This window comes from Tamandua tetradactyla, chromosome 4 (assembly GCF_023851605.1).
Source record: "Tamandua tetradactyla isolate mTamTet1 chromosome 4, mTamTet1.pri, whole genome shotgun sequence".
NCBI lineage: Eukaryota > Metazoa > Chordata > Mammalia > Pilosa > Myrmecophagidae > Tamandua > Tamandua tetradactyla.
In genome coordinates this window covers 99,395,856-99,540,034 of record NC_135330.1, presented here as the reverse complement: position 1 = coordinate 99,540,034, position 144,179 = coordinate 99,395,856, and the positions used below count along the sequence as shown (strand labels likewise).

At 45.8% G+C, this 144,179-nt stretch overlaps 1 protein-coding gene across 1 annotated transcript; it reads right to left on the bottom strand.

Moving 5' to 3' along the window:
* Positions 1–29,913: 29,913 nt before the first annotated feature.
* FOXO1 (forkhead box O1) lies at positions 29,914–137,473 on the bottom strand. The gene is made up of 3 exons (XM_077158029.1): positions 136,755–137,473; positions 34,207–35,525; positions 29,914–32,929 (listed from the first exon to the last, which is right to left on the bottom strand). The coding sequence occupies exons 1-2, from the start codon at positions 137,328–137,330 to the stop codon at positions 34,224–34,226; spliced, it is 1,878 nt and encodes a 625-aa protein (XP_077014144.1). The 5' UTR covers positions 137,331–137,473; the 3' UTR covers positions 29,914–32,929; positions 34,207–34,223.
* Between the last annotated feature and the right edge of the window lie 6,706 nt (positions 137,474–144,179).

Sequence of the window (144,179 nt, the reverse complement as noted above, 5' to 3'; positions counted from 1 at the left end):
GACATTTGATCTTTGATAAGGCAGTCAAGCCAACTCACCTGGGACAGAACAGTCTCTTCAATAAATGGTGCCTAGAGAACTGGATATCCATATGCAAAAGAATGAAAGAAGACCCATCTCTCACACCCTATACAAAAGTTAACTCAAAATGGATCAAAGATCTAAACATTAGGTCTAAGACCATAAAACAGTTAGAGGACAATTTTGGGAGATATCTTATGGATCTCACAACTGGAGGTGGTTTTATGGACCTTAAACCTAAAGCAAGAACACTGAAGAAGGAAATAAATAAATGGGAGCTCCTCAAAATTAAACACTTTTGTGCATCAGAGAACTTCATCAAGAAAGTAGAAAGACAGCCTACACAATGGGAGACAATATTTGGAAATGACATATCAGATAAAGGTCTAGTATCCAGAATTTATAAAGAGATTATTCAACTCAACAACAAAAAGACAGCCAACCCAATTACAAAATGGGAAAAAGACTTAAACAGACACCTACCAGAAGAAGAAATACGGATGGCCAAGAGGCACATGAAGAGATGCTCAATGTCCCTGGCCATTAGAGAAATGCAAATCAAAACCACAATGAGATATCATCTCACACCCACCAGAATGGCCATTATCAACAAAACAGAAAATGACAAGTGCTGGAGAGGATGCGGAGAAAGAGGCACACTTATTCACTGTTGGTGGGAATGTCAAAGGTTGCAACCACTGTGGAAGGCAGTTTGGCGGTTCCTCAAAAAGCTGAATATAGAATTGCCATACAACCCAGCAATACCATTGCTAGGTATCTACTCAAAGGACTTAAGGGCAAAGACACAAACGGACATTTGCACACCAATGTTTATAGCAGCGTTATTTACAATTGCAAAGAGATGGAAACAGCCAAAATCTCCATCAACAGAAGAGTGGCTAAACAAACTGTGGTATATACATACGATGGAATATTATGCAGCTTTAAGACAAGATAAACTTATGAACCATGTAATAACATGGATGGACCTAGAGAATATTATGCTGAGTGAATCCAGCCAAAAACTAAAGGACAAATACTGTATGGTCCCACTGTTGTGAACGGACATTCGAGAATAAACTTGAAATATGTCATTGGTAACAGAGTTCAGCAGGAGTTAGAAACAGGGTAAGACAATGGGTAATTGAAGCTGAAGGGATACAGACTGTGCAACAGGACTAGATACAAAAACTCAAAAATGGACAGCACAATAATACCTAATTGTAAAGTAATCATGTTAAAATACTGAATGAAGCTGCATCTGAGCTATAGGGTTTTTTTTGTTTTTGTTTGCTTGTTGGTTGGTTTGTTGTTGTTGTTTTTTACTATTACTACTACTTTTATTTCTTTTCTTTATATTAACATTTTATATCTTTTTCTGTTGTGTTGCTAGTTCCTCTAAACCGATGCAAATGTACTAAGAAACAATGATCATGCATCTATGTGATGATGTTAAGAATTACTGAGTGCATATGTAGAATGGTATGATTTCTAAATGTTGTGTTAATTTCTTTTTTTTTCTTTCCGTTAATAAAAAAAAAAAAAAAAAAATCACAAGTAAAGAAATTGCATCAGTCATTAAGAAGCTCCCAAAAAAGAAAAGTCCAGGACCAGATGGCTTCACAAGTGAATTCTACCAAACATTCAAGAAAGAATTTGTACCAATCCTGCTCAAACTCTTCAAAAAATTTGAAGAGGAGGGAAAGCAACCTAACTTATTCTAAGAAGCCAACATCACCCTCATACCAAAGCCAGGCAAAGACACTACAAGAAAATAAAACTACAGATCAATCTCTCTAATGAATATACATGCAAAAATCCTCAACAAAATTCTTGCAAATAGAATCCAGCAGCACATTAAAAAAATTATACACATGACCAAGTAGGATTCATCCCAGGTATGCAAGGATGGTTCAACATAAGAAAATCAATTAATGTAATACACCATATCAACAAATCAAAGCAGAAAAACCACATGATCATCTGGATTGATGCAGAAAAGGCATTCGACAAAATTCAACATCGTTTCTTGTTGAAAGCACTTCAAAGGATAGGAATAGAAGGAAACTGCCTCAACATAATAAACGGAATGTATGAAAAACCCACAGCTAACATCATCCTCAATGGGGAAAAACTGAAAACTTTCCCCCTAAGATCAGGAACATAAGACAAGGATGTCAACTATCACCATTGTTATTCAACATTGTGTTGGAAGTTCTAGCCAGAGCAATTAGACAAGAAAAAGAAATATAAGGAATCAAAATTGGAAAGAAAGAAGTAAAACTCTCACTGTTTGCAGATGATATGATACTGTATGTCAAAAACCCAGAAAAATCCACAGCAAAACTACTGGAGCTAATAAATGAGTACAGCAAAGTGGCCGTTTACAAGATCTACACTCAAAAATCTGTAGTGTTTCTATACACCAGTAATGAACAATCTGAGAGGGAAATCAAGAAAAAAATTCCATTTACAATTGCAACCAAAAGAATAAAATATTTAGGAATAAATTTAACTAAAGATACAAAAGACCTATACAAAGAAAACTACAAGAAATTGTCAAAAGAAATCATAGAAGACCTAAATAAATGGAAGGGCATGCCATGTTCATGGATTGGAAAACAAAATAATAAGATGTCAATTCTACCTAAATTGATTTACAGATTCAATGCAATACCAATTAAAATCACAAAAACTTTTCAGAAGTAGAAAAACCAATAACCAAATTTACCTGGAGGGGCAGTGTGCCCCAAATAGCTAAAAATATCCTGAGAAAGAAAAATGAAGTCAGAGGTCTCACGCTATCTAACTTTAAGGCATATTATGAAGCTACAGTGGTCAAAACAGCATGGTACTGGCATAAAGATAGATATACTGACCAATGGAATTGAATAGAGTGTTTAGATATAGACCCTCTCATCTACGGACAATTGATCTTTGATAAGGCAGTCAAGCCAACTCACCTGGGACAGAACAGTCTCTTCAATAAATGGTGCCTAAAGAACTGGATATCCACATGCAAAAGAATAAAAGAGCATCCATATCTCACACCCTAATAAAAATTAACTCAAAATGGATCAAAGACCTAAACATTAATCTAAGACCATAAAACTTTCAGAAGAAAATGCAGGGAAATATCTTATCAATCTTATAATAGGAGGCGGTTCCCTAGACCTTACACCCAAAGCACGAGTATTGAAGAAAGAAAGAAAGAAATGGGAACTCCTCAAAATTAAACACTTTTGTGCATCAAAGATCTTCATCAAGAAAGTAAAAAGACAGCCTACACCATGGGAGACAATATTTGGAAATGATGTATCAGATAAAGGTCTAGTATCCAGAATATATAAAGAGATTGTTCAACTCAACAACAAAAAGACAGACAACCCAATTACAAAATGGGCAAAAGACATAAACAGACATTCCTCAGGAGAAGAAATACAAATGGCCAAAAGGCAAATGAAAAGATGCTCAACTTCCCTGGCTATTAGGGGAATGCAAACCAAAATCACAATGAGATACTATCTCAAATCTACCAGAATGGCCATTATCAATAAAACAGAAAACGACAAGTGCTGGAGAGGATGTGGAGAAAGAGGCACACTTATCCACTGTTGGTGGGAATGTCAAATGGTACAACCACTGAGGAAGACAGTGTGGCAGTTCCTCAGGAAGCTAAGTATAGAAATACCACATGATCTGGCAATACCATTGCTAGGTATCTACTCAGAGGACATGAGGGCAAGAACACAAACGGACATTTGCACACCAATGTTTGTAGCAGCATTATTTACAAGTGTCAAGAGATGGAAACAGTCAAAATGTCCATTAACAGAGGAGTGGCTAAGCAAGCTGTGGTATATACATATGATGGAATATTATGCAGCTGTAAGACAGATTTAAGTCACGAAGCATTTAACAACATGGATGGACCTTAAGGACATAATGCTGAGTGAGATTAGCCAGAAACAAAAGGACAAATACTGTATGGTCTCATTGATATGAACTGACATTAGTGAATGAACTTGGAGAATTTCAGTTAGTAACAGAGACCATCAGGAGATAGAAATAGAGTAGATATTGGGTAATTGGAGCTGAGGAGATACAGATTGTGCAACAGGACTGATTGTAAAAATTCAGAAATGGACAGCACAAATGAATCAGAAAAAAAGATAGACAATAAAGACTGAGATGGTATAATGTAGGAATGCCTAGAGTGTATAATGATAGTGACTAAATTGTGCAAATTTAAAAATGTTTCTGCATGAGGAAGAACAAAGGAATGTCAATAATGCAGAGTGTTGAAAATAGATGGTAATTAATATTTTAAAACTTTAACATGTATGAGACAAGCAAAAAATGTTTATTTGGTATAAAATTTATATTTTGCCTAGTGCATTTCCTAATATAACATATGTAGACAGCTTACGCAAACACCACAGTACTTGGAACCTTGCATAGGGCATGAAATTTTGTAGGTTTGTCCAGAGTGATGCCCAGATAAATCCCAGAGTGATTTGAACAGTGAATAGGGAAGTATTTGCAGAGTCCCCTAGGGGGAATGGTGAGAAAGGGGGAAAATCAACGTCCTCAAGTGGAGAATTCTTGATATTCTCACAGGCAGTGGGGATAGCCAAAGCAATAGGCTGAGCCTCCAATCTTGGGGTTTGTTCATATGAAACTTAATCCTGCAAAGGATAGGCTAAGCCTACTTAAAATTAGGCTTAAGAGTCACCCCCAAGAGAACTTCTATTGCTCAGATACGGCCTCTCTCTCTTGGCCGACACAGCAAGCAAACTCACTGCCCTCCCCCTCTCTACATGGGACATAACTCACAGGGGTGTGGACCTTCCTGACAACTTGGGACAGAAATCCTAGAATGAGGTGGGACTCAACATCAAAGGACTGAGAAAACCTCGACCAAAAGGGGGAAGAGCGAAATGAGACTATGTCAATGTTAATGGCTGAGAGATTCCAAACAGAGTCGAGAGGTTATCCTGGAGGTTATTCATACTCATTAAATAGGTATCACCTGTTTAGTTAAGGTGTAATGGAGAGGCTGGAGGGAATTGCCCGAAAATGTGGAGCTGTGCTCCGGTGGCCATGTTTCTTGAAGATAATTGTACGATGATATGGCTGTCACAGTGTGACTGTGTGGTTGTGAGAACCTTGTGTCTGATGCTCCTTTTGTCTACCTTATCGACAGACAAGTAAAACATATGGATTAAAAATAAATAAATAATAGGGGGAACAAATGTTAAAATAAATTTAGTAGATTGAAATGCTGGTGATTGGTGAAGGGGAGGGGTAAGGGGTATGGTATGTATGAATTTTTCTCTGTTTCCTTTTTATTCCTTTTTCTGAATTGATGCAGATATTTTAAGAAATGATCATGATGATGAATATATAAAAAAGTCTATATGAGGTAATCTATAAAACTGTGTTGAAAGAAATCAAAGTTCAAAATAAAGGGAGAGATATTCTATGTTCATGGATTGGAAGACTCAATATTGTTAAGATGTCAATTCTTCTCAATTTTATCTATAGATTCAATGCACTTCCAATCAAAATCCCAGCAAATTATTTTGTACATATAAACAAAGGTTTATGATAGCCAACAGAAAAACAAAGTTGGAGGAGTCACCCTACCTGAATTCAAGACTCACCATAAAGCTTCAGTAATGAAGAGAGCACGGCATTGGGGAAAGGATAGACACAATGATCAGTGGAGCGAAACAGAGAGCCCAGAAACAGGTCACACAAATACAGAAAACTGAACTTAGACAAAGGAGCAAATGACAGTATTTTCAACAACTGGTGCTGGAACAACTGGATGTCCACATGTAGAAAAACGAACTTAACAGAGGCCTTACATGTTTCAAAAAATTAGCTAAAAGTCGATCACAGACCTGAATTAAAATGCTGTTAAACTCCTAGATGAAAACACAGGAGAAAGTCTAAGTGACCTAGAGTTATAGGAAGATTTCTAGATACAATACCAAAATCATAGTCCATGAAAGAAAAAAAATTGCTGAATTATAAAAATTTAAAACTTCTGCTCTGCAAAAGACACTGCAAAGAAAATCAAAAGGCAAGCTACAATTAAATAATGGAAACCATCCCATGTTTATTAATATTGTTGAGATGTCAAAACTTCCTAAATTTATCTACAGATTAACAAAATGTGCACTTTGATCAAAATTCTAGCAGCCAGTTTGCAGAAATAGAAAAGTCTATCTTCAAATTCATGTGGAATTACAAGCATTTCTAAACGTCAAAAGAATTGAAAAAGAACAAAGTTGGGGAATTCACACTCCCAATTTCAGAACTTATCACGAAGCCACAGTAGTCAAAACAGTGTGGTTCTGGAATTAGGCAAGATAGAGAGAGTGATGAAGTAGAATCCATCCAGAAATAAACCCAAACTTCGCTGGTCAATGAACTTTTGACAAGGGTGCCAAGTCTACTGAATGGCAAAAAAAAAAAAAAAATAATCTCGTTAAAAAATGATGTTGGGAAACTGGATATCTATGCTTCATACCCTATACACAAATGAACTGAAAATGGATGCACAACCTCATATAAGGGCTAAAATAAAAAAATTCTTAGAATAAAACATTGGAAAAAATCTTTAGGAACTTTTATTTGACAATAGACTCTTAGCTATAGTATCAAAAGCATGAACAACAAAAGAAAAATAAATAAATATTGGGCTTCATCAAAATTATAAACTTTTGTGCATCAAAGACATTTCAAGAGAGTGAAAAGATAACTTACAGAATGTGAGAAAATATTTAGAAACCATATATCTGATAAAGGTTTAAAATCCAGAATATATAAAGAAATCCTAAAACTCAACAACAAGAAGACAAACAACCTAATTTAAAAGATGGGGACAAGTCTCCCCTTACATGGGACATGACTCCCAGAGTTATAAATCTCCCTGGCAACATGGGACCTGACTCCTGGGGATGAGCTGGGACCCAGCATCATAGGAATGAGAGAGCCTTCTTGACCAAAAGGGGAAGAAAGAAATAAGACAAAATGAAGTCTCAGTGGCTGAGAGATTTCAAACTGAGTCAGGAAGTTATCCTAGAGGTTATTCTCATGCAATATATAGATATTCCTTTTTAGTTTGTGATGCATTAGAGTGGCTGAAGGGAAGTGCCAGAAACGGTTGAACTTTGTTTCAGGAGCCTTGATTCTAGAAGAAGACTGTATAACAATATAGTTTTTACAATATGACTGTGTGACTACAAAAACCTTGTGTCTGATACTCCTTTTATCCAGGGTATGGATAGATGAATAAAAAAAATAAGTAAATAATAGGGGGGATAAAGGGTGAAAATTGGGTAGATTGAAACACTGCGGGTCAATGAGAGGAAGGGGTAAGGGGTATATGAATTCTTCTGTTTTTCTTTGTATTTCTTTTTCTGGAATGATGTAAGTGTTCTAAAACTGATCATGGTGAAGACTACACAACTATGTGATGATATTGTGAGCCACTGATTGTATAATATGGTTTGGGTATTTCTCAAAAAAATATTTAAAAGTAAAATAAAATTTAAAAGTGGGCAAAAGACTTGATTAGACATTTCTCCTAAGATATACACATGGCCAATAAGCACATGAAAGGGTGCTCAACATCATTAGCCATTAGGGAAATGCAGATCCAAACCTTAATAAGAAATCACTTCATTCCCACTAGAATGACTTTTATTGAAAAATTGGAAAACAACAAGCGCTGTCAAAGGTGCAGAGAAATAGGAACTCACCCATTGTTGGTGAGGATGTAAAATAGTGTGGCAGCTGTGGAGAAGAATTAAGTGGTTCTTCATAAAGTTAGACACAGAAGTATCCTATGACCTGACAATCCCACTTCTGGGTATATACCCCAAAAATTGAAAGCAGGGACTCAAGTAGATATCTGTACATCAATGTACATTGCAGAATTATTCACAATAGCCAAAAGGTGGAAGGAACCCAAGTGTCCAACCACAGATGAACAAAATGTAGAATAAATGTATGATGGGATATAATTCAGCCAATAAAAAAATGTTCTGATACATGCTCCAGTATGTACCAACTTGAACCTTGAAGGTATCAAGTTGGCAAATCAGCCAGTCATGAAAGGACACATATTATGTGACTCCACTTACATGAAATAACTAGAATATGCAAATTCATAGAAAGAAAGTAGAGTAAAGGTTATGTGGTAGGGGCAGACAGGAATGGGGAGTCAATGCTGAACAGGGGCAGAGTTTCTGTTTGAGGTGTTTTGTAACAGATGGTGGTGATGGTGGAGCAACACTGTGAGTGTAATTAGTGCCACCTAACTGTATGCTTCGAAGAGGCTAAAATGGGAAATTTCATGTTGCATATCTTTACCACGATTTTCAAACAAAACAAAACTATGCCCTTGAATTTGAATTGGAAGAAACTGTATGAACCAACAACAAATTTTATCTTAAACTTTTCCTAGTTTCTAATATCAAAACTTTGATATTAGAAATCCTAGTGAAAAGTGACCTTCTCGGTACTGGTGAGCCCCAAGCTTACAATTTTTTTGGAAGAAAGGACTAATTCACAATGTGGCCCCAAATGCACCAGATAACCCTGGAAATGCTTCCCATTCCACAAAGAAGAAAAGCTACTAAAGACTACCAGAGTTCTGACCAAAAGAAATGGCAAGCCAACTTGACTAGACTCCCTCTGGATGAAGATGGAACAAGCTGAGTGTCAGAAAGGATAAACCGCAATAGACTGAAACACATTAATAAGTATATTTCATTCAAGACTTATAATAATACCAGAAAACAAAAGAAAATTCATTGGTTGCTTTTAAAGGATGTGAGGAAACAACTCATTATTTTGAAAAATGGTATAAAAAAAGAATTAAACATTTATTTTTCCTTTCATAAATGAATTAAACCTTAGGACACAGAGATGATTTAAGAGGAGACATTTATCTTTGGCGAAGTATTCTAGCTATAGAAGAAGACGGAAAGATAAATCGGAAAGCCACTGTTTTGCAACCCCTAATGGATTTAGAGATCAGTCTCTGAAGACTGCCAACATAACATACCTATAGGGAGAACCCTACACCATCTATGCTATAACCTCACTGGAAAACTGAATGTGAATCTATCAAGTCTCTAAAACCAACATCTAAGGAAATACAGAGAGAGAGGGACACGGTAAATATCAGCACAGTGACACAGTTGACACAATGTAGATTTGCAGCAACTCTAAAGACCCATTTTGTCACTTTAAAAAAAAAAGCAAGCAAGCAAGAGATATAGGGTAACCCTATAAATTAAAAAAGACTTAAAAGACATCAGCTAATTGCTGTATGTGGGCTCCAATAAAACCACAATACAAACAAACCATTAAAAAGTACGTAAGTTTTCTGACACTGGATTGTGGCTATATTTGCATAACTGTATAAATTTACTAAAATTAAAACTATATATCTACAATGGGTGAGATTTATAGCTTGTAAATTAAACCTTGGTAAAACATAAAAAATGTATAAGACTATCAGGGAAATATGAATACTAATGGATAATAAAGAATAATTGTTTTTTAAGAGATATAATCATGTTGCGGGTTAAAAAAAAGAATACTTATCTTTTAAAGTATTTAACATATTTACAGATGTTTTTGCTTTTGTTTTTGTTTTGAACAACAGGAATTTATTGGCTCACAGCTTCTGAGGTTACAACTTGAAAAGTAAGGTGTAAGCAACTTGCTTGCTCCCCCAAATTCATAACCTCTGGTGCTGGCTTGCCAAAATGGTCAGGGTTCCATGGCTTGTATCTCTGCCTTTTGTCACACGCCATCTCTCTCCCCTTGTATCTGCTCTTCCGGTTTTGCTGACTTCTGGCTCTTTGCATCTCTGGCTGTCCGAATTTCCTCATTTTTTTCTCCTCTACTTGAAGCTGCTCCCTATTATCTTTTATTTTTTCTTTATTTTTATGTATTTTTATTGAGATATCTTCACACATCTTGCAGTCCATCCAAAGTACACAATGGCTCACAATGCCATCGCATCGTTGTATATTCATCATCATGATCATTTTTAGAACATTACTCCAGAAAATGAAATTAAAGGAAAAAAGAAGTGCTCCTTATAATCTTCAGGACAAATTCCAAAGTCCTTATTACTGTGCCTGGTATTGTTCTCCATGAACTGACCTCTGAATATTTTTATTTTCCCAAAGGGGGTCCTGGGTCTGGCCCTGTGACCTCTGACCTCCAGCCATAAGGACCAACTCTTTGTCTCCACCCAAGAGCCCTTGCACTTGCTTTTCTCTCCATCCAGGACATTCGTGCCCACATATCCACCTGGGTAGCCCCTTCTCAGTCTTCCCATTTCTGCCACAGAGAATCACAAGAACATGAGCTCCAGGCACCATCTGTTCACTGAGCTTCAGTGACAGTCTTTGCTGCGTCCATGATTCCTTGGCCAAGAACCAATGAAGGGCAGGTGCTCAGTAAACATGTGGAGGGACATAAAAATGACTATATGGACCTGCCAACTCCGTAGGCCATGAGATAAAGTTTGGGTTTTGCTACTTTATTAAAAACAAATTTTTAGTTTTTCATCTATTCTGTTTTTACAAATAACACTCCCTTTTCCTTTCCTTCCCCATAACCTTTCTCCAGTAACCTCTAATCTGCTTTCAACACTGTGAATTTGCTACTTCTCTTCATCTCTTATAAGTGATATATAATTTCTGTCCTTATGTGTCTTATTTCATTAAGCATAATGTTTTCAAAGTTTTCCATGTTGCAGCATGTCTCATGATTTCATTTTTATTTTCTTAAGGCCAAATAATATTCTAGTATGTGTATGTATTACATTTCATTTATCCATTCATTTGTTGATGGACACTTGTGTTGTTTCTAGCTTTTAGCTATTGCAAATAATGTTACTGTAAATATCAGTGTACAGTATCTGTTTATTACCCTGTTTTAACACTTTCTGGGTAAATGCCTAGAAGTGGGATTGCCAGATCAAATGGTAACTCTATATTTAACTTGTTGAGTACTACCATATTGCTTTCTGCAGCGGCTGCATCGTTTTACATTCCCACCAACCAATGCACTCGAGTTCCAGTTACTCCACATCCTTCTTAACACTCACTTCCCATTTACAGGTATTAACAGATAATTTGAAACACTTGCTTCAAAGTACTCTGATGCAGGCTGAATGGTGGGTCTAAGTGTTGAAGCTGGGTAATGAGCATGTTACGGTATTCTACATTTGTACGCTCGAAATTTTCTAAAACAAAACCTAATAAAAAGAGCAAAGAGGCAACGCAAGGGCAAGGATAGCTTAGTGGTAGAATTCTCGCCTATCCTGCTGAAGTCCTGGGTTCAATTCTCAGAGCCTACATATGCCAAAAATAAATAAATGAATAAAAATAAATTATTAAAAAGAAAGCAAGAGAAAAAAATAAAAACTAAAGAAAAAAAGAGTGAAGCAATAAAAAAGATTATTTGAAAAGCAAAAGAAGAGTGAGTAAGAGAAAATCCCTTAATGAATCCGTTCTTTCTCCTTTAATTATTTAATTCTTATCTTTTCACCTTTGATATTAATGCAGACGCTTTGTGGAAAGAGATGGCATATAAATAACTCAGGTTCCACCTCTACAAAACTCTACAGAGGCAGCTGCTGCTTCCCATCCCTGGGGTGCTGCAGTAAGAATGGAGGCAGCCCCACACAGGGTGCTGCAGCCGCGAAGCAAGGGTCTGGGCGTATGACTTCCAGTTTGTGCCCCTGGCTGCAGAGCCTGCCTCCATCAAAGACCACTTACTACAGTCCAGCTGGAGAGGTGCGACCCCAACCCATGAAATGGCATCTTCTTAAAGTAAAATACTTCGAATTGCTTCAAAAGTCAGAGCTTGCACATCCATGAGTAACATCAGAGCGGGAAGACTCTGAGTAGAAACGGGCTTTCCTGGCAAATTCAGTACAGTAGTCCTGCAGAGACTAAGGTCTCGCTACACCTCTGCATGACGGCTGCTTGTCGACTTAGCACAGTTTGTTTCATGTCCATCATCGCCCCCCTTTATTTAACCCCTGGAATATCTGTTCCAGAATCATCAGTTCCAAAAAGCAGTTGGGAGATGCCACTCAAACCATGACAATGTCCGCAAGTCAGCCAATACTTCAAGGAACACCCTAAGCCTTGGACCCTATTGGTTGATGTTCGTCAGGTGGGGACATCTTTTCCCATTCTGAACACCAGTATCCTTCCAGTTCCTTGCCCCAAACACAGAGTTTAAGAGAACAACTAACGTTTTCTCTGCATGTGTCTAAGTTAGGCAACATCGCATGATGGTAGAAATTAGGGCCTTCGGAATTGGACAGATAGCACTCGAAAAGCTTGAGTAAACTCTGAACTGCTCTAACCCTCTGAATCCCCATCAGGGACACAGGAATGAAAATGCCTCCCCCCAGGGCAGGTGCTAGAACTGAATGCCATCTTGCAGTGAAGTGTTTAGCCCAGGCTCAACACATGGGAATTTTAACCCAAACCTGGGGCTCTTATTGCTCACACCGCGGGGCAATAAGGTTCAAGCCTGAGCTTGAACGGGAGATGGACCTTGCAGCTGTTTCAGTGACAAAGAAAAGGAAGAAGAAAAAGCACTTGGCCTACCAGTTGACTTGGCAGGGCACATTTCTGACCAACATAATTTTTCCATGATGGTTCTGAAGTGGTGAAGATGTTTAAGAGAGTTCCAAAGAACTGCAGCAATCTTTCCAAGTCCATCTTGTTAACTCTGGAGCCAGCAGAGCACGATGGAAAGAACCCAGACTTTGGGGGTCTAGAAGGCTTCGTGTCTGAGTCCACTCCACCTCTTACCATCCGTAGCCTTGGCCCAGCTCCTTGACCTCTGTCTCCACCTCTGAACAGAAAGATGGTCATATCTACTCATTGAGAAGATCCAAAGCACCGCAGCAGTAGGGTGGCTGGAGCTAATGCAGATCAAGAGCCACTAGCCTGGCTCTGTGCTGTCAGTGCACAGACATCGCTGTGCCATTCTTGGGGCAGCTCAGTGGAGGCATTTGCCCAAGGTTACATAACTGTGAAGTGGTGGAGCCAGAATTTGAAACCCAACCTGGACCCAGATTCCATCCCTTTCTGCAGCCTTTCACTCAGCAGCTGTCCTGGATGTGAAAGGCACAGAGACTGCCATCCTGGCAGGAAACAACTGTTTAGGTCTTTACTAATTTCTGTGACTTCATTAACCCTCATCACATGCAAAGCGGAAGTGGGTAACTGAGATGTGGGCTAAAGCTGTTTCCCGAGGTTGGCCCAGCCACTTTCCATGACGGACTTAGCTCTACTGTAAAATGTGACAAAGTAAAAACATTCACCTCCTAGAAGATCCAGGGGATACTTACCTACAAGGAGAAATACAGCAATACATCTAAAGTCCATTTCTTTAGAAAATTAATTAACTGGAGAGCTGCTCTCAGCTCAGCCTCTGACTTGAATATGCAGAGAGCTTAAGAGTTTGCTTTTCTAAGCAAGTCTAGTCTCATTACTTAAATCCTTTAAAGCAGAAGTTCTGGTCCCAAGACTCCAGGTTTAACCTAAGTCCAAAAGTCTTCTGGTACCTGACATACTGCACAGCTGCTAAGCTTTATAGTTGTCAGACTGTTCGCATATAAACAGAGCCAAATATCCTTCCAGTGCTGGCCTGCCCCAGGAGTCATGTGCTGTGATTTCCATCATATCCGGCCATAAAGTCCTGTTTCAACTTGTCATCCCAACGAGTCATGTGGCTGGCTGCACCTACCTAGGTTTCATTTGCTTCTTCCCCTGGGACAGGGCTGTTCAGAAAAAAAAGGCTGCAGTCACTTGCTAAGATGAGTCAGACACTCCCTCCCCTCCGCCCCCCAGCTCTTGACACCACTCAGGAGCCGAGGGGAAGGGACAGCAAACAGGCCAGCAGCACGAGTTACTCAGCCGTGACGTAAGGACCCAGTGCCCTGGGTGTTGGTAGGGGAACTTTCATCCCCAGATCCCAACCAGCTTTGCAAACTCTGGGGAAGCTCCAGACCCAGCTTTTCCACCCAGCCTAGCACACGCCAGTCGAGCAGCACATAGCCAGGGGGGTCGCCGCGGACAGTCAGCGCAGGCCCAGGGCTGGGTGGGCTGCCAGGGGACAGCGACCCGGGAGGTCGGCGAGCTGTTCCCAGAACGCCAAGGGGTTGGACAAGGGGATCCCTTACTCTCTGAGCAGGTGTGGTTCCTGTCTAAACAGGACTCCTCCTCGAGCCACCAAGAGGACTGAGCAGACAGCGGCCGAGGCCAGACCTGCCTCCCGCACACGCCGGCTGGCCGCTTAGGGCCCCGTGGGGTGGGGAGCTCCAGCTATCTCTGCACATGTGGTCTCCCGGCCACTTCTGAGTGACCTTGACTGACGACTCACTCTCCCCATGAGCCTTAAAAACATATGATTTGTTTCCACAGTCTTGAGCTAAAGGAGACTTCAGTGGATAAAGCACCCTGCGTCCCCCGTGACTTGGCATTCCAGCTCCACGTGCCAGCGCTGCTCCTCAGCTCCCTCCCCAACCTCCAGCCAAACTCACCCACTCCCTTTACTCCAGGCCTTTAAAAGACTATTCCCCTTAAAAGCCTCCCCCCACTCCCCAAAACCTGCGTAGGAAGTTCTCCCCAGCCTCTGGAACTAGACCAGCCCACACCAAAGGCTCCCCAGTGCAACTCATTCCTCAACCGAGGAATGACTTGTCCCCTCAACTTCACTTTCAAACCTCTTGTGACACTTATTTTGCATTTTCAGCTACTGTGCACTTTTTTTTTTTACTTCTTTTTTTTAAGACTTACAGAAGAGTAGTACAGAGTTTTCATATATCCTTCACCCAGCTTCCCCTAATATTAGCAACATATATTATCATGGTACAATAATCAAAACCAAGAAACTGGCATGGGTAAAATACGGTTGCCTAAACTACGATCTTCATTCAGATTTCACCAGTTTTTCCACTACTGCCCTTTTTCTGTTTCAAGATACAATCCTGGGTCCCTCGCTGCATTTGGTTGACATGTTTCCTTCAGCTTCCACAGTCTGTGACAGTTCCACCTTTCCTTGTCTTTCATGACCTTGACACTTTGAAGAGTTCTTGCCAGCTGTTTGGGGTTTGCCATACGTCCTCTCATGAGTAGATGATGGAATGCATTGGTGTGGAAACCCCACTTTGACAATGTGCCCCCAACACACCATGTCAGGGTGAATGATATTCAAAGGCTTATCACACCTGGCTAACGGGGCCTCCCTCTCCACTATGCACTTACTAATCCCCCCCTTTATAACTGATAAATAGTTTGAGGGAAATACTTTGAATCAATGCAAATATCTTGTCTTTCCTTAGCTTTTGGCTTCAAATTTATCATTCATTAGTATGCCTTGCCTGCAGCAGTTATTAGTTTGACCTATTCCTTCACTCCTTCTATATTTATTCACTAGAATTTTTCTCCCCATTTATTTACTCATTCATATATATATATATCAGTATGGACTAAAGGACATTTATTTTATTCTTTGGATTATCATCCAATACCACCATTATTCTGTTTTTCAAATTGTTCAGCTTTGGCCATTAAGAATGCTTCCACTAGATGATAAGCTTTTTGAAGATAAACATTTTGCCTTACTGGGTTTTTTTTTTCCCACTGCCACTTACACAATTTCATGAATATGAATATATTTATATATGTTTTTACAGTTTCAAAAATATTTTCATATCAACTATCTTGATGTTTATGTTGTTAGAAGAATGCATGAGGGAGTAATGACCAGAATAACTTGTGAATTCTTTCCATGTATATCCCAAGGAGGTCCCTAAAATGAACAGACTTAGGAACTCAACTCTTTATCTGACTTTCCTTATTTGAAGCTAGAGCCACTGTTCGGCAAAGTATTTCATATTTCAGCTGTCTTCAGTCACCACCGCTAACCCAGGCTAATCTGTATAAAGACTTTTATTAGTAGATCCTAGGAGGCTGTTTTGAGTTTGGTTGGTTTGGTTGGTTGTTTTGCTTTTCAACTCAAGCTGAATTCCCTTCACTGCTCCTCTGCACAGGTCTGGCACCGAGATGCCTCTCTGAATTGGACAGAATCCTTGGCCGTCCTGTATGCTTTATAATGTAGGTTGGACCAAAGCTTCTGGAGTGTTACACCTGTGGTATGTGCCTGGCCTCCTTCTGCACGACTGAATCAGGTGCATAGGCTGACACAAGCTGCATCGGTTACTATGTTCCTGCTGAAATGATTTAGAATGGGCTACTTCAAGATTGGTTTGGGGTGGCTTTGGATGAAAACCAATGCTTCAATCTTATCAAAAGGAACAAGCCTCATATAAATAGGAGGCATTCCCAGTCTCATGGACCACATCAGAGGAAGGACAGTCATGAAACTCCAGTGGCTCCTTCCTCCAGGGGGAGCCGGGAGGCCTTCTGGTCACCCAGTTGACTCCACTCTTCGTTCTGCTCTGGAGCTCACCTGCACCATTTCTATGCCAGGCCTTTCCCAGAAGTTGCCAGAAAGTACAGTAATAAGTAACTGTTACATGTAAGTCAGGTGTTTTAGTTAATAAGCTGACAGACTGCAAAATACCAGAACTGGAATGTCTTTTAAAAAGGGGAATTTATTAACTTGCAAGTTTACAGTTCTAAAGCCATGAAAATGTCCAAATTAAGGCAAACCTATAAAAATGTCACATTAAGGCATCCAGGGAAAGATACCTTGGTTCAAGAAGGCCAATGATGTTCAGGGTTTCTCTTGCAGCTGGAAAGGCACATGACGACATATGCTAGCTATCTCCCCAGGCTTCTTCAACGGCTTCCCAGGGGCATTTTCCTTATATATTTCCAAAGGTCTTTGGCTGTGTGGGCTCTATCACTTCTGGGGGCTCTCAAGCTTTTCCCAAAACAGTTTCCTCTTGAAGGGCTCCAGTAAGTAACCCCACCTTGAGTGGGTGGAGGCACATCTCCATGCAAATCATCTAATCAAAAGTTATCACCCATAATTGGGTAGGTCACATCTCCATGGAAAAAATCGGAAAGATACCACCCAGCAATATTGAATGAGGATTAAAGGACATGGCTTTTTGGGGTACATAATAACTTCAAATTCACACATAGGGTGACCACCTAATTTATCATTCAAACCAGGACACTTTTGAAAGTGACAGGGGATACTGTATCCCCATTCTCCAGGGCTCTCTGGGGAAACACAATCGACCAGAGATACATATATATATAAATAAATACATTATGTAAATATTATGACTTTTATTATAGGAATTGGCTCACACAACTGTAAGAACTGGCAAGTTCCAAAGGACAGACTGCAAGCTGGGAGTTCCAATGATAAAGGTTCTGATGAATTCTGCAGGAAAAGCTAGCTGAAGTAGAGACGGAAATTCTTCCTTCTGACTGCTGAAATCCTCAGTTCTCCCTTTCAGGCCTTCAAATGATGGAATGAGACTTCTCTCCTTATTTTATTTAATTTTTTTTGGTTAAAACATTTAAGTAATTCAAAATTGTAAATTGACATGCTACAGGTCTCAGTCATTCAAGTTGTTGTAAATTAAAAACAAAAATCCCCCTTACCAGAGTATGAATGGAAATGAATAGAATTGGTAGAATTTTATGGGAAGGTTCCAGAAATGTGGCATTGATTAAACTGGTTTTGAAAGTAAACATGCATTTGCTACTAAGGTTGGCAAAATTCCCCATCAGCAGACTTATCAATTCCGACGTGCTTCTTATGAGGTTAAAAGTAATCATCTGAAAACAAGCTTCCCAACTATCATATTCTTTCTTTAAATCATCATAATCCACTTTTTTTGTGAAAAATAACTTATATACAAAAAAGCAATTCCACAATTTTAGGTTTTACTTCTAGCTTCTCCAAGATATCAGAGACTAAAAGAAATATCAATATAATAGTTCAGTATTCATACTCATCTGTTAAATCCTACCTTTTCTATAGAACTCCACCATCACCTTTGATGTTTCTCCCACTCTTTAAGGGTATTTGAGCTATGCCCATTCTAACTTTTTCATGTTGGGAGGGGCTGTTGCTAATATGGGATAGGGGATGGAACCAGTTGATGTTCTGGAGAGGGTGGGCCCTCTGCATTTCAGGTTTTATCTGGTCCAGGGACCCATCTGGAGGTTGTAGGTTTCTGGAAAGTTAACCTAGTGCATGGAACCTTTGTAGAATCTTATATATTGCCCTAGGTGTTCTTTAGGATTGGCAAGATGGTTTTGGTTGACCTCTCTCATTATTGAAGGCAATCTCCTTAGTTGATTGTAGATGCAATCAGTCATAGATGCGATCGACTGGCTGATAACTTAAATCCACAAAATAACCTCATCGTAACAATCAGCCCAATGCTTGCTTGACCAGTCACCTGACACCATCACCTGGCCAGAGTGACATATGAACTTCAACATGCCAGACATATGAAAAACTACAAGGGGGCAATAAGTATTAATTGGGGCTTCCTGAGCAAGCTAGGATGTATAGTCACTCTATGCAAAACAGAAACCCAAGCTGAAAATAATGGAGATTGGCAAACATTTACTAAAAATATCTGTATCTTCAGAAAAGCCACCAGCAATCTTCAATAAGGTTTTGAGGGGAAATAGATTGGCTTAAGGATGAGCTAAACTTGCACTGGAATAGGAACTGCTGGACGTGTGGAAGATATTTTGATGGAAGGCAATCAGGAAGAGGAAGCGGTAGGAGGTACAAGCAGCATAATACACAAGAATTCATTCCCCTCCTTCCATCAAGAAAGAGAATGCAAAGCTGTCTACCTGCAAACCAGCTGAATTGTGTGTGTCCCTTTAAAAGGAGCTGCTATGTAGCATAACCTCATTTGTTTTTAAAGTCAAAGCCAATTTTGAGTATTCTTATTAGCAATTTCCTTCAAACATCTAGTCACTTAGATCATTTCCTCTTAAAAGACACTAAGCCATGAAGAAGGTAAAATGGGGGCCCTCACCAGGGAAGGAGTATTCTCTGAGATGTTCTCCTACAGCTATTTGGAACCCTACTATCTTCTCAAACTCTCTCCAGTTGGTCTTATAATGGGAACCACCTCTTTAGCACAAAGTCATGATCCAATATTATTTTTTCCCATTTTACCAAGGAGGAAATGGAGCCTTTGTGGGGGATAAATGATCTGTTTAAATTTCTGACTTGAATCCTAAGCAGCCAGAGTTGGGATTACTCATGCTGTAGCCGCTGCCCTTCTCTTTTAACTTTAACGGGAATAAACAACTCCCACTAGTCAACCTTCTATTATTTGGGTGTTTATTCTAGGTTTATATTATTTCACACGGGAAAAGGCATTTAATGGTATAAACACTGTCAAACCTAAAATGTTCTGGGGGAGGGAAGTCTTCCACATATCCAAAGGAGAGACAATAGCCTGGGGAAATCCATGGAGAAGATGCAAGATCGTGGGAGAAATCCATTAACTTGTGCCGACAGTCATGAGGATCTAGGGGAAATAATTCCCACCATAGAGGATCTGATGAGTGAAATATGTTTACTGCCTAGATTAGAACCTGCCAAAAAACGTGCTCAGCAGATGGTGGTTATCATGATTATTGTTGTTATAAATATTAATAAGCAACAAGTATAGCCTAACATTGTGGTGAAAATGTAAAACTAGCTGTACAAAGCAGACTGGAAACTCAAAAACTTTGGCATGCCTGGAATAATTGGAGATACAGTCCACAGGGTAACACCAAATCGTTGTTTCAGGGAAGCTTTCCTCCCTTGAGGTTTTCTGGTAATATATTTAGAAGAAATGACAGAATTAGAATATCACCATTTTGCAGCACTAATGAAGTAATGAAGATAGCAATGAACATCAATGGTTGATAACATCGTAAAAAAAGAAAGATATTGTGCACTGCCTACTCTACGTTTCTGAAAGAATACTATTAAATAATGTCAAAAATTGAACGTAAGTATGACCAAGCCTCTGGATTTAATACTAGTTTTCAGGAGATACAAGGGCAGAGAAATACAAATAGCACCATGAAGATGGAATTAGTAAAATCCAGACTGGGGATGCTTTACAGGACAAATGACCAAATTTCTTCAAGAAAGTGAGAAAAAAATAAAAGATAAGAGCACCTATGGATAAAGAGAGAACTTCAAGAGACATATCAATAATTGCAATAGATGAACATTATTTGGGTTTTAATTTGACTAAACAAACTAGGGAAAATTTAGAAAATGATTGGGAAAATGTGAACATTGTACCGGCTGGATATTAAATAATATTAAGAAATATTTTTATTCTTCATATGTAGCATTGTGACTATGTTTCATTGTTGTTTTAACTTTTTATTTTGAAATAGCATCAAACTTACAGGACAAAAACAATACAAAACCCATACAGAGAATTCTAACACCCTCTCCCCCACATACCCAGGTCTGCCAATTAAAATTGCTGTACCATTCTATCATCTATTTATCATCTAGCTAGATACCAAGCTAGCTATTTTCTGAACATCTGAGAGCAGGTTGTATTCATCATACTCCTTGAACACGTACTATTTTCTATGAACAAAGATATTCACTTATGTAAATCACCAAAAGTGCAGTTATCAAGCTCAAAAAATGTAATGCTTATATAAAACTTATATTGTTTTCTTATGTCCAATAATGCCCTTTTGAGTTTTTTCTCTTCCATTCTTACATCCCATCCAGTATCATGTATTACATTTAATTGTCATTATCTCTTTAGTTTCTTTTTCTTTTGTTTTTAATTGTGGAAACATATATATATAACATAGATTTTCCTGTACCATCCCCTCCCAAGCATACCAGTCAGTGGGAATTTTTGTATTCAGAACGTGCAGTACCCCTCCACCCGCCACTTCTATAACTTCCCCTTTACCCCAAACAGAAACCCTACACTCCTTTTGCATTAACTCCCTGTTTTGCATTAACCTGCTCCATCCCAGGTACTCTACTTTCTGTCTCTATGAGTTTGCATATTCTCTGATATTTTTTTTTGTGGCTATCAAGGGGCTTAAATTTAAAATCCTAAATTTATAACAATCTCATTTGCTTTGACGCCAACGTAACAACTTCAATAGCACGCATAAATTACGTCCCTATGCCCATCTGTCCCCCACTTTTATGTAGTTCTTATCAAAAATAACATACTTATACATAATGATAAAAATAATGATTTATCATTTTATCGTGTCTGATAAGAAATAGTCCTTTATTGCATATAGCAAAAATTTCCCAATTAGGTCTAAATTTTGTAAACTTGCTTTCTGAACTTTCACAGACCAGATAAATCAGCAACCATTCTGGTCACATGCCTGACTAAGGGAGGACCCCACTTTGAACTTCAGAACACTATCAAGTGAATTTTATTTAGATTTTCTAAAGCAGGACTTTTGACTGATGTTTCTAGGACTGGGGCCAGGAATAGAATCACCATATAGATTATAGGAATGTTAACTGTTGCTACATTTTATGCACTGCACTTTAGGTCCTGCAGGAAGTAAAAAGTGGAGTTACAAATAAAAAATACAATAGTACTTTATACTTACCCATGTCATTATCTGTACTGGAAATCTTTATTTCTTCATGTGGCTATGGTCAATCGTCCAGTGTCCTTCCCTTTCCACCTGCACAACTCCCTTCAGCATTCCTTGGAGGGCCGTTCTCATGTTGACGAAGTCCTTCAGCTTTTCCAGGAATGACTTAACCCCTCCCTCATTTTTGAAAGATAGTTTCACGCAGATATAGACAGATGGAAGGAAAGGAAAAGAAAGACAAAGGATGGACAGATGGCAGGAGGGAGAAGCATCGACAGCTGGGGACAGGCTCACCCCTCGACCACCCTGAGGACACTTCCTACCACTTTTGCTCAATCAGGGGTGCCCAGGTGAGGGCTCTGAGTCATGGAACAGGTCACTCATACTGGATACAGTTTTTTCTGCAATGGAGATTTAGGGGCAACCTTTCGGGGACACTTTACAAATTGGTGAAGCCCAGGCAGCCAAGGGGTGATGGTTTCAAGCCTTCTGGCAGGCTCCCTCCTCGGCCAGGGGCTGGGCTTGAAACCACCACTCAGGAGAAGTGCTCACGTGTCATCTTCACGGGGCATCTGCCCCTGCCCAGGCAGCTCAGACCTCAGTTCCTGCTCCTCAGGGTTCGGCAGGAGACTCGACCCTGGGGCTCCAGCACACTTGGCCGAGGAGCAAGGCCACGTCAGCCCGGCCTGGGCCACAGCAGGGGTGACTGAGACCAGCTCACGTGCCCTCAGAGACCTTGCCTGATGAGCTGTTTCTCTCCTGCAGCGACTGAAACAGGTAAAAAGGCATGATTTCCAATGCAAACAAGACTTCACCGCCCTCACCTTCAGCCCTTTGGTTTGCCTCTTGGCTCAACCTGACCTAAAGCCTCTCCATGATGTCCAGGGGTCAATCTGCTGGGCTGGCATAAATGGAGGCTAGACCAGGTCTGGGGCTGTAAGCACCTGGGGAAAGGAGGCTGGTCTGTTCAACCAGTTACTCTGCGCTCGCAGCAGGCTGGCCAGGTAGAAACCTTTGATGGATGGCAGAAATTTAGGAGCTTTGGGGCCAGTTATCAGCTGAGTATTTATTTGATCCAAGTGGCCTATTTAAAAATATATATATTTTTATTGATACATCTTCACACACACATATTCCATACATGGTGTACAGTCAATGGCTCACAATATCATCACATAGTTGTGCATTCATCACCGTGATTAGTTTTTTGAACATTTGCAGCACTCCAGAAAAAGAAATAAAAAGAAAAAAAACTCATACATACCATACACCACACCCCTCCCTCTCACTGACCACTAGTATTTCCATCTACCCAATTTATTTTACCCCTTATGCTCCCTTTTATTTATTTATTTTTTATCCGTATTCTTTTTACTCATCTGTTCATACCCTGGATAAAAATCAGACACAAGGTTTTCACAATCACACAGTCATAATTGTAAAAACTATATAGTTACACAGTCTTCTTCAAGAATCAAGGCTACTGGAACACAGTTCAACAGTTTCAGGTACTTCCCTCCAGCCATCCCAGTATACCATAAACTAAAAAGGGATATCTATATAATGCATAAGAACAACCTCTCGGCTCTTTGAAATCTCTCAGCCACTGACACTTTATTTTGTCTCATTTCTTCCTTCCCCCTTTTGGTCAAGATGGCTTTCCCAGTCCCATGATGCTGGGTCTCGGCTCATCCTCGGAGTTCTGTCCCACACTGCCAGGAAGATTTATACCCCTGGGAGTCATGTGCCACATAGCAGGGAGGGCACTGAGTTCATCTGCAGAGCTGGCCTAGAGAGAGAGGCCAAATCTGAGCAACAAGAGGTTCTCTGGAGGTGACTCTTGGGCCTAATTTTAAGTAGGCTTAGCCTATCTTTTCCAGAAATAAGTTTCATAGGGGCAAACCCCAAGATCTAGGGCTCAGCTATTGATTTGGTTGTCCCCACTGCTTAAGAGAATATTAGGAATTCTCCAAATGGAGAAGTTGACTATTTCCTCCTTTCTCCCCAGTCCCCCAAGTGACCCTGCAAATCAAGTAGCCTATTTTTAGAGAACACGGCTTGGCATGTTTCTGCTGAAGTCTCCAGCCTTCCGCAGGGCAGAAGTCTCTGGAACGCACGGGCTTCATGAGGGCAGATATGGGTTGTGCCCTGCTCCACGGAGCTCCCTAGTGCTCGGCTCGGCCTGGCACACAGCTGCCCAGGAATGAGTAACCGTGGAGTAGAGGCACGTGTGCAGTAAAGGTTGTAGCATCTACATACTGAAGGCCATAAAAACCATATGCAATTTTTGAAACACAGGTTTCCCAGCCATCATGCCTCCATTCAACATTCTGATCCCATAGTTCAGGAGTGAAGCCCCCAAATTTGCATTTTTACAAATCTTCCCAAATAATTCTGTCACAAAAAGACCAGTGTTATACACTTTGAGAAATATCATGCCCTCCCCACCCCCCCCACCCCACCCCCGTCGCGAAGTTCTTTTATGGCAGGTTTTTTTGGATCTCTAGTAACTAAACTGTGATGCCCAGGGAACACTTTCTACACAAATCTCGGGTCCACACCAATAGGTTTGCTCTTCTCTTTTTATTTCTGAGGGCCTGCTGAATTACCACTGGCAGAAGGTATTACAAATGCAGACAGCTATTAAAATCACAAATTCCGCTGAATGCAAAAGCTTTCCTATTAAGGCACCCACCTTTCTTAATTTTACTTTCTGCTCTGTAAGTTTTAGAACCGCTCTGGCAAAATGAACCAGCCAATCCCAGCCAGGCGCCTGCCCCCACCCCTTCCTCGAGGCTCTGTTCTCGAAAGCGTGAGGGTCACGCAAGTCCCCCACCCCGACCCCCCACCCGCCATCGCACACCTCAGCACCAGAGGCTGTCCACCAGGACATGTGAGGCTGCGGCCACGGGTCATTTCAGACACACTTCAGAGGTCAAAATCTTTGGGGTCTGAAGCCGAGAGAAGCTTCTTTTTGCTGTCAAATACATTAGGAAATTCTAATCCCACCGGGAATATTATTGCCCATTAAGAAGACTGAATTGTCATTCATTCAATTCATATCAGTTTCTCCGACACTCAGATCCAGCAGGGGAAATGGCTGGGTTTTGCGCCAGCTCTGTAAGCAAAGTAAGGTCATTTGGACTGTAAGAGTATCACAAAATACAACGCGCAGCACTGGGGACATTCCGAAGCCCTTTTTAAGCTACCCACAGATGACAAAGAACTCCAGGGAGGATTGCAGATTGGTGTGGCTGAGAGATCCAAAAATGTATTATTCTACATATTCTCTGTCGTTCTCCATACCCTACCTGCTAGTAACCAAGTGACAACAGAATCGTCGCTAGTCATCTATTTTTGGTCATGTGATTTTCTTCTCAAAGACAAGGACAATTTCTCAGATTGTTCGTTCCAAAAAAAGGCACATGATGGTTACATGAGATTCCACAGAGCTTCCAGGCAGTTCCTGCCAGGGTTCTGAAAATTATATCCATGCTTTTAATAGAATACCAAATTATTTATGACAAAAAAAAAAAAAAGGGAGTTGTAAAGGATGGAAAATGAGAGCTAATTCTAATTTAAAACATTGCCCACAGGGTTCCAAGAACTTTTGTGGTCTCATAAGATGTGTTTACAAGAATAAATGGAATTTTCTCTTCAGGGGATCTTTTATCACAACTTCTAATCATTTATATACAGAATTGCCTGACTCCAGGTAACATCTCTCTTTTTTATCAAGTCATTGTTTTGGTGAATTGAAGGAGGAAAAACTTGGGTTGTCATATAAAAAAACAATTATCTTTGTTTCAAAATAGTATTTTTAAAAATCGAGACATGGAATGTGCACATTTCACCCCATCCCGTTTGGCTGGAGCCAAGAGCCACCAGCACCTGTGTGCTTGGGTGCAGTCCTTCGAAAACACATCGGCAACTCGCAAAGGGCACCTGAGAGGATCTGACTGTGCAGGACCTGGTGCAGGTGAACTGACTGTGGCCGAACTGTAGCCTTGGCAATGCCAATTTTCAAGGTACCAGCTAAGTGTAAGGAACTGGCTCTGTCACCGGTGCCCCAAGAAAAGCTCCATGGAAGGGGGGGATTTGGGGACCTGAAGAGGCAGGGCTGGAGCAGCTGACCTTTTCGGCCTTTCTTCAAGGACCACACCCCCTCTGGCCTTTGAAGAGCAGCTCCAGACTCATTGAAATGCCCTGGGGGATTCTGGCCTGCTTTAATTTGTTGCCATGTTGGCCGTTGGCTGGGCAGGCTGGTTCAGGAAGAGAAAGGCCGCGGGCTGTGTGGCCAAGCGCTCTGGTGGTGCTCAGTTGGGGCTGCAGGCAGGCAGGTCTGGCTGGGCACCTCCTGGTAGGGTGTTCCAGCTGTCTTGGGGCCACTGCAGGAGAAGCCAACAGTAAACACAGTCATGGCTGCATCTGGAAAAGGAGCAAAGGGACTCAGCTTGCCTGTGCAAGCAACTTCTCGCTACAAGCAGGTGAGGAGGTCTTGATGGGCAGGGAAAGCTGGGAGAGGCCCTTGGCTGGGAAGGACAGATGTGAAACGCATTCCAGGTAACAGGTCTTGCAGCCTGTGAACAGGCCACCAGTGCGAGGGAGGCTGGGAAGGGCCTTGTGTGCCCAAGAGTTCACGCTTTCCCTGAGTCCCTTTATGACAACCTTTCAGCCCCACACAGCTTCTCCCAGAGCTGCCTGACTTTTCTCGCCTGCCAGGGCTCTTGTGAGATGAGGGTTCTAGGAACCAATCACCATAATTAAGGAGCAGCCATATGCTGACAGGGTGACCACATAATTTGTCACCCAAATCTTAACATGTTCAAGAGTGGCAACAGGAGCTGCTAATAATTGTGCTGGGACAATGGGCATAAGCCACCTGTCCTGGGCAAACAAGAACGTTTGGTCAGTTTTTGAGCACTTTCTATGTGCTGGGTGCTGACAGGGGCTTAATTCAGGTCACTTAATTCCCACAATCACTTCAGTAAGTAGTTGTTTTAGTTTGCTAAAGTTGCCGAAATGCGATGTACCAGAAACAGATCAGCTTTTACAAAAAGGACTTAAGTTACAAGTTTACAGTTCCAAGGCCATAAAAATGTCCAAACTAAGGCATCCAGAAAAGGATACCTTGACTCAAGGAAGGCCGATATCTATCACATGGGGAGGCACGTGGTTAGAGTCTGCTGGTCCTTGTTCCTGGTTCCACTGCTTCCAACTTTGATGTCAGTGGTTTCCTCTCTTGGCATTTGTGGGCCTTCACTCAGCTCTGCTGAGACACAGCTCTGGCTTTTGGCTAGCTCAGCACCTCATGGGAAGGCACATGGCGACGTCTGCTGGGCTCCTCTCCTGGCTTCCGGTCTCAAATGGCTCTCACAGATCCTGTGGGTCCTGGGGTCTTCCTCTGCCGCTCCAAGCGTCTGCATCTGAGCTTTCTCCAAAATGTCTCCCCTTCTACAGTACGCTAGTAAACTAATTAAGACCTACCTTGAATGGGCGGAGTCACAACTCCATCTAATCAAAACACCACACCCTATAATTGGGGTGGCCCCACAAGATTGGGTTGTTATTAAACGGACAGGGCTTTTCTGGGGCACGTAACAGTGCCAAGCAGCACACAGGTGTAATTATTCTCAAACAAGAAGCTAAGTGCGGAACTGGTACCCTTTGCATTCCTCTTCCACCTCCTTTACGGAAAACCCTTCCTGGAGCAAACGGCCCAGCCCCCACGTGGGGCCCACCCACCCAGACGCTCATGTTGACAGCACCCAGACTTAGGCACGGGCACTTAAGCCTTCCTTTCCATCGCCAGGTCCTCCGTCCCTCCCGCTGGCACCCAGCCTGCTGGCTCGACACCACAGGGCCGGCCACCCCAGTTCTGCTCCTCTCTTGCCTTGTCCTCTCATTATTTCCATTATTCTGCTTCTCCAAGTCACCCGAACACCCACCCTTTAAAGCCCTCGGCACCCCCGGCAGTGGGTGCTGGGAAACATTTCACAGGTGGCGCTGGTGGGGGGGGGAGACGCATATGGATTATAAATATTACCTACACAAAGGATGCATAGCACATGATTTAGAATAATGATAAAATATACCTCATGCTTTGCTGTAAATTCCATATAGCCAATTGATTCTGGGAGAATACTTCTGTTGCTCTTTGCCAAACTCTTTAATCTGGAGCCTACATCTGGTTGCAATTCAGCCACGATTTGAAAAATGGATTTGCATCCCATCTCACTCTTTCCTCAGTGAACTTCACTGACACGTGATGTGTTAAACCATTTTTTCACCGCTTTTCAATGGTATTCATGCAGCTGAAACCCCTTTTAGCCCCACACCATCCCGTGGGCCCCCAGCACAGGCAGAACAGACCTCAGCACACAGCTCTTACATTTCACTGCAGTGACATGCAGCAAGAGAATGAGGAGGGAGTGTTTTGAGTATTTATTGCTTTTGCTTTGAATATAAACCTTATAGAATTTAATTTTTAATTGTGGCTATGTTTAAACTTGGCTCGAAGTTTCTGAGAATGTAGCCAGTGGGTCTCGTGAACTGGCACAATGGGCCTTTCCTGCCCACTCCCCCACTCCTTTCTATGTGTGGAGTTGGGAAAAAAACTCCAGCTCTGGGGGCTTCAGAGTCTACTGGGCAAAATGACAGCCGTGAGGTGAAGGTCAAGTCGGCCAAAGGGACGGTGTCCCTGGATGTCCCGAGCAGAAATCCATCCTGGAGCTGCCTGGAGAAGAAGCAGCACACCTACTGACCAAGGGGCTCACGGTAGGTTTACCACGGGCTGGGCAGGTTTACCACGGGCTCATCAACAGCACTCAGAGCTGCTGAGGACAAGCCTCCACGCTCCCCTGGAGAATGGATCTGGGAAACGGTCCAGCTCGGAGGTTAGCAAGGGGCAGTGTAGAAGAGCGCGTGGAGTCGTTGAGCAGCTCGCCCACTTTCCCGGTCCGTTGCCCATTCCACAGCCTGAGCCGGTGCCCACTCACAGGCAGTCTTCCCCTCAACACAAGACCACCTGCATCCTCACTCTCACCCTCACCTACAATGTGGAGGCAGGAAGCAGGTGGCTCGGCCTGCGTTAGCCACAGGGAAGCACTCTGCTCTGCACATGTCCCCGGGTGGCACCTCATCCGGGAAGGACGTCTGGTCAGGACCGCGGTCCCAGCCCTGTCCCCGCAGCCATCGTGCGGGCAGCAACCTGCAGCCTTACACGCTGTAGCAACTCAGAGCGTCGCCAGGGCCCCTTGGAGGCACCCACAGCCCCAGGCTTTGTGGGAACCCTGACAGCCGCTTGTCCAGGGAGGGGAAGACATGCGGCGTAAACAGCGGGTGCCCACCCTTTCTTCTTGGGGGATGTGAACAAGGCATTCATTTTCGGAAGGTGAGCATCCAGAGGTGCAGACAAGCCGGCTCATTCATCCTTTGAGTGCTGGGGGTGGGGCGTGGGCGCGTGGGAGGCGCCTCCCCGCCCCCAGAGGGCCTCCTTCCTCTCCGTCTTCTTCGTGGGCAGCAGGTACCTGGCTCCTCTGCAGGGAGCACTGTGCGCTCACAGCCCTGGGTGCCACAGCCGGGTTCGGCACGGACTCTCCCGCCGGCGCAGGCCGCCTACCCCCCCCCCCCCCCCCCCCGCCTTCTTCCACGTCCAGCCCGCCCTCTCCCAGCTCCCTCCAGAGAGAGCCCACACCCTCAGCTGGCGCCCAGGCCTCCCTCGCCTCACCCTGGTCCCGCGCACTCACCACCGCCGCCAAGGACGCGCTGCTCTCCTCCGTGCTTCGCCCGCACACTCCGCTCCGCCAGAACCTTCCCCACTTCCCAGTCGCTCTCTAGATCTAAACGTGAGAACACCCTATTGCCCATATGCAAGTTATCACAGGACTTAATTTCTTAAAGTCCGAACATATTATAGTCCGGGAACGTCCGCGGCTCCGTGACCGGGGCCCTGGAGCGCGCAGCTGAGGGGCTGGTGGCCACTTCGGAGGCTGCGGCCACTCCGGAGGCGGCCGCCCACTCACGCTCCTCGCGGCCCCCAGGCAGCAGGCTGCAGACGCGCCTCTTCCTTCGGGAGTGCGAGGCAGAGCGAGCAGCACATTGCCTGCAAGCCGCGCGTCCCGCGGCCCCCCACGCAGGGCTCTGGGGCGCCCAGACTGGCCCTCCTGCCCCGCCTCCCCGTGGGCCTCGGCGGGTGCCTCACTTGGCTGCGCAGCTTTGGACACCCCAGAGGGAGAGCGCCCCTGCAGTCCACCCCGCAGACTGCACTCCAGGCCTGGGGGCTGTCCCCCAAGGGCAGCGAAGCACAATGAGAAAAGAAAGACACCAAAGCACTTCAACATAGTTTATGTACATTTATGGCTTTTTACAATAACAGCAAGATTGTTCTCGTGTCTCTAGGTACACCATCATCAGGCACTTCTCAGAGAACCCGGAAGGAACGCCCGCTTATGTTTACATTAACCACCTGCTCTCCTAACTTACTGATCACAACTAAAACCAGGAGCAAAGCCTCTCATTTAAAGTCAGTTATAAATTAAAAACTCTTAAGAGCTGAAGGTAAGAATTTCAAGTAAGTGGGGGAAGTACTGGTAACATACCCAGCAGTTGAACAAATTCAAATTTTATACCTTTGGAGAACTGTTTCCATTTTAAGTGTCTTTTTAAAGATGTTCCACTGAGTCACTGCTTACCAGAATACAGTATTTGCCAATTATTTAGACTCTGTCAGTCTGTCAAAGCAGAACTTTCCAAGTAATGCATCTATTACCTAAATATATTCCATACATCTACATTACAGAAACAATACATCTTTATATTTAAAATATCTGAATAGTTCTATAATACAATATGCTTTTAATAACAGTACAAACCAGAGGAAATAAATCAAACAAGGCTGCATAGGTGATATCATTTGCACATTTCACAAAGCAATCATTTACAATGATATAATAATTACTCCAGAAAGTCAGTATTCTTACAGAAAAAGAATTACCAGAGGTCACATAATATTTGCTTTCATAGTAGACAAAATATCTCCCGCGGACTCCACTGCATCCCACAGATAACCACACAAAGGACTGCAGGGCAGGCGGGGGGTGGGGTGATATACACAGACTTTTCTTTTTAAAAGAAACATCTGTTAAAAAGTCAGTCTATGAAAGTAGTGAGATTTAAGCAGTGATTTTAGTTTCATTCTTCAATGATCGAGGAAGGGAAGGAGCAGTGGCAGCGCGAGAAAGCGCCGCCGGGAAGAGGCAGCGGGAGAGCTCGGGCTAGGACACCAGCCATACATGGAGCTCAGGAGCCAAGGTTCCCAGGCCAGCCCTATCGCGGACGGCCAACAATGAACACTGAGGACGGGCTGTTGACAAATTTTCAAAATGACTTAAGTCACAGTGGGAAGCTTACTACAGAGCTGGCCCACTGAAGAAAATCTGTCACACAACTTGTGCACCTCAGACACGCAGGGAAAACCAAGCCGACAGAGATGGCAGTGCACGTGCAAGACAACCAAATGTGGTCTGGGCCAAGTACAGGGAGATCAGGGCCTTGGGGCAGGGTGCTGGGCACTGCTTCTTCCCTCGTGCCCACCGTGGGCGCTCCAAATGGCCTGGAAATACCGATGGGCTACGCTGGACACGGAGCCAGTTAACTGGGTACAGGTAACTGGAAAATTACAGGTAACTAGAAAGTACTAAAGCACACTGATCTAAACTATAGTTCAGGGAGCTGAAGGCTAAAGAAATCCTTAAATTCTTAAGCTAAGGTTTTAAAATAAATTCACATGTACAAATTACAGCTGGTTTGTTGCTTTTCAAATTAATTGCTCCAATTTTTAAACAAGTTCTAGTCCACTGGAGTATAGTAATGAAAGCCACCTGTACTCAGGAACCCAAAGCATTCTACAAATCAGTCCCATTTTAAAGTTTCCTCCTTCTGCTTAACCTCCTCTACCACACTGTGTAATAATCTGCAGGACGAAGGAAAGAGGGACGAAGTGTGAGTGCTGACAGTTCTTCACGCAGGGCTACAAAGCCAGCCTCCACAGAGACCAAAGCAAGAGCAGGAGTTACTAGGGGCCTCCTCTGTTTTTGATGCAGGACTTGCCTCCCAACCTGCAAACACTGTGTGGCCTCCCGGGATGGGCCTCTGCAAGAATTACTTAACCCTGCACAGAGTGCGTTTACTGGGAACGCACGCAGACAGACACAGAGAAACACATCAAGTTCTCCTAAACAAGAAATGCAGCATCCAGAACTATATACTGCTTTCCTGCCAAAAAAAGGGCCAAACCGCTGAGTATGCGGTACTAATTACATTTTTAAAATTAGTCAAAAACATCACCAAGTAGCATCCCAAAGTGTACAAACTGTTTAAGCACATATAAAATTAGTAGTAATCCAGTTAGAAATACAAAATGAAAATTATGAATGTTGCCCCAAATACCTGTGATTTCACAAATTTACAAGCCGACTATATAACAAAGTAGACTCTAGTTTTAAGAAAACATTACAATGCAGTATCTATTCCAAAAATGACCTCAATACCAAGGTTACTAAATCATTTATCTGGAAATTAGAGCCATTTAAATGTTTGTACAAAATTGCAAATAACAAAATAAACAAACAAAACAATAGAAAAGACCTGTACAAGGCTGGCATTTAATCTATTTTTTTTCAAAAGAGTTTTGACAAGTCTGTTAATTCAGCAGATTGGTAACAGGCTCCTGGGTTTTCGTATGAATTATGTGGCGATGTGAACAGATCCAAAGCTGCTCGGTGGAGAGGCAGAATGGAGATGTCGGTTCTCTGTGATTCGTCACTCAGCAGAACACAGGTAGTACAAACAGAAGTTTAACTTATCGAGGACATGAGGCCATCACAGTATTACAAAAAGAGTATAAACTTTCCTTGGACCAAATGGATAGTTAAAAAAACAACACACACAAATACAATTCTGTCTCTACTGCTTATATACGAAAGTTGAAAGCACACCAGGACCCAAAAGTCTTTTCTGTAATTATATGGTGTAGTGAGTTTGGCACTTCATTGTAATGGCATTTCCAATGGTACAGTTCTTATCTACAGCAGCACATAACCTGCAAACATTGGGCAAACATCCTGTACAGGAAAACTGAATTCGCTGCCAAGTCTGATGAAAGGAAAAAAGGAACGCTTTTTTTTTTCAAATTAAGAAAATTAAGGGGTGAAGGACATCTTTGGATGGCTTCTCTCAGTTCCTGCTGCCAGACAATCTGAAGTACTTTTAAATGTAACCTAGAAAAAAAGACAGGCAACAAAAATACAGTGAAATTAAAATCAACTTAATATAACATCTTACAGTGACAAACTGGGGAGGGCTTGAACTCTCTCCGACAGTTCTGAAGTGACTCAATGGGGGAAAATCCCATTAAAAAAAAAAGATTATGTTTTGGACAGAACTTATGATGGGGAGGTGGGGGTAGCTGACTAGAGGAGACACATAAGGAAAACTAAACATCACAAGAATTTGCCTTTAAATGAGTGCTTTCCTCCGTGCTATTGCTAACCATGGTATAATTTTACATTGCTATTAGCATGGAAATTAAGTAGATTGTTTATCTGAAAGAATGAGGGTCACTCTTCAGCCTGTGGCTGGGGAGCCAGAAGTGCCCCTTTATTCACATTTGATCAGAAACTAATCCCAGATTTTATGATGAATCCTATTGGATAAGTCTCACATTAAGAATATCACATTATAAAGGGCATAATTATAGGACATTATTAAAGCATACCAGAATTAAAACTGAAACGACACTTGGGATATTACTACTGTTGATTACAAACAACTTTATTATCAGCAAAAGGTTCAGCAGTTCCATTTGCAAGGGGCATAATATCTGTAAATACTATATTTTGGGTAAGAACTAAATCAGAAATATAACAGTTTATTTTATTTTGTAAATTTTGAAAAATATCTGTCTGTAATAACATTTCTACCACCAGCAGTATATCACAAAGTACCGCGTGATGTTCCTTAAATCTGAGGTTTTAGTGTTAATCAGCTTGAAACACTGCCATATTTATAGTTTTGCTTCATGTTATAAAATCTTTTGCTGGATTTATAGGCAGCTTTTAAAACTATTACTTCAAGACTCAGAGTTAATACATTGACAGCTTATAAATTTAAAAATACTTAAAAAAAAGGAAAAAAAAAAAAAGAAACCCTCAGCATTTAGGTTGAAACAAACATACAGATGCATCCACCTGTCAGAAGAAAATCTTAAAAACATTTGAAGGAAGCTTTCTCATGTTTCAACTCAAATGAACATTTATAAGCTGCAAAAAGGGTGGAGAAGGAATAAAAGATGCCTCGCTACAGGGACAGTCAGTGGACACAGAGCCCTAAGCCTTGAAGACACACAGCCCTCCCTGTGCACCTCCCCTCTGAGTCCTGTCTCCCGAAGGGCCTCTGGCGTGGGGTGCACTCACCGCCTGGCCATGGCTCTCAGCCCCTGGGCACCTCCCCTCTCAGCCCTGTCTCCCGAAGGGCCTCTGGCGTGGGGCGCACTCACCTGCTGGCCACTGGCTCTCAGCCCGACACCCAGCTATGTGTCGTCGTCTTGACGCTGTGTGGAAAGCTGGCGTTGGGCAGCACGTTGTCAAAGTTAAAATCCAACGTGTCCCCATCCATGAGGTCGTTGCGGATGATGGACTCCACGTCGCAGTCCAAGCGCTCAATGAACATGCCGTCCAGGTCGCTTGGAAGCTTCTCCTGGTGGAGGCCGCCGACCCTGCCGTACCCGTTGCAGCTGCCCGCGGAGTAGCCCCCCAGGGCACTCATCTGCACGGGTGGAGGCAGAGGCACTTGCAAGGGCGTCTTCAGCAGGGGCAGGCGGCTCAGGCTAGAGCTGTGGGGCACGGGGGCATGGGGCAAGGCCCGCCCGGTCCCCGCAGGTGTCTGCGGAGCGTGTCCGGGGTGTGAGTGGGGGCCAGGGGTCATCATCTTGCCATGGGCCGCCTGGCTGCCATAGGCTGGCAGGACTGACCCGGGGCCCAGCAGCACATTTTGGCCCAGGCCCCGGCTGCTGGGCGGGGCAGCCCCTGGGTCAGCGGGCGCCAGCATGTCGCTATGGGGTGGGGAATCGGAGGTGAGCAGCTCCTTCAGCAGCCCCGGGGCGCAGGAGTACGGGCTCTGGAGGCTTTGCAGGGGCATCTGGGGCAGGGGACTTGCGCTGGACTGGCCATAAGCGTATTTTTGGTAGTTGGGGCTCTGTGAGTTCAGACTGGTGTTTGGGGGTGCAAATGAGTAGCGTGGCGCCTGCTGCATCATGCCGCCGGGTGAAGATTGGGTGGAAACGGTCAGCGACGTGGATGGCGAGAGAAGGTTGAGGCTGTCCAGAAGGTTCTCCATGTTCTCAGGGCTGCTGATCTCCGACAGGCTGGGCAGCGTCGACGCCATCTTTGTAGCGGATGGCGGGAACACCATGGGATGCACGTCCCCATCCCGAAGGTCGTCCTGCTCGGGCATGATTGGAGAAAGCCTCCCGCTGAGAGTGCTGGCGTTGGAGCTGGTCCGAGGGCGAAATGTGCTCCAGCTGTCAAAGTCATCGTTGCTGTGCGAGCCAGGGCTGGCGGGCCACTTGGGGAACTGGGACCCGGGGCTGTCCCCAGCAGCCTCCTGGCCGGGCTGCAGGGAGGCCTTTTTCTTGGCAGCTCGGCCTCGGCTCTTGGCAAATTTACTGTTGTTGTCCATGGACGCAGCTCTTCTCCTGGGGGACTTTCCACTCTTACCCCCCTCGGGATTGAGCATCCACCAGGAGCTCTTCCCAGTCCCCTCATTCTGCACACGAATGAACTTGCTGTGCAGGGACAGATTGTGACGAATTGAATTCTGCAGAGCAAAACATCGCATTAGGAAAGCACGACAGGCCCCCACTTGGGAAACTTGCTATTCGACATGGCTACGTGTTCCGCGGAAGACAAGGGGAACTTGGGAAGAGTTTGTGTGTAGATTCCACGTCCCACCCTGAGCTGAGGCAGCTCTGAGACCCAATGCCAAGAGGCTCTAAGTGCAGAGCGGAAACAGCTTTAATGGGGGGCAGGGGGGCAGGCAAAATTTAGTAAGCTTTCTTATAAATGCCTTTTTTTATACAGCTGTAATTCATAGGGCATTTCATGGGGAAATTATACCTAAAGTTTGCTTAGCTACAATGTACACAAACAGTACTCCACATCAAAAACCCTTTCCATGCTACCCTAAAACCACTGGGCCCCTATGACGGGAAAACTGAACTGAAGCAGGACAATCTCCAGCTAAGGATCAATAAAGCCCTAGATTCATTTACACGCTAATGCCCATTAAGCAAATAGAAGGGAATATGAGTCTTTTGTCTAAAAAGTTGAATTGCCACAAAAAGGGAGATTTTAAATTTAAGCAGATCCCTTGCTCCCACAAGCAGGCACACATGACAACCTGCGAGATGACACTGCATCACGGGGTACACCCTACCCACGGCACAGACGGCCTGGAGAGGAGAGGCAAAGGACTCAAAGAGCAGCAGCGGCCGAGCACTCCACCCATTTGCCGGAGAAAGGCAACCTTCACAGAGCAGAGCCAGGTGACAGGTCCTCAGGGAGGACCTGGGGGAGGCCGGGCCAACTCCTGGAGGGAGCTGAAGTGGCTGGGCACGAGCCTGGGGCTTACAGCTCAGCCTTCCAGGGCCTGCTCACTCCCCAGACACGGGGTGGTGCCACGGGCAGAGGCCCGCAGGCCCACTCACGAGGGACCCGAGACGGCTTCCACGGCCTTCAAGCCTCAGGTACAAGCTGCAGAAGGCCCCATCTGGGGGAGGAAAGCAAGTCGCAGGGCTCCAGGGCAGGGGCAGCCCCCAGGCTGCTGGCCCTCAGTCAGGCTGAGAGTGAGGTGCTGGGTGCCCGGGCCGTGGCCATCCAGAGGCAGTTGCCAATGCAGACGCAGATGCCCAAAGGCTGCCCCCCTGCGCCAGGCCAGGCCCCCAAGTAGGGCAAAGCCAGCACGAACCGTCCTAACCAAGGGAGACCAAGGAAAGAGAAAAGGGAAAACCTCACTTCCTGAAAGAGGCACAGAAGCCACAGTGAGAAACCCTTGTCTCCAAATGCCCTCTGACTCTCTGCTCTAGGGCCAAGGAGGACTACCGCTCAGCTGGGCAGCAGGCTCAGTGCGTGAGTGAGGACAGAGCCCTGAGAGCCCACAAGCACAGCCTCCTTCCAAAGCCCCTCCTCCAGCCCCCCAAGGGTCAGCCCCCACCCACAGGCCCGGCTGCCAGTGACCCCTCAGGAAGGCTTCACAGGTGAAGGCACGCTTGCAAGCACACTTGTGCACTCACGCACACATGCATTCACACTCAGGCACACACATGCATTCAGTCACACGCATGCACACACATTTGCACTCACGTGTATGCACTCATGTACACGTGTGCACACACTTGCAAAGTCCTTCCCTGGGGACACGAATGCCAGGGAGCCTGGCCCTCTGGCCTTGCGACACGCTCACGCTGGGAGCCAGGATTTGCACGATGTTCAGTCAGAACAGCGTTGTCCTCTGGACACAACCAAGGACAGAAGTCTGACTCTTGCCCGGTCACAATTAGTTAATGATAAAGGGAAGGACAGCTGCCCCTTGACAAAAACTTCTGGGGGTCTGCATCAACTTGGGGAGGGGGTGGTGGGTGCAGCTCTGCCACACACTCTTCCAGGCTCCTGGCAATTGCAATTGGGGAGTATTTTTAACAACAATGCAGCATTTGTAACGGTGAAATCTTTACCTTCACTAACTCAGGTGGGACACACCCTAATGAAAAGCACACAGCAATCCATTACTTATGAAAACAGCATACTACATATTTTGTAAAAGGACATTTCAGGTCGCTTTTTGAGTAAGAGAGTTGTCTCTTGAACTCTGCCAACAATTAAAAAGAATTTTCCGAACAGGAAAAGGTTTGCTCTGCAGGGCTTGGTACATAAACTCCTGCTTTCCACACGGCCGGCAGGACATCAAAGAAGCCGTGATCTTCAACCTGGGAGTGGGGCCGGGGAGCGCAGAGGGTCGAGTCCTGGAGGAACAGTGTGGCCACCAGTGAAGCCATGTCTGCAAGCCCCTGCCAGGCGCAGGGAGACGTGATCAAAGCGCAGCTTCCCAGGGAACGCCATGTGCAACTGCTGGGATGCCAGAGGTTCACTTCTCCATCACACCAGAAGGGCAGAGGACAAGTACACAGACCCAGTCCTGAGTCTCTGCATGGCGACTGGAAAGGAACGCCAGCCAACGTCCTCTCTAGCAGCTCTATTTCTCGGACCGCAGGGTCCCGCTGAAGCTGAGCTCACCTGCCAGGCTGGTTCACAAGCCCCTGCCCAGCTCCATCTAACGCAGTGCAGCCTTCCTCTCGGGACGGCCAGCCGGAGCCCCTCAGACCAGGGAGCCTCCACGTGGGTGGGGCCCCTCCGGCCTCAGCGCTGTGCTGGGTGTGGGGTGTGACCGGCGGGTTTCTGCCCGCGTGCTTTGTAAAGATGGGAGCCAAGAAGCAGGGTGGGGGCCTGCTTTCGTTTTCTCATGCAAAGCCCCTCCCTAAGGGACTCTACCCTGGAGCTGTGTCACCTGCGGATGGACACTGCGGGAGACACAGGGCCTCGGGCACCTTTCCCGGACCAGTCCTTGCCTAGGACATGCCGGGCCTGCGTGGTGAGAAGCGCGAGTGCTGTCCAGCAGCAGCCACGACAGGCCAGGCGCACCGCAGCCTGCCCGGGACCGAGACACCCCATGGACTTCTGTCCCAGGTCACTGCCCCTTCCTTCCGGAAGCAGTTTTTGCCAGCAGCACCTTCCCTGCTCACTAGTCAGTGACACCACATGCCCGCCTCGGTCGATGCCACCTGGGCGGTGCTGAGAGTAACACAGCGACTCCACATAGTCGTGTGCAGGAGAGCCTCACACCACAACCCGCTGCTTTAGAAAGCACCTGTATCATAAAACCTGGGCTCATTTCTTGGTAATGACATCTCACACTGCTCCCATTCACACAGGATTTTGCAGGTTAACTACCAGAGAAGTGGGCTGCTTTGGAGGGAAGAGCTGGGCATTTCCTTTACAAATGCCCTGGGCAGCCGTTGGCCAAGGAATTCAGAAGTGCTGATGCCACTCTGTCTGTGCCACTGGCCTTCGGGGGCAGTGCCCGCTGCTGCAGGGCCTAGCTGAGGACCCCCAGGGGCAGGGTTGCTGAGGACCCCCAGGGGCCTGGCTGCTGAGGACACCCAGGGGCTGGGTTGCTGCAGGCACCCCGGGGCCGGATTGCTGTGGGCGCCCAGGGGCCGGGTAGCTGTGGAGATGGCTGCGCAAGGGCAGCAGCAGGATGAGGGAGACCCCATGGGCGCTCCGAGCTCCTCTAAGCTGCCGTGGCCAGCAGCAGCCCGGCCCCGAGGGAGTACTGAGGACTCTGCACGGCGGGGCAGGCAGGGGGAGGGGGGGGCACGGTGCCCCAGGCTTTACTGTCCCCAGGATGGCTTAAGCCAGCCGAGTACAGGAGGAAATCATCCCAAACTACGTTCTGATTTTTTATCATTCTTTTAAGACCTATGTGGGTGAAGAAATTATATAACGTATGTGGCATATCGGTACAGGGTGAATGAATAAATTTCATACCAAAAAGAGCACCTATTTAAGACACGATGTCTGGAGAGACCGCTGGTCTATCCAGTGAACATCGAGGCACCTGCATGCTCTGACACACAACCAGCAGAGCACTGCGCCCAGAGTCAAGTCTAGAACCTTCCGGCACAGCCAGGCCAGAGGGCGCACCTCTCTTGACACCGCCTCTGCCCTGGGGGAGCTCCTGGCCTCACCCTGCCACCCCAGCAACAGCCGTCAGCAAGGTCTCCTGTCGCTGCTTCGATGCACTCTTCATGTGTGTGGTTCTCGTGTTTGACCAAAACCACAGACAAGAGAACAAATCCAGCAACTTGAACGGCTTGTGAAACGCCGGCCTGAGTCCCTCACATCTGCATCTCATGCCACAGTTCACGGGCTGCTGTCCATCACAGGGACAGCCTGAGAAGGCAGGTATTGTTGCCTCAACCTAGAAATGGGGAAACCGAGGCTTGAAACGATTTGTCCAACTAGGGCTCAAACCCAGGCCATGCAACTCGGCCATAGAACAGTCGCGGGTGGGAACCTCCTCGCTCCACGGCAGGTGAGACACTCCAGCCTGAGGTTACACGTCTGCGCCCCAAAGGAGGGGACAGTTCTGCTTCCAAGTTTATAAAAATCCATAATCCGCATTGCTAGGTGGTAAATTTGCAGAACACGGCCTGCTCTTATTCCAGCGGGTTATTCTTTGTGGCAAGAAACCACAGCTGTGGCAGTGTGACATCAGCTGCAAACCCTGGCCGGGAAAGCTTCATAACGGGGCTCTGGGGCCTCACAAGGAAAAGGGTGCGTCCCGAGACCCCTGCTGCCAGCCCAGAGTGCAGTCCCCTGCAGCAGCGCCCCAAGGCCGACAAACAAGACTTACAACGATGGGGCATGCGGCTAAATGAACGCATTGTTCCAAAATTCTAGAAATTCTTCCAAAGTGCTGGGCAGACAAGGCTTTCCAGGTGCATTTTAACTGATCTCACGGACTCGCGGTGCAGCGGCTGCTCACCCTGCATGGGCGCCAACCCTTCCTCTGCGCCCGCCTGGGCGTCCTCTCTCCCGCACTTCCACAGATGCGTCCAAGCCAAAGAGGGAGGAGTAATCTCCACTGGACGCAGGGTTCTAATAAAGCAACCACTCTTAAAAAGAAACCCATTTTGCTCCCAAATAGGAGGAAAATGTATGACCTTCACCAACTGTTCTTTTTCACCAGCAATGTCAACAAGGGCTACGTAAATGCAGCTTCGAAAAGTGCTGCGGGAGAGATAGGCCGTGGTGCTGACCCACCAGCTGCGGCTGCTTCCAGCCATCCTTCCAACCCCAAGTGCCAGGGCTGGGCCGCACACCTGCCCTGGGGCCCGCACGCGGGGCCGCACACCCACCGAGTGAGCAAGTGGCCAAGGGTGGCCGAGCAGAACAAGAGTGCCCAGGACTGCGGCACATACCTGCTACACCACCCCTCGGCCACAGATGGCCGCAGACGTCCACACCATCGCCCAGCTCCCCACGCCGCGGCACGCCTCTCCGTGCCACTGCACACGTCTCCACGTGATGGCCAACAGACGTTCAGCACTGACACCCCACCTCTGACTCAAACGATTCCCCAGGATGGAAAACATGACTGTGTTAAAGCAGCCTCTGCTAAAAAGGAACAGTGTGACCTCACGGAAGGCAGAACGAGAAAGACAGGACTCCAGGTGCCCAGAGAATGACAGAGCACTCTGGGGCTCTGGGTGGGCGGCAGCTGGGCCAAGCCGCAGGCAGCAGGGGCCACGGAGGACCGGGCCCAGGTGAGGCAGACAGCCTGGAGGAGGCAGGGAGGACGGCAACTACCGCTGGATTGCTGGCTTCCTGGACAGCCAAGGCCCAGACTGCGCCCATCCCCCCAGGGGCAGCCCACTGCCCACCCCCCACCCCCACCCCAAAAGGCGGTTTTTCCCAAGAAGACTCTGGGCGTAAACGGGAGTGTCAGGCCCTGTCTGCTGTCCTGCCCTGCCCTGGGGGCCACGAAAAGCTCTCAGAGCCCCCCGGGGATGCAAGGGGCTAGGAGCCAGTAAGGTGGGACCATCAGGAAACGGCCTGGGGTGGCGCTGCAGGGCAAAGTTGAAGCTGCTCCTGACCCGCCTGGTCTGTCAGACCCTGAACCAGCCAAAGACTTCAGAGGAGCATTTCGGACAATCACCTCACACGTGTGGGACTTTTCTAAAGACCCCAGGGCTAAAGCAGAAAATTCAGTTAAGGTGATGAAAGCTTTCGTCTGGGAAATCAGGAACTGAACAGCACAGGGCGCACGCGCTTCCACCCTGGGCCAGACCTGACCGGGGCCTCTGCGCCCCTGCTCAGGGAGGCTCCCGGACCCCCAGGCTCTCACATGGCCACGCAGGCCACATCCCAGCCACAGTGACAAGGGCCTGGCTAACCGAGGGCCCGCAAAGTGCAGCCGGGGGCTCCGCTCCCTCCAGGCCTGCCCGCCACCCCTAGAGGCGCCTACCCTCTGGACACCGTGGGCCGCCTGGTTCTGGCTCTCCCCATGGGCCTGCGCCGCTCGCCCAAGAGCTGCCGCTGCTCTGCGAGGAAACCCTGGCCTGGCCTATCGGGCAGGGCCCCACCAACGCCCGCCGCTGGGCTGCAGTTGACTGTCGTACTGCTTCATCACCAGAAGGACACAGCGACATAGACCAGAAACAAAGCACCCTTGAGGCTCTATCCTCCTCGAATGAAAAAATTAATTAAATCAGGCACAAAACAAAGCATGGCATACCAACAGTTTGATCGATTTTAAACGTTTCTAAAGTCACTGGGGAACTAAAGTGAATTTTAACATAGTTTGACGGAGTGAGTAATGAACTCCTGAAACCTGCTCTTGTTCGGTAAATGTCTGCTCAAGGTGTGAACCAGGTTCAGAGGCCTGAGAACACTGAGAATCTGACAGATAAAATCTCTGAATAATACCCCACCCACAGCAGGTATTCTTTAGAATTATTTTTTATCCTAAATACGTCTTCTGGAAAAGCTAGGGAGAGATTATTCAATTAAATACTTAATCTACTTATCAAGAACTGCTACTCCAAGTAAACAGATGTAACTAAAGCACAAACTCTAGGTTCCCATGCTGTTTTCTAACTTGGGACCTATATACGATAATCCAGACTACAGAAAGAGCGGCAAAGCGCGATGAAGCCAACACTGGGCCATGCGGTACCCTACCGTGCTTGGACCCCAAGGCTGGAACCAGCTCGCCCACTGCTCGCTGGGAAGGCTGATGGGACGCCCGTGGCATGCTGCTCTGACTCCACCTCCCCAGAGAGCCTGAGCTCTGTCCCGAGTCAGGACTCACGGGCCAGCCCACCCCAGCGTAGCCTCTGGGCCCAGGGCCACGGTAAAGAGCAACACCCCAGGAGGGATGGGCTGGGAGCTATCCCCGTGGGCACTCAGGCCCGGCTTGCCACGACCCCTGGCACGAGGACACGCTGCTCCTGCCGCGTCACACAGCCACCCACTGGAGGATACCAAAAACACCGCGCAAATGTCCCAGAAATGCTGCTTTTGGCTGTTCCCTGGAAGTCCACAAATCCCACAGCCTTTGCAGCAGGCCCTAAAGCAGTTCCAAGCAGCTCTGTCCCTCACACCAGGCCCACACTAGCCTCTCCCCAGCTACACACTGCTGCACAAATGTGTAAGCCCGGTCTCCTCCCCAAAATGAGTAGCGTTTTTATCTTCATCTGGAAATGGAGCGTCACAGAGAAGCAGCCCCATACCCTACAAACAAACCGGCTGATGCAAAGCTGCTCCCCTGATTCCAGGCTCAATCACTCTCACCACAAGATCATTCCCGGGAAGAGGGGACGCGGGGAGGCCCCATGGTGGGTAAGAAGGTGCCTGGAGGCCCTGTGGGGGTAAGGGCGTGTGTGGAGGCCCTATGGTGGGTGAGGGGAGACCCCGTGGTGAGTAAGGGGGTACCAGGAGACCCAGTGTAGGTAAGGGGATGCTCAGAAGCTCCGTGGTGGGTAAGGGGGTAAGGGGAGGCCCCGTGGTGGGTAAGGGGGTGCCTGGAGGCCCCGTGGTGGGTAAGGAGGTACGGGGAGGGCCCATGGTGGGAGGCCCCGTGGTGGGTAAGGAGGTGTGGGGAGATCCCGTGGGGGTGCCGGAAGGCCCCATGATAGGTATACCCTGGAGCCAGAGCTGAGGTACCCAGTAAGAATTCCTGGGGTTCCACCACTTCACAGCCAGCCCCGGGGCTGTGCTGGTCCATCTCCCAGGGGGGAAAGAAAAGTCCAGGGGAGACCGAGGGCAGCTCCCAGGGGCGCAACTGCAGACCTCACAACGGAAAGCCTGCCTGGTACTAAACCTTTTTCTCCAGCGCTCGGTGCGAACCCAGGGACCCTCTGGAAACCGATGCAGTGAAAGAGACACAAGGATCTCTTCACAGCTCTCCAAAGACAAAACCTAACAGCGTCTTTGGTAGTTATCTCATGTTTAGGGAGGTGCTGCTCTTTTAAATGCACCAGCTACACACACAGTAGTGATGTGCTGTTTCTAGCTGGAGCCCGGAGGGAGATTCTGTGCAGCCAGCTCTAAGGCATAGAGGGGCACTGGCAAAGGGCGGGAGATGGGTGGCCAAAGGGGCTTTCTCTGGCGCCTCAACCACTGGGAAACCAGACTTAGCATCGGAGCAATGGAACCCCTCCTTGGAGCTTCAGGCCTCCTGTCTTCAGAGCTGTCCAGAATTCCTCCCAAAGGGAACTGCTGAGCCCGGTCCTGAGCCCTCACGCTGCCTCTCCCAAGCTGCTGAGTGACAAGCAAGCTGCCTTTCGCAGCACACACCCCAGAACAGAGCCCTCAGTTTGCCTCTTCTCGCTTTCCTTAAAATGGCATGTTGGTGAATAGTGGTCAGCAGAGAGGATGACAGGACTCAGCGCGTGTGCATCCCTGCCCAAGGGGCATGGCGGCTCCCCAAGGGAATCGGAGCAAGTCACGGGATGCCTCGTGCTTCAGGCAGGCTGTTGTGAGACTGAGGATGCGCTCAAGAAAACACAGGTGTGTGAATGGAAACGATCCTTCCACCTGAAATTCCCAACACAGCAGAACTCTACTAGAAATTCCTGAATATGCCAAATGAAAAGGCAAAATCTTCTACTGTGTCCACTGCCACAGACAAGGAAAGCTGTCTGGTCACGTCAGTATTTCAAGTTCGCGTGGTTAGGAGCACGTTTCCCTAAGCTGGGACGGAGCCCCTCTGCTATCTGTTTACAAATCCATTTCATTTACTTCATTTTCACTGAGAAAAGTACATTGTCAAATCCTGGCAGCCTAACGAGACTGCCACGGATGGCTCAGAATTGGTTTAGAAGCTCTGTTTAAGTGGTTGGACAAAGTTTAAAACAATCATTCCAAAAAGATCAGATGGTTTACATCCTGACTACTTTAAAATCCATCTTGCGTTTCTACCAAATGACTCTCAGAGACACACAGCAACGTGCGGGGCCACCACACAGGTCCTCAAGGGAGCCGGCCCCCAAGCCAGCGCAACTAACGATTTTAGAGATAGCCATTTTCTTTAAAAGTTTTTTCTTTTTTTGGGGGGGGGGGGCGGCGGAGCAGTTATGTATTTAATTACATAAAAACTGCTTCCAAGAACCCTGCGATGGCTGGGCCGGGAAGGGGCCCCTCTGTTGGAGAACTGCTTTCCTTGTTGCTTTGTTGGGGTGGGGTTGGGGGAGCAGCCCAAGGAGGAGGGTCTCACGGAGCCCAATTCACGTTTACTAGGAATACACAGGGTAAAGTTTTACCTTCAATTTTTATCATTGAAAAATCTTTTCAAAATTAATCAAGAAACAGTAAGCTAACTGCAGTAAATCTAATGTAAACTATTTAGAACCACTGACAATTTCAGAGATTTTATTTTTCTCACATTTTAATACCATAAATTAGGGTTCTTCAATTCAGCCAAAATCCACAGTGATCACCCTACTTTCCATTCAGCGATACTTGTTGAGCTCTCCTGTTCAGGGGAGCCATGGACCCCCCACGCTGCGCATGCCACTGCCACAGAACACACGCCTTGGCCCAGGGGCTGGCTGTGCCCTGCCGTCGGACGGCCTGAGCAAGAGCAAGGGAGCAGCACAACCCTGGCACTGGCTTGAAGGAAAGGTGGGCTCTGGATTGCTGGGTCAAAGGGAAAGGTAAAGGGACTGCATGGTGTGAGGGTGGAACGTGACCCAAAGCTCAAAGGCAGAGGGGGGCCACGAACACACACTAGGCCCAGACAGTATGGCCCCAAGTGGGCAGATGGAGTGGCCCCAAGTAGGCAGGCCACGTGGCCAGATTATGCATGCTATACCCAGAACCACACTCTTCGGCCCTTGGCTCCCTTGCTCGTAAAATAGAGGCACTCACAGTGTTTATCTTATTGCAATGTTCAGTACACAAAGTGCCCAAGAAATATTAGCTATTATTATCTATCGTGGAAAATTTTTAAAGCAAAGTCTGTCTGGGGAAGAAAGGAGAGGTAAGTGTTTGAGTCAAGACCTAGAAGGTAGGGGATAAGGTGCGCTGCTGGAGGTGAACTTGAAATGGGTTCTTCCGGTGTCCCCCACGCAATATCAGGAGAGCAAATGAAAGAAGAGTCAGCAACAGCGAGAGTGGGGCATGCCTCCCCCGAGAAGTGCTGTGTCTGCAAGCTGACGCGTGTGCATCTGCATGGCAAGGGGTACATCCATATGGCAGGGTGTGCGCCCACATCGCAGGCGTATGTTCACATGGCAGGGCGTGCATATGCATGGCAGAGTGTGCATTTGCACGGCAGGGGGTGCACCTACATTGGAAGGTGTACATCTGCATTCCAGGGGGGGCATCTGCATCATAGGGGTGCATCTGCAACGGCAGGGGGTGCATCTGCACGGCAGGGGGTGCATCTGCATCACAGGGGTGCATCGGCACAGCAGGGGATGCATCTGCATTGCAGGGAGTGCATCTGCATGGCAGGAGCTGCTGTCATTTTAGCTCCTGCCCATCCTCGAGGCTGTGCTTGGTTCCTTTCTTACCCAGCAGGACTAAAGCTGCCAACCCCGAAAATGATGGAGTTATATGTCAAAGTTGCTGTTCGGCTTTCATCTCATGACTTGAATGATACTTGTTTGTTCTTTAACTCACGGCAAAATTTGAGTTTTTCACAGTTAGGGGAGGCCAGGATATTGGAGCAGGGACCATTGTTTTGCAAACAATTTTCAAATTCTCCCTTTGAGAATGAGTTCAGTGTGTTTTTCACACATGTCATGCATCGCTCACAATATGTGGCATACGGTTTATTTTTGTTTCTTGAAGTCATGTCTGGGCTCAGCCACATCATCTCTCAGGTTGTTTGGAACAGCAAAAAGGAAACTGCTCCACAGTGTAGCTGTCAACACATAATGCCGGTAAAGCTGCCAAAAGCCACCAGGACACAGTGGGTGCTTGCCATGGCTCTCCTGAAACCCCACAAGGAGCCTCATCATGGTGGAAAGGGCTCCCCATGTGCCCACACGAAGGAGAGCACCCGCAGTGGAAACAGGAGGGGCTGGTTCTCCATCAGAATGTGACCACATGAGCAGGCGACCTCGTCCACTCCCGGTCATGTGCTTACTCCACTGACATGCAACTTACAGCCAGGGCTAAGAGTCACAGAGGCATAGACAAAGAAGCATCCGCACACAGTTTAAGTATCTGGTAAGACCTAGCTGCAGGGTCCAACACGCAGCCCGGGCACTTCAGGGAGAATATTTTAGGCCCACTTGCTGAGACACCAAATTCTATATTTCTAACTTCTCCAGTCAACTTCTTAGCACCCTCTCCCAGCCACCCCTCCAGTTGTTCCTCCCGCTGGGATAAGGTGATTCACCCCACCAAAACAAACAAAACACCCCATTTATTCACAGCCCTGCATGTGAATTTCTGGTCTACACTCAATCCCCAGAACATTTTGCTTGGGCAAGAATGAAAGCCAGATGATTGAATAATGATACAGCTGTCATAATGTGACTGTGTGATTGTGAAAACCTTGTGTCTGATGCTCCTTTTATCTACCTTGTCAACAAAGGAGTAGAACATATGGAATAAAAATAAATAATAGGGGGAACAAATGCTAAAATAAATTTAGTTTAAATGCTAGTGATCAATGAAAGCAAGAGGTAAGGGGTATGGTAGGTATAATCTTTTTTTTTTTCCTTTCCTGTGTTCGTTTTATTTCTTTTTCTATTGTCTTTTTATTTCTTTTTCTGAATTAATGCAAATGTTCTAAGAAATGATGAGTATGCAACTAAGTGATGATATTGTGAATTGCTGATTATGTATGTTGTTTTATTTTGTTTATTTTTAATTAATAAATAAATTAAAAAAAAAAAAAAAGAATGAAAGCCGGGAGGTTCTTTGCTCCTTAAAAAGATAAAGCAGAAAATGCATCAAGACCCAACATCAGTTCCACGAAGTTAGACTTACTTCTTTGGTGTGAGTTTTTAATGCAAAATAATTTGTCACTTCTGTGTAGATGGACGCTGTCCTTCAGGACCAGGGTTTTGTGGAGTATTTGTTTCTGCTGAAAGGAGGCAGGGAGCTGGCCAACGAGATGCCTGCAGGATGTGCCCTTCCTCCGTCCACCACCGGCCAGTCTACTCAGAGCAACTCATGTACTGAATATGGAAGGGTGCTTTAGAGAACGGGGAGGGATGCCGGGGGCTCAGCAAAGAATCTGGACGAGGTCAAGGGGCAGGAGGAGACCACTCTCGGTCCACACTTCAGCAGGTGAGAAGCTCCTGCAAGAGACTGAGGGCCCATGACAACACGGCGGAATCCCATCTCCCAGGGGCATCTTCGTTCAAAAGCATCTCCAACCACCTCCCATGGAACAGTACCCCCAAACTTTCCCTCCCAATTTCCCAAACATCAGAGTTTTCTCTAACCACGGAGGTCTCCCGTGGCCCTTCCAGACAAAGTGGGGACAGACATCTGCCCAAAGCAGCATTTTCCAATGTGTCTGGTTGAGTAAGGCTCCCTCCTAGGGTAAAGGGAATTTCCTGATGAAATACAGTTTGGGACACTCTGGCCACACAGGTTTAAAAACAGGATTCCTAACTGCAGAGTCTTTCAGAGCTTTAAATGCACTAAATTCACTTTAATACAAAAAGAAAGCAAGCTGGAATAGCCTGCATGTCCCTACATCTCTCTGTCCACAATTTTTTGAGAATATACTCTGAAAGCAATGTCTGGTGGTACACACGTCACAAAAGACTGGTCGCGTGGCAAGACAGACTCAAGTGAAGAAGACAGGCGTAGGTCTGCTCTGCTCTCACGGGGAGGATTACAGACAAATTGTAAATCCTCTGTCTCAGTCTTCTTGTCTATGGAATAAGGAAAATAATACCTGTCCTCAATACTTTGTGGTCAGGGGCAAATTAACTGACAACAGTGCTTCGAAAAGCATAAAGCACCTTGCATTTGTGAGATCTTATCACTAGGGTAAAGTAATGCCATGACTGAAAACTACGAGTTGTCCCATGCACTGCCCACCAAAGGGCACACCCCTCCTGGGTATTCACTGCCCACCAAAGGGCACACCTGTCCTGGGCACTCACTGCCCACCAAAGGGCACACCTGTCCTGGGCACTCACTGCCCACCAAAGGGCACACCTGTCCTGGGCACTCATTGCCTACCAAAGGGCACACCTGTCCTGGTACCCTGAAGCCCAGGTACTAGGTGGGACTTGCTCCTGGCAATTAGGGAAGTGTGCCCCTACACCATGAAGAAAAAGAAGCAAAGCCCCCGGCCAAATCGGATGACTCAGGGCGAAGTAAGCTGCATGACAGGCCCCTCTCTCAAAACCCCAAACCTCACACAGTGAGAATCAACACCATGCAGATACACAAAGCTGGACCTACTTGAATTATAAAACCTTTCCATCTCCCTAAATGCTTGTGGGAGAAAGGAAAGAAAGCAGAGTAAGGGAAAAAAGAGAAGAAAAGGGGAAGAAAAGAACATTTTAGGTAGAATCACTTAAAAGACCAAAGAATTAAAAAAAAAAAAAGAATCCTGGGAATGTCTCCCCAGTCTGGAAGGAAGCTTTAGGTGGGCTCTGACTCCACTTGGGCCGAGGCCAGACCTTCCCTAAGGGCAAGTGGTACGTCAGACAAAGACTGTGTCTAGGGCAGAAAATCCTGCACGGCCTTCGGCCCTGAGCCTCACATACTGTGCCCCAGAAAGGACAAGCGCCCGGGACACACGCAGACAGGGCTCTCTGGTACCAGTTACCTGACACCCAAAGGTCAATTCTTTCTTTTCCAAGAAAGTCTTGATGGGCATAAAGATGTTGTCTCTGAATGTGGGCATAACGGGGGTTTTACGGTACGGTTTACCTCCGCATATTATTGTTTTTCCTGTTGCTACAGAAAGAGCATGTGTAACTTTTTGGGGGGGCAGGGGGCAGTACATGGTCCAGGAATCCAACCCGGGTCTCCCAGGAAGAAGGCGAGCATCCTACCACTGAACCACCCAGGCTCCCACGTATAACTTTTATAGTAAGAATAAAGATGCTTTGGATTGGGAAGCAAAAAAACCTATGCACATGCGTTCATTCAAAAAATCAGAACCAGGCTCCCACCAAGCGTTAAGCCCTGTACTACACATGATGCACACGTGCATGAATGTTCACACACACACACACACACAAATGCTTTAATTTCACATCATGTAAAAATGCTGTATGCGCAAAGATATGACTATTTGTATAACCAATAATAATAGTAAACTGAAGTTCATAAAATAATTCCCAAGATTTTTATGTCTCCAGGAAACAAAAGACCTTTCCCCAGGCAGGAGGGGAGAGAAGAACACTGCTGTCAAGCTCTCGCATCCAACGGCAGGGGCTGCCTGCCAGGGCTCCGTGGGGAGGAGACCTGGCCTCCAGACCTGCCAGACACTCAGCAAACTCGCATCTCTTGCTGAGTTACTTAATCTCTCCATTCTCCTATTTCCTACAAAAGGGGCATAGTGGCTGTCACCCTGAGGGCTGCTGTAAGCACGAAAGAGAGATAATCACACAAAACACCTGCAGATGTCTGGTCCCTGGCTCCAAGAAGGCCTCACCTCTCCTCCTCCAGTCACTTGCCAACACAAATGCCAAGAGAACCCATGCTGGGCTGTCTTAGGCAAAACACCTCCAGGGCAAGTGATCTGAGTGTTTGCCAAGGAAGTGGAAGTCATCCGGACACAGCAGGCAAAGCAAGCTCTGAAGTCCCTGCATCTCTGGTGCGCCAAGCAAGGCGAGGCTGGAGGAGATGTCCCCCGGCAGGGCATGACACATTCAAATCTGCCAGCTGAGGGGCTGGCGGAAGGAAGGACAGATTCAAAACAGAGCCAACAGCTCTGGTACTTTCTTGGAGAATCCAGGAAGGGTTGAAGTGTCTTCAGGGCATGAAGTCCAGAGAAGATGAAACACCAGGGAAAGTCCTGGTCTCACTGTCACTTTTCTTGGGTAAAGCCTGAAAGTCACTACTTAAGGAAAAAAGGCAACCAGAGGTGCAGACTAAGGGCCTCACACCTTCCCCTCTGAAAGGTACCCGGAGCCTATGGGCGGGTTACGGCTGGAACCCAGGTGTGCCTTGATCAGCAGCAGAGCTCCTGCCCCCAGCTGCTTCCTGTTTTACGCCACAAATCTTAACTTTCACTGTCTGACCCAAACTGCAGTAACTACATCCACAGTAAATAAAAATAACCAATTTTTCATACAAGATACGACTCATTCAAATTATGTGGATGTGGTAGTTAGAGTCAGTTGTCAACTTGGCCAGGTAAAGGCACCTAGTTCTGTTGCTGTAGCCATGAGCCAATGGTACGTGAACCTCATCTGTTTCTGATTACATCTGCAGTTGGCTAGGAGGCGTGTCTGCTGCAATGAATGTTTTGACTTAATTGGCTGGTGCTTAAACGAGAGAGCTCAGTGTAGCACAGCCCAAGCAGCTCAGCATGCCTCATCTCAGCACTCGCAGCTCAGCCCAGGCCTTTGGAGATGCAGAAAGGAATCAACCCGGGAAAAGTTGTTGGAACCCAGAGGCCTGGAGAGAAGACCAGCAGAGATCATCCTGTGCCTTCCCACGTAAGAAAGAACCTCAGATGAAAGTAAGCTGCCTTTCCTCTGAAGAGCTATACATTAACTAAATAAATTCCCTTTTATTGAAAACCAATCTGTCTCTGGTGTGTTGCATTCCAGTGGCTAGCAAACTAGAACAGATTGGATGTTACATTATTTTAAAAAGGGCATAATTCAAATCTATTTTTCTATAAATTACAATATTCTACACTAAAAATTCAACAGAAACTTTCTCCCACCCACATCTTCTTGCATTTTTCCATTAAAAAAGCTTTTAAGGTGTCTGGTTCAATTTTCCAATATCACTGCTAAGTATGGAGCCATGTCAGGCCAACAACACGGCTAAATCTCAAAAACATAATGCTGATTTTAAAGAGTCAAGTGGCACAATGACAACTATATGGAAATTAAAAATAAATCCTGGACAGGGTTGATGGACATGCACATAGTAGCCCAAGCACGGAGCCTGCTTTTCGCACCCCAGCACCTAGAATCAACCTCGAGAGGGCAGATGGTCCTATGGACTGGCTGTGCTGGCCCCTGTGCTCTCCGGACACCCGCAGTGGCTCCCCACACTCCAGGAGAAAGATGCAACGGGAGGGAATGCTGGCGGCCTCCGGTTGGTACTCTGCAATTAGCTCGAGCAGGTGCACTGGGTGGGACTTGCAAAAGGATCCCCAAATGGTTCTAGTGCTGAGAAAGGCTGAGTAACAATCCCCTACAGGGCATGGACCAGCCTCCGCATCTCATCTCCAAGGACCCCCCACCCCCCCCCGCCGGAGTCCAGCCGCCAGGCTACCAGTCTCCCTGTCCTGGAGGTGTCCGGCCAGCTGGTGGGATTCTGGGAAGCCCCTAAGAAAGGCTCAGCAAGCAAGCTCAGGGCCACCAGCCTTGGGGGCCACTGAAACTTCACCCAAGGTGCCTTTCAGTCTAAGATTCTAAGAAAATAACTCAACCATGTTACTCTACAGAAATTCTGACTCAAAGGGTGAAGTCCTAGACTGCTTCTCGGTAAGCGTGCACAGGCCTGCCAGCCAATGTGCGGGAAATTCTGTTTTATTGGTACTTTGGTCATTACTACCGAATAACAAAAGTTAATTTATTAGCATGATGTTATTCAATAATGTTTAAAGAAGGAGGTTTAAAACTATGATTACAGAGCTATGGATAAAAGCCAGATGGTTCTGAAATCAGGCTTTAAATCATCATTGTTCTTCAGTAAACGTCAACCTCACCTTTCAGTTTCCTGGAACCTTCCTCCCCCGCTTTCCCCTCTAGCATGTAACATTTCCTCTGGCACACGCACAGCCAGCTCGACAATGGAACCTCTTAAACAGTCAATGCTCCAGATCACCCTGGACGAGCCGGAGACCAGGCGGGAGGCCGGGAGGCGTTCCTGAGGCCAGTACCTCCTCCCCAGGGAAACGGCAGCACTCCTCCTCGGTCCGGACACCGCTCTGAGTCTGGGGTGGCGTGGACTTCACACTTGCTTTGCAGAAATGCAGAGTGGAATGTGCTCCCACGGGCGCACAGCTCAGCAGACAGCTGAGTCCGGAGAGCACGGCTCAGGGCTTCCAGGAGGAAGAGACCACCGGCTCTTGTCCAGCAGAGTGAGCCCGGGCAGGGGCCAGTTTCTAAGGTTTGGATGGAAAACCTAACAGGTGTCAAGACTAAACTCTACCCTGGCTATTGTGTCACACCAGGATTTAAGAAAAAACATTTTGTCTTTTAGGTTTATTTAACCTCAAAGCTGTTGCCATGACATGAAGGTCTTGGAAGAAAGTCGAAAGCACTCAGGCTAAAACTCTGGGACTTCTATCGCCACACTCAATTCAAGCAGTGTTAAAAAAAATAAAACAACTGAAGATGATAATCCATAAAGTAGTTAATTTAAAGGGCTGAGACCAGAATGTTTTAAAACTAACAAAAGGAGAACCGTCTGAGCTGTGCGCACGTGCACCGGGTCACATGCGGACAGACTTTCAGGCCAGGCTGGAAAACAAGGTGAAAGCCAGAGGGACAGAAAGAAGTGCACTGCTCCCAGACGGCCGCTCAGGACACAGTCCCACCCGATCGGGAGCTCTGCCCCGTCCCTAGGCTCCTGGAGATACCCAAAATCTCAGCCCTCACGGGCAGCGGGCACCTTGGGGAGTCTCTGAGTAGAGCATCAGATGTGCCCACCTTTCAGCCACGCAGCTGTGAGCGTCGGACTCGTTTTCTTACCGACTCTGAACTGCCTGGGGCCATGACAGGGAGCATTTTAAATAGGGGTAAGCTCTGAAGCCTTCCATCTGCAGAAGGTTCCCTTCCACCTTCCCTTCTGGAGGGTGCAGAATCACACGGAGGAAAAACAAAATTATATTTACAGCCAAGTAAGGGAGGGAAGGAGACACGCTCAACAGCCCTCTCATGGAAACATCACTAAACTGTTTTAAGGTGAAGATTATACCACTAAGACTTATTTTTTTCCTGCTATTTTGCCCAACATATAACAAAACTGCATCTCGGACAGAAATAGCAGATTGCCTCAAGAACAAATGACAATATTTGCACCAGAAATGCTGTCGAGCAGTGGCACAGATGGGCTTCTACTCAGCCATCTTCAAACTGGGGCTCCTCGAGGAACACCCACCGTGCCAATGCGCACGGTCAGCCCAGGCCAGAGGGCTGGCCCCTCTCCCACCAGCTCCTCCCAGTCACGGGAACCCGCTTGGTCTCCTGAGCCAGGAACAGCCCAGAAACCATGGAGGAGAGTGAGAGCTGACCCCCGGAAAGAGGGGGCCGGCCCAGGGAGCCAGCAGTTACCCACGTGATGGGAACAGTCTGACTTGCCCTCTTCAAACACAAGTAGAGCAAATACAGAGCTACCCATATTTCCTCTACTCCGTGGCTGAAGAATCAAATAAACTGGTTTTTTCTAAAAGACAGACTCCATTCTTATGCGAGAGAGAAAGGTAGAGCGAGATGGCGGCTTAGTGACGTGTGGAAGAATTCAGTTCATCCTCCAGAGCAGCTAGTAAAACAGCCAGAAGCAGGACAGAGCAACTGCTGGGGGCCACACCAGCGACCGGACACAGTGTACCCCAGCCTGGACCTGGCGGAACAGCTGAGAGCCCACACGGAACTGTGAGTCCCCCAAGCCACGGAGGCCGGCACTCCATCCCCACGGGCACCTCAGGCTGGTTCCTCGAGGAGAAAGGAAACAGACTTTACCAGCAGCAAGGGCTTAGCTCAACCGAGCTTCAACTGCAGAACTAATCAGCAAATTCTGGCTACGGAAAATAGGTGCCCAGGACAGATAAACCTGGAGAAAGTACTAAAGGACCAGGAGATTTCACCCCTGCAAAGAAGGTGCAGGGTGGATAGGGAAAAAAAAGAGGCTTTTTGAGTTGGACAGTACAAAATACTGTAGAAAGGGATGGACTCCAAGAAAAGTGGGCACCTACAGCCTGGAGATACACAGAGGCACATAACAACTGAAGCTCTTGATTGGCGAACTCAGAAGTGCAGGACCAGCGCTGAAAAGGCTTTTTTGCTTTTTTTTTTTTTTTTAACTTCTTCACAGCCCATTAGACAGAACTGGAAGCACTCTCAGGCTCCAGCACTGCCCCAGGCAAGGGCGGAACTAAGGCTTGTCTGAGAGACAAAGTAACTAGTCAGGTGAAAGGACTTAATTTCCTAAAGGTGCATTTTCCCCAAGAAAAGGGGGTGGGGCCCAGCTCAGGTGGAATCCCTCCTTCAAGGAACTCAGGCCCCAGGGGCTAGAAAGCAGAAGCAATCAAAGACATCCTACAACCTCTCCTGGGTCTCCACCACACCCCAGCAGGGAGAGTCTACTGAAGTCCAAGGTATCACTTTACGCTGGTGGGACCCGCAGGCAGGCAAGTGCACATGCTGGGCAGGACGGGAAAAGCACAGAGCCCAGAGGCTTCACAGGACAGTCTGTCAACATGCTGGGTCTCACCCTCAGGGGAAAGGGACGCTGGCTACTCTCTCCTCGTCAGACGGGGGCCCATCTGACCTGGGAGAATCTGGCTGGGGTCTATAACATCTGAGGAGACCTACCTGAAAAACTGAAAGGCTCCATATAGGGAGGGCAAGAAACAGAAAAACAGCTCTTGTGACGCTTACGTAGGTACCAGAGAAGCTTAGACTACCTGTAGGCATGCCTGAGAGTTACTTCTGGAGGACCTCTGTTGTTGCTCAGATGTGGCCTCTCTCTCTCTAAGCCCAACTCTGCAAGTGAAATCATTGCCCTCCCCCCTAAGTGGGACATGACATCCAGGGGTGAAAGTCTCCTTGGCAGTGTGGGAGATGACTCCCATGGATGAGCCTGACCCTGGCACCAAGGTATCAACAATGCCATCCTGACCAAAAGGGAGAAGAGGTGTAACAAACAAGGTATCATCTGCTGAGCGACTTCAGAGTCAAGAGGCTACTCTGGAGGTCGCTCCTACACAAGCATCAGTTAGACACTGCTACATATCATAACCTGCCAACCCCCAACCAAAACCATTCGAGCCGATCCTAAAGAACACCTCGGGCATTATATAAGATTCTACAAAACTTCTGTGCACTAGGGTAATTTTCCAGAAGCCTACAAGCTCTACATGGGTCCCTGGACCAGAGAAGTCTTGAGACCTAGAGGGGCCAGCCTCTGTAGAACACAATTAGTTCCATCCTCCATCCCATATTACTGACAGCCCCTTCCAAGATGAAAAAGTTAGAATGGTCATACCCCAAATACCCAGAAAAAGTGATGGTGGGAGATTTCCGGAGTAGATGGCAGCTTAGTAAGATGCGCGGGTCTTAGTTCCTCCTCCAGAACAGCTACTAGAGAAGTAGAAACGATTCAGAACAGCTCCCGGAGCCACGACAGAGACCAAGAAGACAGCGTACCCCATTCTGGAACGGCTGAGTGGCTGGGAGAACCTGCTCCGGTGAGATCGCCGAGGGGCGTGGGCTTCCGTGGGCCGGGGCGGCAGGCAGCCGGAGTCCCTCCCTCCCTCCTTCCCGGGCCGGCTGGGAGAATTGGACAGGCGGTCCCCTCAAGCTGCGGCGGCGGGCGACCCCCACCCCACAGACCAGCTGGGAGAATTGGATCGGAGATCCCCAAGCCGCGGAGAATGGCGACCGGGGTCCCTTCCAAACACATGGCTTCCCAGTCCGGCTGGGAACGGCGGATAGACACTTTCCCAAGCTGCGGTGGCTGGCGCTCCCCCGCCACACTTGGCGCCCCGGGACGGCTGGGAAATTTGGACAGGCGTTCCCCCAAGCCGCAGAGGCCGGCGACCCTTCCCGCACGCAGATCCCTGGGCCGGCTGCGAGATTCGGATTGGCACTCCCCTAAGCTGCTTCTGCTGGCGACCCCCCATACAGCGAGAGTTTTCCAAAGTTAAAGGGGCACAGCATCTTTTACGGGTGGGACCCGCAGACAGACGAGCGCCACGAGCGCCACCTACTGGGCAGGATAAGAAAAACAGAGCCCAGAGATTTCACAGAAAAATCTTTCAACCTGCGGGGTCTTACACCCAGGGAAATCTGATTAATTGCCCAGACGCCAGCAGAAGAAAACGGATCACGTTCAGAAAAATGAAAATATGGCCCAGTCAAAGGAACAAACCAATAGTTCAAATGAGATACAGGAGCTGAGACAACTAATGCTGAATATACGAACAAAAATGGAAAACCTCTTCAAAAACCAAATCGATAAACTGAGGGAGGACATGAAGAAGACATGGGCTGAACAAAAAGAAGAAATAGAAAAACTGAAAAAACAAATCACAGAACTTATGGGAGTGAAGGACAAAGTAGAAAAGCTGGAAAAAACAATGGATACCTACAATGGTAGATTTAAAGAGACAGAAGCTAGAATTAGTGAATTGGAGGATGGAACATCTGAATTTCAAAAAGAAACAGACTATAGGGAAAAGAATGGAAAAATTTGAACAGGGGATCAGGGAACTGAATGACAATATGAAGCACACAAATATATGTGTTGTGGGTGTCCCAGAAGGACAAGAGAAGGGAAAACGAGGAGAGAAACTAATGGAAGAAATTTTCACTGATAATTTCCCAACTCTTATGAAAGACCTAAAATTACAGATCCAAGAAGTGCAGCACACCCCAAAGAGAATAGACCCAAACAGGCGTTCTCCAAGACACTTACTAGTTAGAATGTCAGAGGTCAAAGAGAAAGAGAGGATCTTGAAAGCAGCAAGAGAAAAACAATCCATCACATACAAGGGAAACCCAATAAGACCATGTGTAGATTTCTCAGCAGAAACCATGGAAGCTAGAAGATAGTGGGATGATATATTTAAATTACTAAAAGAGAAAAACTGCCAACCAAGACTCCTATATCCAGCAAAATTGTCCTTCAAAAATGAGGGAGAAATTAAAACATTCTCAGACAAAAAGTCACTGAGAGAATTTGTGACCAAGACACCAGCTCTGCAAGAAATACTAAAGGGAGCACTAGAGTCAGATACGAAAAGAAAGAAGAGAGAGGTATGGAGAAGAGTGTAGAAAGAAGGAAAATCAGATATGATATATATAATACAAAAGGCAAAATGGTAGAGGAAAATATTATCCAAACAGTAATAACACTAAATGTTAATGGACTGAATTCCCCAATCAAAAGACATAGACTGGCAGAATGGATTAAAAAACAGGATCCTTCTATATGCTGTCTACAGGAAACACATCTTAGACCCAAAGATAAACATAGGTTGAAAGTGAAAGGTTGGGAAGAGATATTTCATGCAAATAACAACCAGAAAAGAGCAGGAGTAGCTATACTAATATCCAACAAATTAGACTTCAAATATAAAACAGTTAAAAGAGACAAAGAAGGACACTATCTACTAATAAAAGGAACAATTAAACAAGAAGACATAACAATCATAAATATTTATGCACCAAATGAGAATGCCCCAAATACGTGAGGAATACACTGCAAACACTGAAAAGGGAAATAGACACATATACCATAATAGTTGGAGACTTCAATTCACCACTCTCATCAATGGACAGAATATCTAAACAGAGGATCAATAAAGAAATAGAGAATCTGAATATTACAGTAAATGAGCTAGACTTAACAGACATTTATAGGACATTAAATCCCACAACAGCAGGATACACCTTTTTCTCAAGTGCTCATGGATCATTCTCAAAGATAGACCATACGCTGGGTCACATAGCAAGTCTTAACAAATTTAAACAGATTGAAATCAAACACAACACTTTCTCGGATCATAAAGGAATGAAGTTGGAAATCAATAATAGACGGAGTGCCAGAAAATTCACGAATACGTGGAGGCTCAACAACACACTCTTAAACGAGTGGATCAAAGAAGAAATTGCAAGAGAAATTAGTAAATACCTCGAGGCGAATGAAAACAAAAACACAACATATCAAAACCTATGGGACGCAGCAAAGGCAGTGCTAAGAGGGAAATTTATTGCCCTAAATGCCTAAATCAGAAAAGAAGAAAAGGCAAAAATTCAGGAATTAACTGTCCACTTGAAAGAACTGGAGAAAGAACAGCAAACTAACCCCAAAGCAAGCAAAAGGAAAGAAATAACAAAGATTAGAGCAGAAATAAATGAAATTGAAAACATGAAAACAATAGAGAAAATCAGTAAGACCAGAAGTTGGTTCTATGAGAAAATCAATAAGATTGATGGGCCCTTAGCAAGATTGACAAAAAGAAGAAGAGAGAGGATGCAAATAAATAAGAACAGAAACGGAATAGGACACATAACCACTGACCTCACAGAAATAAAGGAGGTAATAACAGGATACTATGAACAACATTACGCTAATAAATACAACAATTTAGATGAAATGGGCGGGTTCCTAGAAAGACATGAACAACCAACTTTGACTCAAGAAGAAATAGATGACCTCAACAAACCAACCACAAGTAAAGGAATTGAATCAGTCATTCAAAAGCTTCCTAAAAAGAAAAGTCCAGGACCAGATGGCTTCACATGTGAATTTTATCAAACATTCCAGAAAGAATTAGTACCAACTCTCCTCAAATTCTTCAAAAAAATCGAAGTGGAGGGAAAGCTACCTAATTCATTCCATGAAGCCAACATCACCCTCATACCAAAACCAGGCAAAGATATTTCAAAAACAGAAAACTACAGGCCAATCTCTCTAATGAATACAGATGCAAAAATCCTCAACAAAATCCTAGCAAATTGAATCCAACAACACATTAAAAGAATTATACATCATGACCAAGTAGGATTCATCCCAGGTATGCAAGGATGGTTCAACATAAGAAAATCAATTAATGTAACACACCATATCAACAAATCAAAGCAGAAAAATCACATGATCATCTCAATTGATGCAGAGAAGGCATTCGACAAGATTCAACATCCTTTCCTGTTGAAAACACTTCAAAAGATAGGAATACAAGGGAACTTCCTTAAAATGATAGAGGGAATATATGAAAAACCCACAGCTAATATCATCCTCAGTGGGGAAAAATTGAAAACTTTCCCCCTAAGATCAGGAACAAGACAAGGATGTCCATTATCACCACTATTATTCAACATTGTGTTGGAGGTTCTAGCCAGAGCAATTAGACAAGAAAAAGAAATACAAGGCATCAAAATTGGAAAGGAAGAAGTAAAACTATCACTGTTTGCAGACGATATGATACTATACGTCGAAAACCCGGAAAAATCCACAACAAAACTACTAGAGCTAATAAATGAGTATAGCAAAGTAGCAGGTTACAAGATCAACATTCAAAAATCTGTAGCATTTCTATACACTAGTAATGAACAAGCTGAGGGGGAAATCAAGAAACGAATCCCATTTACAATTGCAACTAAAAGAATAAAATACCTAGGAATAAATTTAACTAAAGAGACAAAAAACCTATACAAAGAAAACTACAAAAAGCTGCTAAAAGAAATCACAGAAGACCTAAATAGATGGAAGGGCATACTGTGTTCATGGATTGGAAGACTAAATATAGTTAAGATGTCAATCCTACCTAAATTGATTTACAGATTCAACGCAATACCAATCAAAAGCCCAACAACTTACTTTTCAGAAATAGAAAAACCAATAAGCAAATTTATCTGGAAGGGCAGGGTGCCCCGAATTGCTAAAAGTATCTTGAGGAAAAGAAACGAAGCTGGAGGTCTCACGCTGCCGGACTTTAAGGCATATTATGAAGCCACAGTGGTCAAAACAGCACGGTATTGGCATAAAGATAGATATATCGACCAATGGAATCAAATAGAGTGCTCAGATATAGACCCTCTCATCTATGGACAATTGATCTTTGATAAGGCAGTCAAGCCAACTCACCTGGGACAGAACAGTCTCTTCAATAAATGGTGCCTAGAAAACTGGATATCCATATGCAAAAGAATGAAAGAAGACCCGTATCTCACACCCTTTACAAAAGTTAACTCAAAATGGATCAAAGATCTAAACATTAGGTCTAAGACCATAAAACAGTTAGAGGAAAATGTAGGGAGATATGTTATGGATCTTACAACTGGAGGCGGTTTTATGGACCTTAAACCTAAAGCAAGAGCACTGAAGAAAGAAAGAAAGAAATGGGAGCTCCTCAAAATTAAACACTTTTGTGCATCAAAGAACTTCATCAAGAAAGTAGAAAGACAGCCTACACAATGGGAGACAATATTTGGAAACGACACATCAGATAAAGGTCTAGTATTCAGAATTTATAAAGAGATTGTTCAACTCAACAACAAAAAGACAACTAACCCAATTACAAAATGGGAAAAAGACTTGAACAGACACCTCTCAGAAGAGGAAATACAAATGGCCAAAAGGCACATGAAGAGATGCTCAATGTCCCTGGCCATTAGAGAAATGCTAATCAAAACCACAATGAGATATCATCTCACACCCACCAGAATGGCCATTATCAACAAAACAGAAAATGACAAGTGCTGGAGAGGATGCGGAGAAAGAGGCACACTTATCCACTGTTGGTGGGAATGTCAAATGGTGCAACCACTGTGGAAGGCAGTTTGGCGGTTCCTCAAAAAACTGAATATAGAATTGCCATACGACCCAGCAATACCATTGCTAGGTATCTACTCAAAGGACTTAAGGGCAAAGACACAAACGGACATTTGCACACCAATGTTTATAGCAGCGTTATTTACAATTGCAAAGAGATGGAAACAGCCAAAATGTCCATCAACAGACGAGTGGCTAAACAAACTGTGGTATATACATACGATGGAATATTATGCAGCTTTAAGACAGGATAAACTTATGAAGCATGTAATAACATGGATGGACCTAGAGAACATTATGCTGAGTGAGTCTAGCCAAAAACTAAAGGACAAATACTGTATGGTCCCACTGATGGGAACCGACATTCGAGAATAAACTTCGAATATGTCATTGGTAACAGAGACCAGTAGGAATTAGAAACAGGGTAAGATAATGGGTAATTGGAGCTGAAGGGATACAGACTGTGCAACAGGACTAGATACAAAAACTTAAAAACGGACAGCACAATAATACCTAATAGTAAAGTAATCATGTTAAAACACTGAATGAAGCTGCATCTGAGCTATAGGGTTTTCTGTTTGTTTGTTTGTGTCTTTTTTTTTTTACTATTATTATTATTTTTATTTTTTTCTCTATATTAACATTCTATATCTTTTCCTGTTGTTTTGCTAGTTCTTTTCCTAAATCGATGCAAATGTACTAAGAAATGATGATCATGCATCTATGTGATGATGTTAAGAATTACTGATTGCATATGTAGAATGGAATGATTTCTAAATGTTGTGTTAATTTATTTTTTTCCTTTAATTAATAAAAAAAAAAGTGATGGTGGAGTTATACAGAGAAGGCAGGGTTTAACAAATGAGTTACAAGTGCTGAATCATATGGATATTTCTTTTCATCTCCAGTATCTTAGAGCAATCAGAAGTAAAAGCCTAAAATTATGGAACTGCAACCCATACCAAACTCTAAAATTTATTGATGGCTAATTGTTACAATGTGCTTCAAAATTTATTGCTTTTTCATATATATGTAACTTTTCACACACAAAAAAAGTGTACCGATGGTACACTTTGGATTATGTGAATATAATTACATAGGTGTATCAAAAAAACAAGTAATTTAAAAATGGGGGTAGTTGCAAATATTTCCAGAGAGTCACTAAGAGAGTGACAGCAAAAGACAGGAGGGAGATAACTGAAGAAGAGTTCAGCAATGAAAAGTATCAGTAAAGGTAAAAAGAGGAAAAAAATAAAAAGATACGACAAATAAAATCCAAAAGACAAAATGGCAGAATAAAGTAGTCTTTATGGTAATAACACTAAATGTTAGTTAATTAAACTCCTGAATCAAAAGACAGAGACTGGCAGATTGTATTAAGAAACAGGACCCAACTACATGCTATCTACAAGACATTCACTTTAGACCTAAAGACAAAAACACATTGGAAGTGAAAGGCTGAAAAAAGATATTTCACACCATCAACAACCAGAAAAGAGCAGAGGGAGTAGCTTTACTAATATCTGACAAATTAGATTCAAATGTAAAACAATTAAAAGAGACAAAGAAGGATACCAAGTATTAATAAAAGAAAAAATTCATCAAAAAGACGTAACAATCATAAATACTTACGCACCAAGTGAGAGTGTCCCCAAAATACACGAGACAAACAATTAACAACACTGAAGGGAAAAAGCAGACGCCTCTACCATAATAGGTGACTTCAATTCCCTGCTCTCATCAATGCATAGAACATCTAGACAAGAGGATCAATAAGGAAACAGATTTTAAATAACACGATAAATGAACTAGACCTAACATTTACAGAACAATGCACCCCACAACAGCAGGATGCACATTATTCCCAAGGGCTCATGGATCCTTCTCAAGGACAGATCATATGCTGGGTCACACAGCAAGTCTCAGTACATTTAAAAAGAAGGAAATTATACAAAACGCTTCCTTGGATCATAATGGAATGAAGCTGGAAATCAACAACAGACAGAAGGCCAGAAAATTTACAAATACGGAAGCTAAACAACACACTCTTAACAACCAGTGGGCCAAGGAAGAAATTATAAGAGAAATCAGTAAATATCTCAAGGCAAATGGAAATAAAAATACAACATATCAAAACTCTGTATCTCACACCTCACAAAAAAAGTAGCTCAAAATGGATAAAAGACGTAAACATTAGATTAAAACCATAACACCTTTAGATGAAAACGTAGGGAAATATGTTATAAATCTGGTGATAGGAGGCGGTTTCCTAGACCTTACACCTACAGCATGATCAACAACAAAAACAGATAAACAGGATCTCCTGAAAATTAAACACTTTTGTGCATCAAAGAACTTTGTCAGGAATGTAAAAAGGCAACCTAAAGAATGGGGGACAATATTTGGAAACCACATATCAGATAAAGGTTTAATATCCAGAATATAGAGATTCTACAACTCAACAACAAGACAAACAACCAAGTTAATAGAATAGGCAAAAAAGAACAGACATATTTCAGAGGAGGAATTATAAGTGGCTAAAAGGCACACATGAAAAGATGCTCAATTTGGCTGACTATTAGGGAAATGCACATCTAAACCACAATGAGATATCATCTGACACCCACTAGAATGGCCATTATCTAAAAAAACAGAAAATGAAAAGTGCTGGAGAGGATGTAGAGAAAGAGGCACCCTTATCCACGGATGATGGAAACCTATAACGGTGCCATCGCCGTGGAAGACAGTTTGGCAGTTGCTCAGGAAGCTAAGTATGGAACTGCCATATGATCCAGCAATCCTGTCACTAGACATTCAGAGGAAATGAAGTCAAAGAGATAAATGGACATTTGCACACCAATGTTTATAGCAGCATTATTTATGATTGCCAAGAGAGAAACAGCCCAAATGTCCATCAATAGACAAGTGGCTAAACAAGCTGTGGTGTATATATATATGTATGTGTGCATACATGTATATGGTGGAATACTACACAGCAGTAAGATACAATGAAGCATGTAGTAATGAGGATGAACCATGAAAACATTATGATGAGTGAAATTAGTCAGAAACAAAAGGACAAATACTATATGTTTTCACTAATATGAACTAGCATTAATGAGTGAACTCTGAGGGCTGAAGTTGAGAACAGAGGTTTTCACGAGCTAGAGAGAGGGCAGCAACTGGGCACTGATGCTGAAGGAATACAGGATGTGAAACAGGACTGGTGTGAAGACCCAGAAATGGACAGTGCAATACTACAAGTGCTGAATGAACCCAACAGTGGAGACGACCAAATCAACAGGCTAAGCCCTCAGTCTTGGGGTTCACCCTTAAGAGGCTTATTCCCAAAAGGAGAAGCCCATTTAAAAGTATGCTTAAGAGTCACTCCCAGAGAACCTCTTTTGCCGCTCAGATGTGGCCTCTCTAAGCCAATTTGGCAGGTGAACTCACTGCCCGCCACCCCTTACATGGGACATGACCCCCAGGGGTGTAAATCTGCCTGGCAACATGGGATATGACTCCAGGAATGGGCCAGGACCCAGCATCAAGGGATTGAGGAAGCTTTCTTGACCAGAAGAGGAAAGAGAGAAATGAGACAAAATAGAGTTTCAGTGGCTGAGAGATTTCAGAGTCAAGAGATTCCTGGCAGTTATTTGTATGCATTATATAGATACCCCTTTTTAGTTTATGGTATATTAGAGTGGCTGAAGGGAAGTACCTGAAACTGTTACGTTGTGTTCCAGTAGCCTTGATTCTCTGATTCTCCAAGGTGGTTATATAACGATATAGCTTTTACAATGTGACTGTGGGCTGTGAAAACCTTGTGTCTTATCCTTTTACCCAGGGTATGCACAAATCAGTGGGAAAAAAGGAAAAATAAATAAATGACAGTGGGGGGATAAAGTTAAAAAAATTGGATAGATGACAATACTTCATATGAGAGGGAGGGGTAAGGAGTATGGGATGTATGGGTTTTTTCTTTTTATTTCTTTTTCTGGAATGGTGCAAATGTCCTAGAAACGATTGTGATGATCAATACACAATGTGATGATAATGTGAGCCATTGATTGTATACTTTGGATGAAGTGTATGATGCATGAAGATATCTCAATAAAATATATCTTAAAAAAAGAGGGCAGGCCAACAGTGGCTCAGTGGGAGAATTCTTGCCTGCCAAGCCAGAGACCTGGGTTCGATTCCTGGAGCCTGCCCATGCAAAAAAAAAAAAGAAACATTAGAGAAAAATATTTTTTAAAAAAAAGGAAAGAATGGAGGGAAAATGTGATAATAGTAATAACCACTGGGGACGGCCCACAGGACTCCTGGACCTTCCCAACGACGTGCGAAGTCTTGAAGACAACGTCCACCTCTAGACAAAAGCGCACTGCATCTTGTGGCACTCTCGCATACGCTCCCACTTAGAAACACCGTTCTTCCAAGGCTTTGCAGTTTCTATCAAAGTGGTCTGGAGAGGCAGACTACACAGAACTTTCACTCCAGAAGACGGGAATGTGAAGCCCATCCAATCAGAGCGCATCCTCCAGCAGCTTTCTGATGCCCAGAGGTCTGCGGACGGAGACGGTCCCAGCCTCTGGGCCAGCCTGGACCTGCTTCCACAGACACTGGGCCTTCCAAACAGAAGACAGCCAACGTCCAGACTTCTCCAAGTTAGGATAGGGCTTTTCCGAGTACACATGTTCAGAGCATTCGCATTTTGCTTCCGATCTCAGCATCTCCTGAGGTAGAGGAGGAGGCCCTGCAGGCAGGTTTAGCCCAAGGGAAACTGAGTCATAGGTCTTGAGGAGCATTTGCTAATCTACCACCTTTCCTCCCCAGTTGATCAGTGCTCCTCAGATGGCCCTGCACTGAGTAGGTGCACCTGGAGGACAGGCCTCCTAGTTCATTCTGCACACCTCCAACTGGGAACCTGCACTGGGTGGGTGCACCTGGAGGACAAGCTTCCTAGTTCACTCTGCACACCTCCAACTGGGTACCTGCACTGGGTGGGTGCAACTGGAGGACAGGCCTCCTAGTTCGTTCTGCACACCTCCAGCTGGGCACCTGCACTGGGTGGGTGCACCTGGTGGACAAGCTTCCTAGTTCACTCTGCACACCTCCAACTGGGTACCTGTACTAGGTGGGTGCACCTGGAGGACAGGCCTCCCAGGTCCCCCCACCTCACTGCATCTGAATCCCTTCCCTGCCTTTTCTGTTTATTAGCTAAAAATCCAGTGAAAACGAGGGTTTAAATTCTCCACAACTGTCGCTAATAGAAGCAAGCAAATGTTCACATTGCCTCCAAGTCCAGAAAAAAACGTATTGTAAGCTTTGGAATACATCTTCTCCTTGAAATCTGAATATCAATGTACAAGAGTTGGAGTCAAGGGTTGGAGATTTAATCCAAGCGAAACAGTCATGAAGAAGAAATGGGCTGGAGAACATTGCGGCTATTTTCCCCACTACCCATCAATCCCCTCTGCCCACTCCCTTTGGAAACAGCGACACTTCTCCATGCTGGGAGGAGGTATCAGTCTATAGAGCAATCCTCACCCAGCCCTCTCTAGAGAGGCACATGAGTGTGAGACACTCCCCTGGTGTAACAAAGGCCCCTCCTCAAGTCCACACGACAAGTGAGGTCACAGGGCCGTAAGACAGCTGTGAACACGAGGACCTCCTGGAATAGGCGAATTCACAGCCAGGAGGGGCCGGGGGCTGGCGTGTAGCAGTCTCCCTTTGGGGTGGTGGAAGCTCAGCACCATGGAGGTGATTACAACCGGTTACCTGCACAGTCAAAAATGGTGAGAATGGCAAATTGTGTTACATAATAAATTTTTTTTTTTAATTAGTCAACAAAAAAAATTAGATAACCAAAAAAAAGGGAAAAATGCAGTTTCAAACCTTTCTATCTATTCTTAAACAGTTCAATGTAACTTGATCCAATTTTCATCAATTCACTTAGGATCTGAAAGGATCCAAAAGTTTCTAACTTCTCTACATTTGAGAAGAATTTAGTGAACCCCTCCAAAATATGGAGGTAGAAAGGAGAGATAATGTTTCATAAAGGGGCATACTTTGTTTCAAGAGCCTCCAAGAGAGCTGAATATTAAGCAAAGGGTGATATAAATTCACAATTTTGTACGCCTCAGAGTCACCAAAAACTAGGGTCTCGCTCCTCTCCGGGCAATTGCAAGACCTGCATGCTCCCGCTCCCCATGCTCTGTGCGGGTTCAGAGGGTCCTGCAGGCGGGTAGGGAGTCAAATGCGGGGCAGGCACACAGAACTGGGGCAGAAGTGGCCACAGGGAACTGAAGTGCCGGCTGGAGGGGTGGAAATGGGCTGCACAGCCCAAGACCTGAGGGGGCGAGGTCTGGAAGCCCAGGGGCAAGGGCAGGCTGCACCCGCCCAGGAGCACCCACCTCGGTGTCCATGCTGGGATCCCCCCTCAGACAGGCACAGCCAGGTAACGCAAATGGGACAGTGGGCTTCCATCAGCAGCAGCATCTGTAGGAGAGCTTACACACTTGTGATTCGGTTGTGCCCAGATTAACCTCTCCCAAAGAAAACGCCCTACCTAGCTTCCCATTACATAAACGGAGAAAACTGAGACGTGGTTAAGAGATTCAATGAGTCAGATCCTGCTGGAAATAGGTAAAATGGTCCTGGATCCTCAGCAGCTGTGTACGTAGGCCTCACTTAGGATTTTATCCTTGCAGGAGGCTCTGCACAGAAGGAAAGAGCCTCCGTGCAGGAAGCTGAATGGCTGAGCCAGGCTGAGGGTGGGGGGCCGGCACAGCAAGCCCTGGGACCTGGAGAGCCCGACTCGGCCTGCCTGCAGTGCCTGGGCCTCTGTCAAGTCGCCTGGAAACCAGACAAGCCATGGCTAAGGTGAGCTAACCACAGCTCGGTTTGCTGGCCCGACAGTGCCGTGTGACTCCATCCTTCCCGTGAGCAACAGGCGGGGTAGAAATGGAAACTCACGCTCTTCAAGCCCTGTAAGTATGAAAAGCACACTGCACGGTGTTGGGATTATTTAACACAGCAGGATTTGCTCCGAGTTTGGGGGAGCAGAGGACGAAGGGTCAGGAGGGGTGAAGAAGAGCCCCAGAACATGACCTGCCCCCCCCCCCCAATGCGGGGACTGTCAGCTTTCCCAAGACACTATTTTCAAACTAGTGCCTGCGGGCTGTCCCAAATCCGAAGACTAGAACTGTAAACCAGCTTCAGGGAGGTGCGTGCAGGCTGTCCCAAATTCGAAGACTTTAAACCCAGCTTCAGTAAGGAGCCCGCGGGCTGTTCCAAATCCGAAGACTAGAATTGTAAACCCAGCTTCAGGGAGGCGCCTGCGGGCTATCCCAAATCCGAAGACTAGAACTGTAAACCCAGCTTCAGGAAGGTGTGTGCCTTTGGAGTGCCCTGCTGGTGCCCACGGCATTGTCCCTGGGAGCCACGAGGCCCTCCTTTCCCAACGCAGCCACCAGCCCCACTCACATGTGTGGAGCCGGGCGGTCCCTGACCTCAGCGCAGTGGCAACTCCAGGCAGCCCCATGTGAGCCACATCTACTTTCTAAGTGTCATGGGCAGCCCTGGATTTCTAAGAGTGGAGCGCTCAGGAAAGAAAAGCGGAAAGTCACACATGCCTTCCCCAAAGCCATCCCTTCGTCTCAACCACCTCCCCGCCACCTCTGAATGTCGCGGGGGGACATGGCACTCAGAGACGAGAGAGGGTCTATCTGGATGTGAGGAGGAATGCAGCCTTCCTCTGCCAGCTTAGCCCCCACCGCCCGGGAAGGCCGTCCCCTGAGAGCTTGTTTATAGTAGCAGCGTGTGATTAACTTTCTAAAAATCCACAGACCTTCCCTATAGACACCCCAGGCAGCGCCACAACCGCCTGGGAAGGAGCCAGGCCCGCTGTTGTGCCCCCGGCCCGAGTTCCCGTGAACTGCACCTCCAGGGACCATGGCCGGTGACCACAGCCCAGCTCCGCAGGCTCGCCCAGCCAACAGGCCCTCACCGGGAAGGCGAGTGGGGCTAAGGCCTGTCCACAGGGGCGCTCCCCTCCAGCCTGCCCCCTTCTGCTATTCGGGGCAGAAATAAACACAGTCGGGGGCTCTCACAGGTCAGGGAGCCCGCGGGCCCTGCTGCCCGCACCCCCTCCCCGGCTGGAAGGCCTCAGCAGGGTGATGGCCAAGCTCGTCACCAGGGTTTCGTTGTGGGCGGCCGGCGCTTCGGCCGGGGCTGTGTCCTTCCTGCTAGCCGCTTAGTCCCAACCACAGAGGTAAGGCACGGATCTCGGAGGCCTAGCCAACAGCATGACCCACAGAAGGGACCGAATGAAAGGGGCCTTGGTCCAGAGGCAGGGATGGAAACCCCCCGCGGTGAGGAGAACACACTGCAGTGAAACTGGTTCTTGAAGAGGCAAATGCCACACGGCTGACCTACCAAGCATCAGCCACGGGCTTTGGTGACACATGGCGAGGTTCTAGTTTTCACCTTTGTAGTTTTTTTTAAAGGAAGAACATTCACAAATAAGTTTGGGCTATTCCTAAATTTCTTCCCCTAAATATTCTGATTGAATTCATGACCATTTATACAGCATTATTTTAAGAGGAAACAAAAACAAAACAAAACCAGTCTTACCCTCTAGTATAAAAAGTGAAAAAATTACATGATACCAAAACTTAAAAAGAAAAGTCAACACTTTCTCGAATGGATTCTTTTAGGAATGGTCCCCCGGTCACTCCCTGCCCAAATCTGTGGTGTGGCCTTTTAGGCTCCAGCCTGGCCCCTGGCATGTCACTGTGCCTCCAAGCCTGGCACGCCGGGTCCTTGCTTCTCAGTGTGGCACCCCCAGGCCGAGCCACAGGCTTCACCCCAACAACCAAAGTCTGTATTTCCCCCAGAGCCCCAGGTGATCCCTACACACATTAACGCTGGATAAGCACTATCTTGCAAGATACTTAATTATTTAAGCCCATTTTAACAGCTCCTTAAGAAAACATCTTCCTTACACAGAGTTGAGAAACCATCCTCTAAGTTCTGCTTGGGGATGCCTCACTTGGTGCCTGTTACAGGGTCAGGGAAGTGGAGCGGCAGGGGAGGACAGGGTAAGACAGGATCACAGCACACATTTACCACAATTCCTGCCTAATAAGCAATTCAGTCTGCAGACAGTTTTTTCCAAAACCAACCACTGAAATGCTGACTCAGAGTCTCCCAGAAATCATCAGGTACTTCAGAAGCTGTTAACTCTTTACAGCATCTTCAAGGTCCTACACTGCACATAACGGCCTGAGTGTGCTGGACACCGAATGCCCGCTGGGAGACTCACACTCGGACAGGTTCATGGCAGGTGGTGGTGCCCTGGGCCCCCTGAGAATCAACACTGGCCCATCCGCAGGTTGCCAGGACCCACTGCAGCCACCACCCACACCTTCAAACTACTGCACCAGACGAGGTTTCTATGCAGAACGGATGAGGTCTCTAGGCTGACGTTCTAACCAAGCCTGGAGATGATGACCAGCCAGCAAGGTGCTTCCTCGAAGGTGCTGCGAAAAACAAAAACTGGAGAGACAGAAAACCCAAGAGCCGAGATCAGCGTTTGCACAGGTGTGTCTGCAAAGCTGGCCTGGCGTGGGTCCAGCCTGCCATGTGTCCAGCCTGCCGTGTATTTACACCCCGGCCCCAAGAACCCCATATCAGAGCCCAGTTCCCGAGTCCCTGCCCCTCCCTCACCCGACCGGGAAAGTCTCCTCCTCATGACACACGCACACTTCTTCGTTAGAACCCAAGCTCGCGGGAATGCCAAGCCAGAATCCCTAAGCTAAGGCAGTGCCTTTTCTATAAGTGATGGGAACAACTCATGGAAAAGGGGGAATTTAACTTCTGACTTGAAGCTAATTTTCATCTGGTCAAGTAATTTTTTACATTATTACCCTGCCTGAACTCAGTGTGTTAACCCAGAACAATCCTGCAGCCTTTACACACAACATTGAGCTGTGGTTTTTTTAAAGATAAGGTGTAGAAGAGAAAGTGGAAACTGATAAACACGAACAGTAGTTGTATTCAATTGAATGTACCTGATTTTTCACAGTTTTTCACATTTTCTTAAATGATATTTCTTAAATTATAAAATACACATTTAAAGTCAAATTCATTCTTATCAAGTTTCCAGGCTAACCTGAAAGAAATCAATCTGCTGAACTGCCTAGCACACATGAATACTGGGTCTTCAACATAAAAAAATTCTAAATTCCTATTAAAACTCTGTGGTTAAATGGCATTTGGGGGAGGACATGACTCTGTAAAAGATTTCTTCTTGCTTTGCTTCTCTTTTGAACAATTTACTAGGCATATCTTTTTATAAGCACAATTTTATCATAAACAGCTTGATCTGATAAATACTCTGAAATGGAAATATCACCAAAAGCCCTCCATCGGAGCTATTAAGCAAAAATAAAGAAAAAGCTAAATTCCAAAATAAATGCCAAAATGAAAATGATTTAGTTATAAAATAATATATATTCTGATACGGCTACCGCAGAGGGCAGCTGCCCAGAGGCAGCTCTCAGGGCCAAGCCGGGCTGGAAGGTCACGAAGGCAAGTCCATGTCACTAAGGCAAAGACACACCATCCTAGTTTGTTTAAAATTAATTTTCAGTTCCACTGTGGCTAGAACAAATTAATGTTTAAGGACATTTTTTACCTTACCACAAATTAGCCAACTACACCTCGGCCTTGGGAAGCTAAACTTCGCCTCCTTCCCTTTCCAAAGGCAAGTTCAACAGAAGGAACTGGGGACACGAACAAGTAGGTAGAAAAGCAGCCTGCTACAAGCGGAGGAATTTCTAAAGGAGCAGACAGTTGGATGAACGGAAGCTTTCAAAGGAGACCCCAAGACCCTGCCTTCTTTCTCTCCAGTCTCACCTGCGTACACAAAAAAAACATCAGTTTGGAAGCTAAACCCTAACCCTAGCCCTATCCCTACCCAAATTCCTGAGGCTTAAATTTCGGCAGGGCTGTGAGTGCAGCTGTGAGTGCAGGGCTCTGAGCGCAGCTGTGAGCACAGCTGTGAGTGCAGGGATGTGAGTGCACCTGTGAGCACAGGGCTGTTATTGCAGCTGCAAGTATAGTGCTGTGAACACAGGGCTACAAGCACAGCTATGAGCACAGGGCTGCAAGTGCAGCTGTGACCATAGGGCTATGAGCGAAGGCTGCAAGGGCAGCTGTGAGTGCAGGGCTGTGAGTGCAGCTATGAGCAAAGGGGTGCAAGTACAGCTGTGAGTACAGGGCTGCGAGCACAGGGCTGTGAGTGCATCTGTGAGTGCAGGGCTGTGAGCACAGGGCTGTGAGTGCAACTGTGACCACAGAGTTGCGAGTGCATCTCCGAGCATAGCTGCAAGTGTGTCTGAGCACAGGGCTACGAGTGTAGCTGTAAGTGCATCTGTGAGTGCAGATGCACAATGTGCTTTCCTCAGGGTAAAACAGACCATCCCAAACACCCAGGGGAGGCATCTGCCTTTAGCATCAACACAGCTCTGTCTGCAGCAGGTGGCTCTGTCCACTTCAGGTGGCCCGGCCCCAAACACCACCTCTGGCCGCCCACTGCCCCCACAGACATGCACTGGTGCCAATGTCATGAGTGTGGGTTTGCAGCACCCTCTTTAGTCCACACATGTGAAGATGACCCCAAACGCAAATCAAAACAAAAACCCTCCTACCATGCTCATCTGACCTCAAAACAAGTGTCTTCTGCAGGCTGGAGCCCGAGGTCCCCACCCCATGCCCGAGCGTGAACATACACCCAACTCACACTTATGGCCTCACTCACACAGCAGACTTCACCCAAATGTAAATGCAGGTGAGCATGAACACACACCCAGCTCACACTCACAGCCTCACTCATGCAACATGCTCACCCAAGTGTGGGTAAGCACAGGGTACAAGTGAACACACACCCAGCCTGTGCTCATGGCCTCACGCAGCATGCGTGCTTGCCCCCGAGTGTGCGTTAAGTGCAGGGAACTTGTGAACACAAACCCTGCTCAGGAGAGCATGTGAATGCACACCAGCTCATGCTCACACCCTCACTCATACAGCAGGCCTCACCCAAGTATAAGTGTGGGTGACTGAACACATCCAACTCACACTCACAGCCTCACTCGGGCAGCCAGCCTCAGTGCTCATCAGGGCCTCGGCAGTACACCTTCAAGTCTCCTGACCGTTGATCCTCCTGTGCCTGCGCCTATTTGCCTTCCAGGCTCCTCTCGGCACATGTTTCAATAAACCAACCGTTTCACTACAAGGTAACGAGGGAAACATCAACCCACATAAAACAGGTCAGCCCTCTGGTTGCTCGTGAACCAGCATGGAACTGCCCTCCAAATGAGACGCCTCCTCACACACAGACACTAAAGGCACAAGTGTGCAGGCGCGGGGCTCAGGCCTCCCCTCGGACCCCCAGCTGGGACACTGTAGCCGTTCCTGATAAACCACAAGCGTGGAGTCACGGAGGACTTCCAATTTTGGTTTCTTTAAAGGGTGGCAACCCAACAACAGAACTCTCAACACTTCCCCTTAATTCCTTATAGGCTCTGAGCGCACCTAATTTATCCCAATTTAAGTCTCTCCAAAGAGTCAAAGTTAATTTTTCTAAAAATAATTATTTTCACATTTAGATGGAAACAGTTCACTTAATATTTCATTTTTACTAATTACCAAAGCAAGTACAACTATTCACACATATCTGAAAAGGCCCAACTGACTTGCAAAGCTATAAGTTGACCACAGAGCAATGGAGCACCCACCCAGGGCAGAGGCGGCCAGGTGAAGAGGAGCGCAAGTGCGGCACTGCCCCAAGATGCCAGCGTGCCCTTGGCTGAGGTGGGGAAGATAGGCAGACGGCTTTTAAAATTCTTGATTTATGTTCAATGTGACAGCATTCAGCCTGAATTACTTCAACTCCTATTAAAAAGAAAAAGGACCTACAACCCAAGAAGTATTGATATTAAAACTTTAAATATCTAAGGGTTGAATTTTACTTGTACCTAAAAATTCTTTAGGAGAATGTCATTAGTGGTGCCACGTACATGTGCATGTAAGCACAAGCTGGCCAGGTGCACACGCACTGCGTGTGGCTCCAGTGACTGCAGAACCAGCTGTATGCCAGATCCTTTCTTTAACTCTCCTTGGCTCTGAAATACACGGAATGCTTTGCATGTTCCTCCTAGCATGTTTATCTTCCTATGTGCCATTTTATATACATATACGATAGTTACTGATAAGTAAGGATTCAAAAGCCCTCAGCCCGTTCTGGTAAGCAGGAAGGTCCCCACACAGCGAGTCAGGGAAAAGGCAGACAGATGCCGAGAGCTTCCTGCAGACAGACAGCCTGTCTCTGCCAGAAGCCTCCCTCCCTGAAAATGCCACGACAAAAACTGGCTGTGTGTGTGCTCACACATTCATAAATACAGCTGACACTACCACAAATGGCTTGAAGAGCAAACCACGCTGCCCAGGCCAGGACGGGTTCGGTGTTTTCAGGCAGAAAGTCTACCGGTATTTATTTAATATTTTAGAGAAATAAAACAGCTGTACTCCCTTTCTGAATTCCAACTGGTTCCTATTTAACACAAACTCTCCCAGCTCCTCATATGCCTCAGAGATGCAGATTTTGTTATAAATTATCTCAATTGTTAAATGCAACAGAAACGTGAACTTTAGAATTTTAAAACTTCTACAGATTTCGTGATGTATTAGAATTCAAACAAACCTGGGTAGCAAGATTTTTCATCCATTTAAAAACAAAGTGACTTAACTAAGAATTTTTGAGATTTATAGTCAGAAAGTGTAGTAGTACAGAAAGAGGAGTCCTCAGCTACGTTAAACTTCATCCCCATGCTTTCAGTTGGACAGGACTGGCACTGCAAATGCCAACGTGATGAGCGGACAGACATCAGCTGCTGCTGTCCCGTCCTCAGTCTGGGGCGAGTCCCGTGCGCAGCCAGCAGCGGCGCTCAGCAGTTCACGGGCGCGGACAGACACGGACAGAATGGACAGACAGACCGCTGAGCCCACACAAGACGGAGCGCGCGGGCCTGGCCAACCGCTCCCGGGACCGTGTTCGGTGCAGCGCCTCGGCGGCTCCTCCCGAGGCCTGACCTGCGGTAGCGCCAGGTCCTGCGTGGACGCTCCGGCTCCGCAGAGTAGGGGAGCGAAGCCCTGCTTTCCAGAGACTGCCCTCCGCCCTATGGCCGCGCCCACTGGGTCGTGGGGCGCAGAGCCCGGTAAGCCCTGCACGGCATATATTCAGTCTGTCACCATGCGCACAAACCGAGGGGATGGGTGGACACGCAGGGCTGGTGGGGGAAGGCCCAGGGGGGCCCATGAGGTTTCTGGACACACTGGCCAGCGGCAGGGAGCGGCGCGCACACACAGCTGACAGGCGCCATGCGGCCAGGTCACTCGGGAGCCTCCACCTCGCTCAGCTGACCACACCCTCCTTCACGGGGGTCCCGAGAAAGCTCACCATCCTCTCTTCCTGGGCAGCGTGCCAGCTGGCCGTGCAGGCCCACACCCCGCCCCACCATGCGGCCCAGCTCAGCCTCCTCCCCGTCTCTAAGTCGGCAGCTCTGACACCCTCCCCTCCACCCACGCGGTGTCCTCGGCACCATTCCTGTTCACCTTTGCTTAGGCCTTTCACGATTCCTTTTGTCAGGGACAGGTGCCGCCTGCACACTCACTCCCACACACACACACGCATGCACACCCAGTCTGACCCCCGCCCACAGTCACACACACGCAGCCTGAGCCCACCCACACACACATATACCCAGCCTCAGCTCCACCTACACTTGCAGCCTGACCCTCACCCACTCACACACACCCCCAGCCTGACCCCTGCCCGCACTCACACACACACACCCAGCCTGCCCCCACCCCCCACTTCCCCACTCACACCTGCACTCAGGCCTCACCATGCCCAGGAAAGTGCCTCTCTTCCTGGGACAGACTGCTCTGTGAGCCACACGCTTGTCCTCCCAGCAGGATGGAGAAACTGGCCGGCAGTGTGCAGTGTGCACACCAGCAGGATGTTGGGCGTGGCAGGGGTCAGAACGTGCTATGTCTACAGCTCTACGCAGTCCCTGCCTCTGTAGGCAATCGCACTGGTCTCCCAGCTAAAACTCCTGGCCATCGGTCATCTCTGAGGCCCTTCTCGGGGCCCCTCCCAGGTTTGTACCCTCCCAGCACCTGGTCCAGTAAAGGGACTGGGTGCCCTAAATGAAACCTGCTAGAGATGGGAAGCCAGTCTCCACTCCCGTGGGAGACAGACCCACCATCTCCTGTTCACAGGGCAGAGGAAGAGGCCCGGGGCAGGGCATCAGGTGGGCAGCAGAGCCAGATCCTAAGCCGGAATGGCACTCTGCCCACTCAGCGCACGCCCCACCTCCTGGGATGCGCTAAGCCTCGTCCCACCCCGTGAAGAGGCTGAGCTGGTGCTGCTAAGGGCAGGCGCCAGGACAGACGCCAAAGGCAGAGAGCTGGTACCAGCTGCTCCCAGCACCAGACGCTCACCGCAGCGGCTGACAGTTTTCACATTCGTGGCAGACAGAATTAGAATCACTGGTCACAGTTCTTTATGCCCCTGCAGTCTGTTTCCCTGGCCACGTGGCAGATGAAGTGCTCTTTTCCACGCCTTGATTTTGAGCTTGGTCTTCCACTTGCTTTGACTGATGGAATGCAAGCAGACCTGTGCTGGCAGAGGCTGGGAGTACGTGGGCGCACGGCCCACCATCTTGCACAACTGTCATCACCATGACAAGAGCATACTCCAAAGTTACTTCTCTCCCAGCCCAGGCCTCAAAGTAAGACCAACGAAATGAGCTGCCAAAGGCAACCTCATGCAAGTCAGCAAGAAATAAACACATAGTGCTGTATGCCACTGAGATCCTGACGTTATTTGTTATGCAGCAAGAGCTGACCAATACAACCTACCCTTCCGGAAAAAAAATGCATACTTTAGGGTGTCTGTCACTGTTATAGCCCCGAGAGTATTAGGTTACTATGAAACAAAGTAGCAATCACCTCAGTCTTCTTTATTTCCATTTCATTAATTTCTTCCAAGCCAGATTTATTTAAACTTTCTTCAAAAAAGAACATTTCTCTGACTCCCAGGGGTGTAAATCTCCCTGGCAACATGGGACAGAAATTCTGGGATGAGCTGGGACCCAGCATCAAGGGATTGAGGAAACCTTCCTGACCAAAAGGGGGAAGAGAAAAATGAGACAAAATAAAGTGACAATGGCTGAGAGATTCCAAACAGCTAAGAGGTTATCCTGGAGGTTATTCTTATGCATCATACAGATATCGTCTTTTTAGTTAAGGTGTAATGGAAAGGCTGGAGGGAACTGCCTGAAACTGCACAGCTGTGTTCCAGTAGCCTTGTTTCTTGAAGATGATATAGTTTTTACAATGTGACTGTATGAAAACTTTGTGTCTGATGCTCCTTTTATCTATGCTATGGACAGATGAGTAAAAATAAAATATTGATAATAAATAAATAATGGAGAGACAAAGGCTAAAATAAATTGGGTAGATGGAATTACTAGTGGTCAATAAGAGAGAAGGGTAAGATGTATGGTATGTATGAGTTTTTTCTTTTTTTCCTTTTTACTTCTTTTTCTGGAATGATGCAAATGACCACAGTGATGAATACACAACTATGTGATGATACTGTAAGCCACTGATTGTACACCATGTATGGAATGTTTGTATGTTAACAATGTTTATATGTTAAAACTTATCAATAAAAATATTTTTTAAAAACAAAGAAAAAGAACATGTCTCTAAATTAAAGTATCATCTCTAAATGTTTTACATAAAACATTTATGTAATATCTTCTTGAGGCAGATATTACATAAAAGGGTGGGAGAAAAATTTCTATCAATATTCCATCCTGAAATTCCTCCCTCTCCCTTCAAAGAAGTAAGATGTCACGATCCCTTAAATTGTTAAAGATAATTTTCAGCTCACATGATGGACCCACAAAGATAGGTGAGAAAGGAGAAGATGTATCTTTCACTACAAGTACTAAAGATTTTTAAAAGACTGCATAAAAACTCTCAGCTGGAGTAACTATTTAAATACAGCGAATTCTGATGGAGTAGGTGCTCCAGGACCCTGTCTGGAGAGGCGGGAACCTTCTGAAACAACAGATGTGGAGTTCCACAGGCCTGGGGAGCCCTGCCCAGCAGGCAGGGGTGGGGGAGGCTGCTGGGGGACGCTCGAGAGCAGCGGCTGTCCAGGGGTGACTCAGGGGCAATCACTAGTAGACACAGCTTATCCTCTGCAGGAAAAGCTTCACAGGTGTGAACCCCAAGATCAGGGGCTCAGCCTACTGAACTGGGTGTTCCCACTGTCTGGAAGAATACCAGGGATTCCCAGATGGGGAAGCGGAATATTTCTGCCCTTCACCCAGTCCCCTCAGGGAACTCTTTAGTTGCTCAGATGTGGCTTCTCTCTCTAAGCCAACTCGGCAGGTGAACTCACTGCCCTTCCTCCTACATGGGACATGACTCCCAGGGGTGTGAATCTCCCTGGCAACGTGGAACAGGAATCCCAGGATGAATTGGGACCCAGTATCAAGGGATTGAGAAAAACTTCTTGACTGAAAAGAGAGAAATGAGATAAAATGAAGTCTCAGTGGCTGAGAGATTCCAAACAGAGTCGGGAGGTTACCCTGGAGGTTATTCTCACACATTATATAGATATCCCCTTTTTAGTCTATGGTGTATTAGAGTATCTGGAGGGAAGTACCTGAAACTGTTGAACTGTATTCCAGTAGCCCTCATTCTTGAAGATGATTGTATAACTATATAGCTTTTACAATTATGACTGTGTGATTGTGAAAACCTTGTGCCTGATACTCCTTTTATCCAGGGTATGGACAGATGACTAAAATAAAAATAACAGGAGGAGATAAAGCATAAAAATTGGGTATACTGAAATACTGTGGGTCAATGAGAGGGATGGGTAAGGGGTATGGGGATGCATGAGTTCTTTGTTTTTACTTTTTACTTTTTTCTGGAGTGATGCAAATGTTTTTTAAATGATCACGACATTTAATACACAAATGTGATGATACTGTGAGCCACTGACCATACAATATGGCTGGACTGTCCATGTGTGGACATTTCTCAATAAAAAGGAAAGAGCCGTGGCTGCTCTCCCAGCTCTACTCTGGTGGCAGCCACCTCAGGTCCACTTCCTGGCTGGCTGCTGCCGTTAGAAAGGGACATAAAAATCCTCTTCCCCAAGAACAGGGTAGCTGGACAAAGCACTGACCATGGCTTTGGCCAGCGAACGGGGTCACCAGGCTCTGGCTATGAGCTCCTGTTTCAACCCTGGAGGGCTGTGCCTGCTGGGCAGGCCAGGAAAGCACAACTTTGGAGAGCAGTCCAAAAGGCTGGGGCCCACCCATCCTGACCCCTGCCCCAGGGCTCTCTGAGGCCAGTCTGCACCTCCTTTGTGGGCCACTGACCCAGTTTTGGCTGCGAGATACTGATAACTGCCCTTCAAGGTAAATTCATCAAGATAATCAGGTGCACAAATGTCAGCAAAAAAATTACAAGCCACACTAAGAAACAGCAAGATATGGCCCAAAGGAACAAATTAAAACTTCAGAGGAGACACAGAATTTGGAACTAATCAAAGATACTCAAATAAATCTCCTAAATCAATTCAAGGAGATGAAAGACAGTATGGCTAAAGAGATAAAGGATATTAAGAAGAGACTGTGGGAGCAAAAGAAGAATCTGAAAGTATAAAAAGAAATATAAAGAAATTACGGTGATGAAAGGCACAATAATGGAGATTAAAATACACCAGAGGCAAACAATCACAGATTTAAACAGGCAGAGGAAAGAATCAACACTCCAGAAGACAAGACGATTGAAATGTTATAGTCAGAAGAACAGATTAAGAATGGAAAACAAATGAGCAGTACCTCAGGGAATTTAGTGACAGCATGAAGCACATAAACATACATGCAATGGGTGTTCCAGAAGAAGAGAAAGGAAAAGGGCCAGAAAGAATGTTCAAGGAAATAATGGTCAAACACTTCCCAACACTTATGAAAGACATAAATAGACATGTCCAAGAACAAGGTACTACGAACAATAAATACTAACGGACCTATTCGAGACATATACTAATCAGAATGTCAAATACCAAAAATTCTAAAAAGTCTGAAAGCAGCAAGAGAAAACAATTCACCACATACAAGGGTCCTCAATAAGAGTAAGTGTCAATTTCTCATTAGACACTATAGAGGCAAAATGGCAGTGGTATGATATATTTAAGATATTGAAAGAGAAAAATTGTAAGACAAGAATTCTTCATCTGGCAAAACTGTCCTTCAAAAATGAGGAGGCACGATAAATCCCAGAGTGATGTGAACAGTGAATAAAGAAGTATTTGCAAAGTCTGCTTGGGAGAATGGGGAGAAAGGGAGAAAATTCAACTTCTTCATTTAGAGAATTCCTGATATTCTCGCAAGCAGTAGGAATAATCAAATCAATAACCCAGCCCTCAATCTTGGGGTTTGCCCCTATGAAACTTATCCCTGCAAACAATAGGCTAAGCCTACTTAAAATCAGGTCTAAAAGTCACCCCCAGAGAACCTCTTTTGTTGCTCAGATGTGGCCTCTCTCTCTAAGCCAACAGGGCACATGAACTCACTGCCCTCCTCCTTCTATGTGGGATAGAAATCCCAGTATGAGCTGGGACTCGGCATCAAGGGATTGAGAAAACTTCTGGACCGAAAGGGAGAAGAGAGAAACGAGCCAAAATAAAGTGTCAGCGGCTGAGAGATTTCAAACAGAGTCAAGAGGTTACCCTGGAGGGTATTCTTATGCATTATATAGATACCCCTTTTTAGTTTATGGTGTATTGGAATAGCTGTGTTCCAGTAGCCATGTTTCTTGAAGATGACTGTATAATGATATAGCTTTTACAATGTGACTGTGACTGTGACTGTGAAAACCTTGTGTCTGATATCCTTTTATCTATGGTATGGAGAGATGAGTAAAAAATATGGATAAGAAATAAAGAAATAGAGGGAACAAAGGTTAAAATAAATTGAGTAGACTGAAATACTAGTGGTCAATGAGAAAAAGAGGTAAGGGGTATGGCATGTATGAGTACTTCATTTTTTATTTATTTTGCTGGAGTGATGCAAATGTTCAAAAAATGATCATGGTGATGAATACACAACTATGTGATGATATTGTGAGCCACTGATTGTAACCATGTATGGAATGTTTGTATGTGTGTTTGTTGTTTACAATAAAAGTATTTTTTTTTAAATGAGGGAGCATTTAAAATATTCACAGATAAACAGAAGCTGAGAGTTTGTTAACAAAGGACTGCCATACAAGAAATACTAAAGGGAGTTCTGCAGGGTGAAGGGAAAAGACAGGAGAGAGAGGCATGGAGGGGAGTGAAGAAATGAAGATTATCCGTAAGGGAAACCAAAAGGACAAAGAGAGAGACAAAAATAAGATATAACATATAAAAAGCCAAAGGACAGAAAGGCTGAAGGAAGTACTACCTTTACAATAATAACACAATGTTAATGGACTAAACTCCTCAATCAAAGGACAGGAGTTGGCAGAGTGGATTTTTAAAAACATCAAACAACTAGATGTGTTTACAAGAGCCTCACCTCAGCCCCAAAGACACTAATAAGTTGAAAGTGAAAGGGCAGAAAAAGATATTCCATGCAAAGAATAACCAAAAAAGAGCTGGGGTAACTATACCAATATTGGACAAAATGGACTTTACAAGCAAACCTATTATAAGGGGCAAAGAAGGACACTATATTAATAAAAGGGGCAATCCACCAAGAAGAAACAACAATCATGTATATTTATGTACCTAACCAGATGTCCCAAAATACAAGAGACAAACACTGGCAAAACCGAGGGGATAAGCAGACATCTCTGCAACAGTAGTTGGAAACTACAGGACACCATCTCACGAATAGGTTGAACACCTGGACAGAGGATCAATAGGAACAGAGAACTTGAACAATAGGATAAACGAACCAGACCTAACAGGAATTTACAGAGCACTGCACCCCAAACAGTGGGACACACGTTCTTCTCAAGTGCTCACAGATCACTCTCCAAGGCAGACTACATGCTGGGTCACAAAAGAGGCCTCAAAACATTTTAAAAGACTGAAATTACACAAAGCACTTTGTCTGCCACAATGGAATGAAGGTGGAAATCAGCAACCCTAGGTGGAGAACTAGAAAATTTGCAAATGTATGGAAGGTAAAGAATCAGTGGGCCAAAGATGAAATTGCAAGAGGTATCAGTATACATACGGAGAAGAATGAAAACAAGAAAACAATGTATAAGATGTACCAAAGGAAGTGCTGAGAGGGATATTTAAATCATTAATGCTTATACATTAAAAAAGAAGCTTAAATCAAAGACATTACTGCATACCTGGACGAATCAGAAAAAGAACAGCAAACTAACCCCAAAGGAAGGAAAAGGAAAGACAGAGTAGAGCAGAAATAAATGAAATTGAGAATAAAAATAAATTTGAAAAAACCTAGTAGAATTAACATAACCAAAAGTTGGTTCTTTAAGAGGATCAATAAAATTGCATGACTGACAAAAAAAAGAGAGAGAGAGAGAGAGAGAAGATGCAAATAAGAAGGATCATAAGAGCATATTGCATGCCAACAAATCAGACAACCTAGGCAAAACGGGAAAATTCCCAGAAACACAAGAACAGACTATGCTGACTCTAAAGGAAACAGAAGACCTTAACAGACCAATTACTAGCAAAGAGACTGAACCAGTCATCAAAAAAATAACCTCCCAACAAAGAAAGGCCCAGGACCAGAGAGCTTCACAGGGGAATTTCACCTACCATTCCAAAAAGAATTAAGGCCAATCTTGTTCAAACTCTTCCAAAAACTGAAGAGGATGGAGCTCTACCTAACCCATTCTATGAAACCAGCATCACCCGATACCAAAGTCAGATTAACGATACACCAATGAAATAAAATTACAGACCAATTAATTTCTCTAATGACTATAGATGTAAAATTCCACAATAAAATACTTGCAATTTGAAGCAAACTGCCCATTATACACCATGATCGAGTGGGTTGTACCCCAGCTATGTGAGGGTGGTTCAACAAGAAAATCAATCAATGTCATCACATAACAATACACAGGGAGAAAACCACATGATCAGTTAGAAAGAAAAACGCCCTGGGAGAAGCTAGGAGAGAAAGACATGCCCAGAGACATTTCTGGACAGAGCCACTGAACCAGAAGCAGGAAGGAAGGTCCAGCAGATGACGCCACGTGCCTTCCCAGGAGGGAGAGGAGCCCGAGCTGCCAGCAGCCTCTCCTCCAAGAAGGAAAGGTGGGCATGGAAGCACTGGAACAGGGCTGGGCCTGGAGAAGTTCAGTGACTATTCGCTGAGTGAAGATTGAATGTGGAGCTCACTGGTTTCCAGGGAAAATTTTGTGAGACTCTACTGCTTTGAATTTTTAGTAAGAAGCTGGAAGTTTAGATGGTGTTCTCTGCTGGCTTCCCCCAGACAAGATTAATTAAAAGCAAGTTGGCCTTAAAAGGAGCACTGTTGCATTTACTATTTAGAACCAAGTATGTTCTTCATGAGTCATCAAGTTTTTAAATTAAAGACAAAAAGGCCCATGCCTACTACCACATGGCAGCCTCAGAAGTGGTCCCCATCTGTCCCACTCCTGCCATCCAAGGGATGCCATGCGCATGGTGTGTGGCAGAGCGGCAACAAGACTCCACAGCCCACCTGCCACGGGGGGGAAGGAGGAGCAAGAGCTGCCAGGCCTCAGGCCCCAGCAGAATGGTCTCGTCCACTCAGACATTTCTGGACCCTTCATTCACTTGGACATTGCAGTTTTGGATCCATCAACATCTTAGCTACCCTTCTTTGAAAACATGCCCTTATTCACCATTTCCAGATTTAGAAATTGAGGCTCAGAGAACCAAGTGGATTTCCCAACACCACAAGTCCATGAAGTGGCAGAACCATAACTCAATCCATCCAGGGCTCTGAACCTGGGGTCTCTACCTGCTCTACACCACAGCCACGATCCCTAATGAAAACAAGGGTCCAACAGGACAACAAAAATAAGGATATGTAGTATGGCCCGAAACCTCACAGAAAAAGAAAGATGACTTCATCAGAGGTGGACAGTGGTGACTCCACTCCTTGGCAACCGATTCCAGTCCAAGGGGCAAGTTCATCACATCCTGCTCCAGCCACGCACATTTAAGTTTGTATAAGCCCATGTGTGCTTTCAAATTTGGTTTTGGGGTTTTTGCCACCTGTTATTTCTGTAAATACATAATGATCTCAGAAAAAAAAAAAGGCCACATGATCATCTCAATTGATGCAGAAAAGGTATGACAAAATCCAGCATTTTTCTTGATTAAAAAGTTAGAAAAATAGGGATAGTAGGAAACATCCTCAACATGATAAAGGGCATATATGAAAAACAACAGCTAACATTGTACTCAATGGTGAAAGATGAAAGCTTTCCTCTTAAGATCTGGAATAAGACAAGGATGCACGCTGTCCCCACTGTTATTCAACATCGTACTCGAAGTTCCAGCCAGAGTAATTAGGCAAGAAAAAAGAAGTCAAAGATATTCAAATTGAAAAGGAAGATGTAAAACTTTCACTGTTTGCAGAAGACATGATCCTATATATAGAAAGACCCCCAAAAATCTATAACAAGCAATTAATAAGTTCAGCAAAGTTGTGGGAAACAAAACCAACTGACAAAAACCAGTAAGATTTCTATAAACCAGTAACGACTAATATGAGGAAGAAACCAAGAAAAAAAATCCATTTATAATAGCAACTAAAAGAATTAAATATCTTGGAATAAATTTAACCAATGATATAAAGGGCTTATACACAGAAAACTACAAAACACTGCTAAAAGAAACCAAAGAAAGCCTAAATAAATGGAAAAACATTCTGTGTTCATTGACTGGAAGACTAAGTATTAGTAAGATTTGAATTCTACCCAAATTGATGTACAAATCAACGCAATCCCAATCAAAATTCCAGCTTTGGAAATAAAAAGGCCAATTATCAAATTTATTTGGAAGGATAAGGGTCCTGAATAGCCAAAACATCTTGGAAAAGAAGAAGTTCAAGGTCTCTCATTTTTTTACTTTAAAGCAAATTACAAAGCTCCAGGGTTCAAAACAGCATAGTAGTGCCATAAAGATAGATATATTGACCAATGGAATATACTGAGAATTCAGAAATTGACACTCATATCTATGGTCAATTGATATTTGACAAGGGTGCCAAGTCCACTCAACTGGGGAAGAACAGTCTCTTCAACAAATGGTGCTGGGAAAACTGTACACCTATACTCAAAAGAATGAAAGAGTCCTCCTATCTCACACTATATATAAAAATTAACTCAAAATGCACCTAAGACCTATATATAAGAACCAGGACCATAAAACTCTTAGAAGAGAATGTAGGGAAGCATCTTCAAGATCTTGAGGTAGGCAATGGTTTCTGAGAACTGACACCCAAACACAAGCAAATAAAGAAAGAGCAGATAAATGGGGCCTCATCAACGTTAAAAACTTTTGTATATCCGAGGTCTTTGTCAAGAAAGTGAAAAGGCAACAAGCTCAATGAGAGAAAATATTTGGAAACCACATATATGATAAGGGTTGAATAATCATAATATTAAAAAAATTCTATAACTCAAAAATTTTAAAAACTGAACTTAAGAAAATGGGCAAAAGACTATCTCAAAAGAGGAAACATAAATGGCTAAAAAGCACATGAAAACATGCTCAACATTATGAGCTATTAGGGAAATGCAGATCAAAACTCCAATGAGATATCATTTAACACCTACCTAGAATGGCCATTATTAAAAAAAAAGTAGAAGTGCTGGAGGGAATGTGGACAAACAGGAGCACTCATAATTGCTGGTGGGAATGTAAAATGGTGCAGCCACTGTGGAAGGCAGTTTGGCAGTTCCTAGGGAAGCTAAGTATGTAAGTGCCATATGATCCGGCAATCCCACTACTAGGTATCTACCTGGAAAATACAAAAGCAGGGGTTAGAACAGATATTTGCACACTTAAGTTCGGAATCGCCAAAAGACGGAAGAAACCCAAGTGTCCATCAACCAAAGAATGGATAAATAAAATGTGGTGTATACATATGATGGAATATTATTCAGCTGCAAGAAGATATGGAGTCTTGACACATGTGACAACATGGATGAACCTTGTAGGCATTACGTTGAGAAATAAGCCAGACAAAGAAGGACTTCACTGTACAATTTCACTGTTATGAACTAATTATAAAAGCAATCTCACAGAGTTACAAACAGGTGGCCAGGAGATGGACTGGGGTCAGACAGTGGGAACCTGATGCTTACCTTACACAGAATTTCTGTTCAGGCTGATGGTAAAGTCTTCGGAACAGATGGTGGGAAAGGCAGCATATCATTGCTAGTGGAACGAATGGCACTGAGAACCACAAAGTGAACAGTTTACAAGGGGAAATCTACAGTTATGTCACTAGAATAAAAACTAGAAGAGGCCAATATAGCACAGTGGGCTCTACCGTGGACGATGGAATGTAGATGACGGTGCAACATTCACAAAAGAATGTTCTTTTGACTTCCGGAGAAGATGGCGGCTTAGTAAGACGCGCGGATCTTAGTTTCTTCTCCAGGACAGCTACTAGGGGAGTAGAAACGATACAGAAAGCGCCCAAAGCCACAACAGAGATAAAAAAGACAGCGTACCCCATCCTGGAACGGCTGGCTGGCTGAGAGAAGCCGCTCGGGTGAGATCGCCGAGGCACGCGGGCTTCACCGGGCGGGGCGGCAAGCGGCCGGAGTCACTCCCTTCCCCCTTCCCGGGCCGGCTGGGAGAATTGGAGAGGCGGTCCCTTGAAACCACGGCGGCTGGCGCCCACACCACGCGCGGCCCCCCAGACCAACTGAGAGAATTAGATCGGAAATCCCCAGGCCGCGGAGAACGGTGACGGGTGGGGGAGGCCCCTTCCAAACCCGTGACTCCCTGGGAATGTGCACTCTCCCGGGTGGGCCGCTGCCGCTGGCGCCCTCCCACCACGCTTGTCGCCCGGGCGACTAGGAAATTCGGACGGGCTCTTTCCCGGGCTGCGGCGGCCAGCAACCCTCCCCGCACTCGGACCCCGGGCCGGCTCGAACCCTTCCAAGCCACTTCGGCTAGCGAACCTCCCGGACGGCGAGAGTTTTCCAAAGTTAAAGGTCCCACAGCACCTTTTACTGGTGGGACCCGCAGACAAACGTGTGCCACGAGCGCCACCTACTGGGCAGGATAAGAAAAACAGAACCCAGAGATTTCACAGAAAAATCTTCTAAACTTTTGGATCCAATACCCAGGGAAATCTGTCTAAATGCGCAGACGCCAACAGAAGATAACGGATCACGCTCAAATAATTGAAAATATGGCCCAGTCAAAGGAACAAACCAATAGTTCAAATGAGATACAGGAGCTGAGACAACTAATGCTGAATATACGAACAGAAATGGAAAACCTCTTCAAAAACAAAATCGATAAATTGAGGGAGGACATGAAGAAGACATGGGCTGAACATAAAGAAGAAATAGAAAAACTGAAAAAACAAATCACAGAACTTATGGAAGTGAAGGACAAAGTAGAAAAGATAGAAAAAACAATGGATACCTACAATGATAGATTCAAAGAGACAGAAGATAGAATTAGTGATTTGGAGGATGGAACATCTGAATTCCAAAAACAAACAGAAACTATCAGGAAAAGAATGGAAAATTTTGAACAGGGTATCAGGGAACTCAAGGACAATATGAACCGCACAAATATACGTGTTGTGGGTGTCCCAGAAGGAGAAGAGAAGGGAAAAGGAGGAGAAAAACTAATGGAAGAAATTTTCACTGAAAATTTCCCAACTCTTATGAAAGACCTAAAATTACAGATCCAAGAAGTACAGCGCACCCCAAAGAGATTAGACCCAAATAGGCGTTCTCCAAGACACTTACTAGTTAGAATGTCAGAGGTCAAAGAGAAAGAGAGGATCTTGAAAGCAGCGAGAGAAAAACAATCCATCACATACAAGGGAAACCCAATAAGACCATGTGTAGATTTCTCAGCAGAAACCATGGAGGCTAGAAGACAGTGGGATGATATATTTAAATTACTAAAAGAGAAAAACTGCCAACCAAGATTCCTATATCCAGCAAAACTGTCCTTCAAAAATGAGGGAGAAATTAAAACATTCTCAGACAAAAAGTCACTGAGAGAATTTGTGACCAAGACACCAGCTCTGCAAGAAATACTAAAGGGAGCACTAGAGTCAGAACCGAAAAGACAGAAGAGAGAAATATGGAGAAGAGTGTAGAAAGAAGGAAAATCAGATATGATATATATAATACAAAAGGCAAAATGGTAGAGGAAAATATTATCCAAACAATAATAACACTAAATGTTAATGGACTGAATTCCCCAATCAAAAGACATAGAATGGCAGAATGGATTGAAAAACAGGATCCTTCTATATGCTGTCTACAGGAAACACATCTTAGACCCAAAGATAAACATAGGTTGAAAGTGAAAGGTTGGGAAAAGATATTTCATGCAAATAACAACCAGAAAAGAGCAGGAGTGGCTATACTAATATCCAACAAGTTAGACTTCAAATGTAAAACAGTTAAAAGAGACAAAGAAGGACACTATATACTAATAAAAGGAACAATTAAACAAGAAGATATAACAATCATAAATATTTACGCACCGAACCAGAATGCCCCAAAATACGTGAGGAATACACTGCAAACACTGAAAAGGGAAATAGACACATATACCATAATAGTTGGAGACTTCAATTCCCCACTCTCATCAATGGACAGAACATCTAGACAGAGGATCAATAAAGAAATAGAGAATCTGAATATTACTATAAATGAGCTAGACTTAACAGACATTTATAGGACATTAAATCCCACAACAGCAGGATACACCTTTTTCTCAAGTGCTCATGGATCATTCTCAAAGATAGACCATATGCTGGGTCACAAAGCAAGTCTTAACAAATTTAAAAAGATTGAAATCATACACAACACTTTCTCGGATCATAAAGGAATGAAGTTGGAAATCAATAATAGGCAGAATGCCAGAAAATTCACAAATACGTGGAGGCTCAACAACACACTCTTAAACAACGAGTGGGTCAAAGAAGAAATTGCAAGAGAAATTAGTAAATACCTCGAGGCAAATGAAAATGAAAACACAACATATCAAAACTTATGGGATGCAGCAAAGGCAGTGCTAAGAGGGAAATTTATTGCCCTAAATGCCTATATCAGAAAAGAAGAAAAGGCAAAAATGCAGGAATTAACTGTTCACTTGGAAGAACTGGAGAAAGAACAGCAAACTAACCCCAAAGCAAGCAAAAGGAAAGAAATAACAAAGATTAGAGCAGAAATAAATGAAATTGAAAACATGAAAACAATAGAGAAAATCAATAAGACCAGAAGTTGGTTCTATGAGAAAATCAATAAGATTGATGGGCCCTTATCAAGATTGACAAAAAGAAGAAGAGAAAGGATGCAAATAAATAAGATCAGAAATGGAAGAGGAGACATAACTACTGACCTCACAGAAATAAAGGAGGTAATAACAGGATACTATGAACAACATTACGCTAATAAATACAACAATTTAGATGAAATGGGCGGGTTCCTAGAAAGACATGAACAACCAACTTTGACTCAAGAAGAAATAGATGACCTCAACAAACCAACCACAAGTAAAGGAATTGAATTAGTCATTCAAAAGCTTCCTAAAAAGAAAAGTCCAGGACCAGATGGCTTCACATGTGAATTCTACCAAACGTTCCAGAAAGAATTAGTACCAATTCTCCTCAAACTCTCAAAAAAATCAAAGTGGAGGGAAAACTACCTAATTCATTCTATGAAGCCAACATCACCCTCATACCAAAACCAGGCAAAGATATTACAAAAAAAGAAAACTACAGACCAATCTCTCTAATGAATATAGATGCAAAAATCCTCAATAAAATTCTAGCAAATCGTATCCAACAACACATTAAAAGAATTATACATCATGACCAAGTAGGATTCATCCCAGGTATGCAAGGATGGTTCAACATAAGAAAATCAATTAATGTAATACACCATATCAACAAATCAAAGCAGAAAAATCACATGATCATCTCAATTGATGCAGAGAAGGCATATGACAAGATTCAACATCCTTTCCTGTTGAAAACACTTCAAAAGATAGGAATACAAGGGAACTTCCTTAAAATGATAGAGGGAATATATGAAAGACCCACAGCTAATATCATCCTCAATGGGGAAAAATTGAAAACTTTCCCCCTAAGATCAGGAACAAGACAAGGATGTCCACTATCACCACTATTATTCAACATTGTGTTGGAGGTTCTAGCCAGAGCAATTAGACAAGAAAAAGAAATACAAGGCATCAAAATTGGAAAGGAAGAAGTAAAACTATCACTGTTTGCAGACGATATGATACTATACGTCGAAAACCCGGAAAAATCCACAACAAAACTACTAGAGCTAATAAATGAGCACAGCAAAGTAGCAGGTTACAAGATCAACATTCAAAAATCTGTAGCATTTCTATACACTAGTAATGAACCAGCTGAGGGGGAAATCAAGAAATGAATCCCATTTACAATTGCAACTAAAAGAATAAAATACCTAGGAATAAATTTAACTAAAGAGACAAAAAACCTATATAAAGAAAACTACAAAAAACTGTTAAAAGAAATCACAGAAGACCTAAATAGATGGAAGGGCATACTGTGTTCATGGATTGGAAGACTAAATATAGTTAAGATGTCAATCCTACCTAAATTGATTTACAGATTCAATGCAATACCAATCAAAAGCCCAACAACTTATTTTTCAGAAATAGAAAAACCAATAAGCAAATTTATCTGGAAGGGCAGGGTGCCCCGAATTGCTAAAAACATCTTGAGGAAAAAAAACGAAGCTGGAGGTCTTGCACTGCCTGACTTTAAGGCATATTATGAAGCCACAGTGGTCAAAACAGCATGGTATTGGCATAAAGATAGATATATCGACCAATGGAATTGAATAGAGTGCTCAGATATAGACCCTCTCATCTATGGACATTTGATCTTTGATAAGGCAGTCAAGCCAACTCACCTGGGACAGAACAGTCTCTTCAATAAATGGTGCCTAGAGAACTGGATATCCATATGCAAAAGAATGAAAGAAGACCCGTATCTCACACCCTATACAAAAGTTAACTCAAAATGGATCAAAGATCTAAACATTAGGTCTAAGACCATAAAACAGTTAGAGGAAAATGTAGGGAGATATCTTACGGATCTTACAACTGGAGGCGGTTTTATGGACCTTAAACCTAAAGCAAGAACACTGAAGAAATAAATAAATGGGAGCTCCTCAAAATTAAACACTTTTGTGCATCAAAGAACTTCATCAAGAAAGTAGAAAGACAGCCTACACAATGGGAGACAATATTTGGAAATGATATATCAGATAAAGGTCTAGTATCCAGAATTTATAAAGAGATTGTTTATCTCAGCAACAAAAAGACAGCCAACCCAATTACAAAATGGTAAAAAGACTTGAACAGACACCTATCAGAAGAGGAAATACAAATGGCCAAAAGGCACATGAAGAGATGCTCAATGTCCCTGGCCATTAGAGAAATGCAAATCAAAACCACAATGAGATATCATCTCACACCCACCAGAATGGCCATTATCAACAAAACAGAAAATGACAAGTGCTGGAGAGGATGCGGAGAAAGAGGCACACTTATCCACTGTTGGTGGGAATGTCAAATGGTGCAACCACTGTGGAAGGCAGTTTGGCGGTTCCTCAAAAAGCTGAATATAGAATTGCCATACGACCCAGCAATACCATTGCTAGGTATCTACTCAAAGGACTTAAGGGCAAAGACACAAACGGACATTTGCACACCAATGTTTATAGCAGCGTTATTTACAATTGCAAAGAGATGGAAACAGCCGAAATCTCCATCAACAGAAGAGTGGCTAAACAAACTGTGGTATATACATACGATGGAACACTATGCAGCTTTAAGACAGGATAAACTTATGAAGCATGTAATAACATGGATGGACCTAGAGAACATTATGCTGAGTGAGTCTAGCCAAAAACTGAAGGACAAATACTGTATGGTCCCACTGATGTGAACAGACATTCGAGAATAAATTTGGAATATGTCATTGGTAACAGAGTCCAGCAGGAGGTAGAAACAGGGTAAGATAATGGGCAATTGGAGTTGAAGGGATACAGACTGTGCAACAGGACTAGATACAAAAACTCAAAAATGGACAACACAATAATACCTAATTGTAAAGTAATCTTGTTAAAACACTGAATGAAGCTGCATCTGAGCTATAGGTTTTTGTTTTGTTTTGTTTTGTTTTGTTTTGACTTTACTATTATTACTTTTATTTTTGTCTCTATATTAACATTCTATATCTTTTTCAGTTATGTTGCTAGTTTTTCTAAACCAATGCAAATGTACTAAGAAATGATGATCATGCATCTATGTGATGATGTTAAGAATTAATGATTGCATATGTAGAATGGTATGATTTCTAAATGTTGGGTTAATTTCTTTTTTTCCGTTAATTAAAAAAAAAAAAAAAAAAGAGAAGGGGTAATTGGAGCTGAAGGGATACAGACTGTACAATGGGACTGGATATAAAAACTCAGAAATGGACAGCACAATACTACCCAATTGTAATGCAATTATGTTAAAACACTGAATGAAGCTGCATGTGAGGTATAGGTTTTTTGTTTTTTTTTTCTTTCTATTGATGTTTTAATTCTTATTCTGTTGTCTTTTTATTTCTTTTTCTAAATCGATGCAAATGTACTAAGAAATGATGAATATGCAACTATGTGATGTTATTAAGAATTACTGATTGTACATGTAGAATGGAATGATTTCTAATTGTTTTGTTAATTCTTTTTTTAATTAATAATAAAAAAAGAATGTTCTTTTGTGAATTATAACAAATGTACGATACTAAAAAAGGTGGTGAAAGGAGGAAGGTATATGAGAAAAAGCAACACCTAATGTAATTGATGGATGCTACAGAGAACTATTTTAATCTTCTTTTATCAGCTGTAACAAGATAACTACTGTTAAAAAAAAGTACGGTTTACAAAAAAAGTGCTGTCATTAAAAGTGACAAATGTTCTAAACCAATGCCAAGTGACAGTGGGGTGATGTACCAGAATCCTGTACTTTATACTTGACTGTTTTGTAAACACACAACATCTCTAATAAACAAAGGTGAAATTTTAATATTCTAAGGGCATCTAATTCAGAGTAACATTAAATAATAACAATCCATATAAATTACATATAAATGATCTTTGATTTTGACATTTTCTTATTCTAGTACAGGGCAATGTTAATAAAACTTTAAATTTAACCAATTTGTAATTTCTGAAGCTCAAGCAGACTTGAAATAAGAATTATGTTTACATGACAAAATGCATAATGCATTTGAAGGGTAGAATGGAAAACTAGAAACCTACTGCTTATCTTTCCTTTTGCTTGCCACAACAAGGTTACTTTGTGTCCTTCCTTTATGTTCTCCTTTCTGTCTTTTGAGATGAGAAAAGCGTACTTCAGTGGCACAGCTGTCTCCCCACGCTGCCCTGCCTGTGCCCAAGGCCGTCTGGCTGGGGAGTGCAGGGACAGGTGTGAGGCCATGGCCACGTCCGTCCACTCACCCGACACCTCGGGAGGGGCAACGTCTAGGGGACCTGTCTTGTGATGCCAAAGGAGTTGGTAATTTTTCTAGAAAAATGAAGGCTAATATTCCACCCTGGGCTGTAGATTTTGAATTAGAATTTGATCAGGATGACAGGGTTAAACCGCCCTCCTGGGTTTTGCGCCAAGCCCAGCAGACAGGCACTGCTTTCCAGGAGCCCTGGACTGCAGATATCCAAACCCATGTCTCCTGCAATCCTGCAGAAAGAAACCAAACCCTCCAGGGCAGGGATTCTTTTTTTTTTCTTATGGAGAAATGTTTACACATATATGGTGTACAATTAATGCTCACAATATCACATAGTCGTGTACTCATCACAATGATTGTTTCTAGGACATCTGCATCGCTCCAGAAAAAGAAAGACTCATGCATCCATACACCTCCCCTCCCCCTCACTGACCACTAGTACTGCAATCTACCCAATTGTTTCCCTTTCATCCCCTCTGTTATTTGTTTTTTTTCTCTTTATTTTTTATTCACCTGTACATACCCTGGATAAAAGGAGCATCAGACATCATGTTTTCATGATCACACAGTCACACTGTAAAAGTTTCATCACTATCAATCGTCTTCTAGAAACAAGGCTACTGGAACACAGCTCAACAGTTCCAGGTACTTCCCTCCATCCATTTCAATACAATGTAAACTAAAAAAGGGAAATCTATATAATGCATAAGAGTAACCTCCAGGACAACCTTTCAGCTCTGTTTGAAATCTCTCAGCCACTGAGACTTCATTTTATCTCATTTCTCTCTTTTCCCTTTTGGCCAGGAAGGTAGACCAGGGGTTCTCAAACTGGAGATTAGTGAGCTTGGAGAGGAAAAGACACGTTGCTTTCCGCTTCCACTAGGTTCCCACTGAATCTGGCGATTGTCTGCAGTGCGGGCACCTGGGCGCGCAGAAACCTGGCGTGAGCACAGGACGGGCACCAGAAACACAGACCACTGCTCACGCCTTACCTCCAAACCTACAGCAACGCGCCACAAGCACTTGCCTCTCGCCGTCCTGATGGCACAGGACACTGTCCTGCGAGGTCACTGGTTCTCATGGGCACTCGCACGGTCTCGGAGGCAAGCGGCGCCGTGCCCACCCTTCCCGAGGGGAAGAAGACGGTGAGCTGGGGGCAAGGAGGAAGCAGCCTGCCCATACACATCTCTACAGAGATGGAGATGCGGGATTTAAAAATGGTGATCACGGTAAGGCATCTCTCTGGCACCATCTAAACCTAGCAAGCGATAATTGTACACCAAGGGGTGTTAGTGTGTGAAGGTTAGGAACGTGGTGCCAGGAAACCCAACGCAGCCGAGCCGAGACGCACACTAATAAGCAGGCAGTCCCAAGCCCCATGTCCAGGCTCCTGCCCTAACCTGCTCTTATGATTACGATTTTAGACATCCCAGTGCCAGCAGGTTCACTGTGAGTCAGAGCAGAAATAATAAATGGCTTATTTTCCATCCCGATGGAGGAAATACATCATGGCTCATTGTGGCTCACTTAACTGAGGCTGTTTTTACAGGAAAATATTAAAATAACTAAGTCATTTAGTTATTTTTCTGCCTTACCATTTTTATTTTTTTATGAACAAAGCTTTATACACAATTTTAAAAAGAAAAAAGCATGTTTCCAATATAGGCCATAAAAACAATACCTCACAAATATGCAGAAGGAAATGTAATATAAACACTCAGAAAGAAAATTAAGTTTGTGGCCAAAAAATACCTTGGTTGGCCAAGACAACCAATTAATGCTCTCATTTCATCAAGATAAATAAAGTACTGCTAATTTAAATTGTCAATCACATGGTAATGCAGTTAAAAGACAACCAAATAAAGGATATGGCCCATATTTTCAAACTTCAACCTCTGTGCAAGACTGAGGAAGAGATGTTTATTTGGTGCAAAATTTATAGGACATTAACTAATTAAACTAGTATGGTCAATTTACTTTATCATAATTACGTGGAATCTTGAATAGAGTGTGAGATCTTGTTGGTCTGTACAGGTTAATGTGATGCCCTGATATATCCTACAGTAATTTGGACAGAGAACAAAAAAGTATTTGCAAACTTCCCTTGAGGGGCTGGGGAGAAAGGATGAAATATCAAACTTCTCCATCTGGAGAATTCCTGATATTCTCACAAGCAGTGGAGACAATCAAATCAATAGACTAAGCTCTGAATCTTAGGGTTCGCCCCTGTGAAGCTTATTCCTGCAAAGGGGAGACTAAGCCTACTTATAATTATACCTAAGAGTTCCCAGAGAGCCTCTTGTGTTGCTCAGATGTGGCCTCTCTCAGCCAGCTGGGCAGGTGAACTCATGCCCTCCCCCTTCACCAGACAGGACTCCGGGGGTGTGCATCTCCCTGGTAACAGAACTCCTGGGAGTCACCAGAACCCAGCATCATGGGATTGAGAAAGCCTTCTTGACCAAAAGTGGAAAGGAAGAAATGAGACAAAATAAAGTCTCAGTGGCTGAGAGATTTCAAATAGAGTCGGGAGGTTACCCTGGAGGTTATTCTAATGCATTATACAGATAACTTCTTTTTAGTTTACGGTGTATTGGAGAGGCTGGAGGGAAGTACCTGAAACTGCTGAGTTGTGTTCCAGCTACCTTGATTCTTGAAGAAGACTGTATAATAATAGAGTTTTACAATATGACTGTGTAATTGTGAAAACCATGTGCTCCTTTTATCCAAAGTATGGACAAATGAGTTACAAAATTAAGGGAAAAAAAACAAGGATAAAAAATTAATAATAGCGGGAGATAAAGGGAAAAATGTGATAAATTGAAATACTAGTGGTCAATGAGAGGGAGAGGTAAGGAGCATGGGAGATAAGAGTTTTTTTTTTTCTTCTTCTTTCTTTTTTCTGGAGTGATGCAAATGTTCCAAAAATGATCACTGTGAAGAATACACAACTATGTCATGATATTGTGAGCCACTGACTGTATACCATGTATGAACTGTGTGTGTGTAGATATTTCTCAATTAAAAAAAAAGATGACCAAACCTTTCACCACTATTCATTAGGCTGCCCAAAAACTACACTTGACCACACACAAAGATATGCATAAATCTGGAATCCAATCCTGGCCTCTCAACCACGTGTCAGGGAAGAAGCTAAATCTTCACCCTGAAAGAATGCTGATTTGATAAGCTCTATGCCTATGCCGCACTCAGACTGAAAAGCCGCCCAGCATGGGACGGGATAATCTCCAGCAGGGAGTCTGTCAAGTCCTCACTTAAACATGGGCCAGTGGCCTGCGTCCTAGAGGGCATCAACATCGCCACTTCAGGGCACAGGCTAACCTGTGACCCAGAGGAGGCTCAGGGCATGATAAAAAGGAAGTCACCGCACCAGGATTAGGTACACACGGTGTATATCTCAGGTACGACCCAAGGGCCACAGAGTCACACGAGGCTCACAGTCTGCAATATATTTTGGAAGGCAAAAGAATCCCACAGGGAACACAGCTCTGCTGCCCCGAGGGTTCAGCCGCCATCCCCTCCAAAGGTGCACCCATAACCCCAACCTGGTCTCGGGCCCCAGCACAAACGGGACAGCACTGAGACCCGCCACGCAGGCTGCAGCTGGCTGAGCTCGCGCACAAGGGATGGAAGGCGCTGGCGCTGTGCTCTCCCAAACCTCCTGGGCCACGAGGACTCGGGTCAGCCATCCACACCCTCACGCCTGGGCGTGAGCAGCCTGGGTGGCTCCTCTTGTCTCAGGACACGGCGGGCATGTGGCACCTCACGAGCGCTACACTGCAAGGGGATGTGACAGGGTCTCCAAGAAGCCCTGAGGCCAAGCGCCAGCGCGAGACTCCAGAAGAAAGCAGAAGGGGTCCTTACACGTGCACACACGTCTGAGGAATTCCCCACAACTCCTGTGGCCACGGAGTTTAATGTCCCAGGGCCGACACTTCCTGGTCCTTTTTTTTTTGAGTCAAGGCCATTACTGGCATTTCAGCTGATCTACAATTCAAATGACAACCTGTTAACGAGAAAATGACCCAGGAGCTCTGTTCTCTCTTTCCCTACACTCCTTTCATCGGCAAGACAGGCAAAAGGATTTGAGAAGCACCCACTGGTTGAGGAGAGTGTTAAAAGAATTAAACTTTTACCAGCCACAGTTTTAGGAAACTTCCTGGTTATGCCAAGCATGTGAACCTTGGGTCTTGGTAAAAAAGAATACCTGATGCACACAGACTCCTATTTTTCCATCAGGGTCATCACAAGGTGAGCAGAACCCATCAAAAAGAAACGTTTCTTCTTGGGGTGGGCCTGTGTGAGGAAGGGGAGAGGCGAGAAGCACAGGGGTCTGCCACCACCACCCCCCTTATGCACAGACAGCTGTACAACGTCACCTGGGACTCCACTCTCTGCCTCTCCAACCCATTCCCAATCTAAATCCGTTTTTATCTGAGTCTGGTGCTGAAAGAAGAAAAACAACTGCCATGTGCACGGGCCTTTAAGGCTGAGACTCATCACGCCCACGTCTACAGCGTCAAGGTGACAGGGCCCACCTGCAGTTCTGAGTTACCTGGCCAGAGCCCCGACAGGTGTGGGCGGTGTGACCACGCCACAGCTCTGCAACCTGCACTTCCGCTCTGGCCTGACTGGGCCTGGTGGTGGCCACAGGCACCGGCCTCTACCCTGGCCACAGGTGCCTAGCGCAGCCCACTCCCCCTCTGCACTGCTCCCACAGGATTTAAAGCTGGACTTTCACAGACGGCACCACTCAGGGATTCATTTTCTAAGAGCCTGTGACAGTTACACGATGGGAGAGAAGGCAAATTGAGACCTGGAGGAAAAAAAGCAGCAGCCAACACAACCCATCTGACTACTGGCAGTTTCCTCTCCTCTACCATGCAACAGAATGGTTTCCAGAGGTATTTCCCAGCAGTTCTAGTTCCTGATTTCTGCTGCAGGATTAAAAACAAAATAAATACAAATGCTGGAAAAGTCCCAGGGAACTAACCTGAGGCCACCGACTCTGTGCATAGTCCCCCGGCCAGGCCAGCAGGTCCCCAGAAGGGAGGCTGTGCCCTGCACCCGGCTCCACCTCCCCACCTTCTCCTGCAGCTGGAAACGCTGAGACTAGACGGGCTGCTCCAGGATACTGATGACCACGGGCTGAGTTCCCTTCAGAAAGTAACAGTGCTACTCGGATAAAGCCTCCTTTTCAAACCACTGCCCAGTATTCAAGCCATCTGAGAACGCTGCCCAGATAATGGCCTACAAGAGCTGAAAAAAAGCGGAGAATATGGTCAGTCCACCTCATTTTGCAAACTGGAAAAGAAAGGGCAGAGAACGACTCTTCTGCAAAGGGTCTGACTGGTAAGAATTCTGCTAGCAGCTCTGTGGTTTTTCACCCAGTGGAAAGAACCAGACCCTGAGCCGCAGGGGCAGGGGGCAATCAAGGAGACAAAACCTCCTTCCACCTGGGTCAGCCTCCCAAAATTCTCAGCCTCGCAGTAAATATTTTGATTACCTGAACAAAAGGACCAGAAAGTCGGGGCAGAAAGAAAACGATCAGAGCAGCAGCACGCATGGAGACCCTGAGACCCTCACCAGAGCCTGCTGGCTGTATCAAGAAAGGACAGTAATTTAACTCCCTCACACTACTTCTCCTGGGAACTGCCCTCTTCAAGAAGCCAATGCAGAAGGGAGACAGGGCCTCTCAAAAGCTCCAGAGGGCATCAGGACACTGGTGGCAGGGAGCAGAGGGTGTGCCCGGTAAGGCAGGAAAGCGTATAATGAAACACAGAAGTTTATGAAAGGTGCATTCATTCAACAAACTTGCCAAGTGCTTACATGTCCTGGGCCCAAAGGAAAGAACAAAATAGTCAAAAATTACCTGCCCTCAGGTGATAGCGGAGACAGATGAGAATAATAATGCAATAAATGCTATAAAGATAAACACAGCCAAGGGAGAGCATGGGCACATGCTGGGGAGCACACAGGGACAGCCTCACTGTAAAGACGCCAAGTGAAGAAACCCTGGAAGTGCTCTGCTAGAAGCAGCAGCTGGTGACAGGCTCTCTAGCCAGAGGACCAGCAGGAAAAGAGGTCAGAGAGATGCGGGGTGCCGGGCCTCAGAGAGCCCCGCAGTCCAGTTAGATGCTTCAGCTGTGTCCTGAGCTGGCCGGGCACCTAAGAACAGGTACATCAGTCAGGCCTGGGCAGCCGAGGGCAGGTGCGTCACTCCAGGTCCTGGGCAGCCGAGGGCAGGTACGTCACTCCAGGTTCTGGGCAGCTGAGGGCAGGTGCGTCACTCCAGGTTCTGGGCAGCTGAGGGGAGGTGCGTCACTCCAGGCCTGGGAACCTGGGGGCAGGTGCGTCACTCCAGACCTGGGCACCTGAGGGTAGGTGCATCACTCCAGACCTGGGCGCCTGAGGGCAGGTGCATCACTCCAGACCTGGGCGCCTGAGGGCAGGTGCATCACTCCAGACCTGGGCGCCTGAGGGCAGGTGCATCACTCTAGACCTGGGCACCTGAGGGCACGTGCATCACTCTAGACCTGGGCGCCTGAGGGTAGGTGCATCACTCCAGACCTGGGCACCTGAGGGTAGGTGCATCACTCTAGGTCCTGGGCACCTGAGGGAAGGTGCATCACTCCAGGTTCTGGGAACCTGAGGGCAGGTGCGTCACTCCAGACCTGGGCACCTGAGGACAGTGCATGACGCTAGGGCTGTTGAGAAGAGGCTGAAGGGAGACAAGGGGAGAAGCCAGTAGACTAGTTAAAAGAGCTGGCAGTAAACCTGGTGAGGAATGGCAGTGGTTGGAGGAAGTAGTGAGAAGGAGAAAAAACCAAAATATATTGGGAAGGAAGAGATGACAAAATCTGCTGATAATAGGATGTGGAGTTGGGAGGAGAGAAAAAGTCTTCTTCCTTTATTTGAATCTGCTTTAGTTCTTTGGAATATTTATTTAAACGGAACACAAATCTCTTACTGCATACCCCAACACACAACAATAAAACAAAATCAAAGAGATGTGCCCAGGACTGACGCTTGAAAAAGCATGAAGAAGAGGGATGGGAATATTAAGAAAATGACATGAATTAAAACAGAGTCCTCTGGAAAGCCGGTGGGCAAGACATCTGTGGCCTGACAGAGAGGCTGGGAAGAGCTTTCAGATGGGGAACAAGGGAGGGCAAAGGGCCCAAAAAGACAAGCAGTCTGTTCAAAATCTCAGACAGCAGGGGTGTAGCCAAACCCCATAACTGGAAAGCCAGGATGGGGGCGCTAAGTGTACAAGTCACCCCAGGGCCAGGACAAGACTGAGGGATGGAGGGAGAGGAAGTTTCATTTCTGCGCTTAGGACAGACGGTCAGTGAAGCCAAGGGGGACGCAGAGTGCAGGGAGGGAAGGGGGCATCCTAAAACTGAGTCCTAAAGTGGAGCGAGGGATGAAAAGAATGAACTGGCACTACACAGCAGTCTAGACTGGGCAAGGGGAGAGGAGACAGATGGCGAAAATAGCAAGGAACCAGGCAATAAGGCTAAAATGCAAATTGATCAGTGGTGGTCCATTCTTAGAGGGAATTCTAGACACATCTCAGGTCTTCCTGGTGTTCTTTTTCCAAGTGGAACTGCTTCTGCTCCTGAACCCCTGCAATATAGCCCACCTCCACCCTGCTGAACCAAGTATCTTTAAATTGAAATAAATGAACAGATATTTTTAAACGTTCTACAAAAAAAAAAATGTCTCACCTGAGACTCAGAGTTGGAGCTCTGAAGCTATGAAAGTCAGCACTGTCCCATACAGGAACTTTTCAAAAAGTTGAAAAAGGGATCTTATTTCAAGCAGAGATATGAATGAAGCTATCTGGATAGGACTAAGGTATATCAGAATACAGGGTAAAGGATGAGATGGCCCATATTTTAAAACTTCAACTTCTGTATGAGACCAAAGGGAGAGATGTTTATCTGGTACAAAATTTATACTTTGGGTAGCGTATCATCTAATTTAACTTGTATGGTCAGTTTACTCCAACACCATAAGTACATGGAATCTTGAGTATGGTGTGAGATCTTGCTGGTTTGTACAGGTTAGTGTTGATGCCCCAAACTATCCCAGAGTAATTTGGGCAAATAAAAAAGTATTTGCAAAGTCCCCTAGGAGGACTGGGGACAAAGAACAAAATATTCAACTTCCCCATGTGCAGAATTTCTGATATTCTCACAAGCAGTGGGGACAAACAATTCAACAGGTCAATCCCTTGATCTTGGGGTTTGTCCCAATGAAACATATTCCTGCAAAGGAAAGGCCAAGCCTACTTACAATTAGGCCTAAGAGACACCCCCAGAGAACCTCTTCTTGCTCAGATGTGGTCTCTTTCTCCCTAAGCCAATTCGGCAGGTGAACTCACTGCCCTCCCTGCTACGTGGGGCATGACTCCCCGAGGTGTAAACCTCCCTGGCAAGGTGGGACAGAACTCCCAGGATGAGCTGGGACCCAGCATCATGGGACTGAGAAAGCCTTCTTGACCAACAGGGGGAAGAGAGAAATGAGACAAAGTTTCAATGGCTGAGAGACTCCAAAGAAGCAAAAAGTTATCCTCAAAGTTATTTTTATGCATTATATAGACATTCCTTTTTAGTTTATGGTGTACTGGAGTGGCTGGAGGGAAATACCTCAACTGTTGAGCTGTGTTCCGGTAGCCTTGATTCTTGAAGAACTGTATAACAATAGAGCTTTTACAACGTGACTGTGTGATTGTAAAAACCCTGTGCTCTTTTTATCTAGGGTATGGACAGATAAGTAAAAAGTATGGATAAAAAATAAATAATAGAGGGGATAAGGGGTAAAATAAATTGGGTATATGGAAATACTAGCAGTCAGTGAGGGGGGGTATGGGGTATAGGATGTATGAGTTTTCTCTTTTTTCTTTTTCTAGAGTGATGCAAATATTCTAAACTGATCATGGTGATGAATACACAACTATGTGATGATACTTGAGCCATTGATTGTACATCACATATGAACTGTGTGTGTGTGAAGATTTGTCAATAAAAATATTTCAAAAACCAATCATCTCTGTATGCACTCCAAATCGGATGGTAGGAAAAGAAATGACATTTTAGGGAGTAATCTACCCCTGGAGAATACGGGAACAAGAAAGACGAAAATCTGTTATCAATGCTTACCAATTAAAAAGAGAGAAGGGTGAGACATTGACAGCTTCTTCCGACAGCAAAGGGAAAGAGCAGCTAACTTGTCCCTAGCACCAAGCGTCAGTCAGAGAGTGTGGTTCCAGCCCACAGAAACATTACGTGCACCTCAGTGACCTAGCACTAATTCTAGGTGACAAAACTAGAGAATAAAACCCTCAGCAAAACAACAGGAAAACAAATGAGCAGTGCGTTAAATCCCATGCCATGATCAAGTGAGAGTTATCCCAGGTATGCAAAGGTGGTTCAGCATAAGAAAATCAATTAATACAACACACCACACTAACAGAATGAAGGAAAAAAACCTACATGATCTTGAACAAAAGAGAAACATTCATTCAAGTCTTCTGCCCATTTTTTTAACTGGGTTGTTTGTCTTTCTGTTGTTGAATTGAGGGATTTCTTCATAGATTCTGGACAATAAACCCTTACCAAATATGTGATTCCCAAATATTTTCTCCCATTCTACACATTATCTTTTTACTTCTACAACAAAGTCCTTTGGCGCACAAAATTTTAATTTATTTAATTTAATAAATAAACGGGGTTTCATTTATCTACTTTTTCTTTCACTGCTTGTGCTCTGGGCGTCTAAGAAGACACTGCCTGAAACAAGGTCCCGAAAATGCCTCCCTACGTTTTCTTCTAGGAGTTTTACAGTTCTGGCTCTTATATTTAGATTTTTGGTCCATTATGAGTTGACTTTTCTGTACAGACGAGGAGGGGTCCACTCCCATTCATTTACCAGTGGAGATTCAGTTTCCCAGCACCATTTGTTGAAAAGACTATTCTTTTCCCATGGAGTGCCCTTTGTCCTCTTGTCAAAAATTAGCTGGCCATAAATGTAAGGGTTGATTTCTGAACTTTCAATTTGATTCCATTGGTCTATTATGTCTATTCTCGTAACATGCTACTTTGATTACTGTAGCTTTATAATATGTTTTAAGACTGGGAAATGTAAGTCTTGTTCATTTTGTTCATTTTTCAAGATGGCTTTGACTATTCGGGACCCTATACCCTTCCACATAAATTTGATGATTAGCTTCACCATTTCTGTACAAAAGGCCATTCAATTTTCACTGGGATTGCATTCTGCTGAATCTCTAAATCGCTTTGGGTAGAAGTGACATTTTAAGATTTAGTCTTCCACTCCATGAATACCGAATGTCCAAGAAGTCCTTTACATCCTTGGTTAGATTTATTCCTAGATATTTTATTCTTTTAGTTGCTCTTGTACATGGACTTTTTTTTCTTGATTTCTCCTTACAACTATTCATTATTGGTGCACAGAAGCACTACTGATTTTTGCATATACTCCATTATGCTGCTGAATTCATTTATTAGCTGCAATAACTTTGCTGTGGATTTTTTCAGGATTTTCTGTATATGATCATATCATCTGTAAACAGGAAACTTTCACTTCTTCCTTTCTAATCTGGATGCTTTTTATTTCTTTTTCTTGCCTAATTGCTCTGGCTAGAACTTCAGGCACACTGCTGAATAACAGCGGTGACAGTGGGTATCCTTGTCGATCTTGGAGGGAAAGCTTTCAGTCTTTCACTGTTAAGTATGATATTAGCTATGGGTTTTTCATATATGCCTTTTATCATGTTGAGCAAGTTTCCTTCTATTACTAGTTTTCTAAATGTTTTTTATCAAGGATGGTGCTAGATTTTGTCAAACACCTTTCTGCATCAATTGGGATGATCTGGTGGAGGGGTCCTTCGTTCTGTTAATGTGGTGTATTACCATTAACGGATTTTCTTGTGCTAAAACACCCTTGCACACCTGGATAACTCCCACCTGAACCTGGTACATGGTTCTTTTAGTGTGCTGTTGGATACAGTTTAGTATTTTCTTGAGGATTTTTGCATTTATATTCAAAAGAGATACTGATCTGTAATTGTCCTTTCTTATGCTATCTTAATCTGGTTCTAATAAGGGTGATATTGACCTAGAAGAGTGAATTAGAAACTGTTCTATCCTCTTCAACTTTTTGGAAGAGTATGAACAAGATTGGTGTCAATTCCTTCTGGAATGTTCGGTAAAATTCTGTGACGCCATCTCATCCTGGGCTTTTCTCTGTTGGGAGGAAGAGTTCAAGAACACATACCTGGGTTAAAATAAACAAGAAAAACTGGGAAGTTCAGCAGAGCTGCAAAAATAAATTGTGGGAAACTGAAAGGAATGTGCTTGGAGGAGGTCATTTTGCAGACTGCATGCCTCACACAGATCATCAGAGTGACGGACACTGAGAAGCTGCTGTGGTCCTCAGCTGCGTTAACCCAAGTACCGCTTCCAGACCTCAGGGAATCCAAGTCCCGCAGTGGTGGGGCTATTCCCACCTTGTCTGGAGGACTGGATGGGCTCTTCATTACCATAGCAAGACAGACACTGGCAAATGAGAGCACACAAGCCAGCTCTGAAGACACAGTCAAAGAAGCTCCCAGCTGTTCAATCAAACGGGGGTCAGGTGGCCCTCCCCAGGCAGAGGTCTGACTCGTGTCAAGTCTAGGATCTCACACCCTTGCGAATGGTCACCCTATCACAGTCTGGCCATCAACAGAAAGCAGGTTAGTAGGACGGAACAAAAACTTCACCAGTCAGGAAGTTCATAAAGCATACACAGATACTGTACTACAGGAACTTCATGAAAAATTACCAGAACCCGCAGTAATGCTTTGCTTTACAACATCTAAAACTTGTGCCAAATAAGAACACTGCCGATCACTTATACAATCCATACCATACTACAAGGACACACTCTTACTGAAGGAGGTGGGGAGGCTTCACGGAGCCAGAGTGAGCACATCATGATAAACTGAACAGTGGTGAGCGAGCCAGGGGGCAGGGCACTGCACATGAGCTTAATAATTTTTAAAGCTCATCAACTCCACGCTGAAATAGTTTATAGAAGTTTTGTAACTTTCCCAATCTAATTACCCACACCCCCAAATTAACATAAATTTTTAAGTATTTAACAGAGCACACATCTACTTTCAATGAGATCGTTTCAACAATAAATGTCTGATCATGAGCTCTGCATACAGATACGCATATAACTAAGAATATTTCAGGCAATCCTTTCAGTAGAAAATTTAGCAATACCCGTTTTCAGTATTAGGATTTGTACATATGTTCTAAAGCTCTTTACCAACCAATTCTAAACATGTTTCAAATAATCTTTGAAAGCAACAAAAAATCTGGTAATACATAGTTTTAAATAGAAAAATTTAAGTCGGTACAATTAAGAACTGTTTATTGTCACAGACTAGGTGTATTTTAGTAAAGACAGAATTGTTTAAAGCTTGAAAACAATGGAATTACTACACTGAACTGAAAGAAATACAAATTAATATTAAATTACCTGTATTCAAGCAAGATAAAAAAAAGGGAAAGAAAAGCATTAACATGACGACTATGAATGTGGCATACTGATAAATTGTTCATTCTGACCTAGAACTAATTTGACAAGGAACAAATGTACTAAGGTATAATGCATCCAAAAATATCTAACTCAAGGGATTCCTTTTTCATCTAAAGAAAATGAAATGAATATGATGTCAATTTATACCCCTCGGGACTGCTTTCCCCACAAGTCTGCATACGACTCAGCACACGGCCACAAAGTCCCACCACTGACACGCAGGAAGGTGGGAGCAGAAAATCCCTGGGACCCAACGAGAATGCCGACATAAAACAGAACTGTCCCAAACACTCAAATCTCCAGGAGCTTCAACTCCATTAAAAACACAGTCTAATTTCCACAAAGCAGGAGAGAATGGGCACCTGGTCCCCGGGTGGTGAGTCCACAGGAGGCAGCTGCCCCTTACAACGATTTTAAGTTGAATGAAACGGAAACATGGCCTGTGACAGGCCCGAGCCTTCCCAGAGCATCTTCAGACATGTGTTAGCTGTCTCGGCTTGTATATGCCAGGAACAGATGTTTATATAAATATTTGCAGTGTACAAAGGCTTTTGGATACACAGTCAAAGCCATCCAGGACAAGGCGGATTATCACTTCCACTTTATAGATGCCGAAACTGAAATGCGGTTTTAAACGCTGCACCAACCAGGAACGGTGGAAAGCTCTTCCATGCCTGCGACCTTCCAGCTGAGGACCTCAGTCTACACTAGAGAACATCTCCTATACGACATGTGCTCCTGAGACAGAATAACAGAGCCACAAATCCCGGGCATCAGGCATTCTAGCTATCAGATGTGTTTAACTAAGCACACTTCTCAAAGCATTTCTGCAGAAAAGGAGGCAACACCCACACGTATCTGACCGAGCACGGTCACCGTCTCAGGGCGGGAGGGCAGCAGTAAGTGACGACTGCTGTGTGAAAAATTAATGCCATTCTCTAGAGCTTTCCTGTCGGGCGCAATCCCCAGCTCCATGCGCGGCAACCCTCTTTGCTATCAGAGCACACGCTTAGTAAAAGAAAATACAAATGCACTTCTGAGTCACATGGGTTAAAAAAAATAACTCATTATTTAAGATCCCTAAATTTTCCTCCTTGACTCTACTAATAGAAGATCCAGGGCCTGCACTTGGTAGATGTACCAAGCAGAATGGACAAATGTCACCAACTTCCCCTTCAAAACCTGTCCTCAGGTGCAGATCTTCACACAACCTCACCTACATATTCTCTCTTACAGCTTCCACCACCTCAGGCTCCGGGACCAGCACCTGCTCACCTTCCCCAGCCCGGGGGGGCATAAACACCCACCTGCTCAAATCCTGTCACCCTCTGTCAGCGATCTGGCAAAGGCATGAAGGAAGACCGAGTCGTTGATACAAACCAAAGGAGGCTAAAGAAAGGTCGGCTGTCTCCTCTGCGGACCAGGCGCAGGAGAGAGGACTGGGAGGACCTGCCGTTGTGCCCCTCTGCGGACCGGGTGCAGGAAGAGAAGGCTGGGAGGACCTGGTTGTGCCCCTCTGCGGACCGGGTGCAGGAAGAGAGGGCTGGGAGGACCTGGTTGTGCCCCTCTGCGGACCGGGTGCAGGAAGAGAGGGCTGGGAGGACCTGCCGTTGTGCTCCTCTGCGGACCAGGTGCAGGAAGAGAGGGCTGGGAGGACCTGGCCATGCCCCTCTGTGGACCGGGTGCAGGAAGAGAGGGCTGGGAGGACCTGGTCGTGCCCCTCTGTGGACCGGGTGCAGGAAGAGAGGGCTGGGAGGACCTGCCGCTGTGCTCCTCTGCGGACCGGGTGCAGGAAGAGAGGGCTGGGAGGACCTGGCCGTGCCCCTCTGCGGACCGGGTGCAGGAAGAGAGGGCTGGGAGGACCTGGCCGTGCCCCTCTGCGGACCGGGTGCAGGAAGAGAGGGCTGGGAGGACCTGGCCGTGCCCCTCTGCGGACCGGGTGCAGGAAGAGAGGGCTGGGAGGACCTGGCCGTGCCCCTCTGCGGACCGGGTGCAGGAAGAGAGGGCTGGGAGGACCTGGCCGTGCCCCTCTGCGGACCGGGTGCAGGAAGAGAGGGCTGGGAGGACCTGGCCGTGCCCCTCTGCGGACCGGGTGCAGGAAGAGAGGGCTGGGAGGACCTGGCCGTGCCCCTCTGCAGACCAGGTGCAGGAAGAGAGGGCTGGGAGGACCTGGCCGTGCTCCTCTGCGGACAGAGATGCAGAAGGGAAGGGCTGGGAGGCGGCTGTGCTCCCCTGCTACTCGAGCCCATCAGCACATGAGATGATACGTCACGTATATCATTCCCCAAGTCTCTGTACAAAGTTGTCAGGGCTGCAGGGCCAAGCAGGGCTGCAGCGGGGCAGTGGCGTTGCAGGCACAGGGCTCCCTGCCAAATGCTTTCAAGCTCTACCTTCTCAGCAAAACCAAGTTTCGAGTTACCTTCCCACAAAACATGAATGTGGACTAACCCCACCTTCCAAAATTAATTCAGAAGGCTCAACGACCTAAATTTAGGAGCTGAAACCATAAAACTCCAAAACACAGGCATAAATCTCCACAACCTCGTGTTAGGCAATGGTTTCTCAGATATGACACTGAAAGCACAAACAATAGAAGAAAAACAGATAAATTAGACCTCTTCAAAATTAAAAGCTTTTATGCTCAAATGATCCCATCAAGAAAGTGGGAAACAACCCACAGAATTGGAAACATATTTACAAACTCTGTCTGATAAGACAGAGATTTATCAGATTCTTGCATCTAGAATACATACAGAACTCTTAAAGAGTAACAAAAAAAAACCTGATTAAAAAAAATGAGCAAAAGAAGTGAATACACTTCTCCAAAGAAGATACACAAATGGCCAATAATCACATGAATAAATGCTCAACATTGGCCGGCAGAAAAATGCAAAACAAAACCACGAGATACCACTTCACACCCACGAGGATGAGTATAATCAAAAAAGGGGACAATAACATGTTTTGGCAAGGAGATGGATAAACTGGAGCCCTCGGACACGGCTAGAGGGAATGGAAGCTGATGCAGCCACTTGGGAAAAGTTCAGCAGCTTCACAGGGCCCCAACAACTCCTCTCTTACGTATATTCCAGACCAAGAGGAATGAAAACGTATATGTATGTCCACACACAACCTTGCACCAAGTGTTCACAGCAGCATTATACCTAGGAGCCCAAAAGTGGAAACAACCCAAATTTCACACACTGATGAACGGATAAAAATGTGGTCTATCCATACAATGGAGCATCACTTGGCAAAAAGAAAGGAAGTAGTGTCCATGCTACAACACAAGGAGCCCTGGAAACATTATGCTAAGTCAGAGCAGCCCGCACAAAAGGCCACAGTGCGGGTGCCGTCCAGGATAGGCAGTGCACAGTGCCCAGGCAAGCAAGCCTGCAGCGCCACAAAGCAGTGCCCACAGCTGGGTGGGGTGGGGGTAAATGAAGCTGACCACTTTTGGGTTTCTTCTGTGCGTGATAAAATCTTCTCAAGTTGACTGTGGCAATAGCGGCACAATTCTGATCTACTAGAAACTGCTGGACGCACGCTTTAAATAGGTGTCCTGTAAGGTGTGCGAGTCATAGCTCAGTGCAGCTGCTGTTAACAATATCATCGTGGGTATCGTTACCAATTCCACGCATAAAAGGGGAAGTACTCCATCGTTTTCTGAATGACAAAGGGAAGGAAGAACTCAAAGGCATGCTCTACCAAGCCGAGGGCCATAAACACAACCTGCAAAGCACCGAACCAAGCAGAGCACTGGCTCTCACAGCTGGAAACTTCCTACAAGAGTCTCACACCCACTTCTCGTAAAGGGTGGTATGATGCTCTCCAACAGCACACTTGGTCTGTTCACGCGAGGAGGGAGCCTAGGAGGAATGCCAGGATCCATAGCCACAGGCTGTGTCTTTACAGAGAAATCGTCACCTTCTCCGGGCAAAGCCCAAGTCTCCCTGAAGGCACCACAAAACCTTCCACGCACTGGGAGACCCCGTACCAGAGGAGTGCTACGAGTTCACAGCTACACAACCACACATTTTGCTGTACAGCTAACAAATCTCATTCAGACACTAACAATAAAATCAAACCAACTGAGAAGCTGGCGGAGAAAACAAGTCACTCTAAGTACATTACTAAGAAATGTGGCATTGATCCTAATTTCTCATTAAAAAAAAAAAACTCTGGAAAGTCAACTTCAATTTAGCATCTTTCACTGAAATCTAAGCCTCCAAATATAATTCACATCACCTATGATTCAAAACCAGTTAAATACATAAAACACATTCCTTGCAGGGCGTCCTCCATCCTACCTGCCTGAGATGAGACCCCTGCCCACAGAAATGCTCACAGAGGAGCCTTTAAAGAAACCATCAGACCTAACTCCACACTAAGGAACCAAAAATACAGGTTGCCATTCATTCCATTTCCTGAGTTCTTTCCAGGAAGAAAGAAGATAAAGAATGAAGTGAAGATGATAAATCTTTCCTGCAGGCTATTAAATAACTGCAGCTTTACATTAGAAGCATCTTAGTATTATAAAAAAAAGTTGCAATTGTGTTCCTAATAAAAAGCCTTTAACACATAAGGGCAGCCTTTAAAGGCTTAATTTACACTTTAATTACTGAAATTGACTTTACATATTGCCAAGCAGTGAAGTCACCACAGTGGTCAGTTTGGTTTTCCTTAGCTTCCTAAGTCTGCTTGTGAGCACTACTGAAAATTTTGTAATCAGGTTTACAATCTTTGAACAAGTACCCTGCTAAGGGAACAACAAAACCATTCTCACAACAATTCTGGCAGAGCATCTGCACATAGAAGAGAATTAAGACGATGCCCTGTTCTTAAACTAAATTTTCACCTCTGGTCCCCGTTCTCCAGACACCTGCCCCTCGGACACTGTCCAGGAGCTGTGGCTGGGACCACCCTGTCCAAGCCCGGCCCCACCTGTACCCATCCTGCCTGGCTGGACCCCACGGGCCGCTCACAGACTCCCAGTGGGCTGCCGAGGGCCCACTGGACTCTACTGCCCGGGACCCAAGGTCCTTGGGGAAGCATCTCCATTTCCAAGAATGAACAGCAGCGTGAAGACACCAGCCTCAGGGTGAAATCCCACAGACAGGATGGACAGGCAGCCACGCACATCCATATGGGAGGCAGCACCTGGCGGGATGGATGGAACAATGGCCCCCTCAGGCTGCTGACCAGGCTCCAGCCAACGGTTCCACCCTCAGCACCCCCTCTGTGGATGAGGAAAGTGGTGCAGAGAGGTGGAGAGGTGCCTCGGGCAGGTGCAGAGACAGGGATGCCCGGTGGAGAGGTGCCTCGGGGAGGTGCAGAGCCATCCACATGGCCTTCCTTCCCCATCTGCCAGGTTCCAAGAAGCAGCCAGGCCTCCCATGCCCGCTATACCATGAGGTGGGCCACGACCATCCACAAGCACTGCCTGCACACAAGCCCTGTACTAGACGCGCTTCATTTTACAGCACCCTCAGGACTCTGAGAGGTAAAATCAATGCCGACTGCCCACGTGCCATGCTGGTGCCCATGAAGGCAAGGTGGCCAGCAAACCCTAAACCCTCCTCTCCTCCCAGACACGGCTGGCCTGCAGGGCTTCAATCCCACAGAGCGCAGGCCCCACTGAGCGCATTTCAGAGACGTCCACAGGTGAGTTGCAGATGAGGTTAAAATTCTGCAAGCACCACATTTTAGGGCCATTTCCAAATTCCATACACATTTTACCAACAACAGTCGCTAGTTAACAGTGGTGTATCTGCCCACCGCACATTTTCTGCAGTTAAACCATTTTTGAGACGTTTCTCTACCAGCAGAATCACCCAGGAGAGAAGGCGCAGCGAAGAGCTTTCTCTAAGTTCACGAGAAGCAACTGTTGGTTGGGGCGAGTTTAGTATAAGGAAAACAGCAAAACAGATGATTTAAGAACCTCGTGATTTAAAAGCTTCATTAGAAAGATATGTCAAGTCAGACAAAACCTGTTGACAAAGTAGCAATGATAAACGAGGGACAACTTTTAGGAGTGTTGCTGAGTCAAGCAGTGCAGCGGAGGAATTCACACCTGCCCACTGGAAGAGGTCTGCTTCATGCCCAGGACGTGCGGGCGCTCCCAGGACCAGGCACGAGGCCCGAGCACAGTGCTGCCCCTCAGGCGCGGGGGCAAGGGCCAGGCTGCCACGAGCAGGCAGGAGTCAGAGGACAGCGTCCCCTCCACCGGAAAGACTGAGAAGAGCCTCAGGCAGGAGGAGCAGCCCCGGGGTGATGAGCAGGCCCAGGAAAGCACAAGCCCTCGGTCCACACCAGGCTGGGAGGGCTGGGGGAGCCAGGGACAGGAGGTACTCCACAGAGTCCTTCCACTTGCCCTCCCCCTATGTGGGTCATGACATCCAGGGGTAAAAGCCTCTCTGGCAACCTGAGAATGACTCTCAGGGATGAGTCCAGCCCTGGCACCATGAGATCAACAATGCCATCCTGACCAAAAGAGGGAAAAGAGACTAACTAATAAAGTATCGGTGGCAGAGAGAGTTCAAATAGAGTTGAGAGGTTACTCTGGAGGTTGCTCTTATGCAAGCTTCAGTTAGATCTTGCTACCTAACCTGTCAACCCCCAACCAGGACCATTCCAGCCAATTCTAAAGAACACCTAGCGCACAAAAGGGTTCCATGCACTAGAGTAACCTTCCAGAAACCTGCAACCTCCAGATGGGTCCCTGGTCCAGATGAGTCCTGAAACCTAGAGGACCAGCCTCTCCAGAACACCAGATAGTTCCATCTCCCTACCCCATATTAGTAACAGACCCTTCCAAAATGAAAAAGTTAGAATGGCCATAGCCCAAAGACCCCTAAAGAGAGGGATGGAAAGATCAAAAGTGATGGTGGAGTTAGTTACATAGAGAAGGTAGGGTTTAACAAACAAGTATGATTACTGAATCATTATACTGATATTTCTTTTAGATATTTCTTAGAGCAGCTAGAAGTAAAAACCTAAAACTGTGGATTGTAACCCATACTAAAATCTGATATCTGTTCTACAACTAATTGTTGAGCTGGGCTTTGAAATTTATTGCTTTTTTTATATGTTATTTTTCACAAAAAAAAAAAAAGAGAGAGAGAGAAAACAAGGCAATTGTGATGATTAAAAAAATATTTATTTATTCCTTCTAGCCTCTAATGTTCTGGAACAGCTAGAAGGAAAAATATGAGGGGATCATATGGAAGCCCATGACAAACTCTGGGACCTGTCCTGTAACTATTTGTTGAAGAGTGCTTTGGAAACTATTGATTTTTCCTTTCTTCGCACTGTATATACACTATATTATACAATAAAAAAAGTTTGGAAAAAAAGCTATGTAGGAAAGCCATGGAGGACGAATGTGGTTTGTAAGCTGGACCCAAAGCCCAGCGATATCCAGCTCTGAAGCCAGGCTACCCCCACCTCTGCACCATGCTAGCCACCTGAAAGCACTACTGAGAGCCAAATGGAAAGCCCATCTCGTGACAACTCCCAGGAGTGAGGGGTCAACTGACGGTCCAGCAAAAAGGGCAGCCCTGGCAGCCCTGGGCCCAAGCGCAGCTCCTCCCAGCCATAGAGGGTGGGCAGGGCCAGGCTAGGAGCCTCCTCTGACCAGTCTCCTACCACGTGAGGAGAAGGGCAGGCAGGCAGGAGGGCTGACCACATCCACGTGAACCTGGTGACAGCTGAGTTAAGGGTTCCAGGTGCCCCTCGCTCCTTACATGCAGGCTCACTGTCTGCTGGAATCTCAGGCTTGCCCCAAGCACAAAGCTTTTTTGTCCAAATGGGTCAGCATGCATTACTCCTGCCTGCCAGCCCAGAGCTCCAGTAGGCTCGGGTCCATCCCCCTGTGCAAGGAAGGACTCTTCTTCCTTTTCCCGGGCAGTACTGGAGGGGGTGGCAGAGCTGCCAGGGCAAGCAACCAGAGCCCACCCATCACACCTGGTGGGCAGGCCCCAATCCTGCACTAAGCTGTGGGCGCCAGCCGGGTCACCGGGCACCCCTCCCAGCCACTCCTTCTCCACACGGGGACCAGCAGAGTCACGAACCCAAAGTCTCCTGTTCCACCCTCAAGAGCTTACCTAGCCAAGCGCTGGTGGTCAGCGAGGAGGGACGAGAGAGGAGCATGGCACGTGTGAGCTTTCCCCTTTTATTTCTTTTTCTGGAGTCACAGGTATTCTGAAGGGTGATCGTGGTGATGAGTGACAGCAGTGCGGTGGTGCTGTGGGCACTGACCGTGGACCATGTGTGCAGTGTGTACATGCTGGGACTGTCAGTGCAAATACTAAAAAGAAAAAAATCTACCTAACAGTTCAGCAAGCTTCCAGACAGGGTAGTCGGTACGTGCATCAATTGTTTAGTTTCTGTTAACTGATTACCTATTGTTTTAGTTTGTGAAAGCTGCCAAAATGCAATCTATCTGAAATGGAACAATTTTTAAAAAGTGAATTTATTAAGTTGCAAGTTCAAAGGCTGTGAAAATGCCCAAATTAAGGCACCAACAAGAGGTTCCTTCGCTCAAGAAAGGCTGATGCTGTCTGAAACCCCTCTGTCAGCTGGGAAGGCACACGGCTGGCATCTGCTGGTCCCTTGCTCCTGGGCTCCATTGTTTTCAGCCCCTGTAACCTCTGGGGGGTCCGTCACTTGGCTTCTTCAGGGATGGGTTTCATCTCTTGGCTTTTTTTGGGCTCTCACCAAATTCTGGCTTGCTTAACATCACGCGGAACGGTACGTGGTGATATGTGCTGGGCTCAGCCCGTGTCCAGGCATCTGCTCTCTCTGTCACCACTACAAGCATCTCCAAACCTCTGTGCCTCTGTCAGCTCTGAAGCAACCATCCTCCAAGCATCAGCATCTGAGGTTATGTGTCACATTTCCACGGAAACAACCCAATCAAAACTTCCCACCCTGAACAGGTCTGGCCCCATCAGACTGAATCAGGATTCAAACCCAGCTTTCTGGGGAGCATAACAGTTCCAAACCAGCACACCCACTAATTTCATTTTACCACAGCACTGCCAACTTTCAGTCCCAGCTTCTTCTTCAAGATTCCAAAGAATTCGTCTCTGATGTAGCAAAATGAATTAGAAAAGAGCCCAAGATCTAGATTAAAAACCCAACCTGTGCCTCAGTTTCTTCACCTCCAAAGTGGGGACCACGGCCATATCTGCCTTCTGTGGCTTGGAGAGTAAAACACATACAACGAGTAACAGTGTGAGTTATGGACACTCAGTAAGCGCTACTTCTATAGCTACTGGAGCCTCATCGCTTTGAAAAATATAATATTCCAAGGATGTCTCTGTATACTCCTAGTAACTGCTGGGATATGTAGCAAGTGCAACCAAAACTCAGGCTAGATAAACAGTCCCAAACGCTGTCACAGCAGGACTGCTCCGCACTGTGTCCGTGCACCAACCAGCTTCCTCACCTTCGCATCTCCACCATGAAGAGGACCCCAACCCGCCCCGCCTGTCCCCACACACAGCCTCGGCAAGCCCAGGACCCTAAAACCACCAGCTCAGTCCTGCCTCATGCAAAGACTCTGGACGAAGGTTTGTTCCCACGTGACGTCCCATACGCACTTCTCAACAGGGGCTGGAAAACCGCAAACTGCATTTTCATTTCAACACGGTTTCTATTAAAAGTACACGCTTATTGCTTAAAATAAGGGAAAGCCTAAACAAAAAATAAGCAACTCATACAACCCACTGCAGCTGGGGTGCATTTCCTAAGCAAGAGATGCTTCCACAACTGAAATCAGTGTGAGCATGATGCTACCATCAGCTTTTTGTGTTACCTACGTCTGACTTGCTACCAGAACCACTTGGCCCACCACGTGCTTTAGCTCTCTCTTTGGGACTGCCCTGTGTTTTTATCTAGCTATCTCCCAAATAACTGGAAGTCTCTAAACAAAAAATGAAAAGTTCCAGACTCGGCTTCCCTGAATTTTAAGACCCAAGTACTGTGGTTGAAGCTCAAATGTGTAAAATGATATAATCACACACAGACTCTTGCTCTGAGCATCCCAACTGGTCTTACAAGTACTTCCCAGCAGTGTCATTAACCCCACTGCACAGATAAAGACGTTGGGAGACTACATGGGACACAACTCCCAGGGGTGTAAACCTCCCTGGCAACGTGGGGACAGAAATCCCAGGATAAGCTGGGACCCAGCACCAAGGGATTGAGAAAACCTTCTTCACCAAAGGGGGAAGAGAGAAATAAGACAAAATAAAGTGTCAGTGGCTGAGAGATTTCAAACAGAGCCGAGATGATACGCTGGAGGTTACTCTTTTGCATAATATAGATATTCCTTTTTAGTCTATAGTGTATTGGAGTGGCTGGGGGGAAGTACCTGGAACTGCTGAGCTGTGTTCCAGTAGCCTTGATTCTTGAAGATGATTATAATGATATAGCTTTTACAATGTGACTGTGTGATTGTGAAAACCTTGTGCCTGATGCTCCTTTTACCCAGGGTATGGACAGATAAGTTAAAAAAAAAATTAAAATAAACATGGATAATAAATAAATAAATAATAGGTAGGTGTTCTAGTTTGCTAGCTGTTGGAATGCAATATACCAGAAACGGAATGGCTTTTAAAAGGGAGAATTTAATGAGTTTCAAGTTTACAGTTCTAAGGCCGAGAAAATGTCTCAATTACAACAAGTCTATAGAAATGTTCAGTCACAAGCATACAGGGAAAGATACCTTGGTTCAAGAAGGCCAATGAAGTTCAGGGTTTCTCTCTCAAGTGAGAAAGCATGTGGCAAACACAGTCAGGGCTTCTCTCTCAGCTGGAAGGGCACATGGCAAACATGGCATCATCATCTGCTAGTTTTCTCTCCTGGCTTCTGGTTTCATGAAGCTCCCCGGGAGGCGTTTTCCTTCTTCATCTCCAAAGGTTGCTGGCTCGTGGACTCTCTGCATCTCATGGTTACATCGTTCTGCTCTCTCTGAATCTCTCATTCTCCGAAATATTTCCTCTTTTATAGGACTCCAGTAAACCAATCAAGACCCACCCAAATGGGTCGAGACATGTTGTCACCTAATCCAGTTTAACAACCACTCTTGACTAAATCACATCTCCAGGGAGATGATCTGATTACAGTTTCAAACATACAGTATTGAATAGAGATTATTCTACCTTTATGAAATGGGATTTATATTAAACATGGCTTTTCTTAGGGGGCACACTTCCTTTCAAACCAGCACAGTAGGAAAAGGGTAAAATAAGTTGGGTAGATGAAAATAAGTTGGGTCAATGAGAGGAAAGGGTATGGGGTATGGGATGTATGAGTTTTTTCTTTTTTCTTTTTCTGGAGGGATGCAAATGTTCTAAAAATGATCACGGTGATGAACACACAACTATGTGATAATATTGTGAGCCACTGATTGCACACCACATATGAACTGCATGTGTGTGGAGATTTCTCAATAAAAATATTAGAAAAAAAAAGCTAGGAGAACAGAAATGTGACTTGTCTAAATAACAAATTATCTGGTTACCAATCTAGACACAGAATCCAGAACTCCTAATATTTGCTCAAAATTACGAGCTGGGTTAGGGTCATGTGGATGTTATAACATAAAAGCCAGGGGAAGCTGTGATACTGAACACACCAAAACGACCCCAGAGCAGCCAGGGATCGCCCTGGTGGGTGGGGATGCTACAAGAGATGTCTCACCAGCACCTTTCATCAAAGACCTCCAATGCACTCTGCATGCGATGGCCCTGGCAAGCCAACCATCACTGTCCAAAATACAGGTAGGGAAACTGAAACTGAAAGAAACTGAAAAAAACACATGGCCAACAAACTGTGATTAAGGCAGGACCAGAGCTCTTTAAATTCCTCCACGAGCAATCCCTCCACGCCAGGCCCTCTGACAACTTTCCCCATGGAAGGGAAGGGAAGGGGTAAATCCTCTGAACTAACAAGGAGAGCAGTGGAGGTGAAGCGGGGGTGGAGGGAGGACCCATCTGAAACCAGGGACAGGGTGAGACCCAAACTCAGCTGGAGCTGGAGAAAACTCAGGATGAAGACGTGCACACAAGTTGGCATGATACAACAGGCCACGCTGCAGGGATGGCTAAGGTGCTTCAGAAACTGTCCAATGGCTTAGAGCTCCTGGTCCTGGAGCTCCAACTAAGGCACACCTCGGAGGTACCGCAGGTTTCAGACTACAATTCAGCAAGTGGAATTTTTTTGTCTCCCAATGTATATAAAAACTATGTTTACACTATTATATCAATTGTGCAATAGCATTATGTAAAAAAAAAGAAAGATACATGCCTTAATTCAAAAATACTTAACTGTTAGAAAACGCTAACCATCATCAGAGCCTTCAGTGCGTCATCTTCCTGCTGGTGGAGGGTCCTGCCTCGATGTTCACGGCTGCTGGCTGACCAGGGTGGTGGCTGAAGGCCAGGGTGGCTGTTTCTTACAATAAGACAACAGTGAGGTTTGCCGCATATATTGACTCTTCCTTTCTTAAAAAAATTTCTCTGTAGCATGTGATGCTGTTTGATAGTGTCTGACCCACAGGGGAACTTCTTTCAACACCGGAGCCAATCCTCTCAAGCCACTGCTTTACCAACGACAGTTACGTAATATTCCGAATCTTCTACTGCCATCTCAGCTGTGCTCGCAGCACCCTCACCAGCTCTCACCTAAGAAACCACACTGCCCGTCCACCAGTAGCAACGCCTCAGCCGCTGAAGTTCTGAGATGCAGCGACTCTGCCGCGTCTTCAGGTCCCACCTCTCAGTCTGGTTCTCTTGCTGTTACATCTGCAGCTACTCTCTCCACCGAAGTCCTGAACCCCACAGAGCCACGCAAGAGGACCGCAACTGACTCCTTCATACTCCAACTCATGCTGATATTCTGACTCTTCCCAGAAATCACACGTGTTCTCACTGGCATCCATGCTGTGGGAAAGGATTACGTGCCCTAGAAAAGCCATGCTTTAATCCTGATGCAGTTTGTAAAGGCAGTCGTTTCTTTTAATTCTTATTCAGCACTACAGCTTGGAGATTTGATTAGATTATCTCCAAGGAGATGTGGCTCGCCCAATTGTGGGTATTAATCTTTCACTAGAGGGAGATGTGACTCCACCCATTCCAGGTGGGTCTTGATTAGCTTCCTTTAAAAGAGGAAGCATTCTGTGCTGGGAGAGATGTACCTATTCATTGTTGGTAGGGAAATAGGAGGTGCAGCCCCTTGGAGGGCAGTGTGGTGGTTCCACAGGAGGCTAGGGGTAGGGTTACCATATGATCCTGAAACCTGCTGCTCGGTCTATACCTGGAGGAACTGAGTGTGAGGACACAAATGGACATTTGCACATTGGTGTTTCTGGCAGCAGTGTTTCTGATCCACAATGGATGGAGGTGGCCTAAGGGTACAACGACTGAGAGTGGAAGAGGGAACTGTGGTGTTTACATACAATGGACTGAGTGGCCATAAGAAAGAATGAAGTTGTGAGACATCAACTAGATGAAGGAAACTTAAGAGCTTATGTTGAATGAAACGTCCTGACAAAAAGACAAATATTATCATGCCTCAATCACATGGACTAACTATAACATAAAAATTTGTTGAACTAAAGTTGAGAGTATGGGATATCAGACTGGGGCATATTGTAAAAGGTCCTAGATTGTAAGCCCTTTCAACAGTCATATATATTCAGGAAGTGTAACTGATAATCCTAAATTCTCAGACACTGAGCTGTTTGTATATAACATGGTCCTCCCCAGAAACTTCGGATATTTATGCGACATCTGAGATTCCGAGTTAGTGCTCTAAAGCTATGAAAGTCAACAGTACCTCACAGAGGAACTGCTTAAAAAGTTGAAAAGGGATCAGACATCAAGCAGAGACGTGAATGAAACTGATCTGGATAAGACTAAGGTATATCAGAAGACTGGGTAAGGGATAATATCATCCATGTTTTAAAACTTCAACCTCTGAGTGAGACTAAAAGGAGAGATGTTTATTTGGTGCAAAACTTGCATTTTGGGTAGTGCATTTCCTAATTTAACTTGTATGATCAGTTTACTTAACACCGTAAATACACACAATTTTGAATAGGGCATGAGATTTTGTTGGTCTGTCCAGGTTAGTGCAATGCCCCAATAAGTCCCAGAGTAATCTGGACAGTGAATAAAGAAGTATTCACAAAGTCCCAATGGGTGAAAGTGGAAAAAGGGGGCAATATTCAACTTATCCATTTGGAGAATTTCTGATATTCTAGCAAGCAGTGGGGACAACCAAATCAATAGACCAAGACCTCAATCTTGAGGGTTGCCCCTATGAAACTTACTCCTGCAAAGAATGGGCTAAGCTTACTTAAAATTAGACCTAAGAGTCACCCCCAGAGAACCTCTTTTGTTGATCAGATGTGGCCTCACTCTCTCTCTAAGCTGACACGGCAGGTAAACTCACTGCCCTCCCCCACTACATAGGACATGACTCCCAAGGGTTTAAACCTCCCTGGCAAAGTGGGACAGAAATCCCAGGATGAAACAGGATCCAGCATCAAGGAACTGAGAAAACCTTATCGACCAAAAGGGGGAAGAGAGAAATGAGGCAAAATAAAGTGTCAGCGGCTGACAGATTTCAAACAGAATCAAGAGGTTATCTTGGAGGTTATTCTTACCCATTATACAGATATACCCTTTTTAGTTTATGGTGTATTGGAGTGGCTAAAGGGAAGTACCTGAAACTGCTGAGCTGTGTTCCAGGAGCCTTGATTCTTGAAGATGACTATATAATGATATAGCTCTTACAATATGACTGTGTGATTGTGAAAACTTTGTGTCTGACGCTCCTTTTAACTAGGTTATGGAGAAATGAGTAAAACATATGAATTAAAAAGTAAATAAATAATAAGGAGAACAAAGGTTAAAATAAATAGGGCAGATGGATGGGTGAGGGGTAGGGTATGTATGAGTTTTTTCTTTGTTCACTTCTTTTTCTAGAGTAATGCAAATGTTCAAAAAAACAATCATGGAGGTAAATACACAACTAAGTGATGATATTGTGAACCATTGATTGTGTATCATGTACTGAATGTTTCTATGTTAAGAATGCTTGTGTGTATGCTGTTTTATTAATAAGAATATGGAAAAAAAAGAGGAAGTATTTTGAAACGGGAGAGGGAGAGGGAGAGAGGAGAGAGCAGAGAGGAGAGGGAGAGGGAGAGAAAGAGAGAGAGAGAGAGAGAGAGAGAGAGAGAGGGAGCGCGAGAGCGAGCCACAAGAACCTCAAGAGCCCACGCAGGCAGAGACCTTTGGAGATGAAGAAGGAAAATGCCCTGGGGGAGCGTCATGCAAGAAGCAGCCTGGAAAGGAAGTTAGAAGACATTGCCACGTTCACCATGTGCCTTTCCAGTTGACAGAGAAACCATGAACTTCATTGACCTTTCCTGAGTGAAGGCAGCCTCTTCTTGGAGACTTAATTTGGACATTTTTATAGACTTGCTTTAACTGGGACATTTTCAAGGCCTTAAAACTGTAAATTTACAAGTTAATAAATTCCCCTTTGTAAAAGCCGTTTCATTTCTGGTATATCACATTCTGGAAGCTAGCAAACTAGAACAGCATCCAAAATGCTGAATCCTTCCCAGAGGTTTTTGGTTGACTTTGCTCAGCCCCATCAGTGGAATCACTACCTATGGCAGCTACAGCCTTAGGAAGACTACTCCATTCACTTGAACACTCAGAGGCTACGTGAGATCATTCTACTGGCCTAACTTCAAAGTCGTATCTCAGTGAATAGGGAGGCCCGAAATAAAGGAGAGATTTAGAGGAAGAGTCAGAACACACACCACAGTTATCGATTAAGTTTACCATCTTCTATGGGCACAGTCTGTGGCACCCCAAAACAATTACAAATGTAACACCAAAGATCATTATCACAGATCACGGTAACGGATGTAATAATGAAGAAGCCTGAAATATTGCAAGAATTTTCAAAATGTGACACCCTGCCATACAGACCTGGGTCCAATTCCCGGTCCGTACACTTTCCAACCAAACAAACAAATGAAAACAAAACAAAATTCAACAAATGGTGCTGCAATAATAGGATACCGACACGGAAAAAGAAAGAAATGTGACCCTGCCACAGCATCCAAAAAAAAAAAAAATGTGACAGAGACGTGAAGAGAGCAGGTGCTGTTGGAAAAACGGTACCGAGAGACCTGCTTGGCCTAAGTGCCACACACTTTCAATGTGTTTGCTTCAACAAGTACGTCCAGGCAGTATGTGCAAACAGCTATTAAACAAAGCTTAATAAAATGACATCTGCACACAAACTCTAGCTAAAATGTTTACTAATAGAATTATTCACCCAAAACACAGGGGCAGCATTCCCTCCCACCGGCATTAAAAGCACAAACCAAACAGCTGAGTTTTCTGTAGCTCCCTTTCCCGGCCCACAGTCTCATATCCTCCAGGTAGGAACCAAAGTTAAGAACTTCGGAACAAGCCCGCCAACACCACCGCCTCAAAGTTAAGGATTTCAGCACCCAACACAGACAGGGCAGGAAGGCTGCAGAGCCTGCTGGGCCAGCCCACGCTGGGCACAGAGTTCAATACTCGCCCCTGAAAACCACCTGGACACTCTCAGTTCAACAAGAACAGCGGATGATGATACGCGTGAGAATAACGAAACGGCCATCCTTACTTATCCTGCACCTGGGTATTTTTTGCACAAGTCTGCCACACAAAAGTGGTTCTGTCTTCCCAAAAGTCAAATATGGGTTTATGCATAGCACAGAACGGTGCTGGATTTGGTAGAGGCAGACTTAGTGCGAATTCACATCTATACATCCAGACTCTCCAGCACCAGAAAAGCTGCTTCCTTCCCCTCCCCTGCCCATTTCAAAGGTCCTATCTACCAGTAAAGCTGAAGTTAGTAAAAACGTCAAGATAAACACACATATACCTATGTATTTTTAGCTTAAAGGGCTGAAACACACATGGCATCATCCTCAGTGACTCTCTGTGCTCGTCTCTGCGGCCCCAACGTGGACTCCTCACTGGCTCGTGCCCCTGTGGGATGCACCAACCACCATCCTGCAGCGAGAAAGGGAATGAACTCCAGCTTCTGAGACACCTCATTCCCCTACCTCTCTCAGGAGCCCACGTGCGGCACGGGAAAGCTGGCACGAGCTTGCCCAGCCCCACCAGGGTGGGGGCAGCCTATCCACGGAGGGCTTCCCTTCAGAACAGATGGCGTGTCTGAGGCTCTGCGTTCAGGCACAGAAAGCTAAGTCCATTGAGGAGATGTCGAAGGGGCTGGGACTGGTTAGCAGGGAAAATAATACTTGCTGGGTTGAACTCACATATCCAAAGGGGAGATGAAGTGAGCTAAATTCACTGGTGCAATCCAGGCCCCGGGCAGGAGAGTCACAGGCTCAATATGGAAACCAACCTCTTAGCAGTGTGGGAGGTGGCGGGTTCTCAGTATGCCCAAGAGCAAAGCGCAGGATCCTGCATCAAGTAAGTTTTTAAATCCACTCAGACCTAAACTCCATGATTGTTCATAACTTCTACTTCAAAAAGTGTAATCAACTTGAAAGTCCTTACACCAAAACCCAAAAATTAGGAAATAGATAGGAAGGCCGACTAACGACGAGCACTCCTACCCAGGCAACCTGTTCAACATTAAGTCTCCTGTTTGCAGACTTCTAAAAGGGATCAATTTTATTAGTAATATAATCAGAGTTGAAGTCATGAATGTAAAACTCAAGTCAGCAACCAGCTAAGACCCTTAAAGGTACTTATAAACTAATTTACATGAATGGGCTGGAGAAATTTCAAATGAGGGCTGAAAATGAGAAGGAAAACAAACGGAGATGAAAGCACAGGAAAGTGGCCAAAAGAAGTACCTTTTCCACATTAGCCATCTAGGTGTACCTTCCAAAGCCCAGAAAGCCACTCGTGGATTCTTCATTTGGCAGGCAGTCACAAACAGAGCAGACAGATTTCCAATTAGTTTACCCTGACTGTCGGCATCATATGGGATTCTGAGCAAAAAGCAAGCCTACTGGGGGCGGGCTGGGGTGGGGGAGGTGAATTCTGGCATTCTGTTTAAAGCACTGAAAGCAAAAATTTACTTCTGTGAGTTCTAAAAGGGAAATACTTGAAAACTGGTTTCCACAATTTCTCTCCACATCACCAAATGCTGGAATTCAAAAGGGATAATCATTGGTGATGGTTCTGACCACGTTCAGGAAACACAACTGCACATGTAAACTTCCGGTGAGCAGCAGTAATACGCGGCAGAAGGAGAAGATGCTGAAAAAACTCCTTTTTCCAGCCTTTCCCGCTGTTGCGACCATCACAAAGACACGACAGTTCTGTCCTTCCCACCAGGTGGACTCAAACGTAAACAGTTCAAAGACCCTGGAAGGCCAAAACAGTCAAAATTGTAAGCAGGCCAGGGAAACTAAAACTAAACATGGTCCTAGCGTTGTCTTAGCGTTTTGCACTAACTGAATACTGTCGTGGCTCAGACCCCTACAAAAAGCCAACCAAACCAACACCCAGCAGAAATAAAATCAGAGGTACCTTCTTTGTGTGTTTCCAATTTTACTATTTTTCCTGTCTTCCTCTACTTCTGGTTGAAAGGGACAAAATACATACTCCCCACATTATCACAGGAAACAAAACAAAAGAATTCCACCTAAATTGAAGGATGTAAGATTTCCAGGCATCCCAAAGCAGGATGTCAAAGGTCATGCCCCATATTTGGCCAAACCAAAAATACTATTACTATATGTCTAGCCAAAGTGAGAAGCTGTAAATCTCAGAGCTTTGCCCTAATGAAGGACAGAAGGGGTACTGTTTTTGAAGACACTGAGCCCAGGTGCATTGAAGGGCATCTGCACGTCCGACATGGTCTCCAGGGCCTCTGGGCTCTGACCTGAGGGCCCCTGAAGCGGGCAGTGGGCAGACTGCAGGAGGGAGCTGATGGCTGGTTCCTGGCCAGAAGACAACGACGGCTGCCTGGGGAAGCCGAGGGCCTCCCCACGAGCCCCTCACCCTGACTGTGTATTTAATAGAAGCCAGGGTAGGGTCTTTTCTCCCTGCAGTGAGTCCCTGAAATAGTCTCAGACACCCAGAAATAAGCTGAACAGAGGTGTGACTGGGGTGGGAGGGGTACGGTCCCCGTTTCAGGTCCACAGGGTGCATTCAGTTAGGGGTCACAGCTAAGAGTCATCAAAGAACCCTTCCAACGCCTTCCTGCAGGGCCTGACAGCCTTACAAGCTCCCCACCTCCTTACTGCTTCCTCTCCGTCCCCTTTAAAAAGTCATCTGAAACAAAAATGAGGAGAATTATAAATGAGGCTTAACGGGGGGCCCCCCAAATTATCACTCACAACTGAAGTGACATCAACTCATGAGTTGGATGCTTTCCTTTTTCCCTTTTTGCCTCTTTTACATAAACATGCAAAGAACCCTACCCAACCAATGGCCTGCTCTGATTAAAATCAGTCCATGCTTTTCATCACAAAGGAAATTAAGGAGGATCTCTCTAGAAAACATTCAGTATTTGACATAACCTAGGATCACTTACATATTGTTACAAAGGAATCATTATTTAACACAATTCTCAGAAATATAACTTAATAAGTCAATAAATAAACTGTGATGAATTTACAACTGAATGACCCAATCATGCATCCTTCAATACTTTGTGGAGAAAAATGCACCATAAATACAGCTGCATCTACACCAATAAAATAACTCTCTCCACTTGATCCTCCACTCCCTTTACCTCGAAATAAAGCAGTCGCAGCAAGGAATGCAATGGCACAAACTTGAGCACGCAACGCTGATTAAATGGCTGCACACCCAACTAAGCTGAACAGCTGCTTCAGGAAAACTCACTTCTGACCCAGGCAGGACACCAACAATTCTGGACCAGAAACACCAGACCGGGAAGGGCAGAGGGTGGGTGGGGGTTAGGGGGGCAGGCCCAGGGGCTCTCCCAACAGGAAGCTGCCATGGAGCCCCTCAGGTGCAAGGAGGCAGCTTGCAACAATCATTCCTTAAAATTCATATTTCAAATCTAATCTCTGCTTCCCTCTTTTTAACTTATTTTTTACTTTTTTTTGACACAGCTAAGATCAAAGGAGTTAATACAGCATTTCAAGACATATAAAGCACCTTAAAGAAACATCCCAGGAGGGATAAAACCAAAATGGCAACAGAAGTCATGCTGATGGCCTCCTCCAAAATTTAGAGCTAGCAGATGCCAACCGCCTTAAAATTAGAGTGATACCACAACTTGAATACCCACATGTTAGTGCAAATGCATATCAGGTAAACTAGGTCTACCTCATTAATTATATCCCACAAATTCTAAACGTCCAAGCAGCCAGTCAGTTGTGGGAGCTCAGGACTCCTTCACATTTGTGTATGCAAAGGCCGTAATGGGCCACTCAGAGAAAATTAAATGCTAAAAGAAACCGATTCAGGCATTCCACCTGCAGAAAGCGCTCAGTGGGCGACTCACAGGAAGCTTTCACATGCATGGCATGTAAATTTCATGCCAGTCTACACTACTCCTGTCCAGACAGAAAAACTTCACATCCACCTTCGCAGGGGGGCAGTCAGCCTGGTACCCCTGGGGCACAAACCACTGGGGTGCCACCGGCAGATCCCCCAGCCGCAGGCGAGGCCAGGATGTCCATGTAAATCGCTTCACAGGAGGCCGGGGCCTGACCAGGACCCCTCCCTGGGGAGACAGAATGACCACGCTGCAAAGTACAACGCGGCTGCGACACTCCCGGGACAACCGAACGCACCTGTCCCTGTCCCGGTGGTTACTCAGGCAACCCAACACCTAAGGTTACACAGTAACTGGAAAAGCGACGATTTCACATCAGAACAGCTTCAACGAAAGTCACATTTTGACTGTCACTACCACAAGAACCTGCCAAAATGAGAGCCTGGGCGAAGCTATACGCAAACATTTCCTCTGGCTTCCAGGCAACTGGGTCTGAGGCACTGACACAGGCCGACCGGCCCACTCCTGCTGCTCCTGTCCTTACTGGGCTCTCAGGCTCTGAAGGACACAGTGTTTCCAAGCCTGGGAACTGGGGGGTTCAACTATAACTTCTCAATCTGGATTACAGTCCAAATGCATTTCCTGGGCATTGTCAGGGTGGCTCGGTGGCAGAGTTCTCACGTGCCATGCCAGAGACCCAGGTTCGATTTCTGGGCCTGCTCATGCAAAAACAAACAACAAAACAAATGCACTTCTTTTCGGATAAAGAACACCAGCAGGGGTTTTTCACTCTTGGGACCATCACAAAGATAAGGGCAGTCAGAGGGGGCCGGGCAGGTGGAGGGAAAAGGCTAGGTAGGTTTCTAGACAAAAAGAGGGAGACTGCTAGGAAAGGGGCAGGGGTCAGAGGTACATGCCTCCAGGCCTAGCCAGCGCCTCGGGACACCAAGCCACCCGCAGATCTTCACCTCCCCACTTAGTCCAGACAGCCTCCCTCGCCTGCTCCACTAGCCCGCAGCCCCCTGGCCTGGGATAGAAAACAAGACTGGGGCTGCCGAGGCTCTGACTTCCTGGGGGAACAGAGTGCAGCCACATGTTTCCTTTGGACATTCACTGAGCCACCTTCACATTTTTAACCAAACACACCAATGGTGGGGCCCCTCCCCAGCAGGGCACGGGCAGTACTGGGGCGACCTGGGGAGGGGGGTGATGGCTGTCAGCAGAAATGCCGTTTTTTTCTCCCAGATGCCGATCAACTCTCTAGTATCATAAAAGTAGTGAATCACAAAACCATGATGCCCGTTCAGATTTGTGAGCAATGGCACTGGAAAAACTCCGTTTATACAATAGATGTTTTCAATCAAACAAGAGAGAGCAAATGAGACACAGCACCCCCTCTGCCAACGCTCTCTCTCAGCAGCTTTAACCAAGGGCGGTGGGCAGGGCCTCCCCAGCTGCCCAGGTCCTACCGCGGCGTTAGGGTCAGCCCTGCAGCTCAGACCACAGAGAGCAACGCTGAACTCAAGACAAATGTGGGGGGAGGGGTGTGTGATCCTCAAGCAAAAGGTTCAAAGGTTTTCTTTCAAGCCTCAAGGCCACAGTGACGCCTGCTAAGGGACCCCAAGCCCCAGCCACTCGCCCACACACGGCCGCAGGGACGGCCTACCCGGAAGGAACAGTCCTTTTCCCCACAGGTCTGCACACCAATGCCGCCCCAACTCCCTGGGGGAGGTGAGGGCCTACACGTCTCCCCTAGAAATACAGCCAAGATGAGACGCTGGTTGAAGGATGAATTTCCTTCTCAAAGACAAGTGGTAATGTTCAGTTTCACTGATTTACAAACACTAACAGTGAGGGAAAAACCAGACTGGAATGCCATGTTGTCTCCTCATCGCTTTTACTCGCTTGGCCTGGCACACAGGAGAAGTTCTGGTGTGCTCTGAGAACTACCTTCCCCCAAAGGCACCTTACACATCTGCTAAGACCCCCTCGTTGTGGCTATTCGGTCTATTTTTTAAGTGCCCCAGTCCCTGAAACAGGCTATCTTCTAAACATAATAATGTCTGCTATTACAGGCATAATAAGCACACTAGTAAAATAGGTTTCTACCTTTTTCAACAGTTACTTCTAAAATGACTGATGAGTCACTCTGTATTTTTGCACCTTCTGATATGCCACAATATAGTTTTTATTGCATAAACCTTTTAGAGTCAGGCTCATCCTGAGTGCTCTGAATACACTCAGTAATGTCTGTCCACTTGGCATCAATTTTGGGTTCAGCCTATCCAAATTTAACCTCCTTTAGATCTGGTGAAATATCTCACTATACCATCCTTTATCCTTGAACTTAGTGGTTAGTGGATAAAGATATATTACCATGAGAAAACTATCAAGGATATATAACTTCAAGTAACACAAAATAGAGCTGACATTTAAATTTTATACCATCTTTTGAAGCAAGTGTAACTTGTCCGTACAATTGCTTAAGTGTATTCTGAGGTTGCTAACCTCAACTTTAGACTTCTTCAATCTTCACAAAAACACGACTTCTTTCCTTGAATCTATCCCAGGACCCCAGGCAAGAAAATCAATTTTATAGAACAAGAAGCTACATTTTTTGTAAATGCCTAGTTGACATAAAATTAACGCCATGATCTGGTTCATGTATCACCCCACACTGTACGTCGCTTTAAAATCAAATGCAAGCCACTGGCAAACTGCAGTCCACGGGCCTCTATGTTTATACATGAACGTGTTCCTAAGAAGTCGCATTTCGAACATTTTCAATGTAATCCTAGCCTCTCAATTTCTTATATTACAGAAACAAAGACACAACTTCATAGAAAAATTTGGTTTCTCACCATATCAAGTTCAAATTCAGTCTAACAAAGGCCCTCCTACGTGTGTTTCTCACACTTCCTGCAGGTTTCCTGCACCCCTCCCCCAGCTACACACATGCGATCCTGCTTCCACGCCTTCACAAACGCCATCATTCCAAAAATGAATTTGAAAAATAAGAGGGACTGATGGACAGAAAGATGAAGAGACGGACAGGCATGATAAAGCATGATAAAACAACACGACGACAGAAATCAGGCGGCAGGCACTTGAGTGGCTCAACGAAGAATTCTTTCACCTTTGCTGAATGGTTGGAAATTTTTGTAAGATGATCTTAGGGGAATAAAACGCATTTTCAAGCCCACCTCAGTGGCCAGCCCAGAGCCTCACTCACCTTCAGACCTTCCCACTGAGCACCACTGTGGCCTCTCCCTCTAGGACCCTTGCAGGAGCCATTTCTCTGCCTCTCACCCTGTGGCATGCACAGTGGTCAGTAAGTGGCAGAAAATCTGTTGACCACTCACTGGAAGCCAAACAATCGCTACTGGACAAACTTACGCTTACAACACGCAGACTGTGATAACTCTCAACACACGGGAAGCTGAAACAGAAAAGACTCCTGTTTCAAGGAAGAATTTTTCTCCCACGGGACGCTGAAGAGTCCAGAAGAGCACATGAAAAGGTCCTGGGACGAGGACCTCGTCCCTGGATGCAGCCCAGGGCAGCCTGCAGGCCATGAGCAGTGAGCAGGGGGTCTCCACCTGGCCATCGGCACTGGGTGGTGGGCCTCCACCCAGCCATGAGCAGTGAGCAGTGGGCCTCCACCCAGCCATGAGCAGTGAGCGGTGGGCTTCCACTTCTGGGTGTGCCATGCTGTCCAGCAGAGGACCACCCCAGGCGAGGCTGGGCTTTGCCCCATGGTCTATCACTTCAGGTGCACAGCAAGCGTGGAAACATTTGCAAAATAAATAAGTGGATGAACCTATGTTTTCCTACTCCTCATTCACATTACTGAGTATGTTTTTCCTTTTAAAATCATCATTTATCACTGAATTTATATTTCTTGCTGACTTGAACAACTTCATCATTTAAATTTCAAGAGTAACTAAAGCAATCAGCTTTGATTCAGGTTTAAACTCAAGTCAACAAGTATTTACAGAGAAATAAGCACTTCGCACTGCGAAAGGTCCCGTGGGGGCCAACAAAACAAGAAGAAAAATAAAGCTAAATCTCTGCCCACAGCATTCATGATTTAACTCAAGCATGCATATGTTAAAATTAAATAAAATATCCAGGGCCACGAATTAAGGGATTACGGGGCATTCACTCAGAAGGCAAGCACTCCTTCGGGCAGGGGCCAGAACGGCAGTGGCAGGACTGGGCCGAGCCTGGCCCATGCGAGGTCTGCACCAGGTGCACGGGGCGGTTCGCACACTGCAGCAGCACGCCTAGGTCTGAAGTGAGCACGGACACAGGCGCACGGTTGAGGCCAGGCAGAACAACGAGGAGAGTGCGCCTCGCAGGCAGCTCCCGCGACCACCAGCTGGGCCGGAGAACTCAAGATGGCACTCATGGCAGCAAGGGCAAGTAGGTTTGGTTGAGATACGCTGGGTTTCAGGTGAAAGTGGGACACCTACGGCCTGTAGATCCTGGAAACAGGGCAGTAGAGAGGCTAAGACATCTAGAAAAGGGCCAGGCCTAAAGGACACTGCTTCTGAGGACAAACCCAACAATGACCAGTGCCCCAACTGGAGGAGGCACGGGAATGTGAGGGGACTTCAACGTCCTACAGGGAAGTGACCCTCCCTGAGTGACCACTGACCTTGAAAAGGGCAGCTTCAGCGATTGTCCAAACAAAACCCAGAATGGGGGTTACAGAGGCTCACCACTCACAGCTCTTCTCCCTTTTTCTCTCTCTGTAACAAATATGCCTGAAATAAAGGACATACGTTGGACTTGTGCCCTTATTTAAATAATGTGTGAAGGTGAAAATTCACTAAACGATATGCTGCAAAGGGTCTCCAGATTTACCTTTCTGATTATATCTGACAATATCAAAACCAGTTGGATTTTCTTTCTAGCTTATATGAAATTATATGAGGAAGAAAGAAAAAAGGAAGGTAACTCAGATGCTTTCCAAGCGGCAAGAATAAGAGAGCCCAAGACTCCACATGGGCAGTGCTTAATCCACAAACAGATAAACCGCAGGTAAGCAATGAACTGAGAGGAATAAACTGGGATACCGTTGAAGAAAGTCAACGTTTTTAGAAAGGTTGAGCCATACGAAATTGCCAATATACAAATTGCGTGTTCATATTTCATCTGTACCTTAGAAGGCCACATAAATATTAATTTCTACAAAGAATTCCTGTGCCACTGACAAGACTGTGGCTAATCCTATACCGCTCATCCACTGGAGTGCAAGCCTCCACCCTCAGACACCAAAATAAACATTCTGCCAAGTCCATCTTGCCCTCTCGGCTTCATGACTGAAGAAGAATGATAACAACTTCAGAACTGTGTATGTACCAAAGAAAAGCAGTTATCTGACCCAAGGGAGGTCTCTGGGTGGTTCGGGCGAATCTCTGCCAGTTGCTGCTAGAAAGGTCACACAAACCTTCAACAGCTGGAGGCAGGGGTGCGGGAGGCAGGGGGCAACTCACACAGCTCACTCTGAGCTCCTGACCAGTGAAAGCTTGTCAGCTCTCCCCAGCCACCAAGGGTTATGCTGCCTTCCCAGAGGATTCCAGGAAGCCCCAAAGGGCCAGCACACACAGACAAAAGACTAGCCAGGCAGATTCCCAGGATGCCAGGGTGGTTTCTAAGGTCAGGGCATTCCAGAAAAATGCAACTCATTCAGGCTCCTCCGAAATATTCCAGGCAACTGAGACAGCTGCTCTCATAGGAAGGGTAACACAGAGCTCGGATAAAGAGGTGGAGGCCAGAGCGCAGGGTTCTAACTGACCACTGAGTGTCCTCCGCCCTCACCCCATTTCAAAGGCCACTGAGTGGGGTCCCAACCTTACTGCTGCCCCATGAGGCCCTTTGACCGTTAACTTTAACTTCTTAAAGCTTATATATGAATTAAAAGGCCTTCTTTTCAGTATTTATTTGCCACACACACAAAAGCTGAATATCTTTCAAAATAGAATCCACCCCTCCCAAGGATCTGCCACAAAACCATAGGTAAAAAATAAAATCCTCATGAGCCTCAATTAAGGTATTCAGATTTGGCATCTATTTCTGAACTTCTGAACAAAATATTTCAGCCCTAAGACATGGCTACATAACATTCAGTTTTTGGCAGAGTGAGATATCTTGGCCGCATAATCCCCTTCGCCCATTTTTAACTCTTTTTCCTCATGCTCCCCTCCCCAGTTACATAAATTGAAATTTTTCCAGGCGATAAAAGTGGTTTTCTTCACTCTGCAGCCTGTACAGGGACCGAATGGAGGTGGGAAGCTTCCCAGCCCCCCAACAGCAGCAGGGTAGGCCTACATGGGCCTCAGCAGCAGGAAGCAGCCTGCTCCATCACCCACCTGCAGAAAAAGCCAAGCCAACTGGATTGGACTTCAGAAGCAAAGAAAGCATCGTCAGTACTTAGGTCAAACTAAAAAAACTTCATTCCAAGCATAAAGAATATCTGAGCTATGTCATAATTAAAAATTGTCTTTAGTAACTGTTAAGTTTTGTTAAAGCACTCTTTTAACCTAAATTAAGTGTTTCAAATAATATAAAAACAAAAGACAGTCGACTCAAAAAATGCCACTAAGAATCACCTTACAACACCTACTTCCAACTCGACTAAAATAGGCGCTGCAGCTATAGAAAGCTTTCTATGTGAGAAAACAGGGCATGGAAACGAAGCGTCACTGTTAAAAATACCTACCGGGTTTAAAAGATCCCAGGTTCGCCAAGGCCCAGCTTCCGCTCGCTGCACGGTTCTACAAATACCAGAGCAAGTCACGGTCCCCAGACCCAAAAGAGGCAACCCCACAAAGCGGCCAGTGCCAGCTCAGCTAAAGAACTCCACAGAAAAGAGAAGTTCTCGAGCTCTTCAACACCTTTCCAACAACTCTGTCCTATGCAAACGATCTTCGTCTCAGGCAGGGCCCAGAAAGCAGATCACAAGAGAGGGGACTTAATTAAAGATTCAGTCAATTCCCAGCAGTAAAGCACAGGAAATATTTAGTTCCAAAGGAGCCACTCTTCAGTACTGAAAGAGTAAAGTTTTGGTTGACTTGCATTTTAGAACTGGATTTTCTTTTCTTTAAAGCTAAAATTCTTACAGAAATTTCTCCCTTTTATGAGTCTCAGAGTTGCTCAGATCTGAGAGTGAAACCTGGTTTTAACAAGTAACTCATTTATATGAAAACCCAACCCAGTGGACTAGTTAAGAGTTAGAACAATTTAGGTTATTTTTTTCTTTTAAAAATGCCCTTTTACTCAAACTGAAAATCACTTGCAGAAATCTGACTTGCACCAACTCTGGCTACACCTGAAAACTTGACTCATTTGAAAATGATCAGCCACCACCTCCCAAAGCCCCCAGCCTCCCTCTGGGCTCTGCCACTGGGCTTCACATGCTGGAGAGAGAATTCTTTGCTCCACAACGTGGCTCCCAGCTCCAGTAAAAAAAAGGTAAGATAAAATTAGAATTGCATTTGAAAACAACATGAGAAGATCAGTAAAGAACAAATAAAAACTGTTGGGAGGTCAGGATGGCCCTCAAATGTCGGATTTAGGATTAAAAAAAAAACCTAAATCTTAAACGTTACATTCCAAATTTATCCAGAACTAATACCTCTAGAGAGGCAAAACACTGCCTTTCTCTATCTTTAAAGAAAGGCCCTCTAGCAAGCAAGCTAAAGGAGGTTGTATCCACCTCCAAGGTGGGTGGTGAAGCACACACTGTACTGTGAATACCAGGGAAAAAAGGTTTTTTAATTGGCAAATTTTTATAACAGCTCAAGTAGGATCAATAGGTGAGCAAGTAATTCAAGTACTTAAATTCAAACGTTAGGCTGGATTTTTTTTTACAGAGGATCCCGATTTTGTGATTTATCAGAACAGGAGCCGACGGTAAGGAGGCATTTACCATCGGAACACTTGGTAAAAGGGCATGCAATGCTTAGCAATGGGGTTTGGGACTAGCGATACCTTTACTCTAAACCACACCTTGGGAAAAAATAAAATAAGTCCTGGCTCCTTCCCAGTGCGTTGCGAGCAGCCTGACCCTGACCCTGGCGCACGGGAGCGACAGGGACGGCGGCGTCTTTGAAACAACTTGGGTGCGAGCAGCGCACCGCAGACGCGCGTCCTCGGGCCAGTGAGGCCGACACCAGGGAGGAGGGGTCTGGCCCAGCCCGACGGCCTTATTTACATCAAGCCCTCCACCTGGGACGCCGACAAACCGTCAGCCTCCATCCACACGGGCCCGCAGGAAATCCGCCCCGGAGCCCCCGGCTCGGAACTGCCCAGAGGGCCCCGGGGGCACTCCCGCGGCGCAAGCCTCCACCACCCCGGACGCGGGTCGCAAAGCCCCTCAGGCCCTGCCCCTGGATCCTGACTCCGCGCTCGCTGCCACAGCGGCGGCCTGCCGGGGCGAGGGAGTGCGGCCCCGGCCCCGGGCACCCTGGCCGCCCGGCGGGGCCCTCCGTGCTTAATTACAACCCTCGGACGTGGGCCAGGCCCTTTCGGGAACGATGCCCTGGTGGGAAGGGCCGGCCCCGCGCCCCGCCTGCCCGGGCACCTAGCCGCGCGCGGCCGGACGCGCTGGCCCTTTAAAGCCGCTCGTTTCCTGCGCCCGGGCCCTCGCGCCGCCAGCGCCCGCCCCCGCCGAGGGTCACACTTGAACTTCGGCTAGCCCCGCGCGGCCGCGCTCCCCGGCGGCGGCCGCCCCTCGGCACGTGGCGGAGGCGCTACCTGGGGCTTGGAGAGGCCCCTCCGAGAAATCAAAACAAAGCAGAATGCCCACGGCCTCCGGAAACCGCGCGCTGGCCCCACACCGACCCCGCCTGGCCCGGACCCCCGCCCGGCGCGGCGGAAACTGCTCCGCGGGACTGCCCCGAACCGCGGCTGGGGAGGCCGCCCTCACCCCGAACGCCGGGAGGGAAAGGCCAGCGGCTGGAGTCCGAGCGGGCCCTGGGCGCGCCGCGAAGTGGACCACTTCCCCGCGTCCGCTTCCCGGCGCACTTTTTCCACTCCCCTGCCCCCGGGCCAGCCCCTGCTCTCTCGTCCCCAACTCCCGCGCGCGCACCTACCCTGGCCCCGCGAGCCGCCCCCGGCCCGGCCAAGCCCGCCGCCCACCCCCAGCCCGACCTGCCCCCGTGCCGGCTCCTCCCAGGCTGGTTCAGCCGCGCGCCCGGGCCGCTCACCTTCCACCCCGCGGAGCTGTTGCTGTCGCCCTTGTCCTTGAAGTAGGGCACGCTCTTGACCATCCACTCGTAAATCTGAGACAGCGTGAGCCGTTTTTCCGCCGAGCTCTCGATGGCCTTGGTGATGAGGTCGGCGTAGGACAGGTTGCCCCACGCGTTGCGGCGGGAGGAGCTGCTTTTGCGCGGCTGCCCCGCGAGCGGCCCGGCAGCGGCTGGGGGCCCGGGCGGGGGCGGCAGTGGCCCGGGCGGGGGCGGCGGCGCCGGGCGCAGGCAGCTCGCCTCCGCGCCCTGGAAGTCCCCGCACAGCCCCCCGGGGCCCGCCGCCGAGCCGGGCGCCCGCGGGAAGTCCCCGCGCTCCTCCAACAGGCTCAGGCCGCGCATGAAGTCGGCGCTGGCCGCGGCCCCGGGCAGGCCGGACGCGGCGTCGGGGTTGGCGGCGCCCGACGGCGCGGGGCTCGAGGTGGCCGAGCTGCACTGGCCGAACTCCGGCCGCGGCAGCGGCCAAGTGCACGAGCGCGGCCGGGGCACCGGCTCGAAGTCCGGGTCGGTCTCCACCGCCGGCGGCGCTTCGGCCATGGTGACCCCCGCCCTCCCGGGCCGCGGTCGAGCGAGGAGGGGCGGCGAGCAGGAGCCGGGCCGAAGCCTAACGCAGACCCTGGCCCGCGGCTCCGGGGCCGCCGAGGCGCCGGTGCACTGCCCGCGGCCCGGCCCGCGCAGGAAGGTGGGCGCTTGCCGCTCCGCCGCGCTCCCGCCGCGCCGCTGCCGCCTGTTGAATGCGGCGACTCGGCGGCCCGGCGTCGGGCCCGCGCCCCCGCCCCGCTGCGCGCGCGCGCCCGGCCCGACTGACAGCACGCGCGGCCAATGGGCGCATGGCGCCGCCTCCCGGGCAGCCATTGGGCGAGGGCCGGGGCGGGGCCGGGGCGGGGCCCGGGCGGGCCACCTCCCCCGGGCGGGGGCGCGGGGTGTTTTTCTCGGCCCCCCGCTCCCTTCTGGGCTTCTGGCTTTTGAGAGCTGTTACGATTTTGTGGGTAATTCTCGAGACTTGCCGTGCGTCTCTATCCGTCTCGGTCTTCCGATTCCTGGGAGGCAAACCAGCGTGGCGGCGGCGTCGCTCTGCCGGCTGCGACTTGAGAAGCCTGGCGGGGGGCGCGGGGGCGGGGGCGGCGGCGGCCACACTGCCGGGCCCTCCAGCTCCACCGCAGCTCATCTGTCAAGTCGTTCGGCCCGCAGGGACTGCACGGTCTGCGCCCAGAGCCCCGAGCAGAGCCCACCTGTCCCCGCCCAGGGCCCCGAGCAGAGCCCACCTGTCCCCGCCCAGAGCCCCGAGCAGAGCCCATCTGTCCCCGCCCAGAGCCCACCTGCCTGCCCCCAGAGTCTCAAGGAGAGCCCACCTGTCCCCGCCCAGAGCCCTGACCAGAGCCCACCTGTCCCCGCCCAGAGCCCCGAGCAGAGCCCACCTGTCGCCGCCCAGAACACCGAGTAGAGCCCACCTGTCCCCGAGCAGAGCCCACCTGCCTGCCCCCAGAGTCTCAAGGAGAGCCCACCTGTCTCCTCCCAGAGCCCCGAGTAGAGCCCACCTGTCCGCCCCCAGAGCCCCGAACAGAGCCCATCCGTCCCGGCCCAGAGCCCCGAGCAGAGCCCACCTGTCCCTGAGCAGAGCCCTCCTGTCCGCCCCCAGAGCCTCAAGGAGAGCCCACCTGTCCCCGCCCAGAGCCCCGAGTAGAGCCCACCTGTCCGCCCCAAGAGCCTCGGGCAGAGCCTACTAATCCGCGCTCAGAGCAGAGCCCACCCCCTCCGCCCCAAGAACCCACCCGTTGGTGTCGGAGGAAAGACTGCAACTCGGTCGAACCCGGATCACTCCAACTTGACCTGAAGAACTGCAAAGGAGAAAGGGGGCTCGGCGCGCAGAGAGAGCTCAATTTCACGCACAAACAGATCCAAATGCACCTAGACCTATTACTCTCCGTGGGAACCTCTCTCTGGGTGGGCGAAGAGGTCAGAGGAGAGCATTTAGCAAGAAGCTTATTACTTTACTCCTGGCTCCCAATTAAATTCAGCTATTTGAACGTTCTTTTCTGTATGGAAATGAGGTGCTGAGGTGCACAGGAGCAGAGCACAAGGAGAGAGCGGGCCAACGCCGCAGGGCGCGGTCCTGCCCAGACCCGGCTTGGCTTAGGCCGCCGCAACCCGCAGCCCACGTTTCCCCAGCTGAGTTCCAGGGCCAGCACGTCCAGGTAGGAAGACAAAGGCCCCTGTGTCTCAGAGAGTAGGAGAAACAGTTTTCTCTTCAAGTTGTTTGTTTGTTTGCTTTGCTTTTTCTTTTTTAGGAAGAATATGGAAGACATTTCCTTTAGAGGGATGGGCTCACTTAGAATGGAAGATAGCAGAGTTAAAAATATCTTGTCCAAAATGCTATGTTTTTTTAAATCCCCTCTTTCTTATAGACAATTCCTAAATTGAAAAAGTGACCTGTAAAATCACACTGCATTTACAGAAATTGAAAGGATTTGGAGAGGCATAAGTGACGCTATTCCTTCCTTTATATTCTCACCTATCATCCCTGTAGTCCAAACCCTTTTATTTCTTCTTGATCCACTTACTAGGACATCTTGACTGTGGGCGGAGGTCAGCTGGCTGGAATGGGAATGGGGATGGGGTGGGGGCCTCCTCTTCTGTGCTCTTATACTCACTATTGAGTTTGACCAGTCACTAGGGGCCTCGTAACCCAGACAGTGGGGTCAAACCCAGGCAGGCTGGAGCTGCAGCCTGTCCTGCTTCGGGCAGCCCTGCTCAGCCCCCCTGCTGGAGAGCTGCCCTGGGGGATCCTTCTCTGCAGAGGAAGCCAGTGGCCATTGTGGCCTGCCTGGAAGGAGGGACTCTGCACTTTCCCCAGATCCTTGAAATCTGCTTGGCGGTCTTTCCTAATAATATTTTTTTCTTTAAATGTCCTAGGACATTTGGTCTTTTTGAAAAACTTGACTTGAAGCAGGCGCAGAGAACCTTCAAGAACCTATGTTCCAGAAACATAGTTCCAAAAAAAATAAAAATATATCTTAAAAGGTTTCATTCTTTTTTATAGCTGCCTCCTATTGTGGTATGTTTTGATATTCTGAGGCCCTTCTTGGTGAACTTGTTTCCAATCATTAGCTGTCACACAGGCCATAAGCCTCTTGTCCAACCGTAATTTGAATCTCTGCACAGAGAGCTGAGGACGGATCTTCCAAAGTGAGATTGCAGGACTGGCCGATAAATTTGGGAGGAATGCCGTAACCCTGCATCAGGATTGTATCAAGTTAAATTTTATTTTCTGATGGACTCATAATGTTAAGGTTGAAAGTAATCTTAGAGGTCATCTTGGTGGTCCCCCTTCATTTATAGATAGGGAAACCGAGGCACAGAGAGGCTAAATTATTTGAATTATTGATATAGATCACAATGAAAGAGCGGTGGTGCTGAGGCTAAAGCCCCACTTCCTGCTTTCCCGTCTCTATACACCAGATTCCTGTACTTCTGTACAAGGTGAGGGAATTTTTAAGTAATTCCTATTTTTCTTTCTTTCTTTTTTTTTTTTTTTTGCTTAATAGCAGTAACACATGCTGATTATAGCTGATTCAGAAAACTCCACATGCTGATTATAGCTGATTCAGAAAACTCCACAAAAGTATAAAGAAGAAAGGTATAAATATCCTATAATTCCAATTCAGAGATAACCATTGTCACTTTGTGGTATATTTCCTTCCAGTTAAACCACAGAATCTTAGTAATTTTGGCTACATGAACTCCACTGAACTGAATACAGGTTTGATTTAAAGATCAAGAAAGCAGACACAAAAACATGATAGTAAGATAATGAAAGAAAAAAGTTACAAAAGAGGTGTTTTTGTTTTTTAAGTGAAAAATGTAAACATTATCTCTCTCTACAAGAGACTGAAGTATTTAAGTTGCATTAATTCTGTTTAAGGACAAAAGAGTTTTCTCTGTCCGTATTTTTTGTGGTTGCTGTTGGCTTTGAAGGCTCTTCTCAATGATGATCACGTATTAGTGCATGTGGCCAAATTGGGAAGAAATACTTGGTGTCATGCAAGGGCAATTAAAATGAAACAGAAATTTACTCTCCCAAAGTTCACTTGAGCATCAAACGTGATGTCCTTTGCTGGGCCTGATTTTCAGGGTGACTTGTTGCATCATCTCTGCAGCAAGGCTGAGGGATCTGTCATTTTGATCAATTCCCAGATGGAAACTTCTGCATTCACTGCATCCCAATCTCTGGTTTAGATTCTTATTTGTCCAAATAAGTAATTTAGGTCCAATTTAATGAGTAAGTGAAAAGCTTGAATGCTTATTTTTCAGTCATGGCACTTAGCTTCCACATTTCCTTTCCCGAACTTGTCCATTTCCACTATATTTTTCTGAATTATTAGAGGATACTGTTACGAACCTAAAGAAGCCTCAGTTGGCCTATAGAAAGCAATAACCTGAACAAACACAGCCCGGGGGCCTGAAGCCAACACCCTGAAAGCTGGCTTACTGGCAGCTACAGGACTGTCAGCAGTAGGCATTCATTTTCTTGAGGGATTTTGGATTTTGTCATCAATTCCACCAAGATTTACAGGGCACTACTGTGTGCCAGCTGTTCAGGTGGTAAATTCCTCGGGTTCACAATGGTTTGTTTTCCTTGATGTCGGTGTTAAGAATACAGAGCTCTTTAATGATCAATAATGCATGTTGATTATTTATTTGAAGGAATGACACACAAAAACGTTTGATGGATATTAGGAATGAATGCTAAGGCAGAAAGGATCAAAACATTATCATAGTCACCATTTCAGAGAGAAATGAGATAAGGTGGAAAAGTCAAATTAACGTACCATCCACAGGCTTGGGGACATCAAGCCCTGGCAAAAGAGCTTCACGGTTGGAATGATCTTATTCCAAATGGACAAAAGTGGGCTATAAGAGAACAGGCTACAGGAGGGGTGGGGTGGGTGGAGATTGGGGAATTACTGCTTAATGGCTACAGAGTTTCTGTTTGAGGTGATCAAAAAGCTTGGTAAGGGATGGTGGTGTTGGTGGCACAACAGAGGGAATTTATGTCTATGTTGTATATATGTTAACATAATTTTTTTCAGTGGACTCTACAGAGACTGCATCAGATTGTTTGTCCATCACAGATAGACTCTGCCTGCCTACTACTCCTAACAGGGGGGAAAGTTACAAACCAGTTATCCGTTTTTGGTTCTGCTGCATGCAGCCACTGTTTGTCAGCTTCGATAAACTCTATTCCTTCACTTTGAATGTTGGTGAAAGACAGCTCATGGGTCCCTGCAGGAATATAAAAATGTATTTTTAGACAATCTAAATGACAGACATTAGAATGGGAATGGTTAAGTAAAACAAGAGCAGAGCTGTAAGGTAGGTTCTTGTGCAGCCACTTGAAGTTATTAACAGATAGTTTGTAGTGACATAGGAGAAGTGCTGGTGATACAGTGTTTGAAGGGTAGGAGAGTAACACTGCCACCTAAAAACATCATCTTTGGTTGTTCTGGGTGATGGATCTACAGGCTAGGTGAGTGTTCTGTCTAACCCAAACCCCTCATTTTTCAGGCAGGAAAATAGAGTCAAAGAAAATACAAGCTGCCGTACCATTAGTGAAGCACTGGGACCAGAGCTTGGATTTCCCTCTGCCTAGACCAAATCTCTTTGCATCGTCTTGCTTTGATTTTTCTGACACTGACATTGCCTTTTCTAACTGAGGTTTTTCAGACTACTGGATGAAACTCAACCTATTTTAAATACTAGTCCTTCACTACTTTTTGAGACAATAAAATAACTCCCCCAAGCCCCATGCACATTATTATTAAACGTTTTCCTTACACTGAAGACTCAAAGAATTGCCATAAAAATAATGGATGGCACGTGAAATTCCAAATCTCTGCAAGTCACAAATCTGAATCTTGCATTCATGTTTGAAACACAATGTGTTTTCAATACTTTATTTCTGTTTCATGTCATATTAAGGCTTTTAACATGCTTCAAAAGAAGGGGGGACATATGTATTAAGTAAGGAAAGTGCTGCTATGTAGAACACAGATGGTAGTGTATTTTTGGCAGAAAGGAAGTTTAACAAGGCTTTTTTTTTTTTTTTTTACTCTTTTGCTTGGAAAACTAATATGCACAAATGTTCAAGTTAAGCAATATGAATTGCTGTTTTACAATAATCAGTTTTTAAAAATGTAATCGCCCTACTTCTATAACATTATAGCAGGAAAGGGAAGTGAGATATGATTGTAAACCATCCACAACTAAGAGAGTGCCCGATGGTGAGAAAAGAAGGAAGAAAAAACTGTTAGCATTTTATAGCAACTAAGCATGTTGCTTGGCGTTTGTTGATAAAAATCAATAACAAGAGGTAATGATTGTGTAGCTAGAGTACATGTACTTTTAACATGCTTCATGTAGTCTTTGTGTCAGTTATGGTGTAAAAACAGGAATAAGACTTTATCAAATTTCAGATTTGACTGACTCACAGGGCCCACCCATATGCAAAGTCTACTGTGCCAGAAAGGAAACATAGATGAATAGTGAGTATTTCTCTGGGATATCAGGTTTCTATTTTGTGGTAAACACAGCTTTTAAAACACACTGAAATACTCTATAGTCTAATGTTTAACCTTTAAAATGAAATTTCTGATTAGCTGACCACTGATACAGGGCTGGAAGAAAACTGATTTGTCTCATATCATGCCATGTGTACTTTAAATAATTTTGTGTTTAAACAACAAAATGAAAACAAAACATTTGATAGCTAAGTTGCATTCCCAAACTCTAGAAGATTCCAATCTGGAAAAATTCTTTCCATAATTCAGTACTAGACTTGGTGAGATCCCTTCTTCCTGTTTTCCCTTCTTAAATCACTTTTGAAACAAGATGTTATAAAAATAGATAAATATACATACAAGTATATATGTCTTATTTTTAAAATGGTTTCTGTTCTAAAATGTAATTGTTTCTTACCCAGAATCTGAGTACACACATAAAAGGTTTATTTTCTTTATGCCCCAATGTTAATAGAACTATTTTTCAACAATAACTATGGGTCAAGCAATTTACAGGACATAGGAGAGTTGCCATGGCCCACATTTTACAAAAGATGAGAGTTAGACACAAAAAGCTAAGGTTTGCTCATAGGAATTTATCTAAATCTTAAGCAGACTAGAACCTACCTTCCAAGTCCAGAGCTCATCTCCCTCAAAACACTATATTTTCTGCCTCCATAAAATGTCCAGATTTGGGCGGGCCGCGGTGGCTCAGCGGGCAAAGTGCTTGCCTGCCATGCCGGAGGACCTCGGTTCGATTCCCGGCCCCAGCCCATGTAACAAACAAACAAACAAACAAAATACAATGAAACAAGAAAATGTTTGAAGA

Coding starts and splice junctions, on each gene's coding strand:
- FOXO1 (XM_077158029.1), bottom strand. CDS start 137,330: ATGGCCGAAGCGCCGCCGGCGGTGGAGACCGACCCGGACTTCGAGCCG. Junction 35,526..136,754: donor ACAGCTCCGCGGGGTGGAAG/GTGAGCGGCCCG, acceptor TTTGCTCTGCAG/AATTCAATTCGTCACAATCT.